At 35.5% G+C, this 144179-nt stretch overlaps 11 protein-coding genes across 12 annotated transcripts; 1 reads left to right on the forward strand and 10 right to left on the reverse strand.

The window, feature by feature from the left end:
• Window positions 1-11282: 11282 nt before the first annotated feature.
• LOC135075893 (circadian clock-controlled protein daywake-like) lies at window positions 11283-15352 on the reverse strand. The gene is made up of 5 exons (XM_063970351.1): window positions 15192-15352; window positions 14582-14798; window positions 12942-13066; window positions 12443-12595; window positions 11283-11925 (listed from the first exon to the last, which is right to left on the reverse strand). Exons 1-5 carry the CDS (start codon window positions 15250-15252, stop codon window positions 11774-11776), a joined length of 708 nt encoding a protein of 235 aa, XP_063826421.1. The 5' UTR covers window positions 15253-15352; the 3' UTR covers window positions 11283-11773.
• Window positions 15353-20760: 5408 nt separating this feature from the next.
• On the reverse strand, window positions 20761-23763 carry LOC135076283 (protein takeout-like). Its single transcript, XM_063970766.1, has 5 exons — window positions 23540-23763; window positions 22983-23202; window positions 22497-22627; window positions 21992-22147; window positions 20761-20914 (listed from the first exon to the last, which is right to left on the reverse strand). Exons 1-5 carry the CDS (start codon window positions 23601-23603, stop codon window positions 20763-20765), a joined length of 723 nt encoding a protein of 240 aa, XP_063826836.1. The 5' UTR covers window positions 23604-23763; the 3' UTR covers window positions 20761-20762.
• A 330-nt stretch (window positions 23764-24093) lies between these two features.
• On the reverse strand, window positions 24094-26901 carry LOC135076279 (protein takeout-like). Its single transcript, XM_063970762.1, has 5 exons — window positions 26783-26901; window positions 26179-26395; window positions 25748-25878; window positions 25373-25528; window positions 24094-24266 (listed from the first exon to the last, which is right to left on the reverse strand). Exons 1-5 carry the CDS (start codon window positions 26838-26840, stop codon window positions 24115-24117), a joined length of 714 nt encoding a protein of 237 aa, XP_063826832.1. The 5' UTR covers window positions 26841-26901; the 3' UTR covers window positions 24094-24114.
• A 1447-nt stretch (window positions 26902-28348) lies between these two features.
• Window positions 28349-42379, reverse strand: LOC135076280 (juvenile hormone-binding protein-like). The gene is made up of 5 exons (XM_063970763.1): window positions 42234-42379; window positions 36549-36768; window positions 35584-35714; window positions 28941-29096; window positions 28349-28520 (listed from the first exon to the last, which is right to left on the reverse strand). Exons 1-5 carry the CDS (start codon window positions 42286-42288, stop codon window positions 28369-28371), a joined length of 714 nt encoding a protein of 237 aa, XP_063826833.1. The 5' UTR covers window positions 42289-42379; the 3' UTR covers window positions 28349-28368.
• Window positions 42380-43503: 1124 nt separating this feature from the next.
• LOC135075992 (uncharacterized) lies at window positions 43504-46458 on the reverse strand. The gene is made up of 5 exons (XM_063970439.1): window positions 46446-46458; window positions 45584-45803; window positions 45116-45246; window positions 44325-44480; window positions 43504-43655 (listed from the first exon to the last, which is right to left on the reverse strand). The coding sequence occupies exons 1-5, from the start codon at window positions 46456-46458 to the stop codon at window positions 43504-43506; spliced, it is 672 nt and encodes a 223-aa protein (XP_063826509.1).
• A 1572-nt stretch (window positions 46459-48030) lies between these two features.
• On the reverse strand, window positions 48031-52543 carry LOC135076276 (protein takeout-like). The gene is made up of 5 exons (XM_063970759.1): window positions 52398-52543; window positions 51767-51989; window positions 50953-51083; window positions 49329-49481; window positions 48031-48461 (listed from the first exon to the last, which is right to left on the reverse strand). The coding sequence occupies exons 1-5, from the start codon at window positions 52462-52464 to the stop codon at window positions 48310-48312; spliced, it is 726 nt and encodes a 241-aa protein (XP_063826829.1). The 5' UTR covers window positions 52465-52543; the 3' UTR covers window positions 48031-48309.
• A 439-nt stretch (window positions 52544-52982) lies between these two features.
• Window positions 52983-57769, reverse strand: LOC135076277 (circadian clock-controlled protein daywake-like). The gene is made up of 5 exons (XM_063970760.1): window positions 57346-57769; window positions 56772-56994; window positions 55716-55846; window positions 54190-54345; window positions 52983-53865 (listed from the first exon to the last, which is right to left on the reverse strand). The coding sequence occupies exons 1-5, from the start codon at window positions 57410-57412 to the stop codon at window positions 53714-53716; spliced, it is 729 nt and encodes a 242-aa protein (XP_063826830.1). The 5' UTR covers window positions 57413-57769; the 3' UTR covers window positions 52983-53713.
• A 2472-nt stretch (window positions 57770-60241) lies between these two features.
• On the reverse strand, window positions 60242-63946 carry LOC135076278 (protein takeout-like). Its single transcript, XM_063970761.1, has 5 exons — window positions 63841-63946; window positions 62705-62921; window positions 61384-61517; window positions 60878-61030; window positions 60242-60407 (listed from the first exon to the last, which is right to left on the reverse strand). Exons 1-5 carry the CDS (start codon window positions 63902-63904, stop codon window positions 60259-60261), a joined length of 717 nt encoding a protein of 238 aa, XP_063826831.1. The 5' UTR covers window positions 63905-63946; the 3' UTR covers window positions 60242-60258.
• Window positions 63947-64516: 570 nt separating this feature from the next.
• Window positions 64517-71594, reverse strand: LOC135076281 (uncharacterized). 2 transcript variants are annotated; one of them, XM_063970764.1, is made up of 9 exons: window positions 71480-71594; window positions 70608-70806; window positions 70399-70514; window positions 70060-70167; window positions 68666-69329; window positions 67917-68121; window positions 65319-65461; window positions 64955-65056; window positions 64517-64670 (listed from the first exon to the last, which is right to left on the reverse strand). In XM_063970764.1, exons 5-9 carry the CDS (start codon window positions 68721-68723, stop codon window positions 64570-64572), a joined length of 609 nt encoding a protein of 202 aa, XP_063826834.1. In that variant the 5' UTR covers window positions 68724-69329; window positions 70060-70167; window positions 70399-70514; window positions 70608-70806; window positions 71480-71594; the 3' UTR covers window positions 64517-64569. The 2 variants fall into 2 exon arrangements, with proteins under 2 accessions (XP_063826834.1, XP_063826835.1); XM_063970765.1 differs by lacking the exons at window positions 64517-64670; window positions 64955-65056; window positions 65319-65461; window positions 67917-68121 and having other exon boundaries at window positions 69172-69329; window positions 71480-71591.
• A 728-nt stretch (window positions 71595-72322) lies between these two features.
• On the reverse strand, window positions 72323-75392 carry LOC135076299 (uncharacterized). The gene is made up of 5 exons (XM_063970784.1): window positions 75292-75392; window positions 74852-75023; window positions 74039-74148; window positions 73709-73804; window positions 72323-72862 (listed from the first exon to the last, which is right to left on the reverse strand). Exons 1-5 carry the CDS (start codon window positions 75344-75346, stop codon window positions 72756-72758), a joined length of 540 nt encoding a protein of 179 aa, XP_063826854.1. The 5' UTR covers window positions 75347-75392; the 3' UTR covers window positions 72323-72755.
• Window positions 75393-120233: 44841 nt separating this feature from the next.
• Window positions 120234-124661, forward strand: LOC135076284 (toll-like receptor 7). Its single transcript, XM_063970767.1, has one exon. It carries the CDS (start codon window positions 120514-120516, stop codon window positions 124378-124380), a length of 3867 nt encoding a protein of 1288 aa, XP_063826837.1. The 5' UTR covers window positions 120234-120513; the 3' UTR covers window positions 124381-124661.
• Window positions 124662-144179: the final 19518 nt, after the last annotated feature.

The following is a 144179-nucleotide window of genomic DNA, read 5'->3' on the forward strand; positions in this document are numbered from 1 at the left end:
CAAACTGTGCACGACCGCCCACTGTTGGGATCTGAAGTAGCCGCTCGGTGTGTCGGTGCGTGCACTGGGTCTGATCGGCGGAGCTCGAACCGCCAACCGTTCATCGATAGTTCTTGATAAATAAAAACGCAATGGACTGTATAGCTTCTTTAATCACTTCACAAATTCACAAATCTTCACTAAACACTATGTAGGTCCTGTCCTTAAGTCTAGAACTACACTACTCTTTGCCCGTTCGAATAGGGCAACCGCGTCGCGTTTAGGAGGAGCTTAGCTCGACTCGCACTTATTCCGATTTCTCTGCACTGGACTGACTGGATTCACGAACTCACGAACTGAACTAACTCAGGAACGAACTCACCTTTTGGGCTCGAGGCGCGCTTCTTATGTCTTGTCTGAGAGCGAGGGTTTAGTCGCGGCAATCGCCCATAATCTACGCCAATCGCCATGCCCGAATGTAGGCTATCTCTCTTTCAAACCCTCCCTCTCAGACAGACGCGTCCGTGAGCGCTCACATGCCTATCTCGCTCACTCCTAAGCGATTCCCTATCTTCTTATTCTTAATTATCTGTTTTCCTTAATTAATATGTGTCCTCTTTATTATTTTCATGTAAAAAGTAATACATAGGTTTCGTCTTTCCTTATATATTACAATTTAACTTAGTCTTTAATAAATTACATCTTCTATAAAGAATTATTCATCATTTACCATCTTTACTTACGTAACTTACATAAACGGTTATTATTTCCATAAATTATATATCAAGCTATTTAATATTATTACAGAGACCATCAAATACATGTTAAAACCTTAAATATTCAATAATTAACATACAAAACATATACATTTACAGTTTACGCGCAACGGTGTACGCATTCGTTCGCGCCACTATTTCGCCGATTTCCTCCTTCTCGGCGAGTCGTCCCCAACAAAGGTTGTGTTGTCAATTTTTTTGGCTACTTTTGCTGTCACGTACTTTTATTTAACGATTTTGTATTTTTTTTTTACTGTCGAGGATCTTTTTTATCCAGCCACTGCCAGTCTACATAGCAAAACTCAATACAATGAAGTTAAGTAAATTAATATCGCCAAAGAATTTGACTTAAAGAAATCGTGATAGTTCCACAAAAACGTCACTTACTTGGTTCAACGTTACGGTCGACTTGACATCAATTTGCTCTGTGAATTTTCTTTTATCGTCATTATGATTATGGCGGGCAATATTTTTTGCTGCTTAATATTTTTTGCCAGTGGATACCTAAATACATAGAAGAACATTTTCGAAGCTTCGTAGAAAAATCAAGCTCTCATGCAAATCGAGTTTGAGAGCAATTTTTTTAATTTACAAGTACAAACAAATAATTCGAGCAAATTCAGCCTTTGAGCGGTTAACAATTCAGTGATTTATTTACGAAAAATATCCTCATAATGTAGATAAATATTAAAAAAAAAACACTATGCCATTTTCTCATCCGGGTCACATCGTTCGTTTCAGCTAAAATGACGTCCACTGCTGGACAAAGGCCTCTCTTATTTTTACAAACAATGAGGGTTTCCTTATTTCCACAAAGACCGGTCCTGCACTGTCTGCATCCAGATACTTCCCCAGATCGTTGGTCCACCCAGTGGGAGGACTGCCCACACTATGTTTTCCGGCCCGTGGTCGCCACACGAGAACTTTTCTGCCCCAACGCCATCAGTACCCTACCATCTATGTATTCTACCCACTGCCACGGCTAATTACAAAATATCTACCTGATAATTCCAATACGTAGCATAGTGTCGTGCTTCTATGTGACCAGAGCCTTATCTCGGTATCCACATTGAAATATTGTAGTTCACAAAAACATTAGTATCACGCTAGGCGTTGCTGCGAAGTCATTGTTCTCTGTCACACGTCGTATGCAACACTGCAGTTTGCAAGTTTGCAGCAATCACTTACTGTAACGTTCTGTAACGGATTGCACGCGTTCCGCTGGTACGCTAATGACGTAATTTGTTGTTTCATTCTTAACGCCCAATCGTGAAATGTAGTCATTTTAGACCCTTATAGCGTGAATAATGAATACTTAGTTTAAGCCAAATGACGTCCACTGCTGGACAAAGGCCTCCCCAAAGGATTTCCACAACGACCGGTCCTGCGCTGCCCGCATCCGGGTACTTCCCGCGACCTTCACTAGATCGTCGGTCCACCTAGTAGAGGCATGCCCACACAAAATGTCTGGTCGCCACTTGAGAACTTATCTGCCCCAACGGCCATCAACTCTACGCCCACTCCACTTGAGTTTAGCAATTTCGTATGTAATTATATTGTGCCATCCTATAAGTATGCTCAAGAGCTTTGGGGCACGTTAAGCTTCTTCAGTTCTTCAGTTGCCAGAGTGGTCGTGGGCGTCACACCCGGTCCTGTGGCAAGCCTTACAATCCGTCGCCATTCTTCCCGCACTGCAGCCTTTCTTGTGCACTCGTGAAGTGGACCATTGATTGACGTTAAGGTATCAGTTCGATTTATTGTGTCAGGACAGTTCATTAAGACTGACACATTATTGTTGCTCTTCTATAGTTAGAATAGAATTGGCTATTTAACCTACTCATACATTTACTCCTGATACAACAATTGATGAGCCGACGCAGAATAAAGATCATTTAAATCTTGATACCACACCAGTGTTTAATTTCACTCTTCGGCCACAAAGATAGAGTCCACAATCACTTGATCCGGCATATCGATGACCGTGCTATCGTCGAACAATTAATGTTGATTTGGTATCCGTTATTTGATTTGTATCTCGGTGTAACTGTACGTGAGACTATGGGAATTGCGCCAATTAGATCGCTAGACTATAGCACGGGATTGGTCGATCGACCGATCGGCGATAGGCCATCGCGTTAAAACAAAACAATGCCGATAAATTGGTGTGTGTGTGGGCTGCAATGGCTGATGCAAAAGGCCTATGGCATTACGTTTAGCTGCTTGCATGGCTCCTTTATGTCGCTGGCTGCTATAGTCAATTAGGAATGTTTGATGTGTTAACATTTACCTCAATTGAAATTAAAGCTCTGAAATACTTTAATTTATACGAAAATAAATTAATAAGCACATAAACACGGCCAACAACTTATACAGCTCTATGCTCAATTGTTTCAAACAAAACCCCAAGAATTTCCACGACGAGTGGTCCTACGCTGCAGGCATCCAGGCATCATCAGGCATCGGACCAGTTATCGATGTTCAACACCATTTTATATTAACATTATTTAACGTAATTAAACAATCATTTCACCAAAAGTTTAGTTTAAAAGCACACTTCATTGTGCTTTTGAATACTCTCTTAGTTCAGAGGTTTAAAATATCCCAAGGGAAAAATGTCTTTCCACAATAATGATTATGATAGTAGACGCAACCGTTCTGCTAACGATAGTTGTGGGTAGTTAGCCGGGGCTAATGACTGTTGTCAAAACACACATTTCATAATGTTAAAAGTTTATTCTTTCATAAGCGGTAGCGGTGACGAGAGCGGTAGAGCGGTAGAGCGGTTGTCATGTATAAACATGACAAGACATTTTTGTATTTACTCGCACATCGAGTGGTCTTATTTTGTCGTGTTTTAACAATAATATTTTATGTAAAAGCAAGACACTATCAAATTCAAGAATTCGGTGAAATTTAAGACCGCATGAGAAATATCAGTTGAATAAACTCCTGAAATATACAAATTAAAAAACATATGCGACTTTCAAGTATAATACCACCAAATCATCTAAAACATCATATTAAGCGTCTTTTAGGGCTCAATCGGGTTAATGCTGAATCATTTTCTTTTCAGACAGCCATGTTGATTCTGTAAAATCATAGGATCAAGGAACAAATGTAGAGCGTTTGAGTTGCCCGCTACCGCTTATGTTACATCGAACCTGGTATAAGACGATCAATGGTAGGTAACGATACTACCTTCCGTGTGTAGTGCGATAAGAATGTTAATTATTGTTATGGGAAATGCTACTCTAAATACGCTCTTAAGTGTACTTACTTAAGGTGCTACTTGTAGTCCTCGATAGTCCAGTGGTTAGAATTTGGACACTCAACCTCAGGCTTTCTGGGTTTGTTTTCTAGGTGACGACGGTCATTGACTACTTTCGAAAGGTTGGTAAATAAATTACAAACTATTAATTTAATTGGTATAATATCAATTGACATAATATTTAAAATACTTATTGTTTATTTCTCTAGCATTTTCTGCCTAATTAAAATGTAAAGTTATTACTTTTATGTTACTATAACCCTGATCAAAGATAATTTTGAAATTCCGACTAAAATCTTGAAAATAAGCTTTGTCGAGTGCTTCCGAGAATTTTCTTTGGCTGTAAGCAGATAATTCCTCGAACATCAGTTTTACTGAGTTTGTACAAATACAGCACTAGAGTTTTTTGTTGTTACAAAAACAAACACAAAATATATTATAATTAATCTTTCTCTTATAACTGTTTTCGCAAAACTAATTTTATGAGAAAGTCACAAGGAAAGTATTTTTTTATTATTTGTGATCTTGTACATAAAATTAAATATTAAGGCAATGCTTTCTGAAAAAAGTGAATGACGAATCAGGATCTCAATCCATTGTACTAATAATATTTTCTGCTGTCATGATGCTTCAATACATTACCTTCATACATAATTTGGTTCAAGGATAGCGAAACCCTAATAAAATTAGGTCATGGGAGGAAAAATAATATGGGAAAAGTTTCATATGAAATTTAGTAACGCAAAGTAAAAAATACCTGTTATTTTTACCAGATTGCGCCGGCTGGCTCGAAGAAGGGTTACGTTTTTTCATAGAATTTCATTAGTTCGATTACAAAAGATTCCGCATTAGCTGGACGTGCTGTTATTATGGATGTTCATTTCAAATACAAGCTACTCCTCACACCCACTTGGCATTTGACTAAATGAGCACAGGGTAGTAAACAAAATGACAATTTAGCTTAATTAGTTTTCGGTGAATCCCATTTGTTGTGAATCAAATGTCAATTCGCTGACTTCAATTACAAATTAGACCGTTATTCAAGCAACATTACCTACGTCAATTCAGCCAAGGTGTTTACGTTTATCAAACGAGTGTGATATGAACCGGGATGGAGTATGGAGAAAGCATCATTTATAACGCGGTTCGTTGATCCCATGTCATTATAGAATGTTCGGTGATCTATGACTGAGTGGCGAACGGGGGCATAGTTGCGCGCGCTTAGGTCAAGTTTAGTTGTAAAGGTGAGTCCATAATCGAGTCCATAATCGATTAATCGATAGGTATGCTTTTAGTATTTTTAGTTATCTAGGCCCAAAAATGAAATACAATGACAAAACTTCAACTCTGATTACTATTAAAGTTTCCTTAGAGTTCATGACATAGAACCACACTTGTTTGAAGTCTCAAAGTCTGTTTGAAATGCCTTTCAAGTTTCAAGTCATCTTATACGTTTTATGTTGGTGAGGTTTTTCTTAAGTAATTTCATTAGGCACATAAGATGAAATATCTTCTCGGAATATGATTTTTAATCACACTTTAACATTAAAACTTTGAAAGGCGCTCATTAATAGCGCTTTACAGCGTCTGTTTTTCTGATATTTTAAAGTAATTTCCAACTTCACAAAATTACCTTTAAAACCTACAACACGCAAATTACTTTTGTGACGTAAAATGGTAATAAAACTTTTGCGTGAAGCCTTTTATCAGCGCTATAAAACAGCGTAAAGTATTGCTTTCCTATTAAACTCTATCTGGCTGTATATCAGCACGCGAGCTGTCGCTTATACGATATACAACGGATTGATATTTAAGGGGGGAGTGTTATCGGGCTTTTGAACTTGAGTCTATCTCTGTTTGTGTCACGGATTCGAATCCTATAGCGGACAAATTTTAATGTAAGGGTGATAGATGAGCTAGACTAGAGTACTCATACGAGCAGTGACTCAAATGTGTGTTTTTCTAAAATATTGTGTGAATGAAAGCTTATTTTTCACCTACGATTTTGTTTAAAGTACTTATAAAAATTGTCATAGTCTAAAAAAAATCCCACAAAATTTTGGGAATGGTGTAGCTTTCCCCACCGCTTAACCCCATTTTGCGAAAGATTACCTTTAAAATGGTTTTATGCACAGTCAAGAGATGGCGCAGGCTGTCTATTAAATCACAATGTAATAATATAGAACTTACGGAACCTACAAAACATTATCGAACATTATGAATCATACATTTTATAAAATATTAAAAATGTTAAAAACTGATGCAACAATGTAATCGGATCTTTACAAACATGTGTTCAATCAATGCCAAATGTTAGATAGTGACGTTAGTTACACTGATCAACCGTGTGTAAGAAGTTCAATTGTGCCTCTATTTGGATGACCAAACACAGTAGGTACCTACATAGGTATATTATAAGTACATAAGTACCTATATCATCATCATCATCAGGTCATTAAGTATTTATTGCGCGACCCTTTTTAATTTGCCAGAAGCAAATGGAGGATTTGGATTTACTTACCCCACTCTGACCAGGTGGGTTAGGGAGGCGTGATGTTCACACATGTGCAGACTCAATAAACGTTCATAAATACTTAAATAAATACATGCTAGGTTCAGAGAATATGTTTTCTTAAGTGATAATGAGTTCTAAGAAACATGCTTCTTCAAAATATTTACTTACGTCTTACGTCAAAATATGTACATACGTAAGCATATTTGAAAACCACCCTATTCCAAAAATAAGGGACGATAATACTGCTTATTATCAGATATTGCAGATCATGTACTGTAATATTTTTGGACTAAATAAATATCATTTTCATTTTCATTTTCATTATTAAGTAAACATTTCATAATTATAATAATAACGAAGTAAATATACTGTTCTCGTAAGCGTTTGATCCTTTTGAACTGACCAATTTTAACTAGGGTTTTCCAGTCATTGGACGCTACCAGTCTTTGGACAAAAACCCCTTGAACGTTCTTAAAATGAATATTTCTTCAAATGCAAATTGCAACTTAAGGCCCTTTTAAATCCGTCAGAATCTCTTAGTCGTTAAAAGAGAAATGCTATTTTTAATTCAATAATAACCGTCTTATAACTCGACTACATGGCTCTTAAGTGTCAATTAACTGGCAGTTTACCTTACCACAAAAATAGCTCACTGAATTTCGGAAACATATACTAATTTTCCCCAGCTGGCATAATATTTTCCCAAAGCTCACTAGCAACGGATTTTCCGAGCAATTTTCATCATGCGACAACGGCATGTCAACTTAAACATTGACCTTATGTAGTATTAATATGTGCGATTTTCCAACAATAATTACTGATACGCAGTCGACTGTACTTCGCTCGAAAATTAGTTCTAACAATATTTCACGTTTAAATTTTAATCACAATGTTTGCATCCTAATGCACGTGAAATGCACTGCTGTGACAACCCGCAATTATGGCGCTGAGTGTACTCAACAGCTTTATTATGCATTCAAAAATTACTCCTATTTCCAAGTCATCAAAACTCATTTTGTAACTGTACGAAGTAAGGGTAAGGGTCCTCGCGTGTTGTCCTAATGATACATAGAAATAAATATTTAAGGGTATTTCTTCGGAGGCAAAATTTTCGATGTCTTTGGGTATAGTTCTGTAACCAACTAACAAAATGGCATGCAATATTTTTTTTCGTATAGCTTAGCTATAGCCCAATCTGGCGCAAATAACATTTTTGACAAAATTGCTGTCTTTATACAAAATAAAAATATTTGAAATGTGATTCTCTGATTCATATGGTGTGTCCGTTAGCCATTTTCCGGAACAAAATGGTTGATGTAGCATTTTCCTTTTGATATATCAATATAAATTAAAATTATTTCGAAAGCTAATGAGTTGTCCTTCTACAAAAAAAATGTGTCATAATTTTAATTAAGTTAGTTTGTTCGCAAAAAAATAAATAAGCAGTGTCCGGCATAAAATACTGATTCATATGGCGTGAGCTGTTCTTGACCATAAATGGTCAGGTTTTAATCATGAGAGTCTGGTTTCTGGCGTGGAGGCAAGCCCATCTTGCAACGGATGAGCTAGAAGGCAGACGTGGAGCTGGTTGGCTTAGAACCCGGTGTGACGAAGGCAAATACTTGATTCATCTGTGCTTGGTTCAGGTGGCATGCTGATTACAATGCCTACTTTATAAAATTACATTATTGCATTAAAAATCTAATCTGTCTTTCTTGTGATGCTTTTGGGTTATATAATCATGTAGAAAAATTACAACACTGTAGTCTGTATGTATGACGAGTTTTGCTCGATTTTAGGCAAAAAGCTGATTTATCTGTGCGTAATTCATATGGTCAGGGCCCTATATGAATCATAACATAAATTAGTTTTTGGTCTTTCAAGCACCAAAAAAGGGTTTTTTAACTAAGAATGACATCCCAGACTGCATCTCACTTAAGACCAGGTGCGATTGCGGTCTTGTTATGAATAAAAAAAACATTATCATTTTTATGTTAAGAATAATTTGTGTTTAAACAGTAAATAAGTAGTATATCTGTTAAGCTAGCAACCATAACACAAGCATATTTGTTGCTTATTTTGTAGCTAAATGGCGCTGTATGAAATTGCCCAACGAATTATTTATTTTTATTATTATTTCAGCTACACTTATGGCGTCAATAGCACATAATAATATACTGCTGAGCATAGGCCTCCAATGATTTCGAGATTATCTGATTGCCATTGCCACAACCTCTATAAGCTCATCTCACCTTCTTCACCTTGTAGGTGGACGTCTTAACAACAATAGCTTGGATAAGTGATACAGCTCAGTAGAGTCATCTAAAATACCTTAGTGCCATAAGATGAAAGTCTACATCCAGTGTGTGTTTATCAGTGATGACAAATTGTACTGAAAAGCGGCCTCTCACTGTAGGCTTACGACTATGCTTGTTTTTTTATGCAATCGAATCTGTAATGAGGAGATCCGTAAACGATCTAAAGTCGCATGGTGGCATAGTCCGATGTTTTAGCAAGCTGAAGTGATAATGGGCAGGACACATAGTATACAGAAATGATGGCCGATGGGAAAGCACGTTTCTGGAGTAGAACGTCCTCCCACAGGAAGGCGCAGGATGCAGGCCGCTACCAACCGGTCATTATGGAAATCATTGGGAGAGGCTTATGTTCAGTTGAAATGATTATGATGATGACAAAATATTATGGATGTATACTAAAGTTTCAAAAAATATTTTTTCACGAATTATTGTGGAATCGTTGCATTTTATCATAACAACAGATCATTGTTTTTGTTATAATATGATTATTTTCTTAATTTAGAGCCAATTGTATATAAATATCATAAATTTTATTTCTATTTTTGATTAATATGTAACAAATTCTGATTCATATGGGCACAAAATATTTGAACGTCGATATCTTGAAAACTACTTTACAAAAACGAGTCCCTTATCCAAATATATGTTATTGGGTGTACCTATTTTCATATGAGTCTATGTTACAAACCTAAAATTGAATTTGAAATTTGTCCATATGAATCAGCCGAAGAATGCGATTTCGAAGAAATGCCCTTAATTAAAAACAAATTAACAGCTTTAGAATATTTATGGTGGCCGTTTGGGATTTGAACAATATTAATGCTGAAATAAAAGTTCGTTGTCAATGAAATTTATTCCGATTACTCTAGATCGTGTTTTGTGATGATAAAATACCTAAATAAATAATATGTTTGTACCAATGTGTATATTTTGCTGTTATTTTAGGTAGGTACATCGCTCTGTTATAAAAACTACCTAACTTTGGGTCAGATCAAAAGTACGTGCAATATTAAAGTACACTATTACAAATTAAACAAAGGTACTGTCTAATTTTGTGTGACATTAATTCAGTCAGTGACACGAAAAATTTCAACAATGCATTACAAACTTTTATCAGCTGATTTACAATTAACAAGAGCTTTTTGCATTATCCCCCTCAATTAGTTTTATCAGTCAGATAACTATTTAATCATTGAATTAACCGGACATTTAACCTTCTAAATTACATCAAATCACGAAGAGGCAAAAAATCTAACGAGTCACGGGCATGCGTAGAGATCTGTTCAACTTTGGTATAGAACTGGACAAGGGCTTGTAAGAACCTATAACAGATGGTTCAGTATCTTAATTTTAAGTCATTTGAAAGTTGTTGTTTTCTTCGTTCGTTTCAGCCGGAAGACGTCCACTGCTGGACAAAGGCCTCCCCCAAGGATTTCCATAATGACCGGTCCTATGCCGCTCGCATCCAGGCACCTCCCGCGACCTTCACCAGATCGTCGGCCCACCTATTCGGCCCACACTACCTCTCTGGCCCGTGGTCGCCCCTCGAGAACTTTTCTGCCCCAACGGACATCACTCCAACATAAAATAACATATTTGTGAAAACAACCCCCGAAAGGTTTTTCCTCCAGTTGGTATTATGCATGTACGAGCATGAACGTGTTCTAGAAAAATCTTTGATGTTCTACAAACGGTTTTCGCCTTTGACACGCGAAATCCTAAAAAGTTCGTTTCTTTTTTGTGCCCACGCACACCGCAAATTGAAATTGGGAGATATACCTACTTACGAAACAATATAACACGTATAAAGTAGGTTTGCATCGCATGATAAATTACCAAGTAATATTAACACGATCTTTTCAATATACAGCTTTTTAGTAATTGCGTTTTATTTGACAATAGAAATTTGGAATACGACTTTAAAAGATCGAATTAATGTTGATGTCATCAGCTTCTTGAGTCTTTCAAGAATGCCCTTTTCGTTTCAACCGAATTTCGCCAGTGCACCAAGTGGGAAGAAGAATTGAGAAGGCAATTTGTTAAATTATATGCACCGTAGAATGAATGGATATCAAAGTAACCCCATTCTTCTTTTAGCTTTGATCACATACTTTTTATTTTTTTTCTCAAAATTGAGCTATATTTTTTCATTTTTTATTACACGAATCGAGAGTGCTATAAAAACCGATTATTAGACTTTTTTTGTATTTTTTTACACCCACAAATTTAAAAGATATGGACCTTCAAAGTTTAAAATTGGTCAAAGTAACCCCATTATACGGCACCTAAGAGTAATGTAGATGTGAATCTACCGTATCCATGAGCTATTATGCTCGTGGAACTGTTTTGAACTTGTAAATATCATTGGTATAAGGAGACATTCCGTGAATTCCGTCTATGATGTAGGCGTGAAATTAAACGAAATCTTTTATGTGATTGTTTATCTAAGAAATAAAAATAACAAAACCTTACCCTGATTAAAATCCCAAGTTTATTTGGCTTGTTGAAATGAGAGTCACTTACACCTACACCTATTAATACACCTTGAATCTACAGAGGAATTTATAGAGTTCAAATTTCGAGTTAAAATTATTTCTAATTGGACTCGTTTTACTTTATAAAATCGCATAAAAACCTATTGACCTAAATAAGCTTAATTTAAATACCAAATATCTGTTTAATGGTAATCACATATGTAATAAAATTTATATACCTACATCATGTCACAGGAAATATCTTATTACCTTTATCTTTCTGTCTTTAACTTTTTTTGAGAGTTCACAACCAAAACACAGTGTAAAAGAAAAAATAGAAAATGCCATTTACGTTTTAAATCTGCAAGCGGTTTCTGTCGTACCTCTATATAAAAACAAAACGTAGCGTTAACATAATAGTAATACTTTTATCTCATTCTTCCTTATTCAATAATCAGGTCCTCAACTGGCACGTGGTGGAAGAAGTGCTTGATGGAGTCTATCACCTCCCCCGTTATAGCTTTGATGATGGGAGGGCCGACCTCCTTGACGATCTCGTTGGCACTCTCCCCAAGAGATTCTCTTATGGCTTCAGCTGAAATATTAGATAAAATATTAATAATTGAAATATTAATCAGAGAAATAGGGCAAGTTTCATCGATTCTTGATAAAGTTCAAGATATTTCTGATAAATGGCGCTGTTTGATAAAATATGAACATTGCTGATTATGTCGCTATGAAACATACTGTTATAGCATTCTCGGTCTAAGAGGTAGGTAGACCTGGTGTCTTAATTTAAAGATCTTAATCCATCTCAAGCACCAGTCTTCGCAATAAGTAATTTTGTAAAATTTTGATTAAAAACCTATCCAACCAAAAGTGGTAGGTGATCTGAAAAATAAGTTATAATAACCTAAAAGTAACAAGCCGGTCCGTGGGTTCGTATTCTAAAACGACACCAAAAGAATCAAACTATGCATTGATTTAATTATACATATTACGCAACAAGCTCAATCTTTTATCTCCTCTTGTTGTATTTGTTATTGTGATATTAGGCATTTAAAGCCTATGGTCTTGTTGACGCTATCCTAAGTCCAAGAAACCATACTTACTCAGTTTTTCGCTTCCAGCAAACAGGTTAGTTAGCTCAATGTTGGCGCGCTCCTTCAGATCGTAGTTGTAATCCCAGCTGGATATGCCCCAGTGCTTCTTACCGTTTAGTTCTTCTTCTTTGAGTACAGTCTGTACGTTGATAAGGAACTTTGCTGAAAGATAATGGGTTAATTTGTTATGTTTTCATAAAAGTGGAATTCTTTTAACTCATATTTTGTTAATATTAAGTACCAATAGTTGTAGAGACTACAAAGTAAACATCATTTTGTACTAAAATAACACCTATTGCTTCTTCATTAAGTATCACAGTGTTTCAACTTGATTTACCATTGTCTACTCTGTAAGATAGCAATGGGGACTCTATACAATCAACGATTGGTAGTACAAGTTGGTACATATCACTTTCCATTTACAAAAAAATATAAGAAATAGGAAGTTCTAACATTTATGATTGTGCTAAGTGCGTTATTAATCGTATGAATAAATAAATATTCTTACTCAAAGAGACAGTCAATTTTCCCTTTCCATCTAGAGGAAGAATGAGGATTTTCCCTTTAATCTCATATTCCCCTTCCACTTTCACCGAACAGAGTAAGCCCACGTCGACTTTAGACTGAACCCGCCTGCAAAAAAGATCTCTTTTTAGGGTTCCGTAGTCATGACAAGGAACCCTTATAGTTTCGATATATTGTCAGTCTGTCTGTCTGTCCGAGGTTTTGCTTGGAAATTATTGGCACTAGGGAGCTGTAATTTTGTAGAGGTACTCGTATGTATATTAATCACGCCGACAAAACGGTAAAATAAAATTTTGAATATAACAAAATAAAAATCAAACAAACCTGTTTAGGTAATATACTTTTTTGAAATCCTTTAGAAAAGAAACATCGGGTTTAGAAAAAGCGTGAAAAATGTATGATGAAGATCAAAAGATCAAATTACTGGTATGTATCTACTTTATAAAATGTGGAATTGTTAAAGAATTTGTTACGCACGAATGCGTATGAGTAGGATTTAATAATATGTATACTTAAATAGTTACCTACCTACATTGCTTATAGTCTGAAATGTGGCTTATTCCACTATTCCCCATTGACAATCCCCGTCAACGGGGATTAGTGAACTTTTTGTTCACTATTTGTTAACGCCAAATTGGAGCTTATAAAGTTAAAAATAAAATCCTAATATAACGGGGAATAGTGAACAAAAAGTTCACTTAGTGGAATAAGCCTGAAATGTTATTTGTACCAACGTTAAATGAAAAAGTCAACAAAAAGGTTTAATAAATAATATTTAATTTTCTCAAAACCATACAGCATGAGAAAACAATAAGTGTGGGTAAGTACTAATTTGTCCACTGTACTGTTCGTACCATAACATGAATTTACATCCTTGGAGAAAGAAAGAACATCCCAATTCCAATAATGACCATACAATAAAATAGTAAGTTGAATGACGTGTTGACAGCTTATAGAAAGTTTGTCAATATTGACTAGCCGCTGCCACTGCCACTACCACTGCCACTACCACTACCGCTGCCACTGCCACTGCCGCTGCCACTGCCGCTGCCGCTGCCGCTGCCGCTGCCACTGCCGCTGCCACTGCCGCTGCCACTGCCACTGCCGCTCCCACTGCCACTGCCGCTGCCACTGCCACTTCCACTACCGCTGCCGCTGCCACTGCCGCTGCCACTGCCACTTCCACTACCGCTGCCGCTGCCACTTCCGCTGCCGCTGCCGCTTCCACTGCCGCTGCCGCTGCCGCTGCCTCTTCCGCTAGCACTACGACTATATCCTCACCGTTTAAATCTTTCCTGAACTTTCACAAATATGTATTATAGGACCAAAATTAGCCATCGCCTAAAATAACGGAAGAACCGTTCTCGTGTTTTAGACAAAAGTACCTAATTCATTTTTATTTAATTTTTTATATTTGATACAACTACTTTTCCTGCAGGACCAATGTCAAATTTTGTAAGAAAAATGATTATAATAATTTGTATAAGTTTTCTATACATAATTCTTCATATTCGAAATTCGGTCTCTTGGGAAAAGTTGTTGCATTTGAGCAGAAGAAGCAACAGTTTTTGTTTGATAAAGTACGCAGATTAAACCCTGTTTAAATAGGAAATAAAAACTTACGATATACGTTGGACTTCGCATCCTTTCATTCCTGTGACAACCACGTCTGAGGCTATGAGTTTCAAGTCTGGAGAGCTTCCATCTATCTTGGAGATGGGTAGCGGGTCAAGAGGCTTCATGTCATACTCTGGTAGACCGGCAGCTACAATTGGCACGAGGGCTTGAGCGGATAGACGCATGCAGTTGACGTCGTCTATTTTGCATTTGGTGATTGAAACTAGAGACAGAAATAATAAACAATCTTAACCTTTAATTTGAAAAACATGAAGAGAAACGATGTTTATACTTATTTGTCAACATTTTTTATAGGCAAACAAATTACTAATCTTTAGCCGAAAATAAAATAGTATTTTAACGACACTGTAAGCCGTTTAATAGCTATTAATTAATTAGGTACTAAGTAATATTTATGTCGCTATTTGCCATTTGATGATTATGTGCAATAAATTACGTATGTTTATTTTTCAGCTTGCACTATTCATTGAATTAATGCAGTTTTTTATGCAAAAATCGTCATCTCTTGGGTGAGTTTAAAAGAACTATAATCTACCTACTATGTCTAAGAACTTAGCGTTTATCAAAATTAGGAATAAAAACATGAATACTTTACCAGCTAATGCTGAACAGGCCACTCCAAGCAAACATAGTAAAATTGCAACTCGCGCGCACATTTTCGGAAACTTTACACAAAAATTATAAAACAACAGACCCACTACAAAAACCGGCAGAACTATGGTCGGATTCTTTGAGCAAAATTTATATATGGCACAGGGAAATTCATATTGTTTTAATATCAGCTTTATTTGTGCCTTGACCGCGAGCGAGGAGGATCATCTAAGTAGAGGCACAGACCAATCAATCATGGTTTTTATTAACTTGTTGGTAAGGACGATTGTTAATTAATCTATAAACTATGGTATATTATGTAATAGCAGAAGGTGCATTTATACAGAATCTTTGTTAATATATTAGGGGTGAGTTGCACCATCTTACTTTAACTTTGACAAACGTCAAAAATATGTCAAGCTCCATACAAAAAGTTCTTGAGTGGCGACCACGAGCTGGAAGACGTAGCGTGGGCAGGCCTCCCACTAGGTGGACCGACGATCTGGTGAAGTTCGCGGGAGGTACCTGGATGCAAGCGGCGCAGGACCGGTGTTTGTGGAAATCCTTGGGGGAGGCCTTTGTCCAGCAGTGGACGTCTTTCGGCTGAAACGAACGATAGAAAAAGTACCGGTCATTGTTGTTGTTACGGTTAAAATAAGGTGGTGCAACTCAGCCTTAGTTTGAATGTGCTGACACGCCTCTACAAAGTAATACAATAGGTATGAACATTGAGCTTCTTACAGTCATAATTATGTTTCAAATGTATTCATTGAGTTTTCTCAATAACTTATTAGATAATGGGCACATGTAACATAGGTAGGTACTGATTATTAACATTTTAATTTGCCATTGAAATCAATTAGGTATGTTGGTGTTAAAATTTTCCTAGTGGAATATTTTGCATTGGATTTCAAATTATGGTTTTAATAGTTTTGGCGCTAATTAATTAGATTTATCAATTAAGAATCAATATCACGTACTCGTACGTCAATATGTTGTTCGCGGTACTCAAAAAATCTAATCAAGGAATTATTTTTGACGCCACCGCTGTTAGTCAAGCCATGGCCTCTAATCCAAAATATTTTATTATTCAAAGGTACTGACTCATTAAGGTTGCGGAATCAGCGTTGTGTAACAAATAATATAATATAATCTTAATTAATAATATCAAAACAACACAGTATCTTTCCAAGTTTTTTAGGACGTTTATGTTTTCATTACTTAGGTAGGTATATGACGATGAGCACAATGACGTATTATTGTTATTTGACAGTATAATTGTATGCACCTCATAAAATATAAAACACTTTTTTGAAGTTGCAGTAGACGATTTTAAACAATGCGAATTGCGCAAATACCTAATTATTATAATGAGATACTCATTAGATAATTATTATTCTTAGTTTTATGATTTATGCGGAAAACACATTAACTTATAGACTTTTGCGCATTTTAAAGGTTTTTTGGGATACATGTAAAATATGCCAAATATGTTGCCGAGTGCTAAAATCATGTAATACTCGTAATAGCTTACGAATAACATTGAAAAATGGAAGGAACAAATTAAGAAACTTTTCGTAACAACAAGTTATTGTTACATAATTAAATTATTTTCAAGTTTTCAAGTCATGCGAATTAAAACTGCGGTAGACAAACTGAATTATTCTGTTCTGGACTTGACTATGCACTTGCCCTTCAAAAATGACAAGCTTACACCTCGTTTCCTAAATAATACTGACTTTAACCAAGTACATAAAAGCTTTATATGTTTGCGCTGACTTGTAAAACCCCAGTCTCCCCTCAATTCGTTGCCATTTACCTACACATCAGGCCGTCGGCCGTCACGCAAACGGCCGCGGCACGTGTCAACATGGTCGGAGTTGCAAAACGTTGCTATTTACCAAACTGTGAGTAAGCTGGGGCTGATCATACAGTGACGAAGCGGGAGCGACTAGACAGAAGCACAAAATATAACAGAAGGTAAACTCCATACTAAGCGCGCTCGAGCCACGCACACATAGACACAACAACAAAAAAGGGGTATTATAACATTTGTTAAGTAGATGGTTGCTTACACTAAACATAAAAAACTAAATTTTCGTTTTTTAAACTACCAGTTGATTCCGGGAGGTAAGGTATTTATTTGTATTTCAATAGTTCGTTTAACGTTGACAAATTGAAAACCAACTCAATTATTAGGAATATCGAAGTGTTTTAAAGAGGTTTTAGGAATTATTGGATAATAGTGTCAACCATCAAAACATAGGTACTACGAGTAGGTACTTCCTTCTCGTGTATTTGTTTACAAACTATTACTATAATAATAACGTACTAAACATAACTACATAATTATACGTGGATATCTGTTATTGTCTTTCTTCTATAGTATTAAGAGTTACATTTTTCTATCATAACGAAATAAATGCAACACATGACAAGACAACCCTAGCGCGACGGCCGACCGCAGGTATGCAAAGCGTGAGTTTACCTTCTGTTATATTTTGTGACAGAAGCGAGAGCAATTAGTAGGGTTCGGATAATTATGTGTATTGTGTAGATATTGCTAGAAAGTTGCGTATCGCGAATTCTACTCGTGGGCAGCACTACACTACGAACAAGCTGCAAAGCTCGTGATGTGTCTATTCTGTATTATTCCTACCTCTCGTTTCCACCGCTGCACGGCAACTCCAGTGTGGTCAGTATATTCAGGACGGATTTACCTACGGTTCTATAACCAATGAAGTTTAAGTTTGTCCTAAGGGAAAGTTTAAACATCATTGAACCCGCAACGAAATTAATCAGAAGAACACAGGAGGTTCGTGGTTAAGGATCCACTTCCCTCTAATGCAGATTAGATCAGCTTAGTTTCATGATTCTTATTCTTATCATGCAACTGTGTATCGTATTTGCTGTCGTCTGTAATTTTGCCCGCTCCGTTCGCCACCATAGTCGCAGTGTAATTCTCAACGATAACATCGCCCCTTGGGAATAAATCAGTTTGCTATTGATTGGTAGTTAGTTACGCCCCGGCTAATTCATTTTCTTGGTCGATTTGTGTGCTGATATAGGGGCAAAGGTTTTATTATGCGTTCATGCTTCCGTATGATAATAACGATATGTTTGGAAGTTTAAGTTGAGGGTCGTAATGGTGATTTTTGAGGGTTTTGATGCTTTTTATAGCCATGTGGTTCCGGCAAAGTAGTATGAGATTCATACGGAAGAAGAGTGGGGGCGGTCCTATACTCATTTTATGAGTCTAGCCAGAGTGAGGGGTGTAAGCCAAATCATACGTTTCATCATCATCATCATGTCAGCCATAGGACGTCCACTGCTGAACATAGGCCTCCCCCAATGCTTTCCATGTTGATCGATTGGTAGCGGCCTACGTCCAGTGCTTCCCCGCTACCTTTACGATATCGTCGGTCCACTTTGTAGGTGGACGTCCCACGCTGCGTTTTCCGGCACGCGGCCTCCATTCCAGAACCTTGCTGCCCCATCGGCCGTCCATTCTGCGTACTTCCCTTGCGTACCTACTTAATCATCCGTTTGCCTCTGTTAAATTGGAGAAGATTGTGTTCTTGAAGACTAGGTGACCTAAAATGACGATAAAGATGTTTCTCATAGCTATTATTAAACTTGTAACTTTACGAAACCTCAATAAATATTGACTTTATTTTATGAAGTTTAATTAATCTTTAGATTCTTATCTTGCATCAAGCAACAACAAATGAGTCTCAATTTTCTTATTTTTACCTTTAAAGTTCACTCGTCACTATTCTTTTTTTATTTTAAAACAAGCTCTGTCTGCAAGTCCAGTATGCCATTAAAACCGTCTCAGCATGCTGAGTCATGCCTCATTATACCGGTAACAGATTGCATCGGCAATCATCTGTTTGTCAAAATAATAATAAAAATTGACAGATTCATGATAAAAGCCCCGATAGGGACGTTATTGGGAGACGATACCTTTGTGGTAGGAATTCGATGGATATTTGACCAATAAAAGTTTTTAAAGACTCGAAAGAGTTATTTCGTAAAAAAAATGTATCATCATCATCATCTCAGCCATAGGACGTCCACTGCTGAACATAGGCCTCCCCCAATGCTTTCCATGTCACCCGGTTGGTAGCGGCCTGCGTCCAGCGCTTTCCTGCTACCTTGTAAATTGTAGCTATCGAAAATTCGAATCAAACTTATTTGGTGTTAATTAACATCACTTGGATAACTAATAAAAAAATAACGTTACACAATTTTATTGCAAAATATAGTTTATAAAATCTTCGTATAGGTAGAGTTAAAAAGGATGGATAGGTACTTCAGAGGTAAAAACACGGATATTAATCAGAAAAAAGTAAGGCAACCATTTAAGAATGTATGGAAAAACACCAATTAATTAGTGATATGATTTATGCAACTTAAATCAAATGTACCTAATATTATTTCTGTTGTTTATTTCTCGGCTTAGTATAATAGGTATTGCCGAATTGTTGACTTAGGTAGTTACGGGACTATTCCCACATCTCGTTCCCACCGCTGCAACTCCTGTGTAGCCAGGATCTACAGACCGCCAATAAAAACCCAACTAGTGAAGGTCAAGTTTACTTAGGTAGGTAGTTCTTTTTTTTATGTCATTTGTCTATTTCGCTTGTCTTTGTCTTTACCCACTAACACACACTGAAATCATGTCTCTATCAATGTTCATACTGCCTGTTCCACTTTCGCTCCCCCATTCTTTAAATAAATGCAATACCATATGCTCCTAAACACGCAAGAGTGCTGACATTTTTATATCTTTCGCCTCCGTGTGAAGGCACAAAATAATAGTTCTTTACAGCCCAGTATCCAGTATGATGCCAACGCGGCGCGTACGCATTCGATGACAGTTTCATGGAGGGATAATAAAATTTATTACCCTAAAGAACATTCTACAGTATTTAAGTCGTTAAATAAATTATTAGGATTTGTCGCGGATTTCATTTGTTTTGTGCTGGTATAATTTGGTTACACTGGGAGTTTATTAGCTTCTGTTGATTTGATGACAAATGGAGTTTAATTTGCGTTTGTTTGCCAATTCGAATTGTTGTGTTAGAAATGGCCATCCCAAATATTTTAACTATGGTGTAGAGCAGGGGTGGCCAACCGGTCGATCTCGACTATTAGTCCAGTCGATCGTGGCAAGGCAAAAAATACTACTCGATTGTGTACTAAACTATGCTGTTTCATTTAAGATTTCAAGAAGTATGTAAGTGGTAGATCGCCCAGAGTTTAGTAAACAGTAGATCTTATGTCTAATCAAGTTGGCCACCCCTGGTGTAGAGCTTGGCTCTACATGAGATCTGAAGAAGACTTTTTCACATGCGAGCCATACGGTTCGTCTTAGGTATACATGAAAATGTGAAAATGCTTTAGGTGGTATATTAATTCCGTAAACGAAGTCAGCTATTTTATTACATGAATTGCGAATTAACGCTACTTACTCGTAGTTTCACTCTAGTCATATTGGAATAAGCATAAGAGAAAACAAAAGAATCACTGTATTTAAGATTTTATTTACTTTAATAAAACTTTGGATTTATCAGTTTAAAGCCAGTTCTTCGACTGGTACCGCTCGGAACAAGTGGTTGACGTTTTCGATGATCTTGTCAACGATGGCCTTGATGACAGGAGGACCTACCTCCACGACGATATCGTTGCCGTTGTTTGCTATTATCTCACGGGCTGCCCTGGCTGGAAAGAAAAAAATATTTTGAATTTATTCTGTTCTGGATTCGAATTTTTTGAGATTTGAATATTGGAAATTGATGCCAGTCATGTTGAATATTGGAAATATTTTGATGCTAGTCATAGCCTGGTAGAGCCACACGATGTGAAAAAAAAAATTGCAGGCAGACTGAGATTTGCAATTTTGGGAATAAGAAATCCCGTTTGGTTAGAAACGACATCTTACAGTTTGACTGTCCAACGAAACACGCCTTCTTTTCTATGTTTGTAAGCATATGTTAAGCTGAGTTGCACCACCTTATTTTAACCGTAACAATTAATAACAATAAATGGTGCTTTTTGTATGAAGTTTGACAAATTTTTAAAGTAAGATGGTGCAACCCAACCTAAGTGTTTGATATTAGTTTCCAATGGGATAGACATAATATAAAATAGCGAAGTAAGTTAATAGGTATTATTATTATGTAGGTTACTGTATCCTTTTGAGGTATTGAATTTAGATTTCGACTTTTATTTTATCCTTTTGCCTTTCGCATTAGGTACAGGCACCTTCACATCAATTATTACCGAATTAATAAAACTGTTACGTAGTTGGGTCACTGATCAAATTTAATTACCACTCCGACTTCGCTAAATGTTATCAAATTCTGGTATTTTGTAATAACGCCCTAATTGCCTGATATTTCAATTAGTAGATTCAATGAAAAAGAAATTAGCGATTAAGGTCGGTAATTATTTTGCTGTTAGCTGTAATTGTTATTATAATATCATTTGATCAAAATTATGAGTATTTAATCTATTTATACTCGTAGCATTGTTATAATTGTTTCGTGGAACCAAAGGTTAATTTATTGGATAGAAAATTCGATGATAATCCTTTAATTTAGTTTAGATTAGTGCTATGAAATTGAATGAAAATAAGAAGTAGATTATACGGTTCTTGATGTAATGTAGAGTTCAACAAAAATTACTACCTACTTTTATGAGCGTAATATTTCGCTTGATTGATATACTCGTAGGTACTATTTGGTGAATCTTAAATTATGAAATCTGTTGTAATAATATGTTGTTCTTTTAACTTACACATAAGTTCGTTTCCATTGAATAGATTCTCGAAGTTAACATGCGCCTTATCTTTGAGTTCGTAGGTGTAGGATGATCCTTTTATATGCCAATGCTTCTTGCCGTCTTTGCCGATTTTCTCAACGATGTTACTGGCCACGTTCATTTGTATCTTATCTGAAACAAAAGTGATAGTTGACAAAATATTACTCAGGTATTTTGATACCTAATTGGGAACAACCCACTTGATGCCCACGTGTTAACCTTTAATAAAAAGGTGAATTCTTTTGGCATAAAACGAAAGATAATAATTAAAATTGTGTATTTTTTATTGAAATACCCATTTCAACTGACTGTGAAAATTGCATCTAGTAAATAGAAGGGTCGTGCTCCAGTAGTGGAGACTAAATGACTTGATAATTATGAACCACAAATTAAAATTATAGATCATTCACCAATCCTGTCTCAAGACTGATGGCTTACTTCGATGCTCCCTGAGAACTGGAATAAAAAATAGGAAACTTACTTAGTTCTACTTGAGCTCTGCCCTTGCCTTCAATGGGCAGCACCAGAAGCCTCCCATGCATCTCATAGTTGCCCTCAGCACGGACGTTGCAGAGGAAATTCGTTAACAACTTCGATGCTGCTAAGTCTCGCCTGTAATATTCAAAGGTAAGAATTACATTTTTTCTAAGAAAAGAAAATGTGTATGAATATTTACATTCCTTCTTAAAAAGAGATTTAAATGGAGCTACTTGTTACCAAATGAAATACCATAATAATTATTTGAAATAAATTTTGTATAAACCTGTTGTAGACCCATCTTATTGCTTCCAGAAAAAAGACCGCCTAAGTTGTTCGTTTCCAACAATTATGTTTGTAGAGATACTTAGTTTTGTGTAATGTGTATGTATTCTATCTATCTATGCCACACTGCTTGCTGCCTTATGTGCTGATCTATAGCCAAATAACTAACACTATTTAGGTTTTATTTATAAATAGAAACACTCACTCAATTTTAGTAGCAACGCATCCCTTTAACCCTGTCACCGCCATATTGTTGACAATAAGCTGCAGGCTGGCTGTGCTGGCGTCAACGGTTCTAATTACCAGGGGATCGAGGGCCTGGACGGCGTATTGCGGCATACCATTCGCGAACATCGGCAGGAGGGCTTGGGTTGATCGTTTCAAGCATTTCGCATCGTGTGATGCGCATTTTGTTATGTATGGCACTGGAATGAATGGAGTCAATGACACAATTAGTTACCGTGTTTTGTTTGGTTCAATAGTATGTTTTTTTTATATCTAACGCATTTGAATAATGTACTATAATAATTACTCGTACAGTCAGTGTCAAATATCTAGTTCTTTACACCCAATGTAGCCAAAAAGTTCGTAACACTGTCTTTGTTAAAATAAGTTTGTGTTCACAACTTTTTGACGACAATGGGTGGCATGAACTATTTGACGCTGACTGTAGGTACTTTATTGTTAACATTGTTTTCTGTGTGTTTTTCACTTCTAGCTTTTTAAAAGTATTTTTACCTTTGAAATAAAAAAAAAACAAACCTGCGTTAACGCCTGCCAAGGCCACGACACAAAATACAAACACCAGAAGTATTTTCTGCGACATGACGAAAACTACACAACGTACCTTGATGAACTAAACTACAATTAAATGGTTTGGCTAACGACCAAGTTATATAGGGACCGGATTTTTACAATGACGGAAACTTTCTTAATTAGGTGGCTATTAATAGTTGATTTTGTTGATCATCGTGATGAGCTCACTAATATTTATATTTCATCACAATGTAAAGTTTCCATGAATCGGCGGTGAGAGAGTAACATTCCCTTGGATCTGGGTTCGATTCCCAGATGGCATGGACATTATTTAGTGTTACAAACGTTTGTAATAGGTACAATGTAGTGTAGTGCAGTAAAAATGTAGAGTCTAATGTTCTGTCCAATATGAAGGTATGTAATTATCTCGTTACATTTGGATACTCTTGAGTGAGTTTCACCTAAAGTGGTTTCCAAAACCATATTCTGTTTTTATATGCTTTTTGAAAGATATTTTTGTTAGATACATAATATGAGTTCTCCGAAGTTAAAATAAAATATTTCATTAAATAAGAGACACTTTAATCAAGAGTCAAGTCTTCAGTCGGAACTGCTTCGAAGAAATGATGGATGGTGTCCACCACCCTGGCCACGACAGTCTTGATGACAGGAGAACCGACCTCCCTGATGATTTCGTTCCCGCTTTGCGCTATCACTCCTTCTGCCGCTTGACCTGGCAAAAAAAAAACATGAGTAGAATATGCTACAAAAATAATATTCCTAAGGTGGCAGTCGCCAACAAATGAGTCAATAATGTATCATATCAGTAGGTTGGGATACGACCTGCCCCGGCTTCACACAGGTGCTAAGTCTAGCTAAGTCAGCCGTTTGGTGTAATGGTTTCGATACGGACTACTATGCCGAGAGGTCCCGGGTTCGATTCCTGGCCGGGCAGAAATTGAAATGATGAATTTTAATTTCTGTGTTGGGTCTGGGTGTTACTATTTATAATATGTATGTATTTACAAAAAAGAAAAAGTATTTGGGTAATGTTATATCCGTTGTCTAGTACCCATTGTACAAGCTTTGCTTAGTTTGGGACTCGAAGTGTAAAAATTAAATATTTATTTAAGTACCTATACACTAAACCTTCCTCATGAATCACTCTATCTATGTATAAAAATAATCGCTACAAAATCTAAGCATACTCGTACATAGGGACAGACAGCAGAAAGTGGCTTTGTTTATATACTATGTAGTGATTAGTGACTAGCATTAGGTAGGTATTTGTATTTTTATAAGAGTTTATAAGATGTACATTTGGATTCATTGCAGTACTCACAATGAGACTTCGTAATGATTGATAACTTCCTTAACATCTAGTTGAGAAATTATGTATCTAATTAGTTGCCTTTGTAGCAATCGTTACATAGAACCATTGAGCCTTTTTTTATGTTCTATTTAACGCTTAATTAAGGAAATCACGCAAAAGAAACATCAGCAATTGTATGATAAAATGTGAAGTCATTACTTTTCATTGAGTAGTTCAAAACATAATAATACAACCAATGCTTTTGTATGAAGTTAAAAAAATGATATTTTATTGTATTATGCAGGACTACGACAGTCCATCGATGGACATAAGTGAATGAGAAAACAAAGAAAATGATCCAGCTTTTTCTAGTTACTGTCCGCTATTCCATTAAGGTCGTCGGTCCATCGAAGAAGGAGCCGAGATGAGGTCTTGTTCGATTCCAGAACACAATTTGTTCTGAGACAGATATGGCGGGCTAGCCCTCTGCTACTTAAACTAAGCATTTTAGAATTAAGGTAACTCACCTAACACCCTGTTTCCATTGAAAAGATTTTCAAATCTGACAGTAGACCTGTCTTTCAGGTCGTAAGTGTGCGACCAGCTCTTGACAGTCCAATGATTTTTCCCGTCTTTCCCTTGCTTATCACTAATGTCCATGTTGACGTCAATTACTGCTTTTTCTATAATAAAAATTACAATAACGTTTAGTCAACAAAATGATGTCGTGCCAAGCGTGCCCAAACAACTACACGCAGGAAGATTTCTCTAAATCTTAATCTCGCATGAGTTTTTTTTTACTTTCTTTAGAGTTTGTTATGTGTAAAAGTGACATTAATAAATCTTTGTCAAGAAATACATGAGTTTTGAAGTATTTTTGATGACTTTTCTACTATACTTACTAAGATCCACGTGAACTTTTCCATTGCCTTCGATGGGCAGTACCAGTAATCGCCCAGACATGACATAGTGTCCATCTAAAGTGGCATCACACTGTATTCTCAGGAACAGTTTTGAGTTTTTTGCATCCCGTCTGAAAATAAAATGTCACTTAATTACTTAATTACTATAAATTGAAATAAGTTGGTCCACAAGGACCAACTTATTTCTAAGCCGTTGATAAATCTACAAAAATCCTGGAAGCTGAAATTAGTTGTTGTCAAAATTAAAAAATACATAATGTATTTCACTTAGTAAACATTACAGGCACTGAAAACATTGGTGGAAATGTGGAAATAGAGATACTAAGATGTTTTATATACTGCCAAGAACATCCATTAATTAGTTTAACTGTACTTGTACTTGTCTAACTTGTATAACCGTATGCACTTACTGAGCCTTCTTCGCTATGCAATTCCTTAGCCCTTTAACTGTTACGTTGTCCAACAACAATTTGAGAGTTGGAGACGACGAATCTATATTTTTGAAGAATACTGGATCCAAAGTCTCGACCCCGAACTCTGGGATGCCCGCAGTGTAAATGGGTATAGCTGCTTTCGTTGACTCTTTCGCACATTTGTCATCGTCTCCTTTGCATTTGAGGAATGTCACTGAAGAAATAAATTATTTTTTCCAAAATCAAGAAAGTTAAATTCATAAATTCCTATTAAATATTTAAGGCGAAAATAAAAATTAAACTTTCCAAACAAGGAGGATTTTGATTTGAAATCATGGTTATAGCAAAGAATACGTCATGAGCCCCACTCTTATTCTTAACATCTATTAATTATTATTCATCATTGGTTTTTAGCATAGCAGGGTAAGTTAAAAGTTAAATTATGAAAAGATTGTGAAAGAAAAGAAAACATATTTTATTGTTTTTTAACCATCCGAACTCTGTAGCTGCAAATTTTCTAGTTCTAGTCATAATAAAGTAAAAAATACAGTATTGGACAAAAAAAGTGAATTAAGTGAGTGAAAAGCGTCCATCAAATTACCTGGATCAGCATTAATCACTGTGACCAGCACACTCACTAGCAATAAATACGAGAGCATCTTTCTTAAAACTATGCACAACCGAAAAGACAGAATAACTTACATAAACTGCATGAAGGAAGATATCAACACTCAGTTATAAAGGACTTTGGTATTACGTTAACAATGGCGTATAATCATCTCCGTGATTTGAAATACTTGTCTATTGATAACTATTAACTGGCAATTATGTCCTGCTTAGCTGATACAGGATGCGTTTGTGAGACATTATTTTATACGATGTGGTGGTCGCTTACTATGGGCCTCATAAGAAGACTCAAGGTCACCCAAAGGGCGATGGAGCGGGCTATGCTCGGAGTTTCCCTGCGTGATCGAATTAGAAATAAGGAGACCTGCAGGAGAACCAAAGTGACCGACATAGCTCGCAGAATTGCTAAAATCTAGTGGCAGTGGGCAGGGCACATAGCTCGTAGAGGTGATGGCCGTTGTGGCAGCAAAGTTCTCGAGTGGCAACCACGGGCTGAAAGACGTAACGTGGGCAGGCCTCCTACTAGGTGGATCGACGATCTGGTGAAGGTCGCGGGAAGAAGTTGGATGTGGGCAGCGCAGGACCAGTCGTTAAGGAAAGCCTCGGGGGAGGCCTTTTGTCATGCAGTGAACGAAGTGTTGACGTGTGACGAATGAAGTGAAACGTCAAAGCCCAGCATCGGAACACTGATAAAAACGTTCATACCTACCAAATTTTGTAACTTAAACTAATTTTCATGCTGAATGCCTTTCTTAAGTTTATGACTTTTTTCTTCAAAATATAACAACAAACTAGAAACCATTGCTGTACAAGCCCTTGCTGCCTATAAAAAATCGCCCTGTACAGTTAAAGATAAACAAGTTCAAAGAAAAGGAGTTAATATGCTGCATGCGGTCTGAAGATGACGATACTACATATTTATTGATAGTTTACAAAACATACTCGACCTTTGCCTACTGGCCTTGTTTGTATGAAGGATTTAAAAAACGTCACCAGCTGATTTCTTCTTCTAGTTTAGCAAAATACACTCTTGACGTTGTTCACAAGGTTTAAAACAGTGTGTTCTCAGTAGATATCTTAGTCTGTTTAAATAATATTCAAGTGTAAGGTATGCTATGTTAACAGTGATTTCTAATATTACAACTACATTCTACTCCTTCACACATCACACATCATACAGGTAGCAGGAAGGCGCTGGACGCAGGCCGCTATCAACCAAGCAACATGGAAAGCATTGGGGGAGGCCTATGTTCAGCAGTGGACATCCTATGGCTGAGATGATGATGATGATGATTGTACTCCTTAAATGTCCTATCAATATTTATCAAAACTGCGTCATACTTCATCATTATCAGGTCATATAGTTTCCACTATAGGAGCATCATCATCTCTAATTTCCTAAGGGCAAATCAAGGTTACATGCCTTAAATTCTCCAGCCAGATAGGGAGGATATTCTTATATTCACGTGAAAAGTAGGTGTGGCTCCACACGACCTAAATAACGCATAATATTTTTAAAGATATAATATATGTGTGTATATTAATATATTTATTTCAAGTCTATTGCAGGATTAAATCTTCCAATGGAACAGCATGGAAAAAGGTTTGAATTGCATCTGCAAGTTTAACAATGAGTGTGTTGATCACTGGTGATCCGATTTCCCGGATGATTCCATTCCCATTGGCTGCCACGACAATCTCAGCTGCTTTGGCTGTAAAAATAATAAAAAGTTAAATATTTTTAATTAGGTATGTACTTAATTAGAAAGTTAAAATGTCGCTATGAACTTTAAAAATTCAATGATGATAGGTAATCCATAAAAATTCCGACTGCGCTGAAAGAGAATTGCACACGTGATGCCCTTTCAAAACTGGGGCTAAAACTGTCCTTTTCCTGAGTCTCAAAATATACAAAGAAAGTAAAAGAATGACAAACATCCGCTCATTTATCTCACAAACTTTCACATTTTTTTAAACATTATCAATAGTCCCGTTAATTGCAGGGCTCAAAGAGGCGGCGGGGATAGAACCCGCGTTCCTTGGACCCTAGTTTATGATGCAATCATATCCAATGGCGAGGATTGAAATCAACACCCTGTAGAATTGCGATGGCAGACTCGAATAATATTTACCTAAAACCTCATTTCCACCGAATAAGTTTTCTAAACGGACATGCGACTGGTCCTCCAGCTCATAGGTGTACGACCAACCCTTGATAGACCAGTGTTTCTTCCCGTCTTTCCCTTGTACATCTTTCAGGGTTACATTAAAGCTAGTGACAAATCTATCTGAAAATAAAGAACAAAATAAATAATAACCTGACTGAGAAACTTGCAGAAGTAAGTAAAAATGATTTATACAGTGTGAGTCACGTTAAAGTGTACATATGAAAATAGATGAAACTAGACCTATTTTTATCGACAAAAAATTTTTGATATTTTTTTTAATTTTTTTATAGAATTTTTTTTCTTCCAATTACTTATTGTAAGGAAAACGTAATAACTTATAAACTAAGCGGTATATCCTGATAAAATAAAAACAGTAATAATGTTAAATAACAGGCGATACTAAAAAAATACATAAAATACACAAAAAATGCCAACAAATAATAAAAAAATATACTTATTGAAAAAAACCTGTTTTTAAATTCGTGTTTTTTTGGTTATTTGACAAATTTCTCCAAAAAATGCCTCTATAACAGGTGGTTTTTATTACTTTGTATTATTCGCTATCGTATTATCTTTGAAAAACCAAAAATTGCATGTCTCTACCCCTATCACAACATTTGCTATGATCGTTTGAACAAAGGCCTGCCACAACATTATTCTCCGCTACAGGTAGAGACAATTTTAATTTTAACTAAAATGCTTATTTTACTTCGAAATCTTTTGTTTTTATTAGAAATCTAACTTTTCTGTATCAAAATTACAAATCTAGAGCCATTTTCAGTTTCGTTGTTAACGAAGCGTTGAATGGCGCGCCCGGAGAGGCTTAGTTCAAATGATCATTGCAAACGTTGTGATAGGGATAGAGACATGCGATTTTTGGTTTTACGAAGGTAATACGATAGAAAATAATACAAAGTAATAAAAACTACCGGTTATAGGGGCATTTTTTGGAGAAATTTATCAAATAACCAAAAAAACACTAATTTAAAACCAGATTTTTTTCAAAAAGTATCATTTTTTATTATTTATTATATGATCAAACGAACTTACCAAGTGAAGTTCGATCTGAATTATCCTGTTTTCGCCGAAGAGATTTATTTTACCGTGTAGTACCCCTGTACGACAAGCCAATCCGCACACAATATTCAGCGTAGTAGTAGTAAAAAACAAAAGAGCGGGCAACCCCACCCCTACCACGCTGTGGGCTCGGTGTCCGAGCGGTCTCATTATATTTAGAGAAGAGATCACATTGACGTTTACCTCCAGGGAAGAAGATATAGAAATCTTCGGGTTGGGAGGGACCTTAAATCTCTTCGGCGAAAACAGGATAATTCAGATCGAACTTCACTTGGTAAGTTCGTTTGATCATATAATTATCCTGTTTTCGCCTCCGAGATTTATTTTACCGTGTAGATGTTTAGAGCATGGATCAATGTCCATGTTAAATGGTTAAGAGAGTAAATGTCAATGTACTAAATACATAATAAAGCAATATTTTTGTATTATAATCGTATTGCATCACTTATTCATAACAATAACAAGTATCACGGTCTCAACAAGATTTTGTTCATTATAGAGTATTATTATATACATTTATTTGTACTTCTATTAACTGTTAAGTACGACTACTGATTGTAAAAAGTTGCCAAGACAGTTGACAGAGCATCCTGTCTATCCAGCACACTGGCTAATTGTGTCAACGTTGACAGCGGCGCAAACCGCAGGCAATACTGCCGCGTGTCGCGTGCTGTGTGGGCCGAACACCCTCGTGTCGACACTCCTTTCCTATATTTATCCAGTTTCATCTCAGAACTGAGCTTGACGACGGTAGTGGTTAACACCGAATCGATCACAGTGACTGCAAGGCTAACACTCTGATTGTTGTAAAACATAGGCTCACTTGCATTTTAATTAAATAAATAAATAATGTGGTTAATTAAAACTTATTAATTTATTTGGATACAGTTTGACCAGTATTCCAAAACAGTATTAATTTGGATTCCAAGTAACACTGTTGCGAGGAAAAAGTTTGCTTTCTATTTAATAGCACCTTTTAATAGCAATCTTTTGATTCTTGAAACCTGACCTATAAATTATAATATTTATTTAAATAATTATATATTTCAATAAATTATATGATTTCACTAACGATATTGCTAAGCGGTGGTTATTTAATGTTATTATAGGATGCACCCGACTTTAGAATATGCTAAGATAATAGAGTAAGGTAGGTACAATGATGTAATTGAGCATTGTAAAAATATTTATTTGTCAGTCATTTGGTGTAGTGGTTTCGAAACGGACTACTATGCCGAGAGGTCCCGGGTTCGATCCCCGGCCGGGCAGAAATTGAATTGATACATTTTAATTTCTGTGATGGGTCTAGGTGTTACTATGTATAATTTGTACTTATGTGTATAAAAACGGTATTTAAGTATGTTTATATCCGTTGTCTAGGACCCATAGCTTTGCTCAGTTTGAGACTAGGAGCGTAGTGTAAAATTTCGAAGGAAGGATATTTATTTGTTATTTGCGGAGTGTATAGCGGAGTCTGGTACGTTTTGTTTGATCCACGACTGCCAAATACAAAACTCACTGCCAAGGAAAGGTAAGCTTAAATGGGCAATATGGTACTACTGATGTACCTGTTGCCCCAGCATTCTATATTTTATTTTTTTTAATTTATTTTAGTGAAAAAAACGTATTAGCGTCTAAACGTATTAAAGTCTAAAAAAAAAATGGTCGCCATTCTAAGGCGAATTAATTGGAATTAATTCATGTTAATCGTGTAGAAATCTCTACGCCAGACGATAAAATATGAATTATGACTAAATATCAAACAAAGTTCAAGAAACAAAAAATAGGTTTATGTCATGTACTGAAACCAAAGCGTCTAACATTTTCTGAGACAATATTAAACCAAGCTCCTACTCCGTGTCTTTATTAAGACACCTTGATTCAGTCAGCTTCAGTATTATGACTGTGATGATTGAATTTTTATAATCATGCTAAGAAAAAATAACAAAATACTAATTCTCAATTTATACTTCATAGAAAGGGAAGAAAGACTCATTCATTATTATGAGTTTGTGGCAGCGTTATCGATTCGTAAAATAATATCGCATTATTTTTTGGTATTATTAAAAAATGTCCTTAATCTAAACTAAAGGTTACAAGTAGTGGTAGTACTGGTAGGTACCTACATAATACATAGTTTATTTTATGTGGTTGATTCGTTCTTTGACTGACCAAAGTCTACTAGTCCGGTTGTTATAACAAGCGGCCCGATTTCTTTTTTGATGCGTCAATAATTTTCTGTTACATTGATTACAATGTAATTATTATTGTGTTATATTTATAAAGGCATAGTTATTATCGCTTTAACGCATAATAAGATACTTTGCTTGTCTAAAAGATTTAGCAAGTTAAGAAATGATTCAATGTATTTCATGATGTCGCATCTCTTCTTATGAGAATTCTAACGTTATACATAAATAATTTATACGAACCAATTGTAAAACAGTACATGGAGTTAAAACTGACCTTTTTTTTTTTTTTTTTTTTTTAGTAAATAAATAATAATAATGATGATGAAGCCTTACTTTGTAAGACTATCAATAGTATTATTAGCATTAATCATACATTGATTAGTAGGTACAAACCTACATAATAATGTTTTTCCGATACAAGAAAAAATGACGTCATCTTATGTACCGATACAGTTTAAGGAAGCTCTTAGATTTTATCTATTATTTATAGATACAAGCTGATGAGACGTCATGAATAAAAAAATAAACTTTGTAAAAATATCAGGGCTAAAGAAAGGCCGCAAAGAGACAAACAAAAATGTTGCCTGTTTGTTCAGATACAAAACAAACATCCGTTAAAAAAAGATCATAATTCTATTTGCTTTTCAGTGGCTATTGTGTTTATGTAATAAACATAAATATTGATAAGTTTCTTTAAACCATAAATGAATCTTTTGTTAAAAGTTTAATTGCGGTTAAAATATCATCCCTTTTGAAGTGCTTAAACCACATAAACTTTGTTTAGCACCTTATATAAACGGTATCTAAGTCCACCATCTAGGAACATTTTTTTTTTTTTTTTAACAAGTGGGTAATCTGAGAATGTACTCGTGTCGACGGATGCGATTAAGAATATTCTTAATATCAACGTCTCTGCGCCGAAGTGTATAATTATTTGTTATGTATAATTAATTATGTTTACTCGCATGGTTATGATGATTATGAAAAAAATCATCTGGGTTCGAATCGGGAATCGAATAGGTATCTCGGTACAATAAATTCTGTAACCGGATATTAGGTACATTGCATTTAAAATAACAATATTTTAAGCGGCCAGCACATACCTGTACATAGATGGCGCGTCGTCTAGGGACGCGGGTTACCTTGGTGTTCTGGTCGGTCTTTAATGGCGCTTCCCGCGTTGCGTTGGCAGCGCTGGGCATGCGGCGGTGGCGGCGCGGCGCTGCGGCGTAAATAACGGCGCCTGCGCGGCGTGGTTGCGCCGCGGGCGGGTGATAGGTCTTAGCCCATCATACCATACAGCAGGGCGTAGCTTGTCGGTACGGCCTCTGTATAAAGCCTCGATTCACACAGTTATGCGAACGGCTAAAACTTAAATTACATATTCAGTGCAGCAGCCTGGATTAGTTGTCATATCAAATAAATACCTCTTTTCCCGTTTTAGAGAATTATAATGAGTTATAGTTGTCGACCGTCGATGTAATTGGTCGACCGACCGGAAATGTAAAAAGATCTTTGTAAGTTTCCAACAAAAAAATGTGAGACTGATAAGTACTCACAATCACAATGTCAGTTAATATGAGTCGTTGCATAGAAAAAACGACATATTGTCATACTTCATATATAAAGTAGGCATTTATTTCCACTTCGACTCGGTTCGGTCAACAAACCGGCCTAAGGTTTATTTAGGATCTTTTATTCTGACCTTATAATAGCAAGTAATGAATCTACATAAATGCACTTTGAATTTTGATCTGATACTTATTTCTTTCTTACTAGCCTTTGTATTTAGACCAATATCGATTGGTGTAATGTATAAAAATACGAAACAACAAAATTATTCAGTTACCCTTTGTAGCATTGAACAATGTGTATGGCCACAGGGTCATCGGTCGTTATAAAAGCAGGCGGAGGCTCGACTGGGGCGAGTGCGTCCGCGGCGCCCGGTCATCATGCTCCAAGACGGTTGATGGTTCATAAGGTGTAAGGTCAAGAAGGCAAGCTCTTAATGTGGGTAGTTTCGTACAAACGCAACATTTTTCTGTATGAGCTCATTATGTTCTGTTTTTACGGCTTTTAAAAATGGCCGAAAAGAAGATACTTAACTCGTAAAAGTGAATAATTTTACAATACCTGGCTATCTCGGTAGTTAATATCTCGTTTTTACTCGCTAGAGCGAAAAACGGCTACTGGTTAAAAAAATAACCGAACATAAAGTGGCTGCTGGTTAATATCTCGTATTAACGCTACTGGTTAAAAAATGACCCGCAAAATGACCGAATATAAAGTGGTTGCTGGTTAATATCTCGTATTAACTCGCTAGAGCAGAAAATGGCTACTGGGTAACATCTCGCATTACCTCGGAGAAAAAAATGGCTACTGGGTAACATCTCGCATTACCTCGGAGCAAAAGAATGGCTACTGGGTAACATCTCGCATTACCTCGGAGCAAAAAATGGCTACTGGTTAACATCGCGCGTTAACTTGGAGCTAAAAATGGGTCAAAGTTACGCGTCGTGTCACAACGCTTATAATAAAAATGTACGAGCACTTGCACAAAATAGTTGTTACAACCAACCTTGTGTTGGGTCTAATTCTCGTCACTACACTGCACAACTTAAAATAATTACGTTTTTTGTCGGTAAAAACGTCCTGGTGACGTCACTTAAGCATTTTTCTTATACTGCGTGCGGTCGTTGCGCGTGCGCACAAAGGAATGAGACCGCTCGGACACCGAGCCCACAGCGTGGTAGGGGTGGGGTTGCCCGCTCTTTTGTTTTTTACTACTACTACGCTGAATATTGTGTGCGGATTGGCTTGTCGTACAGGGGTACTACACGGTAAAATAAATCTCGGAGGCGAAAACAGGATAATTGGCATTTTTTGTGTATTTTATGTATTTTTTTAATATCGCCTGTTATTTAGCATTATTATTGTTTTTATTTTATCAGGATATACCGCTTAGTTTAAAAGTTATTACGTTTTCTTTACAATAAGTAATTGGAAGAAAAAATTTTTTATAAAAAATTAAAAAAAAATCTCAAAAATTTTTTGACCTCTTTTTTGTCGATAAAAATAGGTCTAGTTTCATCTATTTTCATATGTACACTTTAACGTGACTCACACTGTATTTAAGACCACCTCAGTAGGTACACAGTTACAAATTTTAATTGTACCTAGAGCCTTTGTACCTACCTAGGTAAAAAAAAAGAAATCTAATCCCAGGTACGTGGCCTTTAATTTAATGAATACTATAAAACTTTACAAAACAGAACAGTTGCATACCTAGTGCGACTGACTAACTTACTAAAATAAAATAACATTGAAAAATAACTCACTAATATCCGCGTGATTCTTTCCTTTGCCTTCAATTGGTATTAGCAGCAGTCGACCTGACATTACATAAAGGCCATTTAAAGTTACATTACATTCAATTTTGATGAATAATTTTGAATTAACGACGTCGCGCCTGAAAATGAAAACCATTAATATTTTTTTGTATCAGTTCTAGGTTCAAATTAAATATTATTTAGCATAATTATGGTAATTGCAATTACAATGGATAATTACCATTTTTGTGTTAATAATACCTATATACCTACCTAATAACCTACTCTATCGCCTCAAAAAAAATTTTGTTGCCATGACTTAAAAGGTTTTTGGATTGACCGTAACAATTACCCACTAATTCCTTCAACTTAAATATTATTTATTTTTCTATACTTTTTAGGTCTTCCAGCCGTAGGAAGACGTAGCGTGGGCAGGCCTCCTACTAGGTGGACCGACGATCTGGTAAAGGTCGCGGGAAGAGCCTGGATGCGGGCAGCGCAGGACCGTTCATTGTGGAAAACCTTGGGGGAGGCTTTTGTCCAGCAGTCGATGTCATTTGGCTGAAACATACGAACGAACGAACTCTTTAGGTAATAATACTAAGTACCTACAGAGGAGAAGGATTGATCCTATGAGATGCTTTTTATAAAGAAGAATGAAGATAATGACCGTTATTTTATGTCCTAATAATTAACAGTAATGAAATATTATATTGAAGTTTTCATTTTATTACAAGCTTTTATTTAATTTCATCTATTGTATACGGTGTGTGCATTAAAAGCTTCTTTAAAAAAATGACTTAAAATTGTAATTCATCATCATATCAGCCATAGGACGTCCACTGCTGAACATAGGCCTCAACCAATGCTTTCCATGTTGTCCGGTTGGTAGCAGCCTGTGTCCATCCACAAGGTGGACCGACAACATAGTAAAGGTAGCAGGAATTTTATTTATTTAAAGAAAATATACTTACTGTACCGTCCTCGCTTTACAATTTCTAAGACCTTTGACAGTGGTGTTATACATTATCAGTTTAATGTTCAGACTTGATGAGTCTATGGTCTCGAAGAATAGTGGGTCCAGTGTTTCCACTCCGTACTCAGGGATTCCCGCAGCAAATATTGGAATAGCTACGTTAGTAGTATTCGTCAGGCATTTCACGTCTCTTGCATTGCATTTAATTATAAAAGGAACTGTAAAATTAAAAAAAAAGTTTTAATATATTTTGGTACCCATAACACAAGTTAAATCTTAGCTTGGTTACCAGGATTCACTCAACATACCTACTGTTTGTGTACCTATGTAGATTGTTGTAATCCATAACTGTGTTATACAATATGTTTAGTGTAACTAAGTACTTTATAAGTCAATAAAGTTTTTTTTAAAATTAAAATAGGTTTTTAAGAATTATAAATAGTCTTTATTTCTCATCACAAACATTACAATGACACAAGTTATTAAGCACATTACAAATTCATAAAACACAGTTGTTTGTGTGAGACTGATGCCTGTGATAGGTATTTGCATACCTGTAGTACAGGTCATCAGGCTCCCACCACCCCAGATATTGGCACAATTTAGAATTAATTTAACAACCGATAGTATATTACTATGACTCAGACATGGTAGTGATGTATGGCAACGTATTAACTATTAATTAACCTAATTAATTTAATCAGAAAAGGAACACTAGGATTTGTTATTGTTATTGTAGTGTGTGTGTGTGTGTGTGTGTGTGTGTGTGTGTGTGTGTGTGTGTGTGTGTGTGTGTGTGTGTGTGTGTGTGTGTGTGTGTGTGTGTGTGTGTGTGTGTGTGTGTGTGTGTGTGTGTGTGTGTGTGTGTGTGTGTGTGTGTGTGTGTATGTGTGTGTATATGTATGAGCATCGTTAAGTGAGCGTGTGAAAGTACTTTTCAGTTTGATCATAACTTTTAGTTAAAAGGAAGCATCGTAAGCTTTTTTTCAATTCAAAAAATGTCAGTTGGTATAACGGAAGTTCGGCGTTAATTTTATTATATAAAGAGGGTCCCAGATAGAAAAAGAATCTCTTGGTGAAAGAGTAGGCAGTTGAAGGAACAGTATAAATTTTGTCCTTACGGCGTTTATCTATCTGTACATGGGGAGTTACTTTGTGTTGAAGACGAATGACATCAAGTATGAATAATTGGCGCACAGTCAAAACTTTGCATATCTGGTAAAGTTCTTGTGTCGGAAAGAGCATATGGCGAAAAGTGGCTACTTTAAGAATCGCCCGTTGAGCCACTTCAAGCGGCTTCAGAGTAGACTTCGGGACACCTCCCCAACAGGAAATACAGTACGTAAGTATCGAGCGACACAGTGCATAGTAAACGTTCTGTAGGATTGTGGGGTTCGCTACATGCCTAAGGGTTTTAAAGACAAAGATAAGTTTACGCAATCTACCTGTAAGGAGTTGAATGTGGTTCTTAAAGTTAAGGTGCTTATCTATGTTTATACCCAGGTATTTAATTGTGTCTACTGTGGACAGTTGTGGACAGTCGCAAGAGGATAGTGACCAGTTAGAGCAAGAATGAGCCTTTAGGCAAAGTCCAGTTGGCGGCTGTGTAGCTGAGCTAATAGAAAAGGTAACGACTTTAGTTTTAGACGTGTTCAAAGTGAGCTTGTGACTAGTCAACCAAGAAAAAGCTGTGTTGATTCCATCTTGGGCCACCCGTTCTAAGTCCGACCAGGAGTCAGCTGTAAAGGTAAGTGCGGTATCGTCAGCGAAGGAGATGATGTGATTATTGAGTATGCTAAGATTGCTAAGCAACTTACTACAATAGCAACTTACTACAATAGTTTTTTTTTTGTAAACCATACAAATTGAATAAAAAATTAATACGAATTCGTTTTAAATACAAGCGCTACTTTAAGTTTCATTTTAATTAGGAAGGTACTTTAGTAAGAAATACAGATAATTTATTTTATTTTGTTTTATTCAATAAGTACACTACAGGTTACAGTCATTTCCATAACAAAATACATCAACAAAATGAACAGTGTAGTCTAGACTCCAAGTTGCGTAAAAAATTAAATAAAAAAGAGCTGTAAAACAAACAATGTGTTACTGAATAAAAAAAATTCAGATTCATTGTAGGTATAACACGATTCTTTTGCTTTCGATTCCCAATTAAAGAAATGTTTTTTTTTTTAGTTACTTAGGTACTAAGGCTGAGTTGCACCATCTTACTTTAACTTTCACAAACGTCAAATCTGTCAAACTCCATACAAAAAACACCGGTTATCGTTATAGTTACGGTCAAAGTTTGGTGGTGCAAGCGTTATCTACACTAATATTATAAAGAGGAAAACTTTGTTTGTTTGTTTGTTTGTTTGTTTGTTTGTTTGTTTGTTTGTTTGTTTGTTTGTTTGTTTGTTTAGTTGTAATGGATAGGCTCAAAAACTACTGGACCGATTTTAAAAATTCTTTCACCATTCGAAAGCTACATAACTCACGAGTAACATAGGCTAAATTTTATTTTGGAAAAAAATAGGGTCCCGTAAAATATTTGGGATTTTCATAAGACGTGGAAAAGCGCCATCTATCGTCATTGGTTATAATCTTCTTGCGCCTGACAAAAATTTTTGAGGTACGTAAATATTCATGAAGGCAAAGCTGTCAAACGCCATCTATCGACATCATTAGTAAATTAGTAACTAAATATTACATGTACTATGAATAACGCTGTTCGTAAATAATATTGAAAATTTAATAAATAAAGATATTTTATGTAATTGAACCATTCACTGTATCTACACTTATAATATTATAAAGAGGAAAACTTTGTTTGTTTGTTTGTTTGTTTAGTTGTAATGGATAGGCTCAAAAACTACTGGACCGATTTTAAAAATTCTTTCACCATTTGAAAGCTACATAACTCACGAGTAACATAGGCTAAATTTTATTTTGGAAAATAATAGGGTCCCGTAAAATATTTGGGATTTTCATAAGACGTGGAAAAGCGCCATCTATCGTCATTGGTTAAAATCTTCTTGCACCTGACAAACATTTTTGAGGTACGTAAATATTCATGAAGGCAAAGCTGTCAAACGCCATCTATCGACATCATTATTAAATTAGTAACTAAATATTACATGTACTATGAATAGCGCTGTTCGTAAATAATATTGAAAATTTAATAAATAAAGATATTTTATGTAATTGAACCATTCACTGTATGTACCTATTTGAATCATTCACTGTGTTTAAACGAGCAAATCAAAGTGTTAATTAGTGACTTTTTACAAACTTCCTTGCAAATTCTTACTATGTGCCGCCATCTACCGAGATGAATATTAGGGTACGGTTCAGCGGCGCACAAATGAGATGGGCGCGTGGGCGATTTTAGTTAAATAGGATAAGAATTACTTCGTTTTTATTTTCTGTATGTAATTTGTTATTTTTTTGGTAGGGTCTTTATTTTAATTAGGTACTTAGGTTGGTAGGTACTTACTTATTTAATTTTAATGATAATTACTATAGGTACGTATAATTTTTAGTAGAAAGAAAGGTCATTGAATGACTAAGTGACTCACTGACTCATCACGAAGTCTCAGAAACTACAAGTCTCAAAAGAGTTTTCATAGGGGTTAATGGTCTATTCCACCTGGCTTTGATCACCAAGATGATCAAAGTGGACTCCAGTTAAATTATTTTTTTTGTGTTCTTTGATCACCTATAAATAAATCATACCTCTGAATTGTCACATACATGTCCAATTTGTTTATTGCGGTTTTTAGAAAATATCAAAAATGTTACAAAACAAAATATTATTATGTAGTACAACAATTGGACATGTGACTATTCAGAGGAGGTGTGATTTGTTTGTAGATGATCAAAGGACACTAAAATAATAATTTAACTATAGTCCACTTGGCTCACCCAGGACATCGTATCCGTGGGTGATCAAAGGCACAGAATAAATTCAAAGGACACTAAATTGTCGCTGTCCACCTGTACATTGTAAGTCCACAACACAGGCTTTGATCAGCCAGGTGATCAAAGTGGAATACACCTCCTTTTAGAACGTAGGTAGTCACTAAGACGAAATTTTGCAAAATTCAACCCTTATGGGAGTTAAAAAGGGGGCTCGAAGTTTGTATTGCAGTCCTCGGTTTTTAAAGTAAGAGACTTGAAAGTTAAAATGTATGCTCACTATGATCTCTAGATATTGTGGAGGTGTACATACTGTTCGGTACACTGTGGTACTGTGTACACATCGGTTTGCCGACGATATTGTGGTCATGGCAGAATCGTTGGAAGATCTTGGAACAATGCTCGAAGACCTTAATCGATTTTGGCCTGAGGATGAACATGGACAAAACGAAGCTTATGTCGAATGTCCATGTTGCGCCCTACCCAGTTTCAGTTGGGAGCTCAATTCTCGAGATTGTCGACAAGTAGGTATGTCTACCTCGGACAAACGATACAGCTAGGTAGGTCCAATTTCGAGAAGGAGGTCAATCGTCGAATCCAACTCGGCTGGGCAGCGTTCGAGAAACTATGCAACATCTTTTCGTCCAAAATACCTCAATGCCTGAAGATTAGAGTGTATAACCAATGTGTGTTACCAGTGATAACTTATGGCTCGGAAACGTGGCCTCTCACTATAGGCCTTATACAGAAGCTCAGTTGCAAAGCGTGCTATGGAGAGGGCTATGCTAAACGAACCAAAGTCGCTGACATAGCCCGACGGATTAGCAAGCTGAAGTGGCAATGGGCAGGGCACATAGTACGCAGAACTGATGGCCGATGGGACAGAATGGTTCTGGAATGGAGGCCGCGTTCCGGAAAACGTAGCGTGAGACTTCCACCTACAAGGTGGACCGACGACATCGTAAAGGTAGCAGGGAAGCGCTGGACGCAGGCCGCTTCCAATCTATCAACATGGAAAGCATTGGGGGACGCCTATGTTCAGCAGTGGACGTCCTATGGCTGAAATGGTGGTGGTGGTGGTGGTACATATACTGAAAATGTATCATTAGAAATCAACTACAGGGGCTAAGGAGATAAAAGAAGGGTTGGAAGTTTATATTATGAAAGTCCTATGTGTTTAAAGTAAGAGAGTTGAAATTTAAAATGTATGCGCTATAGATGCTAAGAGCGGATTTTACGAAACTCCACCCCTAATGGAGTAAAACGAGGTCCACGCGTACGAAGTCGCGGGCGGCCGCTAGTTGTATATAAAACCTAAGAGCCATAGCTGATAAGTACTCTATAAAATACTATAAATTATTATGTACAGTCACGGAATGAAAAGGTTCGTCAGTTTTCAAATTGATTCCTTCAACGAATCGCGAGCACATTAATACCTTTTGAAACTATGTTACAGAATAATCTCGAGTTAGAGAAAATAATCTTTAACTGTTCGTCAGTAAAGTTCAACCTGCCATTATTATTTCTTATAAAATAAAAAAAACTATTGTCAATTGGTCAATGTCATCATTGCATTGCACTGATGGGATAGAAAAATAAACAAGCAAAACCTTATTCGTTAGCAAACGTCATATTTATTTAAATGTTAGCAGCACTGTTTCTTGCACTGTTATGTTGGCAGGTTTGACTCTTACAGTACCTAGTGCAAGCGAAAATCGACACTAAGGTGACGAACCTTTTCATTCCGCGACTGTACATTACTTACCTGGAACAGCATTTGCAAAAGCGAACAAACTCACAAATAATAAATAATGCCACATTTTATGTGATGTCACGACCTATTCCATTGACTACTTATTTGTGTTTAAATCAAATTGTTTACACTTACGCCAAACTTTTAACATAACCTTTGTTTACACGTGAGACATCTCTTGAAGGCATTAAAATGTCAATCATTTTACATACGTTTACATAATTATTATTATGAAAATAAAGTCTAGTAGGTAATACAAATTATCTAATACTAAAATTAGGTAAATGACGAAAATAAAACAAAGCCAACAAATATGATTTAATGAAACTTATACTTTCAAAGGACATTTTTATACATTCTACATAATACATAACGTTACACACAGTACACGAATATTATATGAGTTTCACGTCCCCAAACTTTAGTTGTCATTGAAACTTAGGCTGGGTTGCACCATCTTACTTTAACTTTGACAATCGTCAAAAATCAGTCAAACTCCATACAAAAAACATCGGTTATAGCTATAGTTACGGTCAAAGTTAGGTGGTGCAACTCAGCCTTAACGTATACCCCAGAGGTTTAATTGCCATTAATTAAGGGAAAAAGCCATAATAATATGATTTTAATAAGTAAAAGAATAACACCACAAAGTTTCTTTATTATAAAAATTAAATTTAAAAATTAAATAACCTAACTTTTAATTATCTAACTATTGTCTATCTTGGCACTCACTAGCCGCCTTGTGGTTGCTCGTTGCTTTGCAATTCAGTTTTTAGACTAAGTACTTACTTTCTTTGAATGGCTTGGTTTATATAAACGCATGCAGTGTTTACCTACTATTATATATTGTACTCTTAGAACATAGTATTAATGGATTTTTTTGTTATATTGTATGTATTATTGTACAATTGTTGGTAAACCAATAAATAAAAATAAAAATAAAATAAAAATAAATTAAACGGTTGAGTTGCACTATTTTATTTTACCGTAACTATAACGACAACGGGTGTTTTTTTTATGGAATTTGACAGTTTTTTGACGTTTGTTAAAGTTAAAGTAAGATGGTGCAAGCCAGCCTAGTCAGTACAAAGGATAAGTTGGCAAATATTTTGACGCTAACAGTAATCACATTTAAATAAGTGGAAATCTTGAAGAATTTTACATGTGCGATATTGTTTTTTTTTACAATATAAACATGCATGACACAAAACTATTGAAACTTAAATGCACTTTTTAACTCTTTGTCAATCTGCCTTTTTTACACCTAACGCTGTGTGAAAACTTAATCAAAGCTTAAATTTTCCGTAGGAACCGCTAGGAAGAAGGGTCTGATGGTGTTTATGATTCTGACAACCACAGTTTTGATGACTGGCGACCCGACCGTGGATATGATTTCGTTTCCATTGTCTGCTATGACTGCTTCGACCGCTTTCGCTGTCAAAAAATAATAGTTCAAATTATACTATTTGGTCATACTAAACCCTAATAATACTGAACTGATTTTGATGAAACTGTACAGTGTTATTGGTCAGATTTACCTATGTATTTATTTATTTACAGTATCAGTAACACAGGCTATAAATTTCACGCGGAAAAAGCCGCGGGTAAAAGCTAAGTAGTTTATTTTTAGTAGAGTCACTATCTGTTGTCTTCATGAAATTATTATTGACGTCACGCCGAAGGTCATATCAGTCATATTAAGAATCTATGAAAATATATTGACATTGACGTGGCGAGACAACATAGCGGTTTAAAGGTGGACGCACACCTGACAGCGCCGCACGTGACGCAGTCATCGCATTTTATAAATGTTCATATGAAATAGTAAAGAGCATCGCGCACCTATCCGCGCCGTACGCGCCGCATTTTCTTAAAAGCGTTCGATGCGTACGGCGCAAATAGGTGCGCATCCAACTGTAGGCGCATGTTAGCGCGACATAAGCATAATGGTGCGATTTAACATTGGACCAACGAAAAACAGTTGATCGACAATATTACTGAATTTATGTGTGTGATCCAACATTCCTTTTGCAACCATCTGGTATTTAAAAAAATTCTTCGGGAACACTGTTATTACTGTGTGTTTAAATAAGTTTAACTTACATAGAATTTTATTTCCATTGAAAAGATTTTCAAAACGGACATTGGATTTCCCAATAAGCTGATACTTGTATGACCAGCTCCGGACATCCCAATGGTTCTTCCCATCTTTCTCCTGTACATCTTTCACATTCAAGATGACATCAAATGAAGCCTCATCTAAAACCAGAAACCAAAAATCATATAAGATTAGTGAAACGATACTTGTGCCTATTCCCACCTCTCGTTCCCACCGCTGCAACTCCTGTGCAGCCAGGATCTACAGCTTGACTGTCAATAAAAACTTAACCAATGAAGGTCAAGTAATGATGCTTGAAGACTAGGCCGTGTGGTATTGTTTTAGAAAGCTAGCAAGCTGGCTAGCTAGCTGGTGGTAGGTAGTTAGTATGGTTTAAAAACAAAATATTTCTTCCGCTTTTATTCTTCGTAATTACGAGTAACGTTACCATAACATAGCCCATTGCATGTGTATGTACCTACTAAATGTATTGTTTAAATTTGTTTAACTAGTAATACGGCAAGTAGGAATTACAATCCCCGAAAGAATGTCTAGGCCGTCTAGCTCGGACAATAACTCGCAGTTCCGTCCCAAAGACTTAGGGAGGACACCGCCAGGTTTTAGTGAGTAGGCCCTGCCCATTTGGCAGGGAGAGCCTCACATAACCCACTGGTTCCCCCGGGCCAGTGGGTATGCAATTTCATGCATTTCTTGACGAAAAAAAAGTAGTAATTACAATCTAAATCTTCTAATTCTCAAAAGGTGCTAAAAAGGTATGTATAGCCAAGAAACTTACTAAGATACACGTGAACCTTCCCATTTCCCTCAATGGACAACATCAGCAGTTGACCCGACATGGTGTAGTGACCATCCAGGGTAGCGTTGCATTGTATTGTCAACAATAACCTGCTGTTACTGTCGTCGCGGCTGGAAAATACAAATAAGATTTTAGCTGGAGTAAAATCAGCACTAATTTGTTCATTTGAGTTATTGCATTGTTATCTTGTAATATTTTTTTTGACTTTGTGTTGTTTCAAGTGAATAAGCTAGATAATTTTTTCACGGGCTATCAATGTCACCTGATATACATTACCTAGTTTTTATATGAAAAAATAATTTAAGTACTTTCAGTGTCGCGTGTCGGTTAAATTCAGTAATTTAACTGAAGGGCCGTATTAAAAAACAGTCTGATTTAATTAAACAAAATTATGAATTAAGTCTTTAAACATAACGTTTAAGATACATTTTTGAAAAAATTACTTACTGAGCCTTCGTTGCGATACAATTTCTCAGTCCTTTGAGGGTTATGGAGTCTAACATTAATTTAAGGTTTGGGGCAGACGAGTCTATGGTCTCGAAGGTTACTGGGTCCAATGTCTCCACACCATACTCGGGGACACCAGCAGTGAAAACTGGTATAGCTGCGTTTGTAGAGTTCGTTATGCATTCGTCGTCTTTTGCATAGCATTTGGTGATAAACGACACTGTTGAAGAACGAAAATCGATTGTTGATTTTTATTATGTTGTTTTTTAATTTTTTTTGCACAAAGGTATGTGCATGTTTCTGACGTCTCTGATTTAATAAAGTTATTGAAATAAGAAATATACGTACTTTATGTTTTTATCATAATGAGTTAAATTGTAACTTTTGTAAAAAACTTAGCTATTCTAAGAATTTAAATTAATGTCTATATTTATAAAAGCGAAAGGTCACTGACTGATTGACTGACTGACTCACTCAGTCATCACGAAATCACAGAAACTACGAGTGCTAGGGGTCCTAAATTTTGCATGGGGGTTCGTTTTAGAACGTAGGTGCTCACTAAGAACGAATTTTACGAAACTCCACCCCTTAGGGGATAAAATGGGATCCACACGTACAAAGTTACGGTCGGCCGCTAGTAAAAAATAAATGTAAGAGCAAGCGCTCTTAAAATAATAAATGTCTATTTCTACATTTAAATATAATCTGCACTCAAACAATAATAATTAATAAACATATAAATCACCTGAATCAGCGTAAACCACTGTAATTACCAAAGACACAAACACTAAATACGTAAACATTTTTTGTCTCAATCACAACCAAATTGAACGAATATCTTTTAATGTTTAAAGGAAAATACCTTTCCACTGCATTTTTAAAGACTAAGATGATAATGCCGAAATTCCATTATAATTTTAAAGAAAAAGATGTCAATCAAAAATATTTTTAACATCGATTGTTTTTTGTTTCAATGCGTAATCCAAAGAATGCAGTCACATGCAGCTTATAAAAGTTAACGAACTGATTTAGCCCGAGTGCAAATAAGTAATTGTAATTCTTTGAATAAAAGGTTTGGTAGTGAAACAATACTGACTAAAATGCGGTACCTAAATTGGTTATGTGAGTTGTTTCTACTATTATATCAAACTAGCTTTCCGCCCGCGGCTTCGCCCGCGTGGAATTTTGTCTGTCACAGAAAAACTTTATCGCGCGCGTCCCTGTTTCAAAAACCGGGATAAAAACTATCCTATATTCTTTCCCGGGACTCAAACTATCTCTATGCCAAATTTCATCAAAATCGGTTGCGAGGTTTAAGCGGGAAAGCGTAACAGACAGACAGACAGACAGAGTTACTTTCGCATTTATAATATTAGTTGGGATTGGGATAGCTCTAAATTAAGAATAGGTCATATTACCTATACTTCATCATCATCATTATCATTATCATCATCTTATCCATATGACGTCCACTACTGAACATAGGCCTCCCCCAATGCTTTCCATGTTGCCCGTGCTTACGAGTAGATAAGTACATAATATTCAAGAATGTAGGCCTCTACCTTAAACATCCTTGACTTGAACTTGACTTGACAAATACTCGTGATAATAATTATTACATGCTCTTTACAGGCCTCGAATCCTTGACCGTGTTCCTCAGTCAATGTGACGATCAAACTTTTCTGCCTGTCTTTATTGGCATAATTTCTACATCACCACTCTATCGCCCGTAGTCACAAACGATGCTATCTTAATTGAAGCAGCAAATCGAACACACTGCGTTGAATAGAGCTCTGTGATTGGTTCGTGTGTCACCTTGTGCGTCCACGCGCACTGTGAGATCTCATAGTAATGTTTGTGAATACGGGCGTAAATCCTTGTTATAAGATTATATCGTATCTTATAAAAAGTCTTGTACTTTGACTGATTATTACTAAGTGCGTGGGATCTCTTAATACAGATTTCATTGTGTCTATTTTGTCACGGCAGACGCGCGTTAAGGGTTAACTATCATAATTTTCTCTAATTATAGAACACTAGATGTAATTAGAGTTTTTATACCTTATTAGATAACTTTGATTAATTATCCTGGGTAAGCATTGGCTCTAAATACGCGTAAGCGTGTAGGTGATTGAACAATTAACAAATGGGAATTAAAATGGTTTACTAAATAAAAAAGAAATTATAATTTGTAGAAAAATCACTGCGTGTGTTTCGATGATAATAGTTTTTTTACTAATGAAGTGTAAGATCAACAGGTAAGTAGGTACGTCAAAATAAAATTAATCCAGTATGCCTACGATGCGCGCTGCGATAAGCGTTTATCACACCTTTTTATAGATTTACGCGATAAGACCATACATTTGTCGTCTAAAATCATCGATAAGATTTTATCATCTTTATTCAAATGAGATAGGTAACCATGAATTTTAAAAAACAAACACAAAAACGTTACTAATAATAACTTTAATTAATACTTTTTGCTTGTAATGACTTTAGTTTTATTTTGACATCAAAGCACTCATGAGTCACTGTATGTATTTAAAGTCTTAAGTATACAAAAAACATACACGAGATATTGAAGGTTGTTTTTATTTATTTTTAAATTAAATGCAAAACATGGGTTTATTCCACTCTTTTTTTCTTCCTAATCAATAGGTATACATTATTCACATTAGGTAATTAGAATTTAGTTGTCTCACATAGGTAGGTATCTATATTATAGTTTAATCTATACTAAGGTCTTCTGGTGGGACGTGGTTGAAGAATTTCTTGACGTTCGCAATGACTCTAGTGACCAATGTCTTGACCACTGGAGGGCCGACTTCGATCACAATCTCATTGCCACTGTTTTCTATGACTTGACTGGCAGCACGACCTGGAAATATACAAGAAAATGATCAGTAAATGGTCAGTTAATTGTAATCACATCAAGCTCTACATTGTGGCTTCTTATGTCGTTGTAGTTGGAACTATTTTGCAATTTAAAGTAAAGTTTTCGATGTAAAGTCTGTTTTTGTTATTTTTTCTGGTCAAGATCAAGGTTCACACGTATTTGCGTAGTAGAGTCAATCGCCGGTAGGCGGCTCTCTAATGGTACTACTGTACTGTAGGGTAAATACTGCATTTTAGGCAGTTGTAGCAAGAGTGAATTGGCTACATAAACATTTATCCTAGGTCAATGATGGTCTTTTTCTTATAGGTATAGGTTGTTGAGTAGGTTTAAAAAGTACGTTCGTTCGTTTCAACCGAAAGACGTCCACTGCCCTCCCATCCTCCCGCGACCTTCACCAGATCGTCGGTCCACCTAGTGGGAGGCCGCAGAATCGCTAAAATCAAGTGGCAGTGGGCGGGGCACATAGCTCGGAGAGCTGATGGCCGCTGGGGCAGGAAAGTTCTTGAGTGGCGACCACGAGCCGGAAAAAGTACCTACATTAGTAAAAATTCTAGGTTCATTCATTTACTTGTATAACTTAAATGCTTCATTGCTATTATTATCATCAAAAATTCATCGGTTATGTCGTCAAGACCAAGGTAGGACGCAGATTCAATACATAATCGAAAAAGAACTCAAGTAACACACTGCACAGTGAACAGTCGTTTTTTATGAGACCCTTGTCAATTTCTTGAGTTAAAACTTAAAGTACGTAGATTTTTTATCACGGTTTCAAGCCGAAGTCAGTGTAAACATCTTAAGCACAAGATACTTAGTAAACAGATGCGTCATTGTTAATTGTTTACTTACCTAACACATCACTTCCTGTAAATAGGTTCTCAAATTCGACGTCAGCTTTGTCTTCCAATTCGTAGGAATGTGTGAATTTTTTAATATCCCAGTACGATTTTCCATCTTTGACCTTGTCACTTAGGGTGGCGTCAAAATTGATCAAGATTTTACCTGAAAATATAGAAATATTATTAACTAGCGGCCGCCCGCGACTTCGTACGCGTGGATCCCGTTTTACCCCCTTCATCTATCTTACGCGGTTTAGATTTTTTCATACAAATGTTTTTTTTCCGCTAACTCCCGTTCCCGTGGGAATTTTGCAATATCCTGTTGTAACTAAGCTTCAAGTTTACTAAGGTACCTACATGCCAAATTTCAAGCGTCTAACTTAAGCGGTTTAGATTTTTCATACAAATGTTTTTTCCCGCTAACTCCCGTTCCCGTGGGAATTTTGCAATATCCTGTTGTAACTTAGCTTTAAGTTTACTAAGGTACCTGCATGCCGAATTTCAAGCGTCTAACTTAAGCGGTTCAGATTTTTCATACAAAATGATTTTCCCGCTAATTCCCATTCCCGTGGGAATTCCTAAGTATCCTATAACCTGCCCAGGAGTATGAAGAATAATTGTGCCAAGTTTCGTTAAAATCCGTCGAGTAGTTTTTGTTTCTATAAGGAACATACAGACAGACAGACAGACAGACAGACAGACAGACAGACAGACAGACAAAAATTTTACTGATTGCATTTTTGGCATCAGTATCGATCACTAATCACCCCCTGATAGTTATTTTGAAAATATATTTAATGTACAGAATTGACCTCTCTACAGATTTATTATAAGTATAGATAGATTATTTGATTATGAAAAGAAAATCAATACATTTTCAGTCAGTTAAGTCCACAGCCTGATTATGTTAGACTCCATTTGCTATAAAAATCTATGAAGTTTTTGACAGTTCAAAAAATTACTTTATGTCATTTAATTTACTCTATGTTTTAACTCGTTATTAAAATGCAAAAACAGGGACTGACTCTTTAACTCTGTCAGCTTTGTAGTTTTTCCATGACTTAGTATGTAGTTAGAAAGTGGGATATTCTCCTTCTACAGGTCCTGGTGTCAATTCCCACGTGAGACATGATAAACCATTGGCTACATTGGTGCATTTTTTTCGATTTTGTACGATACCGTTATCTCGTCAATCTTAATGACCATGAGACCTCTGTTATTAATCTGCCTTTCGAAAACGGAAAAGTAAACTAAAAAGATAATTTTAAAAGTCTCCATTACTTACTCGTACACCTACTTAGTTTGCAAATATGTTTCACCTTATGAAGTCGTAAAAGGACCTATATTGCAACAAAATTAAACAGCCTGTACCTGTAGCACGAAAAACACTAGATTTCGAATCGTTTGCGCATTCGAATCGCCATCAAAAGATTTAGTATGAAAACACAGCGCCCCTGTGAACGTGACGTAAAGTGAACTTTGTATGAGAAATGGTAGCATGAAACTAATTTTGACAATCCAGATCATCATGTTATCGTTGAGTTCGAATTCTAGGTATGAATTTTATCGATTCGAAGACGAAAGTTTTTGTGCTAGAGCTAGTTACTGATGACTGGTTTTAATAAGGAACTTACGTAGAAAGACATGAGTTTTGCCTTGTCCTCGGACTGTGAGTATGAGAAGTTTTCCATTCATTTCGTAGTGTCCATTGACGTCTACGTCGCACAGCACCTGTCCTTCAAGATTCGATTTCACGACGTCCCGTCTAGAGAGTAAATTATTTATTTTTAGTAATAATTACCGACCTATTTTATCTTTTTTCACACGATATAAGAGTAATCTCTTGTTAATTTATAATTTTTGATCGACCCGTTGCCCATATGCAGTATTTAAGTTTTTACAACGTGACAAAACATTAACACAATATTTTCTATGGAACTGTTTGTAATGGAGCAATATTGTTATTTTAAAACATAGAGGTTAAACTGTGATTTGCAATTCCTCTTTTGCAAAATAAAAAATAATAGGCAATTCGAACAAGGTGAACCACCTTGAATTTTGCATTTATACTAGTTAAAAGTCTACTGTTGAAATATTTGCTGTCTTTTCCTATACACTCTGTATTTATAATAATGTAGATAGACATACAAGCTGTTTGGTAGGGTTAGACAAACTTCGTGGGTGTAGTTATCGATTTATAAAAAACAAATTAATAAAAAAAATATTTAAAAAAAAGTAGCTCACTTGAGGTCAAATGGGCGAATTTGTATTCTTAAAATAACTTTAGCTATACACCCACGAAGTTTGTTTAACCCTCTACCAAACACCCTGTATTATAAAGAGCATCGTTAATAGATACTCTTTAAGAGATCATACAAAACTGACAAGTAAAAGCAATAGGTAGGTATTTTATGAAAACGCCACAATTTGGGCGGTCTTATAACTTACTGAATTTTCTTCATAACGCAGTCCTTCAATCCCGTGAATGTCAAGTTTGACAGGAGCAGCTTCAGTCCAGACGTGCTGGTATCAATGGTGCCCTTGTAAGTCAATGGGTCCAGCTGTTCGACTCCCAACTCAGGTATGCCATTGGCGAAGATCGGTATCATGACTTGAGACGACTTTTGGATACATGCCGAATCAACTGCTTTACATTTCGTTAATGATGACACTGAAAAAAATGCACGAAATTGCAACATTAAATCTGAAGTTGATTACTTTTTAAAAAGCATTTGAGCTTGTAAGGGCTAAAAGGACTTGAAATGATAAACATAATCAAGAAATTAATCAATCTTTAGATAGCAAAATTAAAATTAATATTTGATTTGATTTGATTACTTGATTTGTAATTTGAAAACCCAAATTCTTCATCACCAGCTGATGCGTTTCAGCAGTTAAGTATCTAAATATAATAAGTTTTGTCTAAAAAGTGACCGGTTACCGGTATTTCTATGAACAAAATCAAAAATCATTTAAAAATCACTTGTTAACCGGAAATTGATACGTTACATTAAACATAAAACAACAAAAACAATCTATAAATAAAAATAACGATCTATAAAAATAAAAAACAACTTACCCGCATTGGAAAATCCATTATCAACTATAGCCGCCAATATCAAGAAACTAAAAACTATTTTTGACATTTCGATATTTGATACGCACGTCCGTTTTCGACAGCAACTTTGCGATGTCGACTTAAAGTTCCTTGGAATAGGCGCATTTATAAGGTCAGTAACTTGGCATACCTGTATATAAACAGCCATACATTTTTAAGTTTTGTTTGAACAACCAGTTATATACGTCATAAATACTGAATAAAACAGTTTTCGGCCGTTGAGATTTTTTGTAAACACTCGAAGTGGCTATAGAAATAACAAAAAAGAGCTAGCAATAATTAAATTATAGTACAAGTGCTAATATTATTATCAACATACTTACGTGCAAAAAGAGTCAACAATACTACGAATAGTTAATAGTAAGACACTTTTTATTAACTATAGATTATAATACTAAAATATTCGTAGGTTAGGAATAAAACGTAGTATAGGAAAATTACAATCATAATTTTCATTTCAACTTTTTATTAACATTATAATAAGCAATCGCTTGATAGAGAAACAAAGTGAGTTTGTGTAAATGCATTTTAATTAAAGCAAAATAATGTCTGAATAATGCACGGCAATACTTATTTAACTATGCAACTTCGAAATAACCATCATAATACATAGTAATCTAATAGAAGTAGGTAAAGCACTTAACTCAGCCAGTGCCTAAATCAAAATCAATATCAAAAAAATTTATTCAATTTAGACCACAAGTGGCACTTATGAACGTCAAAATATAGTTTATATAAAAAAGGTAGCCCTTATGGGGCACTTTACATGTCTCCTTATCTTTGGGGTCCTACCAGCGCTTCGAGATAAACATAATTATGGCAAGTGCCGGAACAAACTCACTAAGGTCACAACTAAGGTATTGGAGCGGCACGGGAGGGGTAGTTTTGACATATTATGACATGTCACAGCCTACAAATAAATAAATAAATAAATAAATCTTTGGACAATTTCACACAGCGCCAGCTAGCCCCAAAGTAAGCAACTTAATGCTTGTGTTATGGGTGCTAGCTTAACGGATATACTACTTATATACTTTTTTTTTTAAATATATACATATTATACATAGTAACACCCAGACCCGTCACATAAATTAAAATTCATCATTTCAATTTCTGCCCGGCCGGGAATCGAACCCGGGACCTCTCGGCATAGTAGTCCGCTCTGAACCACTACACCAAACGGCCGACAATCACCCTCTCATTCCGCTCCCATACCTCACTGACTGAGTTAACCTTTAAAATTTATGATTAATCTTAAGTCCACTTGTCTCTCATGTTTAGTCTAAGCTCAGGTCTTCAACGGGGACGTTGCTGAAGAACTTCTTGATGTTCACGACCACTCTAGTGACCAGTGCTTTGACCACGGGTGGGCCAACCTCAAGAACGATTTCATTCCCACTGTTAGCTATGACTTGACTCGCAGCTTGTCCTGGAATTGGAAACTAAATTGTATACAGAACGCAATTGGAACGCATGTTATGATAGGGCTGAAGAAAGACCTCAAATGAATTGGTTTATTTTTCAGTTGAAATACCTTTTATAAAGTTTTCAATGTGCGTCTGAAATCAATACCTCCACAAAAAAGACATCTCAAGACCTACCTTATAGATTCGTATTTTAAATTGGACAGATAGTTTCCTCACATTAGCAGCTTAGCAATTTTGTGGACTGAACGCAACGTTATAAAAGGTTTTCTCTGTACTGGTTTTGTGGCGAAAGTATATTTAAAGTACAAATTATATTTTATACAAACCTAACACGTCGTTCCCTGTAAATAAGTTCTCGAATTCCACGTCAGCCTTGTCCTGAAGTTCGTAGGTGTGAGAGAATCGTTTGACATTCCAGTACGTCTTGCCGTCTTTGCCAACTTTGTCGGCTAGATCGGCTTCAATGCTGATTAGAATTTTCCCTGAAAATAAAAAAAAAACATTATCGGTCATCGTCAGTGGAAAAATGTCCCGATGCTATTGAGTCCAATTTCTGTAATTAGCATTGCTAGAACTACGAGTATTTTCATTTATATTTTTAAAGCTGTAAACTGCATAATTTTTTTCCTAATTTTGTTTTAGTTGTGACTTTGTTTTGACATTTTGTTATACGTGATAAATCTCATAGGTGGTAAAATTGTTTCTGTATTTTAAGTATTTATTTAAAGTATTTCTTTATTATATTTAAAGTGCTCTTAAGTACATGTCCCAGTTTTTAGAGCACACTTATTACCACTTTTTCGAGACAATTATTGTAATTAGCGTTGAGGAAGCATAATGAAACTCGACTGGCTTGACATTACCAAATGAATCAGTTTTTCAGAACTGCGAACTATAATCAACATCAAATAAACCGCACCTTCCGCGACGCGAACTTTAAAGATTTTCTTCTGACACAATCATAGTGCTCCAACAATATTGGTGTTATTTAAAAGCCCAATAAATATCCTTTAAGAAAAACACATTTAATTTCTTAATAAATGATTAACATATACCATAAATGTGACTTGAAAAAAGACCTCACTTTGGGCTCACCTCTGGGATCAATTAGACCTATGGTTATAAAACCAAATAATGATCACACGTGTCCTCTTTAACAGATGGACAGCGATTAATCCCAACTTAACAGTTTTATATCCATAAAAGTTGGCTCAAGCGTAACTACCTATTTTTTGAATAGTGACTCTGGATCCTTCTAAAGACACATTTTTGGGGTAAAAACCTTTCCTTTAATGAAATTAAGGTTAGAACTAGGCTTTAAAATGGTGCCAATATTGGTGGGAAGTGGGGATGCATACGTTTGAAAGGGCTTGTCGCGGGAGGTGCGATTTATTTGATGTCGAGTGTAGATTAGCTGGTGTGGCTAAAAGGATATAAAATTACGATATTACATAGAAGTTCATTCAGTCGTTTTATAATTTAGCACTAAAAATTGCCCAAATTATCGTACGCGTCGAAATAGTTTTCTAGTTAGAGGTAGACATTACGCCATAAAAACGTGAAAAATTATCAACATCAAATAAAATGCAAATAAACCCTCTAACCTCGTTCTTTGAGATATCTTAGAGATGTCATGCAATCTTTATCTGTGACGTAACAATGATTACCCTGGGTTGTACCATCTTACTTTAAATAACAAACGTCAAAAATTTGTCAAATCTCGAAAAAAAAAACGCCCGTTAAAATAAAAAACACTGAGTACAGTGTTTCAGTCGTACTGTTATCAAACAAAACTGAGTCGCTTTAAAATTAAAAATTATTTTGGTAAGTAAAATGACTAAAAAGTACTTACGAAGCACAACATGTATGTTTCCTTGTCCGCGAACCGTCACTATGAGCAGTTTACCGCTTATTTCGTAGATTCCATTTGCGTCTACGTCACACAGGAGCTTCCCTTCTATCTTTGATTTGGCTTTATCTCGTCTATGAAAATTAAAAGAGTTATTATTAAAACTTCAATCATCATCATCATCATCAGATAATTTAGTCTCTACTGCAAGAGTACGACCCTTTCTAATTTGTCAGAGGTAAATTAAAGATGTGAACTAACTATACTCCTTCTGTTCAGTTCAGTTCTGGCTAGACAGGTTGGGGACGTTGATGTTCACACCTTTAACCCTTAGTCGCCTTTTATTATATCCACGGAAAGAGTGCCAGTGGTCCTACTGTCCTATGCCGGAATTTAAAAGAAATTAATACAAAAAACATTCGTTAAAATGCCCCAATGAAACTATACGTAAAGGTCAATAAATTCAAGTTCAAGACTCCATTTGCTACAAACACGTATTCAACAGGTTACTATTATGTCATTTGACACTTCTAGGTCAAACTTCCGATCATTTTTTATTAGTTTTGTTGTTGATATTAACTTGACTCTCGGAGTTTGGACAAGGCAAACGACACAACCTTGAATTTGAATATTAATAATGTGCATTACAAACACCCTGTAATTTAAAACAAACTGAGATAGGTACTGATACGACAATTTATCAGAAGTAAAACTTATGATGAGCTATGAAGTATTTATGAAATGATGGATGATTTTCGCCAATGTTTTTGCAATGCCTCTCGTACTTGAGAAAACAAACAAAAAAGGTATTTTTGAAAATGCGGCAAGAATTCTCAAGATTCTAGATTTTAAAGATAACGATTCTATCCTATTCAACTAGGTACTTTTCCTACAAGACCGTGATATCAAATTAAAAAAAAAATAGGTCCCATAATATGACTGATTGCTGATGATAATTTGAATGGAAAATATTTTCTTTCTCTAGGGAAATGTTGTTGCATTTGAGGAGTCTGTAGAACAAAATAGAACCATTAATACGATAAATCAATTACAACTTACTGAGCTTCCTTTATGACACAATCCTTCAATCCGGTAAATGTCATATTTGACAGAAGCAGCTTCAGCCCAGCGGTGCTTGCGTCAATAGTTCCTTTATAAAGCAAAGGATCTAGCTTTTCGACGCCTAGTTCAGGAATGCCTTTGGCAAAAATTGGGATGATTACTTGAGAAGATTGCGCGATGCACTTCGAATCAGCTGCTGTACATTTTGTTATCGATGATACTGAAAAAAAAATAGTCATCATTAAGTAGGTCATTTCTCTACTGCAAAAAAAAAATATCAAAGAGCGTTTAAAATTCTATTTTTTCCAAGCTGCACAATGCTTATGATAGTCAAATTTTGAAAATATTTGAAAGTTTATTTGTATAAAGTCAAAATAATGTTAATTTATATGCAAGTCCTAAATTCTATTGTCATGTTCACAGTGTTTGTTATGATAATGGTTGACTTTTGCCTAGGCATATACGTCACCAAATTGGTTGAAAATAGCCTATACTATGATACCATATAAGGGTGTTCACTCGTAAACACCTGCTTTTATAAAAATAGGTAACGTAAAAAGCATCCACTTACCCACATCTGAATATCCAAAATCAATCAAACCCACTAAAACTAAAACACTAATAATAATATTGTTCATTTTGACGAACACACGTCCGGATTAGTCTAAAATCTTTAAGGCGATTATAGAGTTTCTCCGATTACTCATATTTATAAGGTCGATAGCTTTGCTTATTTGTATTTTGAATGTTATAATATAATAATTATGAAGCCGAATATTTTTTAGTTGATTGCTCAAAGGACATGGAACCAGTTACATCATGCATACTTCGCATGGTCATATTTTATCTGGGAGAGAGAATAATCTACATAATTTTAAAAATTACTTCAGTCAGAATTACTAAGGTGTCTAACGCCCGTATTCACAAACGATGCTTGCTTAAGTGAAGTAGCAAATCGAACGCACAACGTTGAATAGAGCTCTGTGATTGGTTCGTGTGTCCCCCTACCCTGTGCGTGCACGACCACTGTGAGACCTCATAGTAATGTTTGTGAATAGGTACGGGCGTACATAGATATTATTATTAGCATTATCATTAGATTATAATTGCAGTGTTGGCACAAAATAACTATACTTTCCACTGATGCATAGGGCATATTCTGCCTACATGTACCTACTTTTATCTTGCGAATTCAGTGATCCATATTTTCATTTTAAATCTACCTTGGTAACTAGAGTTAGAAGACTATCAGTTACTACTATGTGCACCTGTGTCCAAAATTACATAGTCACTAAGACAAACAGTTTTCTCCTATAAATTTCTTATTACTGTGCGCACAATCAACTCTTCCGTGTGTAGCCCTGAGCTTCAGACCTGGCATGCTTCGAGCTTAAACGCTACTTAAACAAAAATGGCACCATTTTAGTGTGTGATCTACGCCTTAGTTCACATAAGTAGAGCTTTTTCAGCGACTGTGATACGATGAGAAACCTTTATGTATTTGTATATGGCCTAAGCTAGAGTTTAAAAATAATAATGAATCTGAATTTGGATTACTGATTATGTTATTTAACGCTTCGACTAGGTCAACAAAAATGGCACCATATTGGAAGCTTTTAGTATGAGGCTTACGCCTTAGTTCACATAAAGCTTTTTTGGACCTGTTAACGCTAGTACTTAGTTGCGTTTTAGATAAAATGATGATAACCCCGCTTCTTCACCAAGCGTGGCGCTAACCGAAGCTCTTATTTCTGTGAACTAGGCCTTAGGGTGCGTAGTAGGTACGTAATCTGCACGCAACAGGCAAGATTATTTCCTGCGAAACTAGTTTATTTTGCCGTAGGACACCCGAAGCGAGTTTGTCGAGTTTTTGCATAGTTATTTTGTAGTAAATAAAAAACGCAGACGTGCATCGTGATACCTATAAAATAGGTATAAATTATGTTTGGTATTGATATAAGGACATTATTTATTCGATTATAATAGTTTTAATGTCATTAAGAAAACAAGCAAAAGGCGTGTTTTACTGAACTAGTGTGCCTATTGATTTTTTTAACTTTTATTGATATAATAGTCGAGATCGGTAACTGTCAGAGTTTATGAGACATATTTTTAAAATAATATTCAATTGGTTCTTTGTTATATTCAGACTAATTGCTTGAACATCTTCCTGAATGTAAATTACATAAGAGTGTCTTTTTACTTCACTAGCTCATCCTCATTGGCTCCGGCGGGATTCGAACCAACAACCGCAGTCAATAATTTAGATGGACTAATTTAGATGCCAATGTGCCTTCCTAAGTAAGTACATAATTTAGTTTCATACAAGCCATTGGGTCCTGGACGATTCTTTTAGGGTTCCGTACGCAAAGGGCACCCTATTATTATCGCATAGTGTATCTCGACGGTTCCTTAATCGGAGGTTGCCAAGACGTGATATTGACCTAATATTTCCTTAACTTTACAGAGTTATTGGTGTCTCTACTCTATCTACACTACATATGTAGCCAGTTCACTGCCATTTTAGTATGGTTATCCTTGAAATTCTGTACATGCGTAAAAACGAGATCACAACAAAGTGGAGATGAGATTCCTTATGACACCGTATTAATTTTAATGACTAAATTAGTTAAAATCTAAATCGGACTCTCATGAAATGCTTGGTGGAAAGGTTTTCTTGCCATGCCTTTTCTATCTAAAGTCATCCCATGACAAAGGTATCTTGATATTTTAGGACTGTGAATTGGCGTATTAAAAACATTAATCAAATTAATTAGCTACTTTATTATGGAGCGGCTCTCATGACAACAAAAAGTTCACGGTCAATTTTAAAATTGGTCAAAACGACATTATTTTGAGCAAGTACGCAAGTAAGTTGTGTGGTACTGTGTCATCTAAATTGTCAATATTATCCATTGCCACTATTAATTTATTCATTGCAAATGAATTTATCAAAAATGAATCATTTGATAAAATAACGAGTTTATAAGTATTCAATAATCAATACCTAAAGTCTTTGAGCATTGGTGATTTCAAGGTCTAAGTCACGGAAATTTTATCAAAATCTCTTAACCCATAGTGATTGTTTTTTTCCAGACGTGTAGAGGTTAAAACTGTTGTTATTTTTTTTTATTCAGTGTATTAGTAATTTGTAAATATAAATTCCTGTTAAACACTCGTGGTAAGTTAAATATTTATTTATTTATTTAAAATCTTTTATGTACACACAAAAAAATGTGGTACAAAAGGCGAACTTAAATCACACAGCATTATCTATCTACCATTTCACCTTTTTGCTAAAAAGAGAATGAATAACTATGCTTATATACGAGTGGATTCTCCACAATAGTCCGACTGTGTCGGGGTTCAAACTCGCGTTTCTCAGATCTCGATTTGGCTAGTCTGCCCCGACAACATGGACTGTCAGAAGTAGTCAAAATTGTATGGTCAAATAAGATCAAATCCAATTCAAATTTCAATAACTTTATTGTAAATATATATCTTTAGAAATAGTTTTTAAATACTTGTTAATGCCTTTCACGAGTTGCTTGAAGTTTTCGTCGAAGATGGGTTGTTGGAATTCTTTTGCTATAACTGCCCAGTTCTCATTAGCAAAATTGTGGACTGCATCAGCTGTAACAAAAAGTGATTAACGTAATATCGCAGTTATTGCAACTACCCACATAATATTGCCCTTTAAGCCCAGCAAATTGAGACACAATAAAGAAAATATTAATTGCTCACTTTGGGGCTAGATAGCACTGTGTGAAATTGTAGATATTTATTTAAAATAATGTTATTTGGCAACAAAAGACATACACAATAATTAATTATAAAAAAAATATTTGAAACGATATAGTTGCCAAAACGGTCACACCCACTCAGTACCATCTTAACAGTGTGTGTTACGCGATCATATGCGATCTCTAGGGGATTGATGGGTTAAAGAAAAAATACATAACGTATTTAAGGCTGGGTTGTACCATCATACTTTAACTTTAACAAAATGTCGAAAGTCTGTCAAACTCCATACAAAAACACCGGTTATGGTTAAAATAAGGTGGTGCTACTTAGTTCCAGATAAGAAGGATAGAAATACTTACATAAATCTTTGTCCCCGTTAAATAGATTCTTGAAGTCAAATACTACTCCCCCTGCATCAGGATTCAGCTTAAAATTCTTGATGTGCAAATGAGAGTTTCCATCAGGACTCGTCACCGCGTTTAAAGTTCCATCAAATGCAACTTTAGCATTTTCTGTGAAAAAAACAAAAATGTTTTATTTAAGTGTACCTAGTATACTTTCACCAATATTACAGACTTAGGCTGGGTTGCATCATTTTACTTTAGCTTCAACAAACGTCAAAAAATTTTCAAAGGTGGACCGACGACATCATAAAGGTAGCAGGAAGGCTACCAACCGGGCAAACATGGAAAGCATTGGGGGAGGCCTATGTTCAGCAGTGGACGTCCTATGGCTAAGATGATATGACATTTTTCATTGATGCTTCTATTGGTCCTCAATAAATAGGCTATCCGACACAAAAAGTTTCTGCGATTAGCACCGTTCAATGAAAGTAAGTATTTATAATATTAGTAGAAAAACTTACTATATTTCATATTGTATATCCCTGTGCCCTCAACCGGCAGAGTGATCAGTACACCATGTATATTGTAGTCCCCTTTCATATCCAAGTGAGGGCATAAGAGATCCACATGCAATTTAGTTTTTTCTAAGTCTATTCTGAAAGGAAATCGATTTATTAAGGTGGATATAAACTAGAGCATTTGCTGGAGCATTAATTCTTTCTATTTTGCTTACACTCTATTGAAATGTTTTACCAAAACGCTCATTGGTTTTTAAAATTAGGTTACAACAATACGTCGTTCGAAGTGTGGCTCGTGCAATGTTTTGTTACAAGTTAATGCGCCATGTATTCTAAAAGTAAATAGCCATCTAATATTCATCTTTAGAGACAATAAAGACTTAAAATGTTTTTGTAGCAAGTTATTAAATTATGCAGTTGAAGACTAGTCGCGACGTGAATAAGGAAGGAAAATAAAGTCTTTATGCATTTTAACCGCCTTAAGCTATCGCAATTATGTTAATGTTTATCCTCATAAACCTTCGTCAAGATAATAAAATCATAACATCAACATTTAATTTTAATAATAAAACCAACAAAACTAGCAGATTTTAGAAAACTACACAGTTTTCAAGGGCATGCAATATGCATATGCACACAGGGCTCATGTTCTGGGACTATTTTATTTTTAATACCTTGTTTGTACCACATGAAGCAATAAAGATATTATGATTATGATTATGATATGCATGCCAAAAAAGGATCCTTACGTAGAAATTATATCACGTAATATATTAATTAAATATATTTAACTAAAACAAGAACGTAATGCAAAAAACACGAAGGTATTGGTACAGTAAATGTTTACAGGATGTTCCAAAATTAGTACGTCACTCTTACACCGATAGCAGATGGGTCTAAGACGCTTCATTTTTGAAACATCCTGTATAATACTGTATAATATACTATTAGAGTGAACCTGCTGTTAGTTAGACCTTCATCATCATTTCAGCCACAGCAAGTCCGTTGCTGAGCAAAGAACATAGGCTCCCACCAATGACTTCCCCATTGGCTGTTTGGTGGCGGCCTGCAACCAGCGCCTTTCTGCTACCTTTATGTGGCCATAACAACAATGTTAACAGCATTGTTGTGTTTCGGCAGAGAGGTAAGATAGCCAGTTCCTCCGTGGTTGAGGATTCCGGGTGAAGCTTGCTTCCACCTTCGGCCTGATCATCACTTATCATCGGGTGAAATACAGGCCAAGTGCTTCCTCGTTGTGGATAAAAAATAATAATAATCTGTCCACCTACGCTGCGCCTGCCGATATGTGTCTAGACATACTTACTGGACATTCGTGAAATCGCAGTCTTTCAAGCCTGCAAGGTAGCTTTTGTAAAACGCAAAGTTCAGAGTAGTGAAGTTGCCTTCAATTTTCTCAGTGAAGATTGGATCTAAAGCCTCCACACCCAGCGAAGGATCACCAGCAATCATGTGGGCGATCGCAGCTTTTGCTGACGTCAGTATGCAGGTGTTGTCATCTTGCTTGCATTTGGTTATAAACCCTAAAACAAATTTTATGGCAATTTCACGGTTTCTGACAATAGCATTTACTAAACTTAACCTTATGCTATGTATTTTTAACGAGTTGGATATTTTGTCATAGTTTCATGAGTATAGTAGGTAGCACATCAGGCACATTTCTGTTAAGCAGCTCTTAGCAGCAAGCTCGCTCTTATTATACTAATTGTATTGTATAGTGTGTAACTTAATGTTCCCTAACTGACTGAAGAAGTAGGTACGTAAGCAGGTGCCATTATGAGATTTTTCTTCAAGCAAGTTCATGAAGTTCGAATTACCTTGACAATGAAAAAACCACACTTCTGTGTTTCTAATTACCCACGTGATCACAACGACTTATGTGTATTCTACATCGGCACTACAATTTGGTGCATTGTGAACAGTTTTCGCCAAAAACATAATTAAATATCTAATTCGCGGGTGCCCATATCTTCAATTTTAAAGGTTATGGATTATTTTCGCGCACCATTATGTCTATTAAGCTTCGCAGTTACCTGTATGTGAGTATTTTTCTATGAACGAAGTAAATTATTTGAAACCGCACGCAGCTGATATAAATAATTAAAAAAAAACTGATTCTGAGTGGCTCCTAAAAACTTGGACACTGATTGAAAAATCACCTAGTAATAATCGTTTATTTTGTATGAAAAATTCAAAAACGCCGCAGCGGTTGAAGCTAGAAATACGATACTATACGATTGCGATAGTTAGTCGTGCTCAGGGCACAGAGTATCCGATCGCGATGAACTTTGATTCTAATTTTGGCTTTAAAACTACTGGAGATGTTAACTAAATCCAAATTATTTCAGTTAGTCAGAAAAAAAATGATTAAAATGTAGTAAAAAACCTCTTAAAATTAAAAATATTTCCGAAATCATATTTAATAAAAAAATTCAAACTAACCTTCTGCACCAATCACAAAGATCACGTTAAACAACGAAATGAGCAACTTTGTTCTTGAAAACATCTTGAGTTTAGATATCCTAGAACTGTATTAAGCTTAATATAAACCGTCTTGGCCTTTTATATCATCGCTAGCACATATTTGAAGCAAAAACGAATATTAAAAGCCACTTTTTGTAAGAAGGACATTAGAGTCACTGGATAACATTTGCTGGGTAAATAAATGCATTTGACACTCGCATATCTATTATGAAAAACTAGTCCAGATTTCTTGTTTTATAATACTTGAGCTGTTACCGAAACTCGCATTTAGATGATGCTAGTTGACAACATACAGTAGGTATGATTATTAAAAAAAAACCGCACTAAAACTTTACTTATTACTATAGTGGTTTTCAGAATTATAATAAGTTTCTTAGTTCTCTTTTTTGCAAGAGCTTATTTCGGAATTAAACAAGGCACACAGAATATTTATTTTTACAACGAGAACATCAAAATTATGACAACATCAAGTCAATATCGAAATTAAAATTATAATCACCAAAAAAAGCACATTGTTAATCAAATAAAATGAAAATAGAAGTTCACAGTAGGTAGGTGTCGATGAAACATAAGTCGTTAAAATCAACAAACTAAATAATTAACGAATGTCGAAAAACCATACAATAAATCACAATTTATTAGAAAATGTGTTTTAATATTACATTACAATCTCTCCAATACCTTACATTAAAATAATATAGACACTAAGTCTGCCTTTTTCAGAAAAGCGGAGAAAACTGGCTCTCTATACTTTGCTTTGTCTGTTTCATTGCTTGGTAGTTCATGATCTGAAATAATTAGAGAAGAAATAAAAAACAACAATTAAAGTACCTAAATTCAGAAACTTGTACAAAGTTGTGTATTTCCATGGACACTTTAATGAACACACTATAATTTATATTTTTTATGAGCTATCAAAACACAAATTTCCATGCATTTTGCTTATCAAAGTGAACCTATGATGTCTTTAGTTCGATAAGTAACTCAAGCGAATTACTTCTTTTAATTTCAAAGTTTGCTTTATTTGTTTAAAAGTTCATCAATTTGTTGTAATTATCATAAATATACGAACCTTTGAAAACAAGAGTTACATCATTTGCAGTCATGTGAGTTTCATCGCGAATTTCTTTGTAATTTTCACCAATATCAGCTGTTACGTTGACGGATTCATTTTCTGAAAAAATCGTAATAACCCATTTGATAGCCCACTGTGTGATTTAAAATAGCAATTATGTAGCCTTATGCCTTGAGGCGAATCAAAAAGTTAACAGAAATGTATTTAGTTGTATCTCCATTTATTTTATAAATGTATTTCTTTATGATGGTAGTGGATTAAAAATATACATACAACAGTGGTATAATAATGGTCTTAATAATATATTTATATTATTTTATTACCCCATCTTACTAGGTGTATTATGAGATCATTTACTCACCATAAATAATTTCACATTTTCCATAACCGTTTTCATCAACATCAGTCGGACAGATTTTTGATTTGTATTGCACCACCACTCGCGGACAGTTCATAGTGAAGTTTAATTTGGTATCTGAATTATTTTTCCAACTGACATCGTACCTAAAAATTCAAAAAATGTGTTATTATTAAAAATACAAAAGAAAACATGCAGAAAGATTCCATAAGGCCTTCTGTCAACATTGGAATTTAACCACAAAGTAACCGACTGTTTGCTGTACAACTACCAAAACATAGTAATGCTGTTAACATTGTTGTTAGGAGACTTAGGTCAGATGATGGTAGGTCTAAGTAGCCAGGGACTTTGGTAACCTTTACCACTAACCAAATGGAGCAGATCATAAAGGTAGCAGGAAGGCGCTGGACGCAGGCCGCTACCAACCGGGCAACATGGAAAGTATTGGGGGAGGCCTATGTTCAGCGTGGACGTCCTGTGGCTTAGATGATGATAATGAAATGGAGCAGAAAATGTTTTTCTCGCTGGGGATCGATCCCGAAACTTACGGGTTTGAGGTAGGTCTTTGCAATAGACTACAAAGGTTCTGCAACCGATAGCACATCATACTTACTAAACAATTTTGTAGCAAAATCGCTGCTATTACAACTGAATAAGGGGCGACGTTATTTACCTTGATGTTTACATTTTATATACAGCTTATACAGGGTGTCCCAAAAACAATGGATAACCCTGTAACCATCAATAGGCCTCGCCATGGTCTCCCTAACATCCAATTTTGACCCCAGTAAAAATATCACCGATTTCAAGATTTTCAAGTTTTTGTGCATTTTTAGAAAATTGCCACCTGCGATTACTTTTTCTCATGCCATTTCTACAAATGAGGATACTTTTCAATCTAGTTTTTTTCCTTATCACAAGGGATAGTTGGTCTATCAAAAGAAAAGATTAAAGTTCAACAAACTAGTTTAAAAGTATGAAAATTTTAAGAAATTGCAGAGAAGAAGGAAAAATTAATTCATTGTCTTGCACTTTTGATCAGCCATTGTGTAAAAAAAATGTAAGAAGACTATCGTGCCCATTACCTTAAAAACTTTCTTGGTTAATTGAGATTCTAAAAAGGTATCACAAGCCTATGTATTCTGTATTATTTTTATGTTATGGCCACTTGAATAGCAACTAGTATGAAAACTGCAATATGAGTTTTTCTCGTAATAGTTAAACTAGGACTGCATAGTGGCATTAAATACAAATGGATAATTTTTAGCGTAGGAATTTTAATAAAGCAACATTTAATCATCATCATCATTTCAGCCATAGGACGTCCACTGCTGAACATAGGCCTGTACCCCAATGATTTTCATAATGACCGCTTGGTAGCGGCCTGCATCCAGCACCTTCCTGCTTACCTTTATGAGGTCGTCGGTCCACTTTGTAGGTGGACGTCCTACGATGCGCTTTCCGGTACGTAGCCTCCACTTTAACCCTGCTGCCTCAGTTCTGCAAACTACTGTGCCCTGCCCATTGCCACTTTAGCTTGCTGATCCGTCGAGGTATGTCAGCGACTTTAGGTCGTTTACGGATCTCCTAATTTCTGATACGATTTCGTAAAGAAACCCGAGCATAGCCCCTTCCATAGCACGCTGTCCAAAAAATCCACGTTTCCGAGCCGTGTATTATCACGGGTATCTGTCTAAAGGCACATTTATAAGGTTTAAAACAAAAATTAAGTAATCACAAAAACGCAGAACGGACGGCCAATGGGGCAACAGGGTTAAAGTGGAGGCTACGTACCGGAAAGCGCATCGTAGGACGTCCACCTACAAAGTGGACCGACGACCTCATAAAGGTAAGCAGGAAGGTGCTGGATGCAGGCCGCTACCAAGCGGTCATTATGAAAATCATTGGGGTACAGGCCTATGTTCAGCAGTGGACGTCCTATGGCTGAAATGATGATGATGATTAAATGTTGCTTTATTAAAATTCCTACGCTAAAAATTATCCATTTGTATTTAATGCCACTATGCAGTCCTAGTTTAACTATTACGAGAAAAACTCATATTGCAGTTTTCATACTAGTTGCTATTCAAGTGGCCATAACATAAAAATAATACAGAATACATAGGCTTGTGATACCTTTTTAGAATCTCAATTAACCAAGAAAGTTTTTAAGGTAATGGGCACGATAGTCTTCTTACATTTTTTTTACACAATGGCTGATCAAAAGTGCAAGACAATGAATTAATTTTTCCTTCTTCTCTGCAATTTCTTAAAATTTTCATACTTTTAAACTAGTTTGTTGAACTTTAATCTTTTCTTTTGATAGCCCAACTATCCCTTGTGATAAGGAAAAAAACTAGATTGAAAAGTATCCTCATTTGTAGAAATGGCATGAGAAAAAGTAATCGCAGGTGGCAATTTTCTAAAAATGCTCAAAAACTTAAAAATCTTGAAAACGGTGATATTTTTACTGGGGTCAAAATTGGACGTTAGGGAGACCATGGCGAGGCCTATCGATGGTTACAGGGTTATCCATTGTTTTTGGGACACCCTACTAGGTAGGTAATTTGAAACAGGAAAAACTAGATATAAATGTCTTACACAACGTGTTCACCCGTACAGTTCTTGATTCCAGTGATAGTGGCATTCTCTAAAACATATTCTTTACCAGATATTTCAGATGTTATTTCATCCTCGTGTATTTCATCGGTAGTATTAATGTAGAATGTGTACACATTTATAGAAATCACTTCCCGTGAGTAATCTACATTGAAAGTTTCTATGTCTTCTTCTTCCGATGTGTTTGCTGATAAAAGATAGGTACATGTAGAGTAAGAGAGTAATTACAGTCTTCCAGTGATTTGGCCCAACTGTAGCTTGGTCCACGGGCCAAGTCGCTGGAGTGATTTTTTAAATATTTTTTCTTCCAGTAACTGGGCCCATCTTCAATGTAATATTAATAAATTAAACACCAAATCAACAAAAATATACCCTAAAATCTTAGTAGATTTAGCCCGAGGACCAACCTAAAAGTGGGCCAGGTCACTGAAAGACTCAGTAAATAAGAGCACTATGAAATTTTTGTAGTTATGTATTTATTTTTCTTAAGATTTGATTTTTAAGCATTATTTCTTTGGCACTGTACAATACATAGGTAAATTGCAATAAAAATAGTTTTTAATTTCTTACAATGGGTCACCACTTTGCTGTTAACAATTTATTTATATCAATTCCTAATGATAACATAGATGTGATTCCTATAAACCACATAGAGCACAGGTTATTATCCTATGAATAAGAAGGAAACCCTTATGGTTTCTTTATCAATTTTTATATAAAAACATACTTACTTGTGTGGACATATAACAATCCAACAAAAACAAACATGAACAGTTTTTTGTCACCCATGTTTAACGTTTACACACTTCAACGCGTTGAAGGATAATGCCACACCATTGGCACCTTTGGTTCTTTATGTAGGTATAGTACAAAAAACTTGATTCCTATGAATTATTAATAATACTCTACAAATAACACATTAGAAAACTTCAGACAATATAGAGCCATCGTAGAAGTTATTTTTGCTATTAATTTATTGTGTCGTGGTATACATACAATGATGGCAATAGTGAAAATATCATTTTATTAAGCAATATTTAAGTAGTATTTATAAAACTGATGAAAATTAAAAATATTTTTAAGAAAACAAAGTTTTATAAAATTGAGACTTTTTTTTTAAATACAATATCTGTAGAAAACAATACCTACATCATATAATTTTATTTTCGGAGGAAATGTTTGTCTATTGAAATACTGAAGAATATTTAAAAAGGAATCGACAATTACAATACGGTGATTAATTTGTATTATTTTTATGAAAAATATCACAAAACTGACTTAAATGCTTTTAAAAAAATTCATGTACTAGCAAATCTGCTTTTTTCAGGAAAGCCGCAAGTATTGGGTATTGCAGCTGTTTTTTAAGAGACGCGCGGTTTGATGGAGGTGGTCCGCCTGAAACAATATTTATAGTATTATCATCACTGTAATAATAATAGTAAATAACTACAGGGTGTGGCGGCTGCCGCATGTACTTGGTGGTGTAGCGGGGTACGCGGGGGTGGTGCGGGCGGTAACAAGCGCCGTCCCGAAAGTTTTAGGAGATGTATGAAAAAAGTTTTACCAATAAAGTAATAGATTAAATTTTATTTACATTTTTCTTGTAATTACTTTCATGTGATTATTATTAACATTCAAAACAATGATAACTGTACTGCTTTTTTGTTCATTCATCATCATTTAGGCCGGCTAGGATTCGCACCATGATAAAATCTTAACGATGATTTTAGACGACAAATGTATGGGCTTATTGCGTAATTGTTAAAATGCATCGATAAAAGTTTATCTTGGCACACATCCTAGGCCTACTGATGTTCGCATATCATTGTCCTTTAGTCACCTTTTACAACATTACGGGAAGAGTGGAAGTGGTTGTATTTTACTCTGCCTGAACTATACGGAACAGTTTAGTTTTATTTCAATTGCAGGTAGTACTTAAAAAGGAGGACCCTTGAAAAGGAGGCTGACAATATTCACTGAGTTTCTTGTGCTGCTTCTTCTCAGCACTAGCCAATTTATTGTCCCGAAGCGGTGGTAGGGTTAATACTGGCACGAGTAAAAGTGCTTTTAAAAAAAAGCCTATTCGCAAAAATAAATGAGTTTTATGAGTTTTTATATGACTTACCGTCTGTAGAAATAAAAGTTAAATTTTCTGCTCTCACATGTAAAGCGCCAAAATCTGGTTCTTGATAACCTTCAATTACATCGGCTGTGACGTGCACAGTTTCGTTTTCTGCAATATGAAATAAATAATAATTTATAGCATTTGATTTTTAAATTAATGTTGATGGCATCAACTTATCACATTTTATTTAGGCGAGCTTAGGTACAACATGTCGTACCTTAAATCAAACCGAGCTGAAAGTTTGCTCAAATTGGGAATGGAACCCGGGAATTCGGTTTCTAAGACAGCTGACAATCATACCACTAGATTATAGAGGCGGTACATCACTATTTAACTTACCGTAAACAAATTCACATTTTTCGACAGTGTTGTTGACATTGTGCTTACAACTTTCAGACTCATATTCTGCTACTATGCGTGGGCAGTTTAATTTGAATTTCAATGCCTTGCCACGTCTGAAACAAATATTATCTAATATTAAGTTGAACAATAAAATGAAATAATGTAGTTTTATGTAATTAACGTAACTAAACAAAATAAATTCTTACGTGACGTTTTCCCCTGTGCAGTTTTTGAATCCAGATGCTGTGACATTTTGTATCGCAAACTTGTCGCCTAATATTTCAGTCGATATTTCGTCTTCGTATATGACGTCTGTTGTGTTGATTACGAATTTATGAATTATTAGCCTGACCTCTATATTTGGGTAATTGTCTACCCCACGATACGGTGGAGGTATCGCAGATGCTGTAACAATATCAAAATATAGACAATGTTTGAAGAATCACCAAGAGTCAAGAATATGCCGATTTATTTATTTTGCTATTAAGAATTGCTGTGTGAAATGGTCCAAAGATATTTAAAATAAATGTATGCTTAAGCATAGCTCCATAGAAATTTTATAATTTTCCCGACTTTGTAACTGCTTACATAAGCATTGTGAATTTATTGTACTAATAAATGTAATAACTTTTTTTATGCATAGCAAGGCAGATAATTGACCACAGTTGTAGCTTTTTTCATGTACAAAATATTGCCGACAGGTGGAGTTAAAGAGCGAATAGTTTCACAAACTTCTTAATATTCTGTACAGTCAGCGTCAAATAGTCCATGACACGCAAAGTAGCAAAGAGTTCGCAATACCTCTTTGATATAGATATTTAATTCTATGCAGTGCTTTTTTAATAAATAATGTAGAGTAACTAGCTACCAAACAGCTTAACTAGTAATAGGGAAGCAGTCTGGGATTTGATTGGAATATGGTTATGAACTTTTTTGCCACTTTGAGTGTCACGAACTAATTTGACGCTGAGTGTATCTCAAATGACTTGTCTAATTTATTATCCAATAACTTGTGTAAAAGGTAAATTTCGGTATAAAATTCTGTGCACTTTCAGAAACAATTATATTTAGGACTTACTTGAATAAAAACACAAAAATAAAGCCACCATGATCACCTTTGCTCGATACATGTTTACGTATAATCACGTCAAAACGTAAAAGGAAAATGTATCAATATTCCTCTCTCGGCTCTTATAACAGGTTGGACAATTAGTTTTTAAATCTATATGAATATGTAAATGATGTCCGTTTGTTACGTTTTGACGTGTAAACCTATACTTATAGCAAGAGATTTAGAATACGTAAGTATTCCTTTATTTAAACAGTATTTTGACTAAAGGAGCAAAATAAGGATAAAAACAACAATAACAAGTCATTTATTGCAACACTTATAAAACTTATAAAAAACTTTAATGACTGCTAAAGTATTTAACTAATTTTAAATCAAATGTTGTCGTGTGTCGTGTACCTATGTTTATTTTTCCTAATAAGGATAAATAAAAAAGCTAAATATAGCTCATAGATTTTCAATTGTCTCAAACTGTGACACAGTTCACAGAAACAGAAATTTCAAATGGACGAAACCATATGATAAAGTCCGTTTAATGTACAGGTAAAACTCCACCTTTTAAGAAAACTGTGAAGCCTATCTCAAGTCCCATGGGTTATGTAACTTGATTGGTAGAAACATATATTTTCCCACTATAGCATCAGTCGATTGAGGATATATCAACAGAATATTATGTCAATAAATTAGTAAACATCTTATACATTTTCAAGATGGTTTACCCAGTCTGCTTCCCTATTACTAGTAAAGCTGTTTGGTAGCTAGTTACTCTACATTATTTATAAAATTAATGTTATATTAATGTAACCTTGTTGGTGATCAAATAAATAAATAAATAAAATTAGAAACAAGACATTTTTAGTTGAATATGATTTATTTTAGGAGTAGAAACATTTTTCATCGTTAATTTAATTTTCAATATTCATTTCATTAGGCTGGTAACAAAGTAGGTACATAAATTATGAAATAATTTTATTTTCTTATTCAAGTTTAAAATAAATATACGAGTACATTAGAGCAAGTAACTGCACTTAGATGTACTGTTTTCCTTGTTTGGTCTTAAATCCATTATTTTATTTTATTTTTTATTTATGGCACAACTGCAGAGAACAAACAATAACAATACATTAAGGCTGGGTTGCACCATCTCACTTAGACTTTAACAACGTCAAATATCTGTCCAATTCCATACAAAAAACACTCGGTTTATCGTTATAGTCATTGTTAAAGTTAGGTGGTGCAACTCAGCCTAATTAATTATATAAGTTGCATTGATAATTTACATGTTTTAAAATATATTGACTATAAAACGAGCCTTTTTCAGGAAAGCCTCGAATATTGGTGCTTTTAACTGATCCTTAAGCGGCGAGCTATTTGTCGGTATCGGTTCGTAATCTGAAACAATGATTGTAGTTGTATAACAATTATTTTTCATTTAAAATATTCATTATTAAAACTGCTACTACTCCTCATATTTGTGCTCAATTGGCACCACTGGCAAACGGGACTATTCCCACCTCTCGTTCCGAACGCTGCAACTCCTGTGTGGCCAGGATCTACAACTTGACCACCAATAAAAACCCAACCAGTGAAGGTCAAGAAGGAAAGTTAAACTTTCATTGGGTCCAATGACAACGCAATTAATCAGAAGAATATAGGAGGAGTTCGATGTTATGGTTCGACTTTTCTGCATTGCAAAGCGGATGACCGGTGACAACAAAGGTTTAGTAAGGCACACTGTCAAGTGACAGGACTTTACTGTATAATGGAGTCAATAGAATTTATATAAATAAATAAATAAATAGCGTCATCCTTGGCAAATGCAAATGCTAAAGTCCTCCTACCACGTGCTCACCAGTTGGCGCCACTATCTTAGCCACTAGCTAAAGTCCGGTCGCCGAGCACATAAAATTTCCTCCAAGGACCCCAAGGACCCCAAGCTACCCATCCTTATCGCTCACGCGTAAATATTTTGCTGTCGCGCTCGCACATTCACTGCGGGCCGCCCATCGCCCAGCCGCGACAGCAATATAATTACGCGCGAGCGATAAGGATGGGTATCTTGGGTTCATTGATTGAAAATCTATCTGCTCGGCAACCGGACTTTAGTTACGGGACCTTACTCTACAGTGGCACGCAACGCTCTAACAAACAATAGCCTTCATTAGCTGGTGGTGTCAAATAATCCCATTGGTTTTTTTTGTAAAAAAACTAGTAAGTAACTAGTTTTGTTTTACTTACCGTCAAAAGGTGAAACAGTTACATTCTTTGGCACAAAATCTATTAAAGATGCCCCATCTGCGGTTACTTCAGCGGTAACTTTCACAGTTTCATTGTCTGTAAAAAAAGGCATCAAACATAAGTAGTACTTACACCCGTATTCACAAACATTACTATGAGGTTTCACAGTGCGCGTGGACGCACAGGGTGACACACGAACTAATCACAGAGCTCTATTTGCTGCTTCACTTAAGCAAGCATCGATTGTGAATGGCGTTATTCTAATCTCAAAGGTACAATCTAATAAGAAATTATAATTAATTTATTGGTTCTTTTAGTCACAGAACTTACTGTATACGAATTCGCAGTTTTCCCCAGTGTTGTTGGCATTTTGTCCACAACTTTCAGACTCAGCTACTATACGCGGACAATTCAAATAGAATTGTAAATCTGAGCCATGTCTGAAAAAAAATGAACTTCAATAGGTATAATAAAAGATACTGGCCAGTATACAGGGTGTCCCAGAAAGTAATGTCAAGCAGATGTAGAGCATCACTAGGGCTACCCAAATCACCGTGACTTTTGATAGTTTTCGAGTTATGATTTTTTTACAACATACAGGATTTGAGTTTACATTCGTGTTATGGATGTAAAAGCTTCTGAATCAGCTAGGCCTAGTATTCATCTAATAATAATAATAAAAAATCAGGCATATCTAGCCTAGCCTCTGGGCTTCGGCTTGACACCACTTTTTGGGACACCCTGTATAAGACTATAATAGGACTCCATAGTGATTAGCTTGATTCTGTCTCTATAGAGGTGGTAACTAAGTAAAACATAATTAGGCTGGGTTGCACCATCTTACTTTAACTTTAACAAACGTCAACAGTCTGTCACGGTAAAATTAGATAGTTAATAAAGCCATCATAATGACGACATCATAAAGGTAGCAGGAAGGCGCTGCATGCAGGCCGCTACCAATCACTGGGGGAGGTTTATGTTCAGCGGTGGACTATTTCCAGCTCTCGTTCCCATCGCTGCAACTCCTGTGTAGCCAGGATCTTCAGCTTGACCGCCAATAGAAATCCAACCAATGAAGGTGACATCCTATAGCTGAAATGATGATGATGATTATGATTGTAAGTTATAATAAAATATTCGTACAAAACGTTCCTCCAAGTGCAGTCCTTGAGTCCAGTTACTGTGACATTTTGTATCGCGACCCTTTGCCCTGATATTACTGTCGATATTTTGTCTTCGTATATGACATCCGTTGTGTTTATTGAGAATTTGTCAGTATCAATAAAAAACCAGATCTGTGTTTGAGGGGCTACTTCTGTAATAATAAAAAAATACTTTAGTTAGACTTAATATTAACCATAGTTAATCCGTTATTACAATACATAAATAATCATTAATATTATTAATTACACGTACGTATCTAATAATAAAAGGACACCTTTTTCTTCCCATATTCTGTCATGCATGGCACGTTTCTTTATACCTTTTTAGGCTGTTTTGAATCTATTTTTTATTCAGTATTCAGTTGATATTTTAAGAAAATTAAACTATGTACTGTGTACTAAATTAATGAAAGAACTTACTTGAATATAGACACAAAAATAAAGCCACTGTGATAATAACGTTTACACGAGACATGTTTGCGTCTACGGCCTTCAAAACTTAGAAGGAAAATATCACTATATATTCTTTCCCGACTCTTATAACAGCTTTAACAGCTTGGTCATTTGTTTTTAATCTTTATTCATATTTATATTACGAAAATAGTTTTGTTTGTCTGTATTTGTTAGATTTGTTAGAGTCAATTAGAATATCTAAAGATGAGAAGAGTTAAGTGCTGAGCCAAGTGAAGATTTATGTGTGATGTACTCGTAGGAATAGACTGTTCTTTAAAGAAGACATGCACTTCATTTTGAAGCAAAATAATAGGTAATTAATAGTGTACATGGTACATGTGATACAGGGCAGGAAACATGCACGTCGATATCGGTTACTTATCGACTTTGTTAATGAGGCTAAGATGCGACTAGACTTCCCCATTAGACCTCAATCCGCGCGGACCAAGCCGTAGGCAGGAGGTAGTATGTAGTAAGGTACAGGTAAAACTTATCCTTTCCGGAGAAATCCGGTATCTTTCAAGTACTGCTACGTAAACGTAAAGTCCAAAAATGGCTCATTCCACTAGAAGTAATTAAATTAATTGACAAAGCAAACTTGATGATGAATTAATGAGATTACGTAATCACATTGTGTACCTCGTGTACGTAACGTACATAGGTAGAGATAGCTCTAGGTACGGAGTTACGAGCAGTACCTCTTTATACAATGGAGTGTCTTTTTATATGACATGTGTATGTTTTATGCTGAGGCAGAAAAGTTCTCGAGTGGCGACCACGAGCCGGAAGACCTAGTGTGGGCAGGCCTTCCACTAGGTGGACCGACGATCTGATGAAGGTTGCGGGAGGTGCCTGGATGAGGGCGGCGTAGGACTGGTCCTTGTGGAAAACCTTGGGGGAGGCCTTTGTCCAGCAGTGGGCGTCTTTCGGCTGAAACGAATGTACGATATGTTATGCAACAAAATATCAACTGTATAGTACACGACCCAAATGTTGCTTACCCCACGGTATCTTTAAAGTCTTAAGTGATAGTAAAAAGGAATGGATTATACTAATTTCCGTAATGCGTATCCTAATTTAAAGCTGAAAGAAGCCCTTATCAGCCGTGAACAGTGACTGAAAGATTGAATATAAATGGATTTTCTGAAGTTTCCACGATAAACGTATACAAATTTGGTCGTTGGGCCGCTCGAGATAAACGAAACTTCCAAAGGAATCGAGTTTTATCAGATTCCCTCGGAATTTGTTCGGCCGAATATATTTAGGTGTTATCTTTCACGCGAACTTCGTCTTTATGTGTTCAGTTTTTAATTCAATTAAGCTTGGTAATGGCCTGTCGAATATGTCAGATTTAAAGCCGGTTAATGATGACGTGAAAGTTGCGGGTGTTATGGCAGTAATTTATTACGCTCATCACAGTAAAATTAATTGTATGAAAATTAATTATTATCGGAAGTCTCAGTTATGATGCCGAGAGAATTAAATACTTATTGACACAAAACTGTCTTTCCTTGGACACATAGAGAGACAACTGCATTATTAATAAACAATACTACCTATTGGTTACTACTTACGAGTAAAACATAATCCTACTCATATTTTGTGAATACTTTTTCATGAATACGAGTTCCATTGTGAAGGGTTTAAAGCAAATTGCCCGAATACCTTGATCCGACGTCATGACGTTGATTATTGTCGAGTAAATTAAATAATTCCAGGAATTCCATTGCAATCATATAGGTGAATTTTTCGTTTTTGTAAAACGACCTACTAAAATTATGCAAATATTTTTTTAAAATAAGTACTGCTTATTGTTTTTTATTTCACAATTTCTACATTCCTAATGTTTAAAAATAGCAATTAAAAATAATCTACGTTTACATTAGTGTCTCAAGTCGGTGGTCCAGTAACAGATTTATTGTCGGACCCAGATTTATACGGTTATGCTAATACAACGCAGCCAGCCTGCAAGTGCATTTAAATCAATGAAAGACTGATCCCGTTAAGCGCCGGTCGTAATTCGCGCGGCGATCGCGAATAACCTGGGTTTACGCGCGACTACGGTGGGCTAGCTCAAGACGACGCAGCACAGAGAATTCTATAGAGAAGCCAATTTAGTTTAATCATCATAATTTCAGCCACAGGATGTCTGGTAATTGGTGAAAATAGGCCGTATCCAGTGACTTCCAGATAGGCCTGTTGGCTGCATCCAGCCTTCCTGCAACCTTTACATATACCTTAATCTGGAGTTTAGCTTGACTGGGCTTTATCCCCATTTAGACCTCTTTTGGTGGTTTTCGTCTGCTACAACTAACCCATACGCTCAACTTTATGTAAACCAAAGAGATACGAAGGTATTAATGTCAATCGACGAAAAAAAAGTCACTAATTACCAATAAATGATAATGATAATGAAAGTGACTCTACCTAATGTATGAGAACTTCTAAGGCCATAATTAGGCTCATAAATTCATAATAAAATTTCCACGGCAAAAGCTAGCTCCAATGAGAGGTACAACAGTAGCAAAAATATAATTCTCACTTAACAATCACAGGCAATATCCATCTGAGCCAATAAACACTCGCGTTCAATTCCATTGTTTGCCGGGACACAGCCCGGTGACACACTTGTTATGATTAAAACAACGAACGTTCGTCAGAATCATCGCAACTGATATTTATTGAAATAGCGACTCCTATCATTCATTGTTTGCGTTTATACGCCCGTTGCATTTGCACAACGGATTTCGGATTTATGCGATGAAATTATGCTTTCGAAAAGTACATTAAAATTTTAATGATCACTCTTTGTGTCCAAAACAAAGCAGAATTTAATGATGCTATTGTAACTATTATGCTGACATAAGAATAAAACAGGAAATCTTAGTATGGAAATATCTAGCTACGCAAATACTCATAATAAATTAATAATGAAGACAATTTTGGCAATTTCTTAAGATAAGAACTATTTATTGGAGTTTAATTCGCATATGGGTTTTCTTTGGTGATAAACTTTTAACGCACAATTGAACCTTTGTAGTTCCACGACATGGCCACAAGCTTTAACATCGCCTCATTCAAGTTTTAAAAATATTTTTTTTGTCTTTATATCAAAACTCTTTTCACAATGACCTTTTGGGGATTCGAAATTTGACTAGAGATTTCTTATTATTTTTAAACACAAAACGGCTCTACGATTTCCTTGTTCCATTTTACTACGCTCCATTTGCGCGGCGAACTTTATGATTATCCTACGAACAATTTAATACAGTGCGCGTCGGACGTTTGAACTTGCTTTGAAATTCGCATTCTTCTCGCAAATACCAGGTGGACATTGTTCCTTACATGGCTTTATTAAAAACATTTGTTAGGCTTAGTTAAACTTCAATAATATTCGCCTGCGAAAATACAGTAGAAAATATCGTTAAGACTGCTTAGTGCCAAAATAAATGATAAAATATTATATCTGAGACTGTCGTAGGCCCCTGTGGATTTATTAATAGTGTATTTAAGGGATTTTTAAGCTGGAAAGGCTAGTTTTTACAAAAATATAGCACCTTATAGCGACTAAAAATAAACATATGGCAGTGTAATCGAAACTATTTTTTTTGCTATCTCTCAATAAAGCAGTATCTAGTGGTTCAAAATTTAGATACTTCTTGAAGAAACTTGCTGTACATTAAATTAATTCCTGAATTACTTCCAAAGATTGTCTCAAAATCTACACACGTAAAGAAATGGTTCTACGGAAATCACAATCTAGGTGCGAAGGTTGTGAAAACATTGAAATACCGCCATCTATCCGGAAACTGGTGAACTACCGCGCTCGAGAGCCTACTTTGTTGTTACACAGCCGAAACGCAACCTTCGTGTCCGCGTACAATATAGAGAAACAAGTTCTCCGTTTTAATTCCAGTATTGGCACCAGTGTATGCTCATTGCGGAAATTACGCGGGAAATTTTAAGGAAGATTTATTTATACATAACACTATGTATTATTTTTAAATATTCGTTTATTTATTTAGTAACGTGTACATAATATAATGTATGTATGCTGTACACTGATTGGTACGTCCGTCATTTTTTTATAGACAGATAAGTCCCAATCCTTAGAAAACATGTCTTATTATGAAATATGTTCCACAAAGTAGCTTTATGCTTCCTTTACGAGCTTAATGTGTAATTAAATACAGTAGGCTCAATCAACAGACCCGAAATAAATTTTAGATTCGTTTCAAAGCTACAGTTTGTTACGAACACTTCTTTCAAAACTTTATGTCAACCTTTTATATTTTCATTTGTAAAGTAGGTAAAAACTGACACACTGTAGAGTGTAAGTAGAGCGTCCATGACGAATGTAGATCGATCCCTATTTCTGAACATGACTACAAAAATATCGATGATTGTAAAAATAAAACGGATCAACCACGTGCCTCGCGTTCTTTCATAACAATTTCAATGGTAATAAAATTAAAATCGTAAACGTTATAAAAGCATTTTACAATAAATTGCGGGATCCCATTAAACGTGTCGGCAAAAACGCGCGCTAGTTGGAGATGATGTGTGGCCCAGTGGGCTGCGTAGACGCACGTCATTGTTTGATAATCCCCACGGGTTGTTGCAAAAAATGTGGGAACAACAACGTTGCAGTTTAGTGAGGCGACTGTTCGACACGCATTTATCGAAAAAATATCAAATTGACTGGGAAATAATTATTAAAAATTCGAAAATAATAAAGGGCATGTAAAATGTTACTCCCGTTCTAGAGTAAGAGTCATTTTATTGAGCAGGCTGAACTGCTCTCCATAACATTAATTTGGTTCAGAGAGTTTTACCAAATCCATTTTACTTAAATGTTTTATCATTTGCTAGGTATGTGCATGCATGATATTGATGCGTATCCTGCGTACTTACGTGTATGTACACTTTATTGACTGGTGATAACAGAATAATAATAAGTACTACGTAAAAGATAAAAAAATACAAAGTTAAAAAGTCGATGATTTTGATGATGATCTCACCTGCAGTTACAAATAGGTACAATGAATTATTTTGAGTTTCGATATCAGTATTTAGGAGCGATTTGAATTCACTTCCTTCAAACATAAACGTCATTATTTCACAAAAAAAGACCACATCTATCGATATTTGAACATCACTACACCAACCCCGAATCCGACCATCAATTCCACGGCATAATAATGACATGCCCACCTCCGTTCGCAATTCAGGGCCCACACGACAATGGCTGGCAAATAACCATTATTATCGTCGCAAGAGCTTGCTCTATTAATATGATAGAGCAAAGGAGGCGATTATTGATGTATGCGCTTTGTGCAATTGGCCGTTTGTTGTGGTTATTTGTAGGGATTTTGGACTTTATGACTTTCGTTTTAAAACAAATCAAAAAGCAGAGTACTGCTTATGTGTAAACATTTTGAGGGTTTACTACCCGTGTGATGTTCTTCTGATTAATTTCGTTGCGGGTCCAATGACAGTTTAACTTTCCCCCGGGACAAAATTGACCTTCACTGGTTGGGTTTTTATTGGCGGTCAAGCTGTAAATCCTGACTACACAGGAGTTGCAGCGGTGGGAAAGAGATGTGGGAAGAGTCCCATAACCGTGTGAGTGAATCCGTTGCAGTTTTCTACTGGTTTTGATTGACGTCAGAGATATGTAAGGAAATGAAATAAAAGGAAACGTTACTCGAGCAGGCCTGTTACTCGATGGTGAATATTGTATGAAACACTTGGATTCTTGAATCATAGGACATTTGAGGATGTCCAGTCAAAACGAACGATCGTGTAGATTTTTTACAATGAAAAACATTATTTGACAATGAATTTACTTGAAATGCGTGGGATTGTAGAACAAAATAATTTAAAAATTCCAGCAAAAACAGCCTCATTGTCCAATATTTTGGTCGCATAAATACTGCGTAGTTCAGTTACCTGGACACACAAAATGCAATGATTTGCGAGTGAATGAATGAAAGTTTTTACAAAAAGCGCGGGATAAACATGAACGTCGAACATGCGCCGTCATAAATCACACAAAGAATGTTTTTTTGAACGATTGTACAATGATCACAACAGAGTATAAATAAAACACGCCTCCTTCCACACAATATTGTACTACGGTCTGTTAGGGTTGCCAAAAGCTAAGGGTCAGCTTCATTTTTTTTTGTTTTATAAAAATGCTCTTACATCTTACCAATATTATTATAGTCGTGAATTAAGCATACTAATGTGTAAATTTTTTACAATTTGGTAATAGACGATTTTTTGGTAATAGACGGAACTAGGCGCATACATAAATACAACAAAGATAGTACTTAAGAAAGTTACAAAAGGGTAAATGTTTAAGTGAATGTAATTTTTTTTTGTGGTCTACAAGCTACAATGCAAGTTGTAAGTTTGACTTTACCAATCATTTTATATAATTACAGTCTAGAATGAATAGCGCCAAACCGTATGGTCTGCCTTTTTTCACAAAGCCAATCAGCCAACTTTTTTTACTTTACCTCAAGAAGTTGGCTGATAGTGGAGGTGGCTCATGCATTAAATTAAATTTTGTTAAAATACCTGTACCAATATAAGTTTATCCTCATTCAAGTCCACTTTAAAGTGATTTCAGGCAGATGATGATTGTAAAATTGGTGATTTTGGAAGGTAAAAACCGTCAATCTGCTAACCCTAGCTCATGACGTTCATTCAATTCAGCTATATCAAAGTTCGCAGCGATAGGATGTAGTCGAAGGAACAAAAGCTAACATCCTTTGATCGCAAAAATAAATACGATTTCACAAACAAAAAATGTTGAGGATAAGTGTTTTATACCGATTTAGTATTATATTTTTCTTGTAAAAGTATGTTTTCATTTGGAATATTCCAAGCATTTTAAAAGGTTTTCCTAGTAACATTCACAATAAAAGTAGGGTTGAATTGAATGTAAGATTTTATTTTTTCATCACAAGCAATTTTCTCTTCTTTTTCTTTGTTATTTTGTGCTTTAACAAAATACCAGCCACTTCTTCAGGTGCAAGGTAAATTTTTAAGTATGATAAACGTATAATAGAACTCGTAATTCTAGTTTTAACACTTGAAAAGCCGTTTCTGTATCGTGAAGGCTTAAAATAAAAAAAAGACCTGACAAAATCTCCAAGTCCAAGGATAACAAATATGTAGAGTCACAGGATTTTATGTATTTAGTCTATTTGAAAGGCTATTTTGTTGGAACTTTTATTGAAACTGTGCTAAAAACTGGATTTAAACTCTGGCATGATTATAAATAATATTGATTGCTTGGATTTCAATATTTTAATCACAGCTTTGAATCCAGTCCTGTGTGTAGATTCATGATTATAATTAATTATTTAATTTTATAATACCTACAGCAATAACCCTCTTTCTGGGGTAAAAATAACAAATCATATCAAAAATTCAGTATCTCGCACGAGCCTCCCAAGTCCTGACAAATTTTCTATTGTTGTCATCTCAAAAACTACCTCTGTTCACTTAAATGTTTCCTTCTAGTTTACTTAAGGGCGAAAAAAATTGCGGTCCACCCAAAGCCCGATTAATCTGCCCGATAAGCGAGCCACAAAGACTCACAATGTGTGCTTAGAGATTTTAGATCCAAGCCGATAAACTTTGAAGCAGAATTTTTGTTGTTAGTTATCAATGATCTTTACAGTAGTGATGTTACGTACGAGGAACGAATATGGACGAATAAAATTGTAAAACAAAAATTGTTTTCGTTAACATTCGAATACATGTCTTGTCTAGCTATTCTAGCTATGGTTAAAAGTCTTTTGCCTGATTTGTGTGTATTCAAATAATTTCGTACTGTTTTCGACTCTAAAATTAATGTAAAATAGCTTTCGCGTACAGAAGCGAATTGTGAAGTTTAGAAACCCTTAATATCCTATCAGACGTCAAATTTAATAATTACTGATTTCCAACTTCGAACTAAATAAAAAAAAAACAATATAAATTAATTTTTGTTTATTAAAATTCCTAATCTAATTTGCTGTATATTCCCCACCGCTGAATATTCGTCATTCTATACAATAAATATAATGTATTCGAATTCGTCAAAGGATCGAGCACATCACTATTTCAGGGTATTTGCGAGCACGTGTTTTGACTGCTCAAAGTGCAGCCGGCACGCTCAAATTGTCTGTTATGGGGTTTTGGAGACCTTATCATGGCTGCATCAGAAAGATCTGGGGCTACTAGCCTTATGGGCTGGAGTTTCTGTAACAAGTCAAGCATTATTCTGTGCATAATAACTTGAATGATGGTATTTCATCATAAAAGTGGGTTTTATAGTAGTTTAACTTGTAAACACTTCGCTTATTCGTACGTTTCTGCCAAAACGTTCATTATCTGACTAAGGCCCAATTCGACCAAACTTTTATCCGAGAATAACTCTTGGTATAACTGGCACATTGACAGTTTAAGTATGGGAAATATGTCAAAATGTCGAATAACTGACGATTTATTCTGAGATTAATATTGACTCTTGTTTGGTCGAATCCACCCTAAGGATTCCACTGCGTGGACTGACGATGTGACCTGGATGTGATAGCAGCAGAATAAGTCATTGTGGAAACAGTACATCGCGTACTTATTCATCGTCTTCGTTTTCATAGACATTATTTAATGTAACTGTAATGTAAATTGTATACGAGTAGTTAAGTACAGCATTACCTGGCCAGTTTATGTTATCATTAAAAACTTTACGAATAAACCATTTTCTCTAGCTTCCATTCGTACAAACAATAGCACTAAAACTATATCAACGCTCATAACTCTAAAAGAGTTTACGACGAAATCCTTCCCAGAACAAAAGTGTAATAACGCGGAGTTTATGTCCGAAATGTTGATATTTGTACAGATTAATTTGTAAGGACTTCGTGTGTGGCTTGATATAAGCACATCAATATAAGCACATCAAGCGAAACTGTGACACCTTATGCACTAGCAATAGAGTTGATTTTGGAACAAACAATCTACAGCCTGTACTGATTTCCGTGATAATGTCCCAAATTGTGTTATAACATTTTTAACGCTACGTCACGATGTCATTGCATTCCTACGTTCCCTTTGTTGTCCTGTGACGCATGATAATCTTAATGTCTAATGGTTTGAAGAATTAAACCCCTGTTGGCCTTAATTAGAGTTGCCGGGTCTAAATGGTATAAGTGTTAGCATCCTTCCAAGAAATGGACCTAGTTGGTCAATTGCTAAGTCTAGTGGACTGCATACAAAGTACTAGGAAAATTAATGAATTTACTGCTTTGTTAGAACAATGGTTTTAGGTACTAAGGCATTTATAAAATGTACCTATAACACATGCAAAAGATGAAGAGTCTTGTCAGAAGCAAAACTCATATGCGTAAGTACATATCTACTTATTACATAAATTTTAATGCAGAGAAATAATTTGTACAGTGTACATGAAACTAGGTATATATTATAATCGATAACTCTATATTGTCCAAAAATTATTGGAATGATTTTACTTACGGCCGAATACTGAAACGCCATTTAAATATTTGACGGCTTCTCAAATAGTTAAGCAGCTCCTAAACTTACATTTCGCATACTCAAAACAATATCTGAGCAGTTCTCAATTTTTAAGCACCTCTCAAATTAAGTTGCACTCAAACGCCACTTAAATGAATTTTCGCATACTGAAACGCCATTCAACGCTAAGCATTACTCAAACAACTGTCAAATCGTCTTAAGCAGCTGTTAAATTTGAGAGTGCTTGCGCGGTATCTTAAATCCTATTCTTATACCTAAATCGACCTAAATAGTGGTAAATAATGTGTGTCATCGTTATCATTTCTTTCGAGCCTCGAGGAAATACCTAGATCTAATCGCAGGAACGCAATAATGCTGAACGCTATTGAAAAATATTATTATAATGACATGCAATTCCGAGCGAGGTTCCGCATCTCTAAAGAAACGGTGTTGTGTCTGGATTCATAATTTGGAAGCTCTTTGAAACCCCGCACCAAACGCCATACAACCAGTGGACCAAATACTTATTATAACCCTACTGTTCTACGCAACGGGAACGTGTACTAGGTGATATCTTCCACATCGAACAGCCAACTGTGCATCGTATAGTGCACAAAGTAACAACCAAAATAGCTGCTATGAAATCGCTTTACATAAACATGCTTATTTCTGAGGAATAATATGGGGACATCGCATAGTAGCATTTCCAAGAGTTGTTGATTTGTCAATTTGATGCTCTGTCAACAATGATAAATGTCAATTGTGGTTACGTTTCGGTCCACGATCGCCACATAATAGATTTCAACAATAAAAAGTATCACCTTTAAAATTATTTTTTTAATTAAATAAAAATGCAAGCATTAATTTTTTTATATGATAAAACGAGATTTATATATAATAGAAACTAAAAATAAACTGTTCTATGTTAAGTTGATTGAGTATATTTCCATAAAAGACAATACATAACCAAACGATGCTGCGTGTAATGAATAAAAAACGTAAAGTTATCATTTGTGTAAATGAAAACATACTTTTTTTGGTAAATGTTGCCAGTAGGTAAACATTTGAGAGCTGCTTAGCTGATCACGGCTTCAAGTCCGTTGAGTGGCGTTTGAGAATACCATTTAAAATTGAAGGATACTTAAATTTAGGAGCCCGTCAGCTGAGTGACAGATTTGAGTAGTGTTTCAGTATTCGGCCGTAAGGCATTTAAGTGACAAACCGAATTAAAAAGACCCCTACGTATTTACTCAAATATTTTTTTAAAAGTAAAAAGAAACTTCAACTATGTAGCTCTCAAATAAAATGCTTTATCAAAATCGTTATTTTAGGCAGCAATCCGAAAAATAAACACGCACCGCGAATTCACGAACAATGGTAATAATCCGTGCAAATATAACGATATCGCCGTGACATCTTCGGAATGCTCACTCTAAGGCGTCATTGTCTGAAACCATTTTTGGTTAAGGGGAGACAGGGGACACATTGTACTGCTTCTGACAGTGTATAAACAGTCTTAGGGTCTATTGTGGTATTAGAGACTTCTCTAATCCAGCGAAAACAATTTCGCGGGTTGTTCCGCGTTATTGTATTCTTCCACGAGTTGTTCTGTTGTCTTCGAGGATTAGTCTTTGTGAGCGATAAGATTCGACAATCTCGGTGTTTTGTCTGCACCGTCGTTTAGGGTATAATCGTAACGGTTGGATAAAATTTTAACACTTGGCGGCGACTTGAGAAGGATGAGTGTTATTCTTCACGTTTACTTCACAGTTTAGAAGCATACATAGAGATAGAGATCAAAACAAAATTTGCTACCGAAATTGCTAAGAACATGTTTTGAATGCAGATTTTTAACTTGACCACAGGTTCTCAAAATAAAAATTAGTCCTTTGAGAATCAAAGAAAGTAAAAAAAAAAACGTTATCTTTAAATTTGAGAAATAAACTAAGTATTAAGCACAGTAATAATGTTTTATCAGATTGTATTTTTTTCTTGTACCTAATTACATAAAATGAAAGATTTTAGTGTAATTAAAAAATACAAATAGGGTGAGAGCCAAACCTTTTATTTTCAAAAGTTAAAAAAGCAACAGTCTTTCAACAAAAAAAAATGCTTTGGACCAAAATTTTACTAGCTTCAAAAGTTTATTACCTTCAGTATGTAATTAACTACTCTCTTAATAGTCAGAGAAAACTCTTTAATGATGTTTTGTATTCTAGCATGCAGCTGACCTAGTTATAAAGGTGTTCATTTTATCAAAAGTCTGTACGTGCCTCGAAAATGGCCTCAACAGATTTAATTTGTGCGCGACGACGTTGCAAGGTATACATTTTAGGTGGCAGAATATAAAGGAGACTTTTAGTCATATTAGACTGAGTGGGAAGATGAGAAGTGACGTCAGAGCTGAGTAAGTTTTAACTAGAGCGTCTTTGTTAAAAATAAAAGCAAGTAGGTTGATGGTTAAGTTTAATATGGATTAAGGTAAGGTAAGGAATCAAAGGTAAGGATTAACACCTTTGCTGCGGCAGTAACTTTCTTATACTTTCCATTCCTTCGGTACAAGGTCAGTAAACCTGGTATTAAAACTTACATTGTGGCGGCACAAGGCTTAAAGACCTTGTAATATTTAAGATATGTTAATTTTATTTTTGGCTTCATGTTAATAGATATTGTGTTTTTTTTCTTTGAATATTAATAATAATGCATTTATTGACATACACCTGAAGGCGTTCGTGAATAACTTGTTTAGTATAAAAATTATAGCTATATTCAAAATACAAGGCTTATGCACCCTGTGCCGCACTGAAGTAGGGAAGTCTGGTGGGTATTCTAGGGATGTGAAATACAAATATCGATAGTTTTAATTAAGTTTTAATAAAAATTTAAAAAAGTAACAAACAAAGATGTTTTAATAATTTAGTCTAAATATTTTACAAATAAGACATACGTGCATAAATACTTAAATAAGCTATATTTAAAGAAAACATATTATTTAATAACATTTAGTTACAACTTCAAATGTGGGTCACGAAAAACTATTTAAATTAGCAATAAATCGTGTAGCAAATTAAATTACAATCAATTTGCAGTTTTGATTTTGTTTGTTTCTCTTGACGCCATGTCGACATGTGCGTTTCTTACGAATGCGAGGCAACACTGGCTGCACGAAGCTAGCGTGGGGTGCGGTACCAGGTGCGCAGGGTACAAGGTGCTTCGACCTGGTTTCGCATTGTGAAGACATTTTATTACTTCCGTGCGGTACCAGGTCTAAAAACCTGGTATTAAGGTAGGTACATCATTGGATTCTATTTTAAGAATACAATATAGATATATATTCATCACTTTCCTACACCGGACCCAATTGAAGTTATGCCTTTCGCACGACAAGGAAGACTATAATTTTCTTAGCCGCACGGTAAGCGAGACGTACACAAGGTCTATAGACCTGGTTTCGCACTCAACGTGTTAAGATAAGTTTTAGGACAATTATGGTCAAGGTGTTAAGGAGATCGACTCTATTAGACGGTCTTGAGTTCGAATCTCCAATCAATTTTATGTAATTTTGACAATACGACTTGAATCAACCTGATTGTATAAAAGTAAATTTGAACGTAATCATGCTTAAAACATGATTACATGCTTCTGCTGTTCTTTAACTGGCAAAAAGTATTTCATGTTTCACCTGCTTTGGTGAAAATAATATGAAAGACTTTTTGTCTATTTGTGTACGTAGCAAATTAATACAAATATGTACTAAAAGTAAAGCTACATATCAGTATTGATTTGCTACGTAAACAAATAGAAAATTATAGACCAAAATAATTACATAAACTGAGAAACGTAGGGCGTCCTTACAACTCCAAGCATTGTTCCAATCCCGTCAATGGCTTAAGGTTCAAAGGTTCACGCATCGAATCAGACTGAACAACAACACAGCCCGAATTCGCGCCCCATCCCGCATCATAGATAATACACGTTTTGAATCAATCAATCTGTCTGCAGCACCATTGAACAGAGTATGCATAACACTGCAATAACCTATACAGGGTGTACTAAGAATCGGTAATTAGATTTGCTTTTAATAATAATTAATATATTTATTTATTTTATTTTATTTATTAGGACAACCAACAAGACAAACACGCATACATGGAATTACTATAACTAAAAGTGCTTAGAAGTAAGTGTTGTCTTAAAAGGCTGCCACGGCATGCAATGTGGACAGTTGCAAATATAAAAACTAAAATATACTCAACATCATAATAGTCACAGTAAATAAAATACGGCTACCATGTGATATAGAGCAGAGTAGAACCACTGACACTTTTCCCTTGGGTGTCACAACAAGAGGCGACTAAGAGACAATTAATGTGTTCAGATCAGGCTTCCCATGTTCCCCAACCCGTCTGGTCAGCATGGGGAGTGTAGACCAAATACTCTACTCATTTAGTTTGTTCGTTTCAGCCAAATGACGTCCACTACTGGACAAAGGCCTCTAGACCATAAAATAATGAATAAATTAATCTATAACCGACGACACGATGAAGGTTCTGGAAGCTATGGATACGGACAACTCAAGACCAAGCGATGTAAAACTCCTTAGTGGAAGCCTATAATACCTTATTGAGTTACACTATTCGTACTCTTAACAGCTATGGTTATTGGGGACTGCGGCTAGACTTCAGCTACTAGCTAGAACACGATTATACGTGCTGATTGCTGTAAAACGGTAGTAAAATTTTCAGATAATATTAAACCATATCCACAAACACCCTGTGTGTCCGATTAATTAGCTTACTGAATGGTGCGTCGTAATTGTGCTCTCTAATGAACCCCAGTCGCAACTCGAATTAATTGTCAAACGTGCTCCGGGTAGCAACGCGACCAATTTCAGCTGACCCCTGCACTATCTCACTTTGGTTGAAAGAATAGGATTTTAAAAACTAAATTTTGTGCACTGGAAAAAAGAAGTCTTATTTGTACAAAGAATTTGAGACAAGTAGCACGAAATGACAAATTGACATAATATAAAAGGTTTGATTTAACTTTTGATTTTTCAAAGCAGTTATTGGGTTCGTTGTGCTCAAGTCAGTTATAGTGGACATTCACAGATTTGACTAGGTTTAAAAAGGTTAATTAGTTATGTTGACAGAACTCATAAAATTACACACATAACCAGTTTACCTATTTGTTCCTAAATGTTATCTTAACAAAAAAATAACTAGACCAAAATTAGGCACCATATTATTTTTGGGATGCCTAAGGTCTGTAAGTTTTGGTCACTGGTTAATATCTGTCGAACGAATTAACCATGAGCAAACTATACACATAATTAAATAATGATAAACACTAATAATTAGATATTCACTAAATGTAATTATTTAATTTTAGGCATTACTATATTCAATATTGAAAAATAAAATGGAAATAGTACATATTTTATCTAGCAAGTCGTTTTTTGGAAAGTTCATTTAACCATTAGATTTTGAACTCTGAAAGGGCCATTATAGTGATGTATTCATAACTTTATTTCAGTGACTAAAATTTTCGTAGATTTAAGCAGAAAACGAGGCATGTAATTCTTATAAGTGAAAAAGTGATCTTTCACCTCATAAGAACTCAGTAAAATCTAATTTTACATAACAGTTTCCTTACTCTTATTCTTTGTTGGCAAAATGTATTTATTACGGCTGAGGTAGAAACTTTCTTATTTATTGCCCACATCAAGTGGGAAACAAAGTTCGTTTAGCCCACTTCGGGCTTCCAAGTTATTACACAAGTTATGATTGGCCGACGTAATCAGATCTAAGTGTGTACTTGTAATTGTCTTTACTGCTACTTTTTTAATTTTTACTTATTTTTCTTCTTCTTTTGTTTACTTAATTGCTACGAAACTGCAGCTACAAAGTAAGTACGTTTGAACGGGTTGCGGATTTGCATTCTGCAAGGAACAAACATTTACAAAATGAAGTTATACTATGCCCTGGTCCTATATAATATGTCTGTATATTATATTATGAGAAAGAGAGCGCTACTATTTGATTACGAAATATTAATTTGCAATTTCTAAGTACTTAAATACTGGTTATAAAACAAAGTTTTTGAGTAATTACCGTTTACAAACAAAGAAAATGTTTTATATCGAATCTTGAAGAAAAATAAACTCATGTAGCAACAATGTAATAGAAAAAATCAACATAATATACATAATATGTATGTTCATAGTTTTGATTTGCCTTTGTTTTGCGTAGAGCCAAGAAAAATAGTACAAAAACTTTTTCACCCTGACCCACATCACTATAAACCAATATTTATGCACGTGTCTTCAAAATATGACAGCATTATAATCCTCATTATTATACCAGCCTGAGAACTATGATCCCAAATTGAACCCTGGAATAATCGTATTAAAAGCTGCTCCGAAGGGATCAGTCATTTTCGTTTCTTGAATTTTCTTACAATCAATTTAAAAGGTATTCAATAAAATACTTTTGTCATAGTATATAATTTATTTTTATCATAATAATATTGAGTAGTTCAAGACATTTAGCACAGTTTCGTACTTTTAAAGACTTAAATGGTGTGATTTTTGTTTGCAGTTTGAGTTATTGGAAACTTATCTGTAAAGAATATGATACGATGATTATGAGTTACAACAATATTATAGTTAATTTAACCCTTGGAGGTAATTTCCGGAGCTTTTTTATCAAGCTGTTGAACATAGTCCTAATATGCCAAAATAATTACAAACAAGACTTTAAGTGAAAAAAAGTTGAGAAAGAAAACTGTCTAAATACCTTTAGAAGCTCTCAGCAGCAGGAACTTACCTGCAAGTGTGACTCAGTTACCTGTGTCTTCCCATGGATGATCCGTCTATGTACCTCATTGTGGCACTTGAAAGGCGCGACCCAAATATTGCTACAATGGCCCGAGAGGCCTGGACAAAGAGCTGCGTATAATTAATGACTGAGACTACGAAATGTCTTGCGACGCGATGAAGTGACACTGGCGCAGGGGCATGCGTGGAGATGACATAAAAATATTTACACAAACCCTTTAAGGGCGGACATTAAGGAACAAGCGCAACCGATAGATTTTATTAAGATATTCTTTCATATTTTAAAGTAGGTGAAAATATTACCTAATCGGCTACTTTTAGCTACGAGTATTGTTACTATAAGAGAAATGCTTCCAAATCTATACAAAAAAGTGCGTCATCATCATTGCCCACAAGACGTCCACTGCTAAACAGGCATCCCTTAATGATTTCCATCTGTTAACTGGGCAACGGTTGGTAGTGGTCTGCATCCAGCGCCTTCCTGCTAATTTTATGAGGTTGTCGGAGGTTATTAAGGAGATATAAAATTAGCCAAACGTAAAAAAATACACAGAAATAGAAAAATAAATTAGGTACACAGTAACTTTCAGTTGTAACAAAAACGATTTTGTTTTCGCGGAAATAACAATTTGAAATTGAAACAGTATGATTCAATAAAATGACGTATTTGTTCATATTTTTAGTATGTACCTACTAGATACTGAGTTATTCTTAGCTTTAATTCATAATAGAATAATGAGTACATAATTATACCATTTACCATTGTTCTTGCCGCTCCATCGCAGCGCTGTTCCCCGTCCCACACCGCCGCTTATATCATCAGATTAAGATAAAACTAAAACAATAATGCTTTTCATTTGCTAGACGCTCTTTATTTCAAGGCACATGAATGGGATAGACAATGTCTTCATATCGTTCGTCGAGATGACGAAAAAATCCGTGTGGGTCGCTTAGTTAGACGTTTTATGTCTTTTGTTGCTAGGTATGTATTAGGGATGTTATGGATATGTCGGTTATGGATACGGTTACGGATATTTTTTTATTTCGGATATCCGAAAGTTTCGGTTACGGTTACGGATATCTGTGCTTTAGAATGCAATTTGCAATAGTTATCCAACACGGTTCATTCATGGCCGCACACTACACATTTTTTTTTCATTTATTATCATTTTACAAAAGAAGTTCTTCAACATTATTACAATTAAATGCATTGGCATAAACCACTGAGGTTTGTTTGCAATGCTAGATGCGTTCAGTCTAATCCGAAACTATCCGAAACTTTTGAATCGGTTACGGCTTCGGATATTTTTTTATTTCGGATATCAGAAAGTTTCGGTTAGGGTTACGGATATCCATAACATCCCTGCTATGTATCGCTATTAAGAAAGGAATAAAACCTCAGTGAGATATTGCCTCGGTCGTTTGCTCTCATTATCTTTGGTCTAGTGCTAGTCAAGTTTTATAGCAACCATTGTAAATAAAACAACGTTTACGATGATCTCTGGACGTCTTTTGTTTTAGCGGACGACAAATAAATTCTATCTGCAGACAGATTAGACTTTAACAAGTTTGAAACTAAATAGACTTAGGCTGAGTTGCACCACCTAACTTTGACCGTAACTTTGACGATAACCGGTGTATTTTGTATGGAGTTTGACAGATTTCTGACGTTTGTCAAAGTTAAAGTAAGATGGTGCAACCCAGCCCTAACTTTTGATTGTAGCTTACTCTAAGTTAAATTTAGCAAGTACTTAATTAATTTCTGTTGCTTATTTAAGATGATTTTATTCAGAATCACCTTGGTTTATATCCGTAAGACTAACCATTGTTAATTTACAACTCTGTTATTAAAGTGTGAAACAATAATGAGAACGCAAACCCTTAGGCAGGATAGAGTCATAATTTTGCTATCTCAGTCGATTAAATTAATATTCCAATGTAGATAAAAATGTAGGTATCATTTCAATTTTATTGCAAACTATTTAGTATAAACAATACCAAGTAAATATGAAGGACTCTACACACTAAGCCCGCCGACAGCCTGACGGCTTGTGTCGGCAGCTTTATTTCAAAACATTATGGTGTGTAGGCTGCATAAATGTTACACTAATTTACAGAACAATCGCTTCTTATTCAGAGGTGGAATTGTGTAAAGCAATCGTTATCATTTGACAGTTTATAACGTACGATAAAATGAGTTAAACAAAGCGTTTGACAGAATAATCGTACGTTATGAACTTTCAAATGATATCGATTGTTTTACACAATTCCACCTCTGATCTGAAACGTACTCATCAATCCCACGTCTCTGTTTGTCAATAAATCTTGTAAGTTAAAAAACTACGAGTAGGTAGGTACCGTCAGCATCAAATAGTTCGTGACGACAGCCAAAGTAGCCAATAAGTTCGCAACACGTCTTTGTTACAATTGGAATAAGGTTTGTCAACTTTTTAGCCACTTTGGGGGTCACAAACTATTTGATACTGACTGTACTCTATCACCGTACAACCACCTCTAAATAAATCACAACCAGCTGCCACTCAACTGGAACATTCCTTTTAAATTCATGAAGTGACTCCAAAATTACTTCCTACAATCAAGGAGGATTCAAACCGCAGAGATTTCACAAACGCTTCCAAGTATTCTAGGTCGGTGTGAAGTCTTCAGCTATTTACGTGCTCTCGCTGCGGCTTCTTAATAAGCAAAGGTGTTTAATTGGCTGACAAAGTGCTTGCGAGGTAATTACGTCTGGGCTGGCAGCGGTTCAAACAACGCGTCAATCTAGTGGTAGTGATAAGAAAGGAGGTATCGATATACAAGGAACATAGTTTTGTTTTTTGCCAGCAGTTGGCAAAAAAAATGTTCTTTCTTAGCACCAGCTGGGTTTGTAATCAGACTCGCAAAATTTTTTGTTGGCAACTCGAGAGAGAGATATTGTTCAAGTGTTTGAAGAGAATAAGTAGATAGAAGTAAAATTATTGAGTTACTAGCGGCCGCCCGCGACTTCGTACGCGTGGATCCCGTTTTACCCCCTTAGGGGTGGAGTTTCGTAAAATCCTTTCTAAGTGGATGCCTACGTCATAACATATACCTGCATGCCTTTCAGCCCGATCCGTCCAGTGGTTTGGGCTGTGCGTTGATAGATCACTATGTCAGTCAGTTAGTCAGTCAGTCAGTCATAATCACCTTTGATTATTAAAATTGTTAAAATATAGGTAGGTGGATACTCGTAATAAGGGTACATTACATAGCTACAGATAATAATCAACTGAATTTATAATTTTCAAGGATTTTCTTAGTTCTAGTTTCACAGACACACCGAGACCGTTGGAAGAAGTTCCAAGAAGAAGAAATGTAATTGAAGATGTTTTTTAGACTGAGTTTCTTCCGCCACTTCTTCTCAGCACCAGTCCATATGTTGTCCCGAAGTGATGATAGGGCAAGCTATATTTGGGACGTGTATAAGTGCCCTGGAAAGGGCCTATGCTACTGAATAAACTATTTGAATTTGAATTAGAAAAGAAGTTGAATAGCTAATGACCGTTTATCGACATTTACAACACTAGCTGCAGGTAAAATTCGCGAACACTTGAAGTGTCAAACAAGTTCATAGAGCGCCGCGTGCGGTCGGGCGCTATTACGCTGTAAGCAATCACCGATGCGCCAGCGCTCCACTTCGATTAGTTCTAAAGCCGAGATATCGCTGAGTTAAACTAACGTCTTGCTTTTGTTGCACCTTCAGGCTTTTTCACGATGATTTCTTAACGATACTAATGGCAATCGCCCTAGGTTTGTACTTTGTATATGTACCTACGAGTACCTATTACCAAAGCCCACCTTTCCAGTTGATTTTTTTATAGACAAGTACGGAGTTGATGTATTATGCATTTTACAGGCCATTCTGCTATTCCGTATCTAAATAACTCAAAGATGACTGATTGACTGACTGACTGACTGACATAGTGATCTATCAATGCACAGCCCAAACCACTGGACGGATCGGGCTGAAATTTGGCATGCAGGTAGATGTTGTGACGTAGGCAATAGGCATCCGCTAATAAAGGATTTTATGAAACTCCACCCCTAAGGGGGTAAAACGAGATCCACGCGTATGAAGTCGCGGGCGGTCGCTTGATTCTAATAAAAATAAAATCCACAGGCACCTAAATACTCTTGCTATCATCATATTAACATTAACAGCATACGCTCGAACTACTCTGATTTAAAATTTTAAGGCCGTTTTTGGTTGTAATTTATACGAGCTTTTCTATACAGTCAACAGCACATTAAACACATTTTTGTTGCAATATTGTATTGTACAGTTGAAAGCTTACCAACTATACAGAGTGAAAACGAATTGAATGAATTATTGTCGAATAGTTCCAGTTTATTCTGTAACCTATTATTGATATCGTTTGAAAGAGCTTGTGAAGCACTTTCAGGATCAGTAATCAGTTTTTCGATATCTTGTATAGTTTAGAAATAATCGAGAGAGATCATTTATCGTTTTCACCCTGTACTGTACATACAGGGTTAAATATTGGCCTATTTACAACTACATAAGATGCACAATGTTTAGGTTGTTTAACCATCATTCGTACTTACGATAAATAATAAGGAATCACGATTCAAACTGATCACATACTCATACGGGGTGTTGATCAAAAGCATCCCTTTGACCACACCCCGGGATAATCGTCAATCCCGGAGTAGTCGGTTGCCACACGCAGACGGAGGCGTCGTTGCGTGTTATGAGGGTACAAATTAACAGTTTAATTAAACTTGCAGCAGCCTTGGGGCAGACCTCTGAAGAGACGTCATCGCGTCAGGAAATACGAGTAGGTAAATTCGTTTGTAATTAACAAATTGATGACAATTTTGAGGGATAGAAACAGATGTAAATTAAGCTAAATATTGGGTATCAAGATGGTATTGACTGCCAATATGGTTAAAACATTGCAGATTTGAATCAGTCTGCCAAAAAAAAAAAAACGATAAAGTACTTTTATTTAAGTTCGATTGTACTAATTCTGACGAAAATAGCAAGTAATGCAGTTTGACCATGGTTCATAGAGGTGCTATAGTTGTATGTAGGTATTATAAACGTCCGTAAATCCGAGTAGGTAGTACTATAATTTTTCATGCAGGTACCTACTTATCATTCACACTGTCACTTTCTCAACACGTTCGTAAGTTAGTATTCATCTTTCAAAAACAAACTTTATTTTCAATACTTTGAAAGTTTAACTTTCGGCCCAATTAAGTTTTATGTAATGAACCCTACACCTGCAAATTGGTCCCGTATCTACAACCGCAATGCTGGCTTAACGTTTACTCAAGATTACGTCAAAATTGGGCCCGGATTAATAACTACCTGCAACCCTGTATAAGGGGATAACTTGCTTGAGACGATGCTAAATTTTAATACCCCCAGATGTTAAGTATGAAGATGATGGTATGGAGAATATGCTATGATGTTAATTATGTTTACTTGGATTGCTCTTACAAATATTAATTAGAAAATGAGAACGACAAAGTTTTGTGCGATTATGATTGTCTCGACTGATTTTACGACACTCCACCCCTAAGGGGGTAAAACGGGGTCCACGTGTACGAAGTCGCGGACGGCCGCTAGTTCTATATGTATACGTTTGTATTTAGTTTTTGTGGTGCATTAAGAAACAAATAAATGAATATTGCACCGATCTGAAAATAAACTTAGATATTTTTAAACGAAATATCCTACAATAAAGGCATTGCTCAAAAAGTTATCGCCCACTATTGTCGACTCCCAAACAATTAATAACCCCGTCGATCTCTTAACTACCGTTATGAAATCCAAATTAATAACCGGAGGTTGAAACACCGTCGATTTCCAATAATCGACCGGCAGATGTCAACAAAGAAGGCAAACTTCCGAAAGAGTTGGAAAGTAATATCGCTCCCACGAGTATACAGTCAATAATAAACAAGGGGCGTTTGATACACTTGTAAACTAATAACTCAGCCCCCAGACCTGCTATGTATTATTAAACAATGGCCTGTGACAAATAAGCTACTGAATAGTGAAGATAAAGCGTAGAATTTGGATGCCTGAAACTGTGATCAATACGAATTATGTTGTTATAATCAGTCATACAAAAAAAAGTTATTTGGGGGAGGCCTGTGTCCAGCAGTGGATGTCTTTCGGCTGAAACGAACGAAAAAACGATAAAAAAAATAAGTTTTCATATTAATAGGTACATATTTTTACACTTTATTTAATGTATTTTTGTTTTTGAGTCAGTACTTTAAAACTCTGCTATTGATTTTTCATATCTGAAGTACAGTGAGCTACAGTGGGCTTCAGCTAGGTACCCATTTCAGTTTTTTCTTTCGCTCTCATCAAATTGTATTTATTTGCGATAGAATAGAACAAGGCAGACGACCAAGACATGGCCGGAAATGGATAGCTGGAACTGCTGCACTGTACTTACTTGAATAGATTGTAGTAGAATTTTAATAACTGATCAGCAACAAATTAATATGACAATAGTACCTACTATTATTTATTATCATTAGTCATTAATAAATAATGAGGTTCTTCTATGCTTTTATTTACGCACAGCTTGGCATAAGATGGGATCAAGAAGGGTGGTTTAATTGAATTTTTGGAAGATGTCACTTGTCCTTAGCGTTCTAGGGAGTATCGTTTTCCGTAGGCTGCTTTATGTTTTGGGTGACAGTTATTTGGTTACACTTTATTTGTTTAGTGAGAAGGGTCATGTTTCATGTAATTTGTATTATGATGGTGCCAAAAATAACGGTGTCAAGTTAATTGATTTTAAGTTACAAATAAAGCGCCAGATAATGAATCCAGTAACATTTTTTATCGATTTGGAAATTAAGCAACAGATTCTAAACGCAGTAGGATACAAATGTTTTCAATTTAGTTTATTCTGGAATTTAATATTTCGCTATAATTTCAACGCGCTCTTTTTCTCAAACTCTACATTTTTTTATAATTTACGAGTATTGATTGATTAACAATAGCAAGTAAGTACTATGTCGATTCCCTATTATTCCATAAGTTCTCATTATTTTAATCGCGTTCGGTGGAGGTTCCCGAACGCGATGGAGGACTGTTGTGGACGCCCTCTGCCCCATCTAGGGGTCAAGTAAGTCAAGTTTCATTTAATAATTCCTCCAAGTTTGACATATAACCCACTAATATTAGTATCGCACAACCACACCGGCTGTTGTCGGATAATGTCATCTCAGCCAACAAAATATTCCCTGAATTTTTACCGCATTTCCAGGGGCCACCAAACCAAAATCGGGGCTAATCCGACCCAAACGAAACATATAGGGTAAGAAAGAAACAAATGTGCCGAGGGTTATTACGGTATTGCGGACGGTGCGATCATAACAGTAATTCACATTTGTGTGATATACGATGTGTGACACGTTGCCTCCTGGCCACCTTCTGGGTTGCCACAGCTTAAAATAATAGAAGGTATTTTTTTCACTATTTGGGAAAGTCAAGAAAACAAGAATAAGTTACCCAACGAGATCTGCCCTTGTGAATGTTGCTTGTATTTTTATCGGCTTCGTCGTCATTTTCACTGTATATTTTTTAATATAATCTTTAGTTATATCTCCACTTTTTAATGATGATTGACACTTTGTGAAACTTATCTTTCGAAGCTTTATTCAGAATACAAAATGTTTTAAATCGTTTAGAATTTTATTTCATCTGCATAAATATGGTATCTTGAGATAAAAAAGTAAAGCACGAGTGTCAGCTGTAAGCTGTACCTTCTATGTTCAGTTACTGAACAGCAATAGATGGCGCTAACAGTAGCCTAACTCGCGGTTTAGTTTCTATCAGCGCCAAGACTTTCCATAATATTTGTTTGTAACAAAGATACTGTTGCTACATTACTCTGTGTGTTAACGACTAGCCCACCTGACCACTAATCTTAGCTGTATTGGCTTGTTAGCGCCACTCCTGCTTTACTACGATTCAGACCCTTTGTTTGTCAATTTTATAGCACATAAGTTATATGACGGCTTGCTCAAATATATTATGGGATGTTTCATAATTTGTACGAAATCGTAGACAGGACAGAAACAAGGAAAAGTCAATGTTAAACTGTTATTTGTCTCTATTTCTAACTGGTTAATCTGGGCATATGGTTCAGCAGTTGAAGTCCTTTGACTGAAATAATGATGGAGATGGAACTGTGTTAACTGTTACTGTTAACAGTTAACAGTAACTGTGAATCACAAGTACATTATGTACTTACAGACGTATTTTTACGTCATAAAAGATTATGATTTACAGATCAAAATATTTCAATACCATGCCAAAAATTATAATAGAGTTCACATTTCTAGAGCTTTATTCATCTTTATTACACAACTAGCGGCCGCCCGCGTCTTCGTACGCGTGGATCCCGTTTTACCCCCTTAGGGGTGGAGTTTCGTAAAATCCTTTCTTAGCGGGTGCCTACGTCATAACATCTACCTGCATGCCAAATTTTAGCCCGATCCGTCCGATGATTTGGTTGATAGTCAGTCAGTCAGTCAGTCACCTTTGAGTTTTATATATTTAGAAGTCAAAAGTTCATACTAAATCTAGTTATCTTTAAAGTTTCGCTTTCCACAACACCGGCCTTGCCTTAATTGTCGACTAAAGCGCTCCTAAGCAATATCAAATTTCCAAAGTTCTAAACTAATATTCCATCGTCTAAAAGGTTGTCTTTGTGAAGTTATTATAAATCAATGAAGCGCCAAATAAGGGGCTTAAATATTGCTAAACTTGCAGAGCAGTAGGTACTTGTGGTGCCGCCAATTACTGAAGGACTCAAACTGCTAAGTTCTAGTGAACCAATAATTTGTCGTTTGCTCAAATTCTTGACAGCGGATTAACTTTGAAATCTTGCGAGCTTATTACCAAGCGTTGGGTACACAAGTTGTTTGAACAAGACTTTAGTGGTTGTCTCCATTTAAAATGTATTTGGAAGCGGTATTTCTAACAAAACCAGTATTTTACCTGCTTTTGATATTTACAAAAACATTTAGGTATGAGTTAGGTAATTGAGTAATGAGAAGTAAATGTTAGTGAACTTCATTATTAGAAATTGACGCATAAGAATTCTGAAATGTAGAGCTTCTTTCTATACGTCCCTTTAGCTTGATATTATGACTATGATATTAGATACGAAAAGTACAATAAATTAGAAACTACATAGGTACTCAAAAACTTTGTGCATGTTATTTCCTGTTGTATTGAGCAATTTTAGTAAGCAGCAATCGGTGCAAGTTTTTACTTTGACGTGATAAAAGAAGACATTATTTTTTCGTCAATTCTTGCTTCTAAACAAACAATAGGGGCGATGGCTTCCCGGTGGGCGCGGCTGAATGAGCTAATTATTTACAATCCGACACGCAACCAGAACTTTGTTCCAAAAAACTGTTACGTGAAATCTCATTTCCTTAGTTTACTTTGTGTCCGTAAAAAACAAAACCCTGTCGTATGTTTTGTGAATTGATAAACTCTTTCGATGACTTTAAATTTGCATTCTGGCCGCTAACGATAATGATATTAAAAAGAATGCTCGGTTTAATTTCAAAATGAGAACGTGGTATTGTTCGACGAGGGCCGACGGGTTCGGTCGCCTGATCGCCTCGCGTGTCTCATGCCAGCCTCAAATTAAAACGCGGGCGATAAGACACCATGCACCTCACGACTGTCGCACGACGCGTCTCTTTTAATTACGCACCCTACGCCATATTAAAATTTATCTACCCCTTTTAAAATTCGAATTCAGAACGGTTAAAAAATAGTTGATCCTTGCGGCCAGTTGGTTGAGTTGAATAAGCGGATTAAACACGTTTGACAGTTGGAACTGCGGCTGGACGTGTGCTTGTCTTTTTCGCTTCATTAAAATACTCGAGAATATTTTCTGAGCAAAAATCCGACAGAATAAAATTAATGATATCGATTAACAGGCGTCGGCGTGGAGATCGCGTGCGGGTGATGCGAAGTGCGACACCTTCGGGGAGCCCGTGTGTGTCAGTTTTAATTGGGCCTCCTTTAGCCTTGTCCCGATCCGGAATGTGATCATCCTTATTTATTTGAGGTCACGGACTCACTTTTGAGTCTATTTGCGTGATCGTTTCAAATAAATCCGTTTCGAGTCTGATTTGTTGATGTAACTTTTAATAGATTTGATAAAATCAGTTTTTTACAAGCTGTTTTAGAAATGTGATACCCATTTACGAAATTTTAAAAGAGGTCGTTCTAAATATAGCAGAAGAAAAACCTTTGGATGTTTTTGTTTCAGCCTTAAAATAGCCTGTACTTTTTTAAACTTAATAGCCGCAATAAGAACCTATAACTACATTTAATTTTACTGTTAGCAGTCATTTTCTTTGATTCGTAGAGTGAACATTATTATTTTTATTAATAACATTAGCTGAGTTAATTAAGTAATAGATGTGTCTTTCTGCTCACAGTGTCATTCTTGAACGAAGTAGAAAGGAACTTTTACCCGAGCAGTAACAGCATTTGACATTGCCTAATTTGATTACACCCAGAGATAATTTGTAGAAGTCTTTCGCAAATTAATAAATTGGAGATGCCATTTTGGTAAGTGATAAATTAATTTTGAAGCAATTAAAGCATATTATAAGTTTGTTTGAAAGTGCTTAACGATAATTTGGCGTGTTAAATAAGAAACACAGTTTGTTTGACTTTTGGTTTTATTGTTGGAGATGTCTAGAGGACGCCAAGTAATTTTAGATGTAGAACGTCGTAACTTATCTTCATTAGACTTTTATTAAATAAGGTTATAAATAACTAAGAGTGAACTAAGAAAAGTTGTCTGCCAAGTATTTTATGTTCTTGTGTTACGAGTAATTCAATTTCCACACAGAGCCTAGAGTTGCGTAATGTTTAGTTTACCGAATAGGTAACGAAGTTCGCCGAGCCAGATATTTTCAAATATTAGGCTAGGTTGCACCATCTTACTTTAACTGAGACAAAAATTGCTGTCAAACTCTATACAAAAAACACTGGTTATCGTTATAGTTACGGTCAAAGTTAACGTGCGACTCAACCTAAAGGTGTCAACCTACGTTCAGAAATTAACATTGCGATTTTATAGAATGAGTTAAAACACATTTTTACTAGCGGTACAAAGTTCCCTGGGACAACTCGTATTTCATAATAAATGCAACCATAAATTAAATTAAATCAATCCTCAGAGAAACGAAATCTTTGTTTATATTTATTTATCTGTGACAAACTATTTTGGCAAATGAAGAGTATTTTCACTAATAGTAAGAAACTCTAAAGCCTGTATTATGAAATGAAGCCCAAGCCGCGAATCATATGCATGCATACCTAAAAAATTGAAGCTTATGTTTGGTCGAATTTCAATACATGAACTCTACAATGAGAAGGAGTTTTCACCACGTTGTTATTCACACTTAATAATAATAAGAAAATCACACGCTTTACGAAGGCCCATAGATTAAATATGGCCGCGATCATCTAATTTCATGGCGCTTGGTCTGTCCAATGGTCGATTACGGGAAGGCAAATTGAACCATTCGTTGTAGGAGCTAGCATCTGTGCTGCCAACTTTGGGCAATTCACCCTGGTTTTGGGGAAATTATGAGGGTGACGGGTAAAATGAGACTTAAAATTTATTGACATCGAATGATTTTATCCAATATTGGGACTGTAAACTTGAAACTATTTACTGATTAATTGGGTTTGTAGAGTATCAATGTAGGAGTATTCTGTGTTAGCTAGCAGCTGAGCATATACATATGTAATGTTAAAAGTCTAAGTGTTTTTTAAAGTGACTCATCATCATCATTTCAGCCATAGGACGTCCACTACTGAACATAGGCCTCCCCCAATGTTTTTTTTTTCTCTTTATTTGGGACAACAAACATTTACATTGAGGGCTTTCCATGTTGATCGATTGGTAGCGGCCTGCCTCCAGCGCCTCCCTGCTACCTTTATGATGTCGTCGGTCCACCTTGTGGGTGGACGTCTCACGCTGCTGAATAATATTTATAACCAATTTAAAAGGACTAAACAACGGTAAGATTTTGTTTTAAAGACAAAATTAAGTGGTAAAAAACAGTGGTAAAAAACAGTGGTAAGATAAAATTCAGAGCTGGCAACATAGTCTAGCGCCGCCTTCTACCTATTGTCTAAATGAGACTGTTATCTTAGTGTTACGTATAATCCCTTCAATGGAATGAGATTCGCCATAATAACTGGATATAGCGAACTTTGTTCTAAGAAGATTCTGTAATAAGCAGATTTTATTCTTTCGTTTTATCTGATTTCGTCTGGGATCTTTGTAATTGAATGTGGAATTATTTTTTGACACGAATGACATTTTGTCAGCTTTCCAATTTTCTGATGGATTTAGTACCTACACCACTGATGAGTCACAATTTATCATGTCAGTTTTGTGATTAAAATGTCAATCAGTCTAAATAATATTCTTAAAACCTGAAACTTCATACTGAATACTCTCGTAGAGAGTTTTCTGAGGCTGGTTCCATACAAGAAACATCGGTAATCGTTATAGTTACGGTTAAAGGCAACTCAGCCTAAAACTTTTATTATTGTAAATTCTGTCGAAATTGCCAATTTTTATTAGACACACGCAGAAAAACTGATCAATTAACACAAACTTTAATAGAATAGTTTAAGTTTTATCTTACACTCTATTACATCAAATTACACTTAAGATTTTTGAATACACTGTTGTTTGCAAGTACTACATAGACTACGTTATCAGATCCTCCAACCCAAGATATATTCGCCATAAAAACGACATGAGGGCTAAGAATTTACGCCGCCCTGTTCTGTATTTTAAAATTACCCAGAAGAAACACACCTCTGTGCAATAAAATTTAGATTTACAACTACGAAAGTCAATAAAGTGTTGTATGAACCCCTGAGGGAGGCAGCACTTACTTGAATGAGGAGCTCCATAGAATGGGGAGACCGAGGTGAGTTGTAACAGAGGAGAGTTTTGGAAACCTAAACTATCTGCGAGCTCGCAACAGCGCGCATTTGGTAGCTTGAGACTTGATGTAAAAACGCCCACTGTAAGAGCTCGATAGCAGTTCATAAGTCCGAAAAAATCGACAATGTCGCAACTCTCTCTATTACAACTTACCTCAGCCTCCTCTTATTAGAACACGTTTCAAGTATAGAGCACGCTTGTGTTTAAATTTCCCTCGAGTGTTACAATATTGAAGGTATGCAATATTGAGTAGATCACCTTTCCAATTTTTAAGTATCTTCCTTGGGTGTAAAGTATTTCTTTACTAAGAAGCATATTTTATGCGTATCTTTTGTTTTTACAAAGCCAAAATATCAGACTACACATTTTTGTGGCAAACTCGCTCTTATTACAACTGCATTAGAAGCCACAGTGTTTAAACATTAACTTTAAAAAGTATGTAAAATGTACGCTAATGACTGTAAATAACTTGCAATCTGAATCAATACACCCACACATTATTAATCAATATTTAAAAAATAACTTCAATTCACTATAAACCTAATACCTAAACATAAAAACATTAATAAGCAGTCATTTATTATTTATTGCAATGAAATAGGTAATTCTACACAAAAGTGTAGACAATTAAACAACAATGAGTTGAAATCAAAAATGTTTTGATATCGCATTCCTCAATCAAGCCGTTGATTGACTTATATGCGTAATCACCGCTTTTATTGCCAACCATAGACAAGGTGTCGTAATAGACGCCATCTTGATGGTTCTATACTCCATGGTTGAAGTATCAAAAACTAAGAAGATTGTGGTTCATCATCATCATCATTTCAGCCATAGGACGTCCACTGCTGAACATAGGCCTCTCCCAATAATTTCCACACTTCCACTTGATTGTGGTTACTTTTGCAGTATTGGTGTGTTGTATAAAATTAAAATAAGATCATGTATGTCTATACTACGGTAGATCAGAGTGTCTAATGCCACTGTTCATTTATAAAGTAATCATCATCATCATTTTAGCTTCAGGACGTTCACTGTTGAACCTCCGCCAATGATTTCCAGATTCGCCGATTGGTAACGGCCTGCTTCCAGCGCCTTCCGACTACCCTGCATGAGGTCGTCTGTCTACTTTGTGGGTGGATAAACGACTGTACTGTACCATACAACCACTACACCAAACCGCCGACTTAAAATCTTTCCTTTTTGATAAGTCTTGTATGAATTTAAAACAAAAACATTATTGCAGGTAAAACTTAATGACAATGTTACTTTCATGGCAGTTATTATATTATTTTATTTATTTTATAGTAAGTACAGTGGTGCAAAATTTACACAAAAATACAAAATTTCGGCATCTAATCTCCAATGATAAGTGGTCTGTACTGTTAGTGGTCAGTCGTGTTTTGATTCACTTCTAAAACAAGTTCCTCGCTCTGCTTATGATATTTTAATAGGCAGTGTTGCTTCCGAACTGTACGTTAAACGCGTAATTAGGGTACCAGCAATAAACAGTAATAAACTTATCTGGCTGTAAAAAACGGTACTACGATATCTTGAGCCGAGGTGGTGCAACGTGGCTTAACATAATTGAGAAAGTTTTATTTTAAGAAAAAAGTCTGCGTTTTACAAGAAAGTGTAATAGAAGATTCAATCAATTTGAGCTTGTTTAAGATCTGAACGATATTCGTCACCGACACTACGAGAGATTATTGATTGAAAGGCTTTGTGATGTAAAAATAAATATATTGTAAAAATAAAATCAAGTTACATTGCTTTTAGTTCAGAGTAGAAAAGTCAAGAGAAGAGAAAAAAGTGACAATCGATAAAAACACATAAAAGAAAAAGAAGTTTCTCGCCAGCCAGGCGACTGGCCAAGGAGTTTGGTCGTACATTTGCGACCTCTACAATTTTACTAGGCCGTAACATTAGACAGACCTGTACAAGATCTGTGTTCTACAAGAAACTGTAATAGTCGATTCAACTTTAATTAAAACTTGTGAATGAATGAATTTTGATACGTAGAGCTGAATCTCTACATATTTTGGAGTTGTTTTAGAATAGTAGCTACAACTGATCTTCGAAATATGGTTCCATGTTGTCCCACGATTTTCTTAAGCGTATTTTATTTTCAATAGACATGACCTAAATAATAATGTTCTGTGTAAATATTAATGTTAGTATTTATTCTGAGACGGATGTCACAGATGTGATGCAGATTGTGAAGTGTTTTGTTAAATAATGAGTTTACATAAAAATATTTTAAAATAACAGTCCATTAGATAGTAAGAACTCTCAGGTAAATCTTTGTCATAGAAATAAACTTGTGTAAATCCAGTGCTAGTTACTAAACCTACTTTTCAATCACACATCGTGTTTTCCTTTTTATTAACAACTTTGGGTGATGTACAAAAATAATCCGTACCTATCTATCTTAATCAATAAAACATAAACCCAGTTATTCAAACCGATCACTTCAATCAATAAACGTATATTGCAACGGAAGTCCTAGATCAAGCGCATTATCTCATAAATCCAGTTAAAATAAACTATCATCAAACGAATCTGAAATCAAATTGATAGTGTTTGGAACGTGTCACAGTTAAAATTTATTTTTATTAAGCGAGTGCGAGCAAATGAAACTAGCAAATAAAATGGATCGCGTAAACAAATGGGGCTTGCTACTTATTATTGGAATCAGGCTGATAGGGACTGGCACTATTGATAGAGACTATCGAGGTCATGGAGACCGATGAAAAAAATATACCTTACTTGATAACTATGAAAAGGCTGGTGGCTTGAACAATCCTCTATATTTTTTATAAAAATGTTAGAAAAGTTTGGATTGTTTTGTTTCTCTACTAGTACCTCCTTATTGAGCCTGATGATATATCAATCTGTGTCTCTTAGTTGAGAGTCAAACCCTCAAGATCGAGAGGGTTACTATTTTACTGTTTGACCGAAGGACCTAATAATAAGCGGTGAAAACATTTTTTTTTATTCTGTCCCAAAAGACATCCTGAACCTTATCGTCTGAATTATGTATACTACATATGATAGGGGCGACAATGCCAACCTAAACACTGTGGTATACGCTTATGTAGCTTCCATTTTTTCAATCAATGAATAGTCTGATGTGTAATGTTCATTCAATAGACATAGTTCAAGAAAAACTCAGTCTTCATCAAGGTTGGTAATAATAGCTCACAGAGATTATATAGGACAACTTCAATGGAGTAAAAACATCGAATTGTAAACAAACTCTCGAACTCTATACGGGCGGAATAAATCAAAATCCCTTTTGAAGCTGTATCAAGGGGCTCAGGAACATCTGTTAATAGATGAAGTAACATGTTTTCTTGATGTCAATGTTTTTTTTATTATTTTTGTGTAGAAAGGGTTGATATTTATGAGATTTAAGGAAATACGTAATTTTGATATTTAATATATTGGAACGATACGATTTTATTGTCGGTAATAAATAAAAAAAACATCTTTTTCATAAACATTTAAAATATATATGTATACTAGCTGACCCGGCGAACTTTGTACCGCCTTAGCGTAGCTTTGATGCACTACTTTATTTTGTAAAATGTATACTTTTCAATATTTCTGAGAGATTTTCTTAATATTTTTTTCCGTAAGAACCATCCTTGGACTTCCACAAACATTAAAAAAAAAGAATTATCGAAATCGGTTCAGCCGTTCACACGTGATGCCGTGACAACGCGAAACGGGTTTCATTTTTATATATATAGATTACACAAAACAAATAACAGGTAAAATAATAATAGGGATGTTGTATTTCGTTTGTGTGGTAAAGTATTGCTATAATTTTGTAGGTATAATAACTATCATTATTTTTAGCGACATTCCCGAACTGGAAGCAGCTAGCCAGTTTAACATAGCAGTTGTAGATTCGAATCATGCTGGGTAGGCATTTGCTACCATTGTAATAAGCACTGAAATTGAATAGGGAGTATTATGATTGTAATAGCTCGTAGAGCTCATGGCCGCTGGGACAGAAAAGTTCTCGAGTGGCGACCACGAGCCGGAAGACGTAGTGTGGGCAGACCTCCCACTAGGTGGACCGACGATCTGGTGAAGGTGCCTCGATGCGGGCGGCGTATGACCGGTCTTTGTGGAAAACCTTTGTCCAGCTATGGACGTCTTTCGGCTGAAACGAACGAACGATTATGATTGTATGTTTTAAGTCCCTTTTACAAGGTCTTTTTAGGTTAAAACTACGATATTAATGGAACGTCATTATTTCTTCGGTATGTAATAGCTTTTTACCAGATGTCCGAAGAGATTGGCGTTTAAAAAAACACTCGTGAATTATGAGTGTTGAAATGAGAGCGGAAGACATTAATCATGCGACAGGAACCTGGGGTGATGTTCTCGCTTTCAATTCACACGTCTTTATTGCTGTGCGATAAGCTTTAGAATCGAATAACAAGATCTGAGCTGATTCTGAATGGATCGTTAGGTGTTCGCTTATGCTAGAACGTGGAACTCTTATTGTTGAGTGGTAGGATTCAAATTGGCGCGATCTGATCGGGATGGTGTTATACAGAGTGCGTCAAGTCTATCTAGGAGGGAATTATGCCGGAATGCGTCATTAAGCCGCCCTTCACCTTACCTACAGCAGCGGCCGTCACTCAGTGCGTCTGTCGTCGGACCTTTTTTGAGGACGAAAATATAAAAGTTCATTAGCGACACATCAACACTGTTTGCGTTTTTTCATCCCATTATCTTGTACTGGTAATTATTTATAGCTACACAACTTTTTGTGTTTAAATGGCTATTGGGTTAATAGCAACATTTAGTAACTCGTTAGTTCTAAGGATATCAACCGTCAATCTGTTTCCAATAAAACAAGGTCTCGTTAAAATAGACTTCCAAAGCAGTAATTGTGGCGTGAACTAAATAGGAATTAATTGGGTGGGTGGTTAATTGGTGGTTGACACTATTAACTAACAATTCCAAAGCAGTCTCAGAAATACTTTAATTTAGCCCTGAAACCCTGTTACTATTGGTAAGGTAGCTAATAAATTATTCATTTATTGGTGGTGTTAAGTACAGAGTTACTACGCAATTGGTTCAACAGCCTTCTCCAGTCGCTAGTGCCTTCGCCTGGTGGCTAGGGTGTGCCTGGTGACGTCACCATTTGAAGAATATCGCATCTTTGGTGGTGGTGCTAGTGTAGGCCAACGCCTACTGAAGAATAGCCCTACCAGAGGTTTCTCAGCTCGTGGTTGCTAATTTGGACTACTAACCACAATCTTAAGTAAAGATGATGATGATCCACTGATGATGTCAGTCATGAGCAGTCTGCCCATCATAACTTGTGGGAGTGTGATCTTTGGAAACATGAACGTGATATAATGCTTAATTCAATACAACATACATCTGTTTCCGCAATTTATTACACCGATCTTGTCGCGACAAGGAAAAATTTCCGTGCTTTTAAGCGATTTTGTGAAAAATATTATTGGCAGGTAGTTGCTAATTGCTCATAAGATAGGCCCCCTTAATTTAATTTATTGTCCGTGGTGCATAATCTTTTCTTAAAGGTTTTAAACCTTTGTTTGTCACCTGTCATCCGCTTTGCAATGGAGGGAAGTCGAACCTTAATTTCGAACTCCTCCTATGTTCTTCTGATTAATTTCGTTGCGGGTCCAATGACAGTTTAACTTTCCCCCGGGACAAACTTGACCTTCACCTGGAGCCGGTATTATGTTTTTTAAGGGACGCGCGCTGGTACCTTTTGAGCTTTTCCAGCTTCACCGGGCAAAGCCGGTATCTCAGTAGATGCAGTCATTTTCATGTGGTATTTGTGGTAAAAATAGTTACTAATGTAATTCAAGCTATCTTCAACCGTCTTCAATTCAAATTATACGATAGTCTGGTGTAACTCTCTAAGGTCTGCAGTATTTTGTGGAACTACTCAAGTCAGTGTGATCACGTGCGACCATAAAGGCGCTTTAGGGTGTACTAGAACCGCAAGTAATGTGTCTGCTGTCTTTAATGATATCGATATCGAAGTGGCTAATAATTTAATTAGTTTCAGAATTATAGATGACCGGGACGTGTTCATTGTCGAACATGAGAAATTGGTCTGCTGTTAGTGCTTTTCAACTGAAAGACTTCCACTGTTAAATAATGGAATGTCTTGGTAGATAAAAAATCGAAACGAAAACTGCCTAGTAACAGTCATTTTGCTCTTTAAAATATTCAGAAATTTTTCATGTTTGGAAAAAAGCCATTAAAAACACGTTAATTTACCTCAAATTTTAAAGCTTTCTCATAAATAGGTATATTCCTATTTTAATGAACATTCCAAGTCAAATTTTTCTAAATAATCTTAATAATTAATAATCTTAATAGTGACTGAGTTTCTTGCGCTGCTTCTTCTCAGCACTGGCCCATTTGTTGTCCTGAAGCAGTGGTAGGGTTAATACTGGGACGTGTAAAAGTGCTTTTTTAAGCCTATTTACAGAAATAAATGAGTGTTATGAGTTTTTTTAATTCACGTTGAGTTTGAAATTGATCAATATCGACAACTTTTTTTTGTTAACTTTTCCCAAAAAGCTTTCCGTGTTGTTGTTGCCATCTTTTACCATATCACGTTTTAGTATGAATTACTAGTATTTATTCTGTAGTTTTATTCCCTATTTAATACATTGAAAAATTAATTATTGTCAGTCTTCCGTTAAATCCTAAGCTTGTTTAGGCCGGCTTATCAGATGTGTTGAGCAAGGCGCGCGCTGTCACGAGCACCACGTCACGTACGCGGCACGTGCGGCTCTCCGCATAGAGATGGATCGTGCTGGCTCTCTCTACCTTGTTTTTGGTTACAATTAACTTTATGGATATGATGCAAATTTCATAAGGTCGTCAAAAGTTTAAGTTTTTAGGTACATAATGCAAATTAGCGATGTTGAGATTATTTAATGACGCATATAGAAAGCGCTGGATGCAAGCTGCTTCTAATTGGGGGAGCTACAACACTGTAGCTGAAATTAATAATGACGATGAATAACGTATTTACCCCATAGACCTCTATGGCCTGAAGGAAAATATTTAGATATGGGCTGTCATAGAAATAGAAACTTCATTTTATCTGTGACGTCATGTTATTATGCATCATAATAAAGCATAATATGAACACATTATTCTTAAGTTGTCACTAGCTAAAACCTCGTATTTTTTTCTTGCGATCAAAATCGTAACTATTTCTAATATAAACACTAAAAGCTAGCTAAATGCCTTAATGGTCAGGTTGTACACATTTTGAGACTTCTAGATCTAAATTGACTTTTAAGAAATAGAAATAGAAATAGAAATATTTATTTGTCTTTGAATAGGGTGTACAGAAGGTCGAAAATAACAAAATATGATCACCTATCCAGCCATCAACAATAGCATGCAAATATATCGAAGAAATATTGATATTACATATAATTATTACGGTATTACTTTTTGCTGATTATTCCCTATAGCTTAAAAATTCTTGGAGAGAGTAGAATAATCGCGCGACAAGCCACTTTTGCAATGTGGTCTTAAACTGATTAAAGGACAGTTCTTTAATATCTTGAGGAAGTTTATTATAGATTTGGACACACATGCAGAAACAGTTTTTTTGAATACGAGTACTTTTTGGGATGAACTCAAGGACTAGTCTATTGCAATTCCTAGTATTACGTGGGAAAACGTCTTTGGCTTTTTTGAAAAGATAGGGGTTTTGTTTAACTAGTTTTGCAGCTTCAAGTATATATAGACAGGGTAATGGTAGGATGTTCAAAGACTTGAATAGTGGCTTACATGAATGGTCCGGTGCTATACCACATATTGCCCTAACACATTTTTTTTGAGCTATAAATGCCCTTTGCAAATCAGTACTGTTTCCCCAGATAATCAGCCCATAACGAAGCACTGATTCGACATATGCAAAATAGGCTGTGAGAGCTGTTGTCCTTGTTGCTGTTTTTACTAATTTGTACAGAACAAATGAAAATCTGTTAATTTTATTACAAACCTTGTCTACATGTTGTTTCCAATTTAATTTATTATCTATTTCTATACCCAGAAATCTAACACTATTTGCATGTTTGAGTACTTGTCCTTGATAACTTATGTTCATATTTTGTATAGAATTATTAAAATTGATGTAACATGTTTTGTCAATATTTGTTTTTAAATTATTAGAATTTAGCCAGTTAACAATTGTCATTAATGTTTTATTTATGTCATATTCGTGGTCAAGTATATTAAATTTTTTATTCGTTGTCACTATCACTGATATGTCATCAGCAAAAAGAATACATTTATGGTCAATACAGTATGGGAGGTCATGGGTCATGACTCTATGGAAATAGTCTTTTGTCTGTAACCCTGGCAAGAGGTCGACATAATGATACAGTTTGATGTAACACTGAACTTTCACCTTTCCGTTACGAAGGTACCTACTATTTTAGTCAGGTATTCGTAGTAACAATGCTGCAATGTGGCGAGGACGTGTCATATAATTTCAGTTTATTTTGAGGATTACATAAACATGATAAATACCTTTGTACGGTGCTGACTTTCAAATTAATTTTTAAATAGAGCGCAAGAAAATCTTGTAAAATAATAGTCATGCTTGATGCTCAGTATTTACCTCCCTTTTTAAAATAAACAAAACAAATACCTACCTTTTTCAAAGTAAATGGTATTAAGTTTCAAATTACTCCTATATTTTTTTACTTTAATTTGTTCTGTTATCCCCCAGGGCTTATCAGTCTGCACTGGCTGGGTTTCACTGGCAGCCAACCATGCAGCCATTCTGATTTCTCCCATTTATCTTTAAAAAGAAATACTTTTAACATCTCGATAGAAAATTAAAAATAAAAATCTAATATATTAATATCAGGCATCAGATGATGTATTTTAAAATAAATCTGAAGGCGTTTTGCGTAGGTATCCATTTTGTGGTTAATCCCCGAACAAATTTTCCTAAATTAAGGTTTTAATTTTGTCCTAAATAGCTAGCTGGTGCTATTTATATAAATCGGGCACACAAATCTGTCCATGAACGTTTGATGTAGGTGGTCGATAAGCCAAGTACGTGACTTATTTATATCATGTTGCGGATGACTTGTGCTTTTATAGACAAAAATAGAAAGGTCAAGTGGACAGGCTGTAGAGGAAAATTTTTAAACAGGTGGACAAAATGGCTTAATTTGGGACCTAAATGGTGGGCAGGCAAAAATATACGGGCCATAATTGCTCCGTTGGGAAGGCTAATTCATTATAGTGTCGTGTCAACGTGAAATATTGCGTTCGATTTATTGATATGTTTAGTTGAAATGACTGTTTTGGGTTAAAAGTTCTCAATTTGAACCTACAGGGAGAATGGCTAATTAATACTACATTTAGGCTGGGTTGCACCATCTTACTTTAACTTTGACAAACGTCAAAAATCTGTCAAACTCTATACAAAATACACCAATTAGCGTTATAGTTACGGTCAAAGTTAGGTGGTGCAACTCAGTCTTGTAATATTGGAGCTACTTAGTAGGTACACTGAAGTTTAGTCCTAATGAGAGAAAGTTCTAATATAGATTTTTACATGGTAGATGAAAACTAAGTATTGTGTGACCTTGATAACTTGATATGGGACAAGCTTACAAAATACTGAAATAAATATTTAGTCGAACAAAAAACATCCTTTACCAATTTGCATGCAATAAAAAGAACAATACACACTACAAATTTAAAGCTCGTTACAAAATTTTAATAACGAATCTTTTTAGAAGGGGAGAAAAATAATCAATTAATCAAATAGTCACCGTGACTTTACAAGCAATTGATGACATTATTAGCTTCCCTTGTAGACCATCGAAGGGCGTATTTCAATTTCGTATAATGCAAATTTAATACGCCCTCTACTACCCTAAGATAGGGTAGAGATGCGCTCTATCTGTTTCCGTACAATGAGAAAAATATATTTCAAGTCAAATTTTGTTTATAGACTTACACTGGCCTACAAATACTTCCTACTTTCTTTGCCAATTTTATAAGTCGGTATTGACTATGCTTTTTTATTAGATTAACATGATAAGTAGATAAAGTAACTGTATGTAATATATTTTTATGAAAACTAGGAATCTTAAAAAAAAATCTCTGAAAGCCATTTAAAATGTTATTTTTAAAATTAAGTAGGTACCTACTTTTTGGTTATTTCAAAGTTGCGGGCAAAAGCTATTGAAAATTTAATTACAAAAAAATGCATAAAAATGCTAAAATTATTTGACGCACATCACTATTTCTTGAACGAAATTGAGCATCTTTGTTTCATCCCAACTAGGGGAGAGGTAAAAAAATAACAATGTGTTTTCCTCCTAAAACAAATTACGTTTGGATGTAGTGCTAAACTGTAAGCCATTAATCTTGATTAATTAAACTTCTGGAATAATGTTGCTTCTCAATTTGAATGGGCGAGCTTATTTGGTTATGGATTAACGAGTGAAGTTTGAAGTTGTTCCCTACTTTAAAAATGCTGGGGGAAGTACACTGCATCTTGATAAACGAAAGAATTTTTAAGATTGAGATGTGCAGCAATAAATTCAGTTTGTTGAATAACACCCGTATTCACAAACGATGCTTGCTTAAGTGAAGCAGCAAATCGAACGCACAACGTTGAATACAGCTCTGTGATTGGTTAGTGTTGATACACGAACACAGGATGACCCCTGTTCGTCCACGCGCACTGTGAGACTTCATAGTAATGTTTGTGAATACGGGCGTGAATGTCTTTCTTTGTAGTCCAGTTAATGTCTTTCTTTGTAGTCCAGTTAATGTAATCTTAATTTCACCAATTCAGGTGGGTGGCTGAAACCAACGCCATAACTTGTGGCAACGTTAAAGATTGTGGCAACGTTAAAGACTGTGGCAACACCATAGATTGTGGCAACACCATAGATTGTGGCAACACCATAGATTGTGGCAACACCATACATTGTGGCAACACCATAGATTTTGGCATGCGTAAATTAGCTTGGTTGATTTTTGTTAATTTTAGTAATGTACAATTAATAAACAATTATAATCAGATTTGCTGTACACATAACAACAAACCGCTCTTAATACCATCATAATGCATGCAAATTAATCCTCACTATCACATTCGGGTATCAAATATCGCGTTACAATAACCATAGCTATGCTATGTCCGGTTCCGCTTCCGGCCGCCATTGATACGGCGTAATGGAGACGCGTATTTGCGATAGCTTGGAAAAGGTCGAGATTTGAGGGTATATTGATAATATATAGGATTATATACTTGGAAAATGTTGTAGAAGACATGTTAATAGGTTGCACAAGAGTGTAGAAAAATATTCGACTTAGAAAAAAAAAACTTTCAGGCTGGGTTGCACCATCTTACTTTATCTTTGACAAAGGTCAAAAATCTGTCAAACTCCATACAAAAACCACGGGTTATCGTTATAGTAAAGCCCAGAACAGACGGTGAAACGCTGCAACGAAACTGCAACTGCTAGTTACTTTTGAGTTGCATCTAAGTTTCTGCCATCGCGTCCGTTGAGAGACCACACATGTGTAGTTTCAGTTTCAGTTTCAGTTTCAGTTTCAGTTTCAGTTTCAGTTTCAGTTTCAGTTTCAGTTTCAGTTTCAGTTTCAGTTTCAGTTCCAGTTTCAGTTTCAGTTTCAGTTTCAGTTTCATTCATCAGAATCATCACAAAATTGCAGTTTCGTTGCAGTTGCGTTTCACCGTCTGTTCTGGGCCTTACGGTCAAAATTAGGTGGTGCAACTCAACCTTAGACTGTCACTGTTTAAAAGGTAGGTACTTACTTGTTTATGAGTAGCAAATTTGAATCTATGTCACCTAAGTCGAGAAATCCAGGGCGGTAATAGACGGCGGTAGATGATGAATGAGTACCAGAGAATAAGTTTCGTTGCAAATCGCACCTTACATCACGTACGTATAACCACAGTGTTTTCATTGATGTGCTGTCGTCCGTACACAATAATGCAAGTAACGTTTCTTCAAGCGTTACTTCACTGACATGACAGTCCCATATCCAATTATTACGAGTGAAGGGTGCTATTAGTACTCGTATTTCTATTTTATCCACAAAAGTCTACTCTACAACGGACCCCTCGAAACTTAACCCTCCAACGCACAACCGTGTTTGGATCTTATCTGCATTGTCGTGCTCTTATAGCCGCCATAACGATGTCAACACATTACGGGCGTGTCTACAGTCGGTACAATAGACCCCGAATGCATTTTTGGGTTAACTTATACGACCGTTAATGGTTTGATATTGTTTGGCAAGACGTTTATGCCTAAATGGCTAGGGTTGTAGAGGGTTATGATTTACAAAATTGCTTGTCGTTGAGTTTGGATTGTAAGCAAAATTCGTCCTTATATACCTACATAGCTCGCAGAATTGCTAAAATCAAGTGGCACATAGCTCGTAGAGACGATGGCCGTTGGGACAGAAGACCACGGGCTGGAAGACATAGCGTGGGCAGGCCTCCTACTAGGTGAACCGACGATCTGGTAAAGGTCGCGGGAGGAGCCTGGATGCGGGCAGCGCAGGACCGTTCATTGTGGAAAACCTTGGGGAAGGCCTTTGTCCAGTCAGTGGACGTCATTTGGCTGAAACGAATGAACGATACCTACATAAATGATAATACACTAGTATTGCTTTGGCTTGTGTAGGCTGTAATACTTGTCCACCTATTTAAAGTGTCGCTGATACTGCTTCAGATAGTGTTCTCAGCGTGATGGCCATGTCAGCCGCCTACTGGATCACTGATATTAAACCAGTCGCAAAGCGTATTTCAATTTGCAGTCTATACTTGTACTGTATGTATTAAAGATGTATCTATAGTTATCAAGTTATCTTAACCAATTATGTACTTAAAAAGACAAAATTAAAAAAAAAATCCATGTCATATGTAAGCAGTATGTAAATAATTATAGTATTTTAGATTTAATGCCAATTAATTTAATAACACGTCGGCATTAAAATTAAATGTACTAAGTATTAGAAAGTACCATTTCTCAACTTTCATTCACTATCACGCCTTCACGTGGTAAATGATAATCCTGAAAACACCAAAAAGCTGATAATAAAACATTACAATGCGGTAAACCATTCCCAGTAAAAGTGTGACTCAAAAACTGCGCAACATGCGATCCACAATCGTATTGTTCTGACCCAAAGTGGGGATTATCTCAAGACAATACTAGCGTAACACCTCAAAAACGTAGATAACATTCAGAAATCAAACTTTCTCATGGTTATGAATGAATCATAACGCAAGGGGAAATATTAAGTGAAAACAATTGAATTTCGTAGAAGTGTTAACCATGGGTCAGATAAGCTCGCCTACCTGAAGGGTTTATTAGTATAAAACCGGATGCATAGTTAATGGAGGGTTAAAAATTTAAATCTATTATGGATTGGGATAGACAATGGAAGTTTGAAGCATGCCAGTCGCCACAGGTTTTTTCGAAGTCTGGTTTTAAGACGTTATCGCGCAATTTTAAAGGTGTTAATAGAGAAAGAAGTTAGATATGTACACAATGATTTTCCGGTCAAAATGTGTTAGTTGGAAAACCAGGTTAAAGTTTGACTTGATAAAATAGTCTGGAAAAGATAGGTCTTATCAGTAAGTTTTACAAAACTCTTAAAAACTTACTAAAAAGTAAGTTTCAAAACTAGTTTGCATTATCTAAAGGCGACTTACTTATTTGAATTTGAAGCAACCTTTGTCTAAAACACTGGATTTGCATTGTAATTTTTAATCAAAAAGTAAAATGTTTGATCGAAAGTAACTATGTATTTCACTCAGTTAACAATGACTTTAGCGCCATCTAGCGTGTGATTGCAAAAATATTATAATAATAATCAAGTGAACAGATTTATATAGGCATTATTAATTATTCTACATTAGCAATTGATGAAGTAGCATAATGGTAAATAGATTTTACAATAAATTAGATACATTATTAAATTATGATATCACATATTTTTGAAATAAGTTTTGGTTCATCATTATTTTTAAAAAGTAACGAGCAAAATAAGTAAAATAACTAAACTCTCTAACTACGTGTTGGTTCGAACATTTAGTCCCGTGATTTGCGGTTTATCCGAGTCAGCCGGACCGCCCGCGTCTGCGGTGTCCCCCGATTTCATTAATGTTCGCTCCATTGCTTTCAAGTGACTCATGCGATTTAAAGTTTTTCCTTTGAACTAGATTGATAATAATGTGTGAAGGTTAAATGTGACACTTTCTTCGTTGGGTTAAGGAACTTTGAGTTGAGGTTCGTTGAATGACGTCCACGGCTGGACAAAGGCCTCCCCCTAGGATTTCCACTCTTGCGCCGTCCGCATTCACCAGATCGTGGAAAGTGTGAAGGTTACATGTAACACTTTTGTCCTTGGAGTAGAGGCTTTGAGGTCTTTATTACCAGAACAACGCTCGCCGATTCAATCTCTGTCAGGTCCTATGTTTGGTATTAAACATTGGAAAGTCTTAATTTTTGCTTGAAATTGTACCGAGTTTTGAAATTCATTAATATTATTTTCGATAGTCCAGCTTTCTCAAATTAATCCCAAAAATTACCATTAACTTGTTCCAAAATATGTATGACTGTATGAAAGTCACATATACTACACTAAAATATCAGAATTCACTAAATAATAAATAACGCAGTATATTCTCGAACTAGCTACTAAATTAATTTCACAATTTAAAAAATGTAACTCAATTGACCTGACAAAACAACTTTTCTTCATTATAATGCAACAAGACTATTATTGTCCCTAAAAGCATGAAACACGATATTTCAATTCTGCAGTCCCTGTAGAGACATTGTTTCTGACGTTGAAAAAATTAGGAAACAATGGAAAATTTTCAACTTACAATTTTGTCCCAGAAAATTTAAAAGCATTTTACTTCAGCAGAGTGTGTTTCGAGTGTATTTGACTTGATGTTAATCAAATGATAAAGTGTTTCAAGTTAAAGATTTGTTTATATGAAAGTACAAAGTAAGCTAAACAATACATGTATAGGTAAAGGATTATATTTCATTTTATTGAAGTTCGACTTCGTAATAAAATATTCTATTCAGTCGTACAATTTTATTAATGTTTACTTTAGCCGTGCAGATTTTTATAAAATTACATTCCAATAAAATCGATCTTACAAAATCTTATACGTAGTTCAAATATGCGGTATCATTCCTTAATATTTTGACTTGTAAAAATAAGTCCTTTATCTCATCATCAAGAGTCCTTCCAATCATAACTTCTCAGAAGAGCTTATTGTATTTCAGATGTCGCTACCAGCCGCTAGATGTCGCTACACGTCTCAACTCTCACAGAGCGCGGAGCTTACGGCGGGCGGGGCGCGGGGAGATTCCCCGCTGGCACCTCCACAAGTCAAGCGCTCAGCTTGACAGTCGCAACGCGAACGCGCCGCGGAAAGGTCGTGCCACACCACGCCACCTTCCGCCACACGCATCTATAACATTTATCACACAAACTATCATCATAACAAAAATAACAAACTTCGTGATCATCACAAAAATATCAACGCGATTTATGGACTGACGACAACAAGGACCACAGTGCAGTGAAATGCTATCTAGTTTTTCTTCAAAGTGTAACACGTACTTTGTTTCGGAAATGGTGATATCGACCCACGGAGAGTGTTTATGAGACATTTTGTAGTGAAATGAAAGATCTGTGATAATGTATGCCGTAACGACTGTTTTGTGTGCGCTGCTGCACATTAGCGCTGCGGTGCTTCCCTACGGCTCGGACAAGTGCGTCCGGGATAGGGACTCGGAGAGTGTTGTTTGCAAGACACGGACTCTTGACGGTGATGGTGACAGTATTTCTTCAGTGACCCCGGATACCACCCGCTTAACCATCGAGTGTAACCATTTACTACTCTTCGAAAGCTCGCTGCGGGCCCGCTACTTCGGCCGTGTTACGGGTCTAACTGACCTCTCTATCACAAACTGCAAGCTTCTACATGTGCCAGACAACACGTTCCAGGATCTCGGCAGACTCAAAAGGCTGAAACTACGCTCAAAGAACTACGAATGGATTCCGACGAAGAATTTGGAGTTATCTTTAAACGCCTTCAATGGATTACCCAAGTTGGAATCGCTGGATCTCGCCCAAAATAACATAAAATTTATTCCATCCGGCGTGTTTTGTCCTTTAGGAAATTTGACTACATTAAACTTGACAAATAACAGAATAAGGACAGTTGGACAACTTGGGTTTGGCCAGGGCTGTGGATTGAACGTTCGCAGTTTGGATTTGAGTAACAACGAGATCAAAACTCTGCCGGATACATCGGAAATACTCAAACTAGGAAGTTTGCGGTATTTATATTTGCAACATAACAATATCACAGACATATCAAACGATGTTTTTAATGGACTACTGATTCGGGTTCTAAACATATCACACAATAAACTAGAAATGCTGCCCGAAGGATTGTTTGCTAATGCACGAGAGTTGAGGGAGCTATATTTGAACGACAATTCGCTCTATGAATTAGGACCAGGCGTGTTCCACCGCTTAGAGGAACTAATTGTCTTAGATTTATCAAGCAATCAACTGACAAGCAACCATATCGACGACGGCACGTTCAAAGGATTGATACGCTTGATTGTCCTAAACTTAGCTAATAACGCCTTGACGAGAATCGGAGAGAAAACTTTCAAAGACTTATTCTTCCTACAAGTATTGAATTTGAAAAACAATTCTATTGGTTATATCGAAGACAATGCCTTCTTGCCATTGTACAACTTACACACATTGAATTTGGCTGAAAACCGTTTACACACAATCGACCAGAACCTATTCAACGGATTATTTGTACTTAGCAAATTGACTCTCAATAACAATTTGCTTGTAAACATCGATCGAAAGGCCTTCAAGAATTGTTCCGATTTGAAAGAATTGGACTTAAGTTCTAATCAACTAATGGACGTTCCCGAAGCTATCTGGGAGTTGTCTTTCTTGAAAACACTTGACTTAGGCGAGAATCAAATATCAAACTTCAGAAACGGCTCCTTCAAAAACCTCAACCAATTAACTGGCCTGAGATTGATTGACAATCAGATTGGAAATCTCAGCGTCGGAATGTTTTGGGACTTACCAAGCTTACAAGTACTCAACATCGCTAAGAATAAAATCCAATCAATAGAACGCGGTACTTTCAGCCGAAATACACAGCTGGAGGCAATACGGCTTGATGGAAACTACTTGTCGGATATCAACGGTGTCTTCTCTTCGCTGGCAAGTTTATTGTGGCTGAATCTATCGGAAAATCATCTAGTGTGGTTCGATTACGCGTTTGTGCCTAGTAATCTAAAGTGGTTGGACATTCACGGCAACTACATCGAACACTTAGGAAACTATTACAAGTTACAAGACGAAATTCGCATAAAGACTCTAGACGTTAGTCATAATCATATAGTGGAAATTTCACCTATCGCAATTCCTAATAGTGTAGAGTTATTATTCATAAATAATAACTTTTTGAACAATATCCATGTGAACACGTTTTTCGATAAGAAAAATCTTACGCGAGTGGACATGTACGCGAACGAAATAGTGCGTTTAGATTTGAATAGTTTGCGTTTGTCAACAGTGCCCCAAAATAAAAGTTTACCTGAGTTCTATATCGGGGGCAATCCGTTCCAGTGCGACTGCTCTATGGAATGGCTGCCGATCATAAACAATATGACTGCTATGCGGCAGTACCCGCGTGTGATGGATCTGGAGAATGTTTTGTGTAAAATGACCAACACTCGCAGTGGAACTCATGTGCCCTTAACTAATCTTAAGACTACAGACTTTCTTTGTAAGTATGAGACTCATTGTTTTGCCATCTGTCACTGCTGTGATTACGATGCGTGTGATTGTGAAATGACTTGCCCTCAAAATTGTACCTGTTATCATGATCCCCTGTGGAATACTAATGTTGTAGACTGTTCTGGACAATCCTCAACGGAAATACCCCAGAAAATTCCAATGGACGCTACCGAAGTATTTTTAGATGGGAATGATATTAGAGAATTACAAAATCATGTATTTATTGGTAGACAAAAAATGAGATCTTTGTATGTAAATAATAGTAATGTAGATAGTATTCAAAATATGTCTTTCGCGGGACTAAACGCTTTACAAATTCTTCATCTCGGTAATAATAAGTTAAAAGAGCTGAAAGGTTTTGAATTTCATCAATTAACTAACTTGAAAGAACTGTTTTTGCAAAATAATCTTATCAGTCATATCGCTAACATATCATTCCTTTCATTAAAATCTTTAGAAATATTACGCCTCGATGGGAACAGATTAGTCGATTTTGGTGTTTGGACTTTTAATAACAACCCCAGTTTAAAAGCTCTGTCTCTTGGCAACAATTTGTGGTCGTGTAAATGTCGCTACCTGCAGGAATTAACTGCGTACCTGGCAGAGAGTGCGCAAAAAATCATTGACATTACTGACGTATGGTGTTGGAACGGAGACGCGAAGCCGCCGCAGAAAAAAGAACTCAATTTGAACGGCACAGCCTGCAGCGATTATTATGCCGATAATTCAGTGATCGGAAACATGCTGGTGTCCAACTATGTTCCCATGATGGTGTCGACTCTCACCGGGTTTATGTTAATTTTATTGGCTCTTGTAGTACTGTTTCTTTTTAGAGATACACTCAGAGTATGGCTTTACACGAACTGCGGTATTCGAGTATTCTCATTCGCTGGAGATTTTGAAGACAGCGAAAAGTTGTACGATGCTTACGTGTGTTATAGTCCGAAAGATGAAGAATTTGTAATTCAGTCTCTAGCGCCCAAATTGGAAGGTGGGAACCCCTCGTACCATCTTTGTCTACATTACAGAGACATTCCACATCACGGGGCCCAATATATGCAATGTGCGCCACCAGTGATAGAAGCGGCGGAAGCGTCGAAACGTATAATAATAATCCTTACGAGAAATTTCATGCAAACAGAGTGGGCCCGATATGAATTCCGTCAAGGGTTGCACGACGCGCTCAAAGGGTGCATTCACAAACTAATCCTAATAGAGGAGTGCACGGTCGTGCCAGATGCAATGTGCGACCCTGATCTGCGACCTTATTTAAAAACAGGGTACCGGCTCAGATGGGATCAGAAAAAATTTTGGGAGAATCTTAGGTACGCGATGCCCAATTCGAGCGGGCATAAAGAGCGAAGTCATAATTATAGGAAGAGTATAAACACTTATACGTTAGACTCATCAGTGCCTAATGGGGGGAATCGTACTTTGCAGTATCCTGATAAGTCGCCAGTATTGGGTGGGCAGGGGGCGAGCGCTCCTCCTGAGTATAACAGAGAGGTGCGTCAGTCGCCTTCTGCTATTAGGCAGACGCAGGGGGTCGTGTACGGTCCTGATGGCAGGCCTATCTCAGATCATATTTATTCGTCAATAGATTCTGATTACTCTTCTTTAGAGCACGGCATGGCCCCCGGCCGGCGGCGCGACATGCGCCAATGGCCGCCGCCACCGCCTCTGGTAGACACTGGCAATACCGTGCAAGGTTACCTAGTCTAAAGGGCGAAGCGTGCCCACCTTCCAGTCATTGTATATAATAGATCTAAACCAATAGTCCGCTGTATATATTGTAATTATTAGCTAGTAAGTGCTATACCAAATCTATGTAATTAAACTATTATTGCCTGTTCGTTATCCTGTGTATAGATTGTAATAAAATTTTAAAGACTGCTGTAGTATATGAGTATTGTAAATAGCAAAAACAAGTGATGATAGTATATTGATAATAGTGATAATGCGTTATTTATACAGATAAAAATAAAGTGATGAAGATTTATAAACTTGAATATCATTTATGAACCCTTTAATTCCATCAGATTTAAATGAACATGACACATTTACAATTAGAATAATAATAAAGCTTATTAGCACAATACATTTTATTTCCAATGCAAAATTATAATACAGTAAACTCACATTTCATTACTCAATTTGTAATATCAATAATTGCCAAATTTTAATCTCAATGTAAAGGCTTATCATTTTAAAATATAAAATAGGCATTTAAAATATTACACAGCAATTCCATTTTGTCACTATTGGGAATAACTATTTATTTTCTACTAAAATCAAAGCAAAAACTCGCTAACAATAGATTAATAACTATAGCAGAGACAATAGGTTCAAATACAATAAAATAAAAGGAAGCTTTAGTGACAAAACGAAAGCATTGTGAAAGTTTGTTGGCACAGTAAAATATTTTGCCTTCGCCTTGGTTTGGATAAGATGTAACTGTCAAAATATTTCTCTACCTGATATTTTGGTAACACTAGGACCAATGTTCTTTGACAAACTTTCTGGTTTGAAGCTACATAGAATAGATGAGTCTTGACAATTTTAGTTAATTATATAATGTTTTGTTATCTTAGTGATAGTGATTTCATAGAACAGTTCATTTAAGTGCACTGATTAGGTAGGTATAACAATACACAATATACATACACACACTTAATCAAATACAATTTTGGACAACCAAAGTGGCTGTACTTTGTTAATGTTTCATCATTTAGAGAGAATGCCACATACCTACTTGAATATTGTTTAAGTATATAATAGTGTTGTACAATTGCAGATTTACATAATTAATTGAGGCTCAGTTGCACCATCTTACTTTAACTTTGACAAGCATAAATAATCTGTTAAACTCCAAACAAAAAGCACCAGTTATTGTTACGGTTAAAATAAGGTTGTTCAACTCAGGCTAAGTATACAAATTGCTAAATTCTAATACATAATAATGTATCTTCATCAATGATGTTGTGATTCATAATAAAATAATTTATATTCATAAAATGTGTAACAATGAAAGGTGACCATCTGGCCTTGTGGTTTACCGGACCAATACAAAACACACGGTAGCAGATTCTACTCCGGGACAGCTGTTTAAGCCATGAGTAGGTAGGTACAATCATAGTTATTTTCAATCATTAAATATTTATATGTCATTTCTATTATCGACTTGACTAACTTACTAATTATAGATATTACTATTAACCCTTAAAAAGAGGCTAATTGGTGACTGAGCTTCTTGCGCTGCTTTTTTCCAGTACTGTGGCCCACTTATTGTTCAGAAGTAGTGGTAGGGTTAAATTAATACTAAGACTTGTAAAAGCGTCTTTAAAAGCCAATTTGCAGAAAATAAATTACATAATTTATGACTATTATTGCAAGTATCTTTAAGTAGGCTCTATATACATAACATGTTTGATACTAGCAGCCGCCCACGACTTCGTACGCGTGGATCCCGTTTTACCCCCTTGGGTTGAATTTTGCAAAATCACATCTTAGTGAGCACCTACGTTCTAAAAAGAACCCCCATGCAAAATTTGAGACTCCTAGCACATGTAGTTTCTGAGATTTTGTGACGAGTGAGTCAGTCAATCAGTGACTTTTATAGATTAGATAGATTTTATTTATTTATTTTATTTATTTATACTTTTGCACAAATAAACTGTACAGTGGCGGAATTAATGCCAGGTGGCATTCTCTGCCAGTCAACCACAGAATTATTTACTCATGGGAGCTTGTAAAACTACGCGTGCTTAAAAAACTTTTGACTTCATAGCTATTCACATTATGTAAGTATAACGTGCTTATCTACGTAAACAAGGCGGTCAATAGTTTAGTATAATCGGATGTTCCTTGGCGCCGCGCCAAAGGCTGAATCTTCCTGCTTTGGAGGAAGTCGCCGAGGACTCCCATTATTAGGTCTGATTCATATGAATGCGCTTCTAGAGAGCTTACAGAAGGTATAATAATGGTACAACATTAAGATGTGTATAATCTAGAGCATTCCCTCGAACATTTCTATGTACTGTAACGTTCTTACGAATGGTATACGGCAGTGTTTTTCAATCTGTGGGTCGCAAGAGGTCGTAAAAACTACCTCAGTAAAAAAAAAAACAATAAAATTATAAAGACAGATTTATCCGAAATCTAATCATGCAAATGCATAATGTTGTATGGATTGAAGTATTCGGTCCCTACAAACATCTTTGTAACATTATAAAATGCATGGAAAAAAAAGCGAATGGTCGCCAAATTTTATATTTTTTCATACTAGGGGGGTCGTGTTATGAAAAATGTTGAAAACACTGGTATACGGGTAAAATGTTTGGTTCGTTAAAGGGTAATACACTAGAACATAATATATCATAGAGCGGCTCGTTGTTCTGTTACAGGTAAATGCTCTAGTCTATACTCATCTTTAGAGTGTACGTTTTTGTTGCAAACTCGCTCTTATTACGACTGTATAAGATGCCAGTGTTTAGCTTGATGTGCTGTCGCCCGTACCTTGTATTTATAAAGTAAAATGAGGTTAAGTGGTTGAAATAAGAGGGAAATTGCGAAAATTATATCATTCGATGTAGAGCACATCAAACTCTACATTCAGTTAAAAAAATAGGTACGAAGTCGAGCTTACTGTCAAAATTCATAGTAACTATTTAACGTTTATTAATCAAAATAATGTCAAAAGTAAATAAATCTTAAGCTACCTCCTTAGTAGTAAAATTAAGGCATTGGCAGATGAAAAAAAAATGACAGATTTAGTTATATTAGTAAAATTTTATAAATAGTTTGTTTAGTGGACTGAAGGTATTATGAATAGGTATTGTATTACACATTACATCATACGTCTTTTCTTATACAAAGATTTTGTATGTGTTAAGTATGACTTTTAATAACGTCATGTTTTTAGTAATCGACGCGAATACGTTTGTACGATTGCGTGCTTGTTCATATAAATTGATCTTCAACGTGCATTTGTTGCTATTTATCTCCTTGCTCAAAGAATAGTAGATAAAAATACCTTTTGCCAACCAAAACAATTGCTAAACCGAACGGTTTTTTCTATAGACTCCACCGGATACCGCATCCGTCCACGCACGTGATTCGGGTAGCCCGTAAGGCGGCTTAGTACACTCACTCCTGGGCCTGCATACTTAATACACTATTAGCTCATACAGCCTGCGCACGGACTAACAATGGACGTTATAATAACGATTTATGTCTGCGCCGTTCAGACATAGCCTGAGTAAAAGAGACAGTTTATTGAATCATAGATCACGTGGTTCAATTTGCAAATGGCTGCCTATTTAATGTACCGTGAGATATGTTCAGGTGACAGTAAAGGATTAGTGATAGAGCTCGCTAGTGTTTGCAGAATAACTTACCAAAAATATTTTATAATAGGTAGAATTGTATTTTTTATAAAAGAAGGAGTAAATTAAATCAGTATGCGATCATCACCTCATTGATACTTACTTTGGGAGTGACCAATGCGTTTACTCCTTACCGTAAAATAACAGCACGCTGCACGCTGTTTTCTTAATCCCTGTATTCTTTAGAAAACATCGGTAGATCATTTTACAATAGAGTACAAAAAAGCCTTTGAATTTTTATTTTATTTTTTCATATTTAGTTTACTTTATTAGTATATTATTATTCCTTTATTTATATTTTTGTCTTAATTTCAAATATTTTTTTACAATGTAAATTACAAAAAAAATATAGTATAAACCAACACATAAATTAAACAATTGCTAAGTTATAAGTAGATGAACTTGCTGTTCTATTCTAGCGTTGAACTTGTCTAGCGAAAGCTCGCCGCGTGTAAGTAATCTTTTCTTGTGCGTTACGCGGCCCGCTCGTGTAGCATTGTTCAGCACATGTCAGATTGCTCTAATTGTATTCTATTGGAGTTTAAGTGGTTGCATTTGTGGTTATATTTAACTTGTAGTCTTATAAAGGTGCTCTGAAATGAAACTGCAGGTACCTGTAGGTAGTTGATTAATTTGTATTTATTATTTATTATAATTTGAAAACGCTTAGGACTCTTATTAAAGAAAATACATATAATTATGTTAGTTAGATCACACAGTTATCAATAAGTCGGAAATGCACCGTTTAGGCAATTTTGTGGCAAGAAAGAAAGTTAATGTTGGCATTCTTTTTTGTTTTAATAAGTGTTTTTTTAAATAATCCACTTGAAATGGTACCATGAATAACACATTGCTATTAAATTAAATGAAAATGTTGCCAATTCGTTTTGTTATTAGACAATTTTTTTTCTTTTCAGAAAACTCATTAAAAATTCAAAAATTAAAACATCGTCCTCACGCTTAATGGACTTTAAAAACTACTTTTATAAAATCGCTTTTAAAATGCAACCCTGTCGCTTTCCATTACCGGGGTGTGTTGTTAAGCCAATCCTGTGATGTAACTTTGTTAAAAACTTCAAGTTCACATTAAAACTGGCAGCTTTGAAATTACTTTTCGCGTTATAAATGCGTCACATACAGATTGATGAAACAAAAAAATGTTTAGACCTAAGAATATTGACGTGTTTTTAAAACAAACGCCAATCAAGTTCCAATTTCAAAACAGTATTTTTTATTTGCTTTTTTATGTTTCTTGCCAGCAAAACGGTATCATTACAACGCACAGTGTGTTATGGGACGGTATAAACGGACATTCTCATTGATTTGATGAAACGTATACAGCTCAGTTATACAAACATGATAGTAAAACTCCCGTTTGAAAATTCCACGTAGTTTTCGCGGTATAAAAATTCAAAGTTACCTATTTTTTTACTTCAAAATTATGCAAAAATATTCTCACTCGTTAACTAATAACATTTAATTCATAATTGTTATAATACTTCATAGAGCTCTTAAAACTACACGTAATAAGCGTATTAAGTGCTTCGTAAACGCATTCAGTTAATTAGGAAAAATGATTTTAGTGATTTTTGTTTTTATTTTTTTTCTCAATTATACCTTAATATATGCAAACATTTTTAATTGCAAGATATAGTCTGATATTTAATCTAATTGTATAAAAAAAATCAGCCTTAAATTCCGTGATATATTTGAGGAAAATCAAATTGAAAATATGCGAAATATAGAATTGTAAATTTCCCATCACTTTTTAATAGCAATATTTCTTTTGGATGTTTAAATATCATCAGCTCGATTGTACCAAATTATTGTATTGACATTCGATTTACATAGGTTTCAAATCGATGAGATAATTATTAAAGGTAGGCTAAATTTGACTTCCTAGATTTGTTTACATACTTTTTTAGTTAGTTACTTACATACAACTTAAGTTAATATAAGAGTGTTAAAAAAGAAAAAAGACTCGACTTTAGAACCTCCTCCTTTTTTTGAAGTCGGTTAAAAACAATGTGAATGTGACTTTTTAGAACCTTCAACACTGTGCACATAACAGGCGGGATTTGAAACTTTTTAGACATGAATTATTCCTTCCAAAATTGTCGATCCTAGACGCGTAAAAATTTTATTAAGACGTTTTATGTTTTTTCTCAAATATATCACGGAGTTTAAAGCTGATTTTATTAATACAATTAGATTAAATATCAGACTATATCTTGCAATTAAAAATGTTTGCATATATTAAGGTATAATTGAGAAAAAAAATAAAAACAAAAATCACTAAAATCATTTTTCCTAATTAACTGAATGCGTTCACGAAGCACTTAATACGCTTATTACGTGTAGTTTTAAGAGCTCTATGAAGTATTATAACAATTCTGAATTAAAGGTTATTAGTTAACGAGTGAGAATATTTTTGCATAATTTTGAAGTAAATAAATAGGTAACTTTGAATTTTTATACCGCGAAAACTACGTGGAATTTTCAAACGGGAGTTTTACTATCATGTTTGTATAACTGAGCTGTATACGTTTCATCAAATCAATGAGAATGTCCGTTTATACCGTCCCATAACACACTGTGCAACGGTATCAACGTCTTGTCAGTCTAGTGAGAAAAAAAGTGAAAATGAAATATTTATTTTTTTAATTTTATTCTGTTCGAAAATTGTTTTAGTTGTAAATAAAACCTTAAAAATACTCGTTTTTTGTTTCTAATTTTGCGCAATATGTAAACCAGTGTTAATTTCAATAGAATAAAACATTGTCCGCTGCTTTGTTTGGACTGGACTAATAAAAACGGTCAATTTTTCTGTCCTAAGCCAAATAACTTTAATACCGAGCTGCCTATGACTGTATTAAGTGTTTTGAGAACCTGAAGTTATCATTGGCTACAAAGTGTAGCTATTACAAAGTACTTTCATAATAACCGGCAGACAGTGGTGACTGAGTTTGTTGCGGCGCTTCTTCTCAGCACTTGCCAAATGTTGGTCTTGAAGCGAAAAAGATTATGAGACATGTATGATTATGACATGTCCTTAAGAGCAAAATATTTAACGATTTGAAAGTACTATTTATTAGTCTATACAAATAAAGAAATTTGAATTCTGGCTTTGACTTTGACATACAAATTAATAGTAAACTAAACCCAAAAAATGTGTAAAAGTTGAGAAATACTTCGATAGTTACTTATTTCATTTTCATCATCATCATCATCATCATCATCATTTCAGCCATAGGACGTCCACTCTGCTGAACATAGGCCTCCCCCAATGCTTTCCACGTTGATCTATTACTTATTTATTAGAAAAATAAGAAGAAAAGTAAGAATTTTAAAATCGGACGATAACGATAGAGGTTACCTAAATAAAATGCCGGTTCCTATAGGCACGGGCCGTTATAAATGCGGGTTTATTTAGCCAGTCATTAATATCCGCGTGGCAGGACAATTTCATGCGACTGTTTACTGTGAATTACAATTGCTAATGTTTGGTCGGCAAGCCAAAATTAGTGATGCGCAAATATTTTTTCATCGATTAGGTGTTGTTACGTGGATTGCCGATGTCGATAACATTGATTGAGTACCTATTATTTCAATAGATTGGTCTTAGTAGAAACATTTTCAGACTTAATATTAAGTTACCCTAAATACTTGTGTATTAACGTAAGTCCTGAAATGACGGTGGAATGAATTCACAGAAGATTAACAGAATCATGTTTTCATCAGATTTATCAGATCAATTCCGTTAAGGAGGTATTATTATATAAATTTAGAATCACTCTTAGGTTTTCGATTCGAATCACATCATTATCATGCGAGAATCAAGGCGTATTGCCAAAAAAATAATTGTACCAACCGAGTTGAGAACTTCCCCCTTTTTGTTGAAGTCGGCTAATAATGTAGGTATAATTTCATTACGCACACTTCAGAGCCTTTGTGTGTACAAAATTTGCTTAAATACTTTTTTTTTCATTTAAGTATTAAAGGAAGAACAATAGTTACGATAACGACTTATCATTACTGAACTTATCGACAGGAATATTTAGGCAGCTCTAAATGAAATGAAATTGTTGCAACGGTCGCGAGGATGTTTTTGTTTTGATTTCGACAAACCAAACTTTTCTTATTTGTACAGCGGGCCGGGTATGTGGAAAATGGTAGAAATTCCTACGTTCGGATACATTTGAGTGGATTGTTACGTAATACGGCGCGAGATTAGTGACTTTACTGAAGACCTTTAGTGCGGATGAAAGGGACGTCTCTTTTTATTGGATTTGGAGAAATGATTTTAGTTTTAATATCCATTTGCACAGTTGCAAGAGTAGCTCAAAAAATTAAAATGATTCTACTATTTCAACTATACAAATAAAATTATGATTTCATAGTACTTATTTACCAGATTAAGAGTAATAAAGTAATAAAAGATACTTCTAAGCTTGATTTCTATGACTTTAAAGTGACCAAAACGTAAAATCTAGGCGTCATACATGTATCTTATCATAATATGTAGTTCTTAAATCATTTATATCCTAATAGATGCTACCCGGCTTTATCAGGAATTACATTTTTCCCGAGACTGATCTAAAGACTGTTTGCTCTACTACGTCATCAAGTGGTCATACAAACGACTGCAAATTAGCGTATACATTTTTGTTTGCAAAAACGCCCCTATCACAATTAAGTAAGACACAGTGTTTAATCTACCGTGCCGTACGTACTTCGTAGAAAAAGCCAGTCATCTTCCATCTGACCATACCTTCATTACCTCTCTTCATTGTCGCCACATTAGCTCCACACGTCAATGGCGTCTGTCAAAGCACACTTTCACTTGCGGCTTCTGAAATTTAATACTATGCATTAAACGCTGCAGATCCGTCACGGTCCAATAGCAACGTGCATAGTGACGGCTTTCACATTTTGAATGCCAGGTATTTACCACACTTTCCTTAGATTCGCTTTTGTTATATGAACTCTGTCCAGTTTGTAACGGTTTGGAATATAGCGCTAGTTGACTTGGTCAAACTGTATTTTTTTGCAAAATTTTTCTTTAATGTCGATTTAGGTTGAAATTTATCGTCAGCCAGTTGGCATTGTAGAGACGATAGCACTAAAATTGTTGTTACAAGTACACAAGATGCTACTGACAGATAAACTTGACGTTACATCTTCTTCTTCTTTTTTGATGATGTTGGCAATACACGTCGAGGTCGACTTGATTTCAAGTATTTATGTGGTACGGATACGAGTTACAAAATGAGATCAAGTAATGATATAATGAAGGATGATAGATGATACCCCTTCCCACCCTTTGAGTCTCAGTAAAGTTGTGGTGCTTTACTGAGACCTCCTATGGACAACTTGAGAGAACCAGAAGAATCACGATGCACTGTTTTGCTTCACTCGCCCACACTCATGCACGTTCACGAACACTTAATGGTTAATAATCCACCATTATCACACATTAATAGTCGCCCAAACACGAATTTGAGGAAATAAAACAAAACCGCTAACATGACGCTTCAGATTCCCGCCAAGAAGTCCAGTCGGCTATTTAACCCTGAGGTAACATCTTTCGCCCGAAAAAAAAACCGTAAAAAAATGTATCGCAACATTCGCAACTAATGTTGACTGATTTCGCAACTCTCAATATTTCTTACTGGCGAGTGGACAATCTACTTTATATTATTTAAGTGTCACGAATTTACAATCCATCGTTTTGGAGCAGAACATAAACAAATGAACGGTGATTATTACGTCACAGTACAGCAAACTGGTGTTTGCATAACGGCTACTGGACAAGATCCGTCAATACATATCAAAATTGTGCCTTAAATCTATGGGAATAGAGACGAACAGCTTAGTCCAGCTCTGACGTTTGTTGTAGCATTAAACACTAATGTTATTGCCGATTTGCTATTTATTAGACTTACAACCTTTATTGCTTGTATTGTATTTATTAGGATACCGTATTCAATCAAAACAGAACAATTAATTTCACTGCTGACAAAAAGATAAACATTTCACATGAAAACCCAAAATGTTTGGTAGTGCTTTATTGAGTTGAGACTATTATCAGATATTTAAGTCTTCGCAGGTTTATAAGTCTGTTGACATAATTTGCTTACATAGATACTTTACTTATCAGTTAATTAAAACGCATTTTTTGATTAAATTATACCTATAAATTGCAAATACCCCCAGTATTTCAATTTATGAGTAACTGTGTTTCAGCATGCTTTGTATGGTTAAAACCACGTCACTATAATCTTCTCAAAAATAACCTAAGTTAGAGAGTGATCAGACGAAAGGTAAGTAAAAAGAGAATAATATACGGAACTTTCTGTACAAAAAATCAACACGCATTACTCCATTTTTTTGTTTCTTTATACAGAAGCATTCTATTTGATCTAGCATAGCACTACGTAACTTTAGTCGTAATATATCTATCTCTGATTTTATCGTTCCACTTTGTAACAAAACGGAATTATTAAATTCATAAACATTGTCTACTGTTGCACTGAAGCTCGACACTGAATTAAATTCGAACATCTATACTAATATTTATTATAAAATGCGAAAGTAACTCTGTCTGTCTCACTTTCACGCCTAAACCACTGAAGCGATTTTGATGTTTGGCATAGAGATAGTTTGAGTCCCGGGAAAGGACATAGGATAGTGTTTATCCCGGTTTTTGAAACAGGGACGCGCGCGATAAAGTTTGTCTGAGAAATTCCACGCGGGCGAAGCCGCGGGCGGAAAGCTAGTAAGTCTATAAGTAAGGCAAAGGCATTCCATGCCTCTTCTAATTGAATCTTGCAAGACTTGCTGTATGCAGACGACAGCACATGAAGCTAAATATAATGGTGTCTTATTTTGTTGTAATACAGGCTATTTTACAACTAAATGTACAGTCTTGTGCTGACCTGTCTGTGCTGCGAAGTTAAATATAAAATTTATGAACTTTCGAGAAAATTCTCTCTAGATTAAAAATTGTTCAATATTAACTAAAGATTGAAATAATAGAGCAAAGTTAAATTAAGTATCATAAATAAGGTAATATTAAGGTATGCGTGTTAAAACTTATAAAGTTAGACGTTTCAATAAAATACGAGTATTAACTAAGTTTGTGAGTTAACACCTTTGTACATTTTAACTAGACAGCAAATTACAAGCTTTAAATAGCTATATTTAAACCAATAAACAGCGTAACTAAATCAAGTCACGACACCGTCCGTCTTTTAGCCACGTCAACGACTAACTTAAACAATTGACCATAAAATGTTTCGTACGTGCCCTATACAAAAAGAGAAAGCCGGGGCCATTCTAATGTCCTTTTCTTAGAACATTACGTCTTATTTAAGAGACACAAAAAACGGCAAAGCTCCAGGAATCAAGCGAAATGGGTCATAAACATCGCGAAAGACAAAAGTTGGCTACCGAAGGCCTCTGATGTTTGCCCGTCGTAAAATGCTACTGCGTTTATAACAATATTGTTACACATCCCATTTTTTTTCATTCACTGAGTTTTGACAGGAGAACAATGGTGATTTTAGCTACTGTTGTTAATGAGTTGGTGACAATGGCTATCCGAGATCCGGGTAACGTTAACGTTGTTAACGTTGCAGTAAACTTATTGTTTACAATGTCCTTGTTCGAAAAATTTCAAAGGTTCGATACTGAGCGGTAATTGTTCAAAAATAATCGTCCAGCATAATTAAGTTCCAATTTAAAATAGACGTTGAATTCAAAAATACTTCATTTATGTATCTTCATAAAATTAAAGACCGTTTTTATCAACAAAAGAATTTGTTTATTAGATTCAATTATAAATGACAGAATTTACTTGTTCTTTGTATTTTATTTTAATTTGAGTAATTTTTTCTTTATTTAAAAACTCAATCATTACACATTCTAATTGTATGGCTCCTTTCAAGAAAACCTCTGATAGCATGGTCATTTTGGTTTCAAAATTCTTCCTCGAGCATTTAAACTTGTCTGAGACTCATACAAACTTAAAAATAGCTAATATTACTTCATTCCACTATTCAAGCTCAATTTGTATTCGTAGCATCAGGCGGACGAAGTCGTTATGCGCTTCTTGTTTAAATTAGCAACATCCTAGCTCACCGTCAAATGAATCACCAAGTGTGGCGGAGACTTGAAAGATAGCGCCGGTGGCAACAAAAAAGAAGTAAGGGTTACTTTTAATAAGCTTTTTCCACACATGCATAACCGGCAGTCTTATTTGATGCGCGAAGCCAGTTGGAGCTTGATATTTTGTTGTCTCATCCTTGATGCAATTTGTGTCGTCAATTTTGTGTGGATTTTAATGCGAACTTCATCAAATAAACTTTTGGATTGAAACTTGTTTGTGAAAGTTATCAATTCTTCCTCTTGTTCTTGTTCAAGAATAATATAAAATGTTACTTTTATGTGCTGTGCCAAAAGCCACATTCTAAGCAATCAATGTTTTCAAAACAAAATGTTACAATTTAAAATTCAATGGCTATTCTAAATTACCAGATGCTATTCATTTTTATGAGCGTCGAAATATCTCGGTACCTACTTAATGTGTTCCCGACCTCAGTGAAGTTAGAAATTCGGCCCCTAAATCAGGCGGCGAACAGACGAACTTTTATTGCGTTGACATCCTGTTTTTGCCAAATCCCCTCAGCCGATCGGTAGTCAGTCTAATAAAATTTAATTTCTCCATTGTCTGTTTTTTCCCCGTCTCGACAATACGCATCTCTCATTATAATGACATCTACAAAACAATATTCGAGTCCGAACACATGTTTGTGTCTATTCAGTGTTAGTTTATGTAGAAACTTTGAAGCAATTGTGTCGTAAATCATTGAAGTCCTGTTGCTTGCTACCGAAGTTGAACCATTCGTTTTATGCCTCTTTTGTTTAAAACTTTTATTGGCCGGCATGTTCGGGGAACTAATTTATTCAGGATCTGAGCAGCCTTGGAAGTTGGCTACTTTGGCCGTTCGGCTCTTATGTTTTATGATATTTTCGGACTTCGTTGGGTGCTGAATGAATTGGCCGGAACAGAAATAGCAATTGGGCTATTTATAGCGAGGTTATAAAAGTATGGAGCAGCCCTTTTCTATTATTCTTTGATCTTAACAATCTCTATGGAGTACCTATATTGATATTTTTAACCGACTTCAAAAAAGGAGGAGGTTATTAGATGTATTATACGAGTATTTTGGTTACACCTATTATGTTAGCGGTCAGTTTTCGTATGTTATAGAGATGGCCAGTAGAAAAAAGCGTAAAAAGTGTTCTTGTACTTGAAACGGTGAGACACAAGTGGGCATTTTAAACGTAGAGAATACAATAATCCACATCATTCTAATGGCCATTTTATAAAAAAATACAATGGCTTAGCAACCATTTTGAAAAGTGTGTAAACAAGTGCTAGTACTTAATGTATTACTAGCTCTATGAAGATCCAAGGACACGTAATCTTATTTTTCTTTTTCAATTTTGAGATAACTGTGTGTTCTAAGTAAAATAAAAGTATCAATTGCAATATACATAGATAAGAAATTATCAACCAAAAATAATTTCAAACAAATTAGTCACGTACAGAAGTGTCCTAAGATACAGTCTCTAATAAAATTTTACTACCTAAAAGTCACACTTCTTACCATAACCATAACATTACAGATAAACGAAACAGCTTTATAGGTACTATACGGTGTACTCTCTCTTCCTTAATGGGCTTCAAACGAAATGCTTAAAATGGGTCTAATGAGTTTTTGGAGTTATTAAAGCAAATTACCGAGGGAATGGTGCGAGCGGTCAATATAGCGTGTAATATGTTTGTCATAGAGTAAAAGTATCAGATATTTGTTACATTTTAATTTAAATATGTTGTCATATTTTTAATATAATAATTTGTCGGTTAAGTGATACGATTAAGTGACTTAGTGGTACGATTTTTATATTCAATAACGAGCACACACAATTTCCTGTTAAATGGTTTTGAAAAAGGAAAAAAATAGTGAATATTTATATCTCAAATAAATATTTAACATTTATAATATTACTTAAGTATTATTGATAAAAATTATCTCAATTGGACCAAATTACAATCAGCTGTAAAATACTAACAAGAAAATAATAAAATACCATTCAAATGTTAAAAAAAAATTTAAGCAGCTATTAAAAGCTAGAAACAATGCTTCTAAAAGCCTTGTTTACTCTGTGGTCGCTCGGGTCGGTAGGCGTTGGTTTTTGAGCTACTAGAAATAGTAGCTTCTGTTTTAAACTCGATTAGCCTCATGATATATTGGTCAGACTATACATTGACTTCCAAAATCCATACTTAAGTCACGTTACTTCCTAAAGTCGATTTGTCAAAATTGAATAGATCATTTAACCTTTAAGAACCGCTGATTTGGACATAGTTATGATTAATTGTTTGTAACTGCCAAACGTGGTTTGTACCACCGCATAGATAACTGTTCTTGTAACCTTAACATTGAAACTAACTTGTGGAATGTGTTTTGCGATCATTATTATTGTTAGCTTTTTTACTAAAGTCTATCTAATCGAATAAAGGAGTCTTCAAGTGACTTGGCCTACTTTTAGCTTAGTCCACGGGCCAAGTCACCCCGATGGAATTTTTAAATAATATATATTTTTTCTTTCGGCAACTGGGCCCACTCTAACATTCTAGAGTTGATTTTTGTTGATTTGGAGTTTAATTTATAAATAAAACATTGAAGTTGGACCAAGCTAAAAGTCGCTGGAAGACACGTATAAAGCTCTAGAAAGTGATACTGTATAATATTCGATAATTAAAATAATATTTGTGTCAGGTTCTTATAAGGACTTCAAATTAGCTTTTAATAAAAAAAAATCGTCTATTCTAGAATACATTTTGTTTTAGAGTTGAGGATGATATATTACTATTAAGATAAAAATTAGAATGCGTCGGATTGTGAAATATGACGTGTCAAACCTCCAAATCTAGATTAATATAGCGTGTGATAAGACAATTAAAAAGTAATTCGTTAACAACTTCCGAAAACCCTGAAATTATGTGACCAGTCAAAAGATTCGTACAATATGAAAGCAAACAACTAAACAATTGCCATAAATTCTTACTTATGCTCTTCAATATCTAATTACGCTCTCGATATACATTTTCGAAAGTCATAATGCGCTTGTAATTCAATTTCGAACAAGCTGTAGAAGACAAACTTGGACAATATTGTATCATCAACGACTTAGACATTTTGTTGCAATATGGTACTTATTAAAAGTACGTAAGATACCACAGTATTTAACTTGATGTGACGTACAGTTACATGGCTTTAAGTCCGTGATCATTTATAACCCAACATGTACGATACGTCCGTCTTCAAAGGGTTATCGAATGCCGTTTAGGCCCCAGCAGCCGAAATGGTTATTTAATGTGAAAAAATCGTAGAACTCTTTTTACTTTCTGGTTATGACTGACTTAATTACAGGTTTACTATGATTTATTATATAATGCGGGAATAATTCTGAGCGGCCCAATGACTTACGTGTAGTTGGGACCAATAGAGGCCGGCAAGTTTGTAACAAATAGAGCGCAGTAACGTTGTCATCAAGTTGTTTAGATTTGTAGTGATTTAACTCTATCTTTTAAATAATGTTAATGCAGTATACCAAACTCGCCTACCCGCTGACATGAGTCGTTGACTTTTGAAATATTGTCAAGTCATAGAAAACTATTAAGTCGTAGATAATAATATTATGATAAAGCCGCCGACACGAAGCCGCCGGGCTTGATGTGTAGTGTCTTTAAAGATAGGTACTACATTCAAATTCTTCACTAGTATGTAGGCCCTTTTCGTCCCAAATATAGCTACCACTACTTGGGGCCTATCATAACGGCTGGTGCTGAGAAGAAGTGGCCTAAGAAACTTAATCATTCTCTGTCCATTTTTATTACACTTTGCTTACAAAACTGCCCGTATCTACTCTCCGTGGAACAGATTAAGTAGCCGCTGGCGTAGAGAGGTTTAAATGAAGGTACGAGAAGACGCGCAAGTGGTACAGTTTATGTGGCCAGTGAAATGACTTATTTTGCTGAGGTGTCCTAGAGTTAGCAGTTTGGCTTTACATGTGACCTGATAACTTTTTAACAGTGCAAGCCATACGGTACCTGTTGGTTTTTTTTGTGGGATAATTTACTTAAAAAATTACCAGATTCTATGGGCGCAGGCTGTATCTGCTCTCTCCGTGGAACAGGTTGAGTAGCCGCGGGCGTAAAGACGTTTAATTGAAGGTAAGACGTGCAAGTGGTACAGTTTATGTCTACGGGCCAGTGAAATGACCACGGAGATATTTGGACCGTTTGAGTAATGTGAAGTTATTTTCAGTGTAATTGAGTTGGTAATTTCTTTTGGCACATGTATGAAAGGTTGCTCTGCAGTGTACAGTTATTTTCTCATTCATTAGTGGCAGAATTTTCGAAGGGTAAATTCTTTTCGCGATTGCTTTTGGAATTGGATTAATGTAAACTTTATGTAGGAAAACATCTTCTTGCTCTACATAATCCATTACCTTTTCATCTGTTGTGACTATAACTACTTACATAAAGGTACAAGAAAATTGTTTTAATTTGATTCTTTAAAATACATTGTATATTTAAATAATCTCACTATATGAAAGCCCTGTAAAATTGCTTAATCTTACGACAAAAGTTTTATAAAATTTTTTCTACGGGTAGTTTAGCTTAACATCAATATAAAATATTCTACCAAAGAATGTCTATTATTGTCTACCTCATAAAATAACCAAAGATACAATCATTATAGTCTATACATTGTAACCGAACTGAACAGAGAGCCACATAACAACTGAACAGCGAACCATGTTTGACACCTAAATGTCACCTGCAATACGACGCAGTCTAATTAAAACATACCGAGGTCGCAAATAGTTGACAACACCTGTCTAGCTGCGCCCGCGCCTGTAGAAGTACTACTGACACGCGCTTCGGTCTAGCTATAAATAATGCTATAATGACAAGGAATTACTGTGTTTCGCTGCCGCAGGACGCGTAGTATAGGTTCTCAAACTATGGGTGCTGGTTTGAGCACCTTTTATTAATCATACATCCTCCTTATTGATCAATACTCAAAACCTGCAACCAGATGGAATGAAAAAGTTAAAAGGCACAATTTTCGGAACTGTTTTAAGAAAAATGTGCCTTAAGTTTGCAAGTTCACGGTCTCTGTCACCAATACACTTTTGTTTTGTCGAGTTATACAAGATTTTTATCTTTTTAATCAAAATCAAAGTCATATTATTGAAATACAATAATGTTTATATCTTTTGAAAGTGACCACTAAAAAGCTTTAATTGAACTAAAACCGTGATGAAGTGACGTTCATTATTTCTTTGTACTTCCGATTGTAGGTGTCTACTTCACATCACGGGTAACCATCCATAGATTCCATCTGAAACAAATAAACAAAATTAAGTCAAAGTCAAAGCTTTTAAGGTCAAAGTGAAAGCTTTTAAGATTAAAGGCAAATTTTTATTAAGTACTTAGGCCCTTTCCAGGGCGTTAAAGAATCAGATACGGATTCTGGGCACACCTAATAAAGATTGAGAACCACTGCCATAGACTATCCCGTTCTCCACACTGGTTCTTTTAAGGTCCTCGAACCTACTTAGAGTTTTATGCCAGGTATTATTTAGCTGCATCTTGAGTAACTAGTTTGAATGGACTGGTGTTGTTCTTATTTAATATTCCGCACGATCTATCCACAATTATAACTAGTCCGCTCTTCAACTATATTTTAGTTTGTATCAAAATAGCTTTTCAATAATACCTTGCAGATAATAATTTACATACAGATTTATTAAGTTGGATTAATTACATTTGCTAGAGTAACTATTAATTATGATTATTTTAGACCATGACAACTGGTGTATTGTAAGCAGGAAAATAAAGTGTAGATAACAATTAATTAAATTACAAGAAATTGTCGACATTTTTTGCGTATTTAAATGAGACTATTGTCGTCGTAGATTTCTAGCATCACTTCTTTACGTTTCCTGATGTGCTTTAGACTTTTTTTTCTCGAGTAGGTACAAGATTAAAGATGACCTATGTTTTTGTATATTTTAAAAATGTTTTATTAATCGTTACGTATTTCCTACACATTAGCGTTACAATAAAACAAACGTTTTTAAATTACAAAACCATGTTTCCAAAATCCTTTTTACGTTACATCGCTAATAGATTTATTGTTTTGACAATTGTATAGAGCCGGCAAATGTGACGCTAAAAGCAAAGAATGCCTTGTTTTGCGTCTTTGCTAAACACAGGTACCGTTGACCATTTAGTAATTTTTCCTCTACGATTTTAAACCTTACATCATTACAATAAAGGCCATAAAGTTGTCGGAGGCATAACAATCGACGATTGTCCGCTTCTGAAAGCTCCTTGCATGACGTCAGAGATCGTATTACCACACAAGTGGAGATTACTAAGGATGTTCAACGCAATGTGAGCATAACTCAATATTCTTGTGTTTCACCCTCTGTTTGTAGTGCCGTAAATGATCGAGTAAACATTTTCCCGGTAAAATAACGTTTCAATTTAAACATAACAACGGAGATTATAAGTTTTCGTAAACAATTATTTTAAGTTTTTATAAGGTAGCTAATCTAGATTATTCAGTGTATAGGTTAAGAACAATAGCTGAAATTTTTAGTACCTACCTACTTAGATAAAAGTATGAATTTGAATGACATAATTTAAAATTGAAATTTTATTTTTAAGGTTGAGTCGTTCTCTAATATTACAGAGCACTGTTTTATTTCAATTTTTCATTTAAAATCTCGAAAGTGTATAATTTTGAGTTATACCACTTTGATCACATAACTCAATTTATCGGAATGTTCGAAGACATTGTTCTTGTTGAACACGCGCCGTTAATAATAAACAGCCAAACCGTAGGCCTACTCTGTAAGTCAATTCGATATTTAGCTCTACCTATCTCCCTTACTCGTACCAGTATTAGTGCGAGAGTGAGAGAGGTGAATTAGTCAAATATTTTTAAAATTATTTTACATACGTCGCTGTCAAATCGGCTGACTTTAAAGCAGACAACATTTCTGGTGGATGTAAATGAAATTATTTTATTTTTCTTTATTCATTTGGGCTACTTATGCAGCGGTGGCTAAAACAACTCCGTCGGCCAATGTGTTAATAAAATAACAAGATTTTTTCTTGGGTAACTTTGCCCAGTGGTCGAAATAATTCAATAAATCGAATCAAGACAAGAGATCAAGATAATAAATTAGGTTTAATATTCAGGACCTCCGTGTAATGAGGAGCTGGTCTGGACTGGGTTTGACATGAAAAAGTTGTCAGAAATAAAATATTTATCGTGATGGTCAGACCTGTCCAGCCAGTGACGAGGCAATTTCATACGCTCAAAATGTTTCGTTATAGTTAATGTCATAAAAGTCATATATTTTCTGCATTATAGGCTTTTATAAAGCGCTTTTACACGTCCCAATATTGCTTGTCCTACCACCATTTTGGGACAACACGTCATCGGCTGGTGCTGTGATAAAAGATTGTTTTTATGTCAAAATTTCTTTCTTGCTATATTTTTGCGATCACTTAGGTAGCTACTTAAATTCGTAAGACCTAGCAGTTCGCGTACCCGATACTACAATTCTGCAGTTACGGATTCAAATCCCATCAGAAGAAGTAATCTATTAATTAGCTCTAGTTATAGAGAATGCTTTAATGCATTAAGTTCGCCTTAAGTAAAAAAATATTTGGCATTAAAGTTTTAAATAAATAAAGCTAAAAGATAAAGCATGTCTTTTAGTTTTTAGTTGGAACCGAAAATGTTACCAGCACCCTGCAGAAACTATCCTATGAAATGAACTTTCTCTAAACTGCCACTGCCTGGCGAGCCCGTTTTTAATGGATATTGGCCTTACACAAACGACTACGATTCAACTTTACGCCTGTACTAAAGGGACACCTTAAATGGAAACGGGTATTGTGTCCCCTAAGATACTTTTCGAATAGACATTCCATATTAAAGTATTTAAGTATGTTTATATCCGTTGTCTAGTACC

This window comes from Ostrinia nubilalis, chromosome 11, assembly GCF_963855985.1.
Source record: "Ostrinia nubilalis chromosome 11, ilOstNubi1.1, whole genome shotgun sequence".
Classification (NCBI taxonomy): Eukaryota; Metazoa; Arthropoda; class Insecta; order Lepidoptera; family Crambidae; genus Ostrinia; species Ostrinia nubilalis.

Coding starts and splice junctions, on each gene's coding strand:
- LOC135076277 (XM_063970760.1), bottom strand. CDS start 57,412: ATGAACAATATTATTATTAGTGTTTTAGTTTTAGTGGGTTTGATTGAT. Junction 56,995..57,345: donor TTTTGGATATTCAGATGTGG/GTAAGTGGATGC, acceptor TTTTTTTTTCAG/TATCATCGATAACAAAATGT. Junction 55,847..56,771: donor TGTGTCATAAAGGAAGCTCA/GTAAGTTGTAAT, acceptor TAATTTTCATAG/ACGAGATAAAGCCAAATCAA.
- LOC135076276 (XM_063970759.1), bottom strand. CDS start 52,464: ATGTCAAAAATAGTTTTTAGTTTCTTGATATTGGCGGCTATAGTTGAT. Junction 51,990..52,397: donor TAATGGATTTTCCAATGCGG/GTAAGTTGTTTT, acceptor CATTTTTTTCAG/TGTCATCATTAACGAAATGT. Junction 49,482..50,952: donor CAAAACTCATGTCTTTCTAC/GTAAGTTCCTTA, acceptor CTATATTTTCAG/GTAAAATCTTGATCAATTTT.
- LOC135076284 (XM_063970767.1), top strand. CDS start 120,514: ATGTATGCCGTAACGACTGTTTTGTGTGCGCTGCTGCACATTAGCGCT.
- LOC135076299 (XM_063970784.1), bottom strand. CDS start 75,346: ATGTCTCGTGTAAACGTTATTATCACAGTGGCTTTATTTTTGTGTCTA. Junction 75,024..75,291: donor ATTTTTGTGTCTATATTCAA/GTAAGTTCTTTC, acceptor TTATTATTACAG/AAGTAGCCCCTCAAACACAG. Junction 72,863..73,708: donor AACTGTTTCACCTTTTGACG/GTAAGTAAAACA, acceptor TCATTGTTTCAG/ATTACGAACCGATACCGACA.
- LOC135076283 (XM_063970766.1), bottom strand. CDS start 23,603: ATGTCGCAGAAAATACTTCTGGTGTTTGTATTTTGTGTCGTGGCCTTG. Junction 22,148..22,496: donor CAGAGCTCAAGTAGAACTAA/GTAAGTTTCCTA, acceptor CTTTTGTTTCAG/ATAAGATACAAATGAACGTG. Junction 20,915..21,991: donor CAATGGAAACGAACTTATGT/GTAAGTTAAAAG, acceptor TTTTCTTTCCAG/CCAGGGCAGCCCGTGAGATA.
- LOC135076279 (XM_063970762.1), bottom strand. CDS start 26,840: ATGCTCTCGTATTTATTGCTAGTGAGTGTGCTGGTCACAGTGATTAAT. Junction 25,879..26,178: donor TGCATAGCGAAGAAGGCTCA/GTAAGTGCATAC, acceptor TTTTATTTTCAG/ACGGGATGCAAAAAACTCAA. Junction 24,267..25,372: donor CAATGGAAACAGGGTGTTAG/GTGAGTTACCTT, acceptor TTTTTTTGCCAG/GTCAAGCGGCAGAAGGAGTG.
- LOC135075893 (XM_063970351.1), bottom strand. CDS start 15,252: ATGTGCGCGCGAGTTGCAATTTTACTATGTTTGCTTGGAGTGGCCTGT. Junction 13,067..14,581: donor TGCGAAGTCCAACGTATATC/GTAAGTTTTTAT, acceptor TCTTTTTTGCAG/GCGGGTTCAGTCTAAAGTCG. Junction 12,596..12,941: donor AAAATTGACTGTCTCTTTGA/GTAAGAATATTT, acceptor ATTATCTTTCAG/CAAAGTTCCTTATCAACGTA.
- LOC135075992 (XM_063970439.1), bottom strand. Junction 45,247..45,583: donor TGTATCGCAACGAAGGCTCA/GTAAGTAATTTT, acceptor TGTATTTTCCAG/CCGCGACGACAGTAACAGCA. Junction 43,656..44,324: donor CAATGGAAATAAAATTCTAT/GTAAGTTAAACT, acceptor ATTTTTTGACAG/CGAAAGCGGTCGAAGCAGTC.
- LOC135076280 (XM_063970763.1), bottom strand. CDS start 42,288: ATGTGGCATTATTTATTATTTGTGAGTTTGTTCGCTTTTGCAAATGCT. Junction 35,715..36,548: donor TGTAAAGCGAGGACGGTACA/GTAAGTATATTT, acceptor TTTCATTTTCAG/GCGCGACGTCGTTAATTCAA. Junction 28,521..28,940: donor CGGTGGAAATGAGGTTTTAG/GTAAATATTATT, acceptor TTATTTTTACAG/CCAAAGCAGCTGAGATTGTC.
- LOC135076278 (XM_063970761.1), bottom strand. CDS start 63,904: ATGTTTTCAAGAACAAAGTTGCTCATTTCGTTGTTTAACGTGATCTTT. Junction 61,518..62,704: donor TGCGATTTCACGAATGTCCA/GTAAGTATGTCT, acceptor ATTTCCTTTCAG/AATAGACTTAGAAAAAACTA. Junction 60,408..60,877: donor TAACGGGGACAAAGATTTAT/GTAAGTATTTCT, acceptor TTTTTGTTACAG/CTGATGCAGTCCACAATTTT.
- LOC135076281 (XM_063970764.1), bottom strand. CDS start 68,723: ATGGGTGACAAAAAACTGTTCATGTTTGTTTTTGTTGGATTGTTATAT. Junction 68,122..68,665: donor ATTGTTATATGTCCACACAA/GTAAGTATGTTT, acceptor ATCTTTTATCAG/CAAACACATCGGAAGAAGAA. Junction 65,462..67,916: donor TGTACGGGTGAACACGTTGT/GTAAGACATTTA, acceptor TTGAATTTTTAG/GTACGATGTCAGTTGGAAAA.